Source organism: Notamacropus eugenii, chromosome 2 (assembly GCF_028372415.1).
Source record: "Notamacropus eugenii isolate mMacEug1 chromosome 2, mMacEug1.pri_v2, whole genome shotgun sequence".
NCBI classification, from domain to species: domain Eukaryota; kingdom Metazoa; phylum Chordata; class Mammalia; order Diprotodontia; family Macropodidae; genus Notamacropus; species Notamacropus eugenii.
In genome coordinates, this window is record NC_092873.1 from 524,785,463 (window position 1) to 524,929,641 (window position 144,179).

At 40.3% G+C, this 144,179-nt stretch overlaps 1 protein-coding gene across 3 annotated transcripts in view; it reads left to right on the plus strand.

The window, feature by feature from the left end:
- Positions 1 to 2,691, plus strand: part of UBE2U (ubiquitin conjugating enzyme E2 U) — an 82,718-nt gene extending 80,027 nt beyond the window's left edge. For all 3 annotated transcript variants that reach the window (XM_072649733.1, XM_072649734.1, XM_072649731.1), the window contains one exon: positions 2,345 to 2,691. In XM_072649733.1, the coding sequence (XP_072505834.1) occupies positions 2,345 to 2,535 (191 nt within the window). In that variant the 3' untranslated portion in view covers positions 2,536 to 2,691. The remainder of the gene's footprint in view (positions 1 to 2,344) is intronic.
- The last annotated feature ends 141,488 nt before the right edge of the window (positions 2,692 to 144,179 follow it).

Genomic DNA, 144,179 nt, shown 5'->3' on the forward strand with positions numbered 1-144,179 from the left:
AAGGGCTTTTAATGAGATTGGGGGTTGATTGGGTTGGATCCTCAGTGAAATAGTTTCTAACCCTTGTAACACATATGCATAATCAAGTACAACTAATTCATGCATTGGCTGTGTCCAACAGTTTTATCTCAGTCTGATTCTCATCACTTCTGTGTCAGGAGATCGGCAGCTCATTTCATCACAAGTTCTGTGGAATTTTGTTTGGTCGTTGCATTAATCAGAGTGTTTAAAGTCTTCTGAGTTGATTGACTTTACAATGTCGTTATGGTAGAAATTTTTCTCCTGGTTCTGCTCACTTCACTCTTCATCAGTTCATACAAGTTTTCCCAGGTTCTTCTGAAACTGTTACTATATAATACACACACACACACACACACACACACACACACACATTATGTATATATATACTTACAGCACAATAGCATTCTATTACACACCATTATCTGTTCATTTATTCTTCAATTAATGGGTCCCTCTTTAATTTCCAGTTCTTTGCTCCACAAAAGGTGTTGCTATAAGTATATTTTTGAAATAAGAGTTCTTTTCCTGATCTCATTACTTGCTTGTCAATTGAATAATATATCCTGCAATACTGAGCTTGATCATCAAGGAAAAAGAGGAAGAGTCAATAAAACTAGGTATTTGAGGCATTCCTTCCCTCCAAAAGATAGAGAGGTAGATAAATTATTAAATTAGTGAACACCCCAAACAACGTAAACATTAGAAAAGTAAACAAATATAATCATAAAAATGAAAATAGTGAAGATAATTATCTTACGTTTGTAGATTATTGGTTTTTTTAAGAATTGATATGTAATGTTAAAGAAACTATAATACTAATCACCATATGTTATGTCTACTTTGTTTTTATTGCCATATGATTGTTGAGTACCACGTTGCAATGGGAACTCAAAAGCATTAGCATGAACCCTGTACTAAGGGTCCTTACATGGGCAAGTCCCTTCTCATCTCTGAATCTGTCTTCTCATTGATAAATTAGGTTTTCCTCTTCCAGTTCTCAATGTAAAACTATGACCTTATGAAACACTCCCAATATGTTTATTTAGGGGGTAGGGGACAGACCTATGTAGGTCCAACATAGGAAACTCTTAGTGGGGAAACTTTCTTCATCAATGCAGATTGTCTGTAAGTATAATCTTAGAGAATCACTGGGGACTTGTCCATGGTCATACAACTGGAATGTGTCAGAGGTAGGGTTCACACCCAAGAATTCTTAAGTCCAGGGCCACTCTTCTATGTAACAGTGCTGCTTAATTATTAAGCTGATTCATTATTCATCAAATATTTTCTGGTGATTGATTTCAGAAATTTAATTCATCTGACTACAGAATGCCAGCATCTTAAAGAACCTGCAATTAAAATTCTTTTCAAACACTTGTGATTTGATTGTATAGAGTAAATATTAGTAATTATGTCGGGGGAAATCCAAGGATTATTGCAGCTCCAATCAGATTGCTCCTGCTGTTGTGGGATTATATGACAAAATATAAAAGGTAACAGTACAAAAAAGGAAAACAACAGTGAAAGACACCACAACTCCTCAATGCATTGAGTGATCTTCACTTCAGAGGACTAATGGTGAAGCACACACCTCCATTCTTTCTGGCAGAGAGGTGGTGGATTCTGGGAGCTGAATGAGGTATACAGATATGGCCAATGTGTTGGGTTTGTTTGTTTTGTTCAAATATGCTTCTTTGTTACAAGAGAGGGTTCTGTTGGAGTCCCTTCCCTATTGGAGTCATTGGGCCATGACCGAGATATATAAGAAATCAATAGCATATTTATTTATTTTAGAAATACTTCATTTTTTCCAATTACATGTAAAATGTTTTTAACGTCCATTTTTCAAAAAATCTCAAGCTTCAAATTCCCTCCCTCCACTTCCTCTCCTGCACTGAGAAGGCAAACAATAAGGAATCAATGAAATATTTATTAAAAAATGAAAGGTACAGAAAATATAAAGTTCAAAAAATATGAAATTCTGTTCCCAAAATAGTTGCTAGAGTTTACTCAGATTATCAAGATATGTTCTTACGAAGTCCTCAGAAACAACAGAATGTAAACAGTAGGATAGTTCAGCTGGACCCAGGGAATACTCCGATACTTAGCTTTTTGACTCTGTGCATGTGCCTTAACCTCTCTGAATCTCAGTTTTCCCTCATCTGCAAATGGTAGCACCATGCTCACAAAGTTCTGTTATGAAGCAAGTCTCTGTTGGGGAAACTTCGATGCACTTTGAAAATGTACATTATTACTGTACCCAAACCCCAAAGTAGTTCTCACTTTGACATCTGTAATGTATTTGAATTTTTCTTACTTCTAGAAACAGACGTGAATGTTTTGAGTTCAGGAAGTAAAGAAGAAATTGTCACCAAAAAGCGGAAAGAGAAGATGAAGAAGAAGAAAAATAGAAGTCCCAGAGAAAGTGACGATACGGATGAGTCCTGGGAAAAAGAAGTGGAAAAGCTGGTAGCCTGGACCGACAAACTTAATGCAACTACATTAGAAGACTGAGCTTCACAACTGAGGAGAAGGAAGAACTCTCTTCTGCCTTCCCCAAGGGTGAGGCGCTTTGTGGAGCTGGTCCCCTGCTGCTTCTGGTCCTGAAATCCTCTTCTCATCCTGCTGAGCAGAGTTAAAATATAGATTGAGCTCATTGGAGACAAAGAACTGATTAGTGATGTGTGTCAGTGTTTTGTACTAAGAAATGTTGAGACCTGTCACAGGTACTATTGATGTCCAGGGCAAGTGGTTCAAAATGCAGGTTCGCTTAAACTGAGGGGATCAAGAGAGCTAGGGACACCAACCCAATGGAGGGAGATGGAGATCCCTCTGGATACCCTGGGGCAATGGGACCTGTAGCAAGGTGGGTAGTGAGAAGAACAAATTAATGGATGAGTCCTGCTAAAATTCTAAGCTCTGTTGTTTCTAGGCTACTAAAAGGTATTGCAGTTTAGGAGTGCTCCAGTTTGAGACTATGGGCCAGCATGAGAACATGGGGTGTCTGAGAAGAGCGATGGTAGGAGGCAGAAGTGGGGTATAGAGAGGGAAGTGGGAGGATACTCAAAACCAATTTTGTTTTGTTAAAATTTGTCCTGAAGTTTCTCCTTGTGGAAAGGAGAAAATACTCTTCATCCTTTCTGCGCAGCATGCTCCCAGCTTCTACTCCTGGGATTCAGAGATAAGGTAAATATGTAAAAACTACAACTACTTTGCTACTGGGAACCTAGCCCTTTTAGAAAATATGACTCCTATGGGAAAATATGTTTTTAAGTTCCAAATGACCAACTTTCAGACTATTTTGGATAGCACAGCCGTATAGAATGGGAGACCATTTGATCTCAATTCATTTCAATTTCAACTCAAATGAGATAATATAAACAGATTCCTATAAATCATAGGATGAAAAAAGCAAAGTAGCCTTAACACATAGCAATGATCAGTTTCCTCTGTTCCCCATTTCCAAATATGATTCTATGATCCAGCATTTAAACTTATGCCAATTATTTCCAGGACAAACAATAAAAATATAGTGTTATGTCAAGGAGGACTAATGATGACATCTGTCATTGCATCAATTATATGGTCTAATTACAGAAAGGAACGTCAAAGGATTTAGCAGTTACAGGAAGAAGGTATTTTGTTTGTCTCTGATCATATCTGATAGCGTTGTTTTTACTTGCATAGTCCCTCACCTCTTTGTTGAGAGAAGGAATGTTTCATTGACCATCTCTTGGAGCATTCTGTATTGGAGGTTGACTTTAATCGGATTTCAGCTCCCTTTTATCTACATTCTTGGGGTCATTATGTATTTGGGCTCGAGGTTCTGATCCACTCTATATCACTTTATATTATCATCCCTCTGTTTCTCTCTCTCCTTCCTTCTTTCCTATTGCTTCAGTATGGTGAATTCCCAGTGCAGAAATTGCCAATGCCAAGTCACTTTTCAGCAATTGCTACTCTTGACAGAGCTGTGTAAGGATGCTGATAGGTCACATTACTTGCCTAGGATTACACAGTAAGTGCCCAAGTTCAGTCTTGAATCCATATCTCCCTGACCCCAAGATCACCATCCTGTTCATCACTCATAAGGGTGCATTTTCTAATACCCGGGCCTACTTTGTTTCTAAATTTTCTATCACAAAATTGATGGGAAAGTGTTGATAGAGGTGGAGACTTGTATCCTTAAAACCCTTGGGGGCCCAAGGCAAGTGGGAGGATCTCTGGGTCAAAGGGTATAGTAAGAGTTTAGTAAAGAGGAAAGTGTTTCCAATTTGTTTCCTTCATATCAATGCTATGGTGGTAAAGTGAAGGGGATAATTGAACCGGTTTCCAAGTAGTTGGTTACTGGAATCCTAGGGCAGGTTTGAAGGAAAGTCCAGGTGCAAAGAAATCTAGCGCCAGCACTTGCTTGAGTTGGGTTTACACCTGCTGCTACACCTGTAACCTCCAACACTAGGCCAGAGCAGCCAACGTCAAACATGATGGGATTCAAGATCTAAAGCAGGAAAGGACCTCAGAGGCCACCAGTTTCAACCCTATCCTTTTACAGATGAAGAAACTGAGGCATAGGTTAAGTGACTTTCCCAAAGTCACTTTGGTCATGGGATTTAGACTGAGGTTCCTGATTACAGGGTTAGGACCCTTACCTGTGTGTCTATTCCCATCCAGTCCCATAAACATTAAGCACCTCTGGACATGGCCAGTCACTATAATGAGCACTGAGGATACAATTAATAAAGGAGACAAAAATAGTCCCTGCCCTCAAGGAGCTTATAAAGTAAAAGGGAGTGGGAGATAACACACAAAAGAATGCTAGAAAGCAGGGTAGGGAAGCCCACAGGGGCATCTTGTTCTGTGATCTCTAAAGGAAGGCATTGGGTGGAGTTTGGTACTCCACCCTTCAGCCCTCCAATCAGAGGGGAAGGAGGCTGAAGCTTGAGCTGCAGTCTGGTGGAGTTTAGACCTGCTGAGCACATCCTGGGGGGAGCATCTTGGTTACTGGAGTTGAAAAAGTGGGCAGGGCAGCGGATGCAAGGTGGAGTCCTATTCTACCAGCACAGCTAAATTGAGGGTGAGTACAGTTAAGCTTGATTCATAGTCTCCCAGTCTCAAGGGGTGGGGGTGGGGGTGGCAAATTAGGTGGAATGGGGCAAAAACCAGGCAGCCCAACAGGTCTAGGTCAAGCATGGTAATGTTGTTGAATTTTGCTAACATTTTTCTACACCTGTGACTTAGGCATCCAGGCTATCTGTTTTAGGGAGGGAACTCCCATAAACCAGTTATTTTTTCAGAACAAAACCCTGAGAGTAGATGTAGATGAGCAAGAGAATCTCAGATTTAGAGGAGTCTCAAAGATCATTTAACTCAATTCTCTCATTTTACACAGAAGGAAACTAAAAAGTGAGGGACTAAACAGAACCCCCATGCTCTTGGCCCCCAGACTCCCTGCTCATTTTCTGCGAAGTGCTATGCCTCACTGGGCCTGCACTCAGACTTCAGCTCAGCCACTGGCTAGTTGTGTCATCTGGAGCAAATCACTTAGCTCTTGGGGCATCAATAAGTCAGAGAGATGGAGGGGCTGAACTCCAGGCCTTCTAAGGTCCTTCTAGCTCCCAATCTATGAGGCAAAAAAATGCTCTTTCTCATTGACAAACCACAACATTGAAACAAAAACAGTAGTTGTACAATTATGTGACTACGTATATGAGCTCATAGGGTCCAAAGTAATCCCAGTGTTATGGTTCCGGGATGGAACTCAACCACTCTATTCTCCCAGACTCCTCTCCTGGTTCATTCTTATCTGTTTGCCCATTCCTTCTTACTTTCCTTTACGGCGTCATCAAACCACTCTCTTTTCATGGGTTCTTTCCCAGGTCCCTTCCCCTCTCTCTTCTTCCTTTCCTCTCCCCTCCCCGTTTTTTCCCCTCTTTTCCCTCCCCTCTCCTTTCTTTCTCCCCCTCCCCCTTCTTCCTCTTCTCCTGTCCTTCCCTCTCCTCTTCTCTCTTGTCTTCTCTTTCTCTCTCCCAATGATTTCATTAACTCCATTTTCATCTCCCTCTGATCTACATATCTTACTTACACTTCTGTCTTGACTTTCAATCCTGCATCATCAGGATACCATCTGGTCATTTCTTAACAGAGTGTCTCATGGGAATCAAGAGCTCACTGTGCCCAAAACTCTTGCGCTGAAGACATTGTCCTACACCAGCGCCCCTGTGTCCCATGATCCAGCCTAAGTCAATGTTTCCTCCTCACTTCTCTGTTTTTGTGAAAGGCACAAGCATCCCTTCAATCACTCAGGTTCACAAACTTGGACTCATCCCAGATTCTTCTCTCAGCCATATCTAATCAGTTGCAACATTCTGTTGGTTGGATCTCCATAACATTTCTTGTATCTGTACCCCCTTTCCTTTACTCACAGCACCACTCCTAGTTTGGGGCTTTGTTGTCCGTCTACCATCTCCTTCCTCCTCTCCATCCTCTGACCCATTGACATCCACAATGGGTATCGGTAATCCTAAAAACAAGGAACTCATGCTCAGGAAACATCAATGACTTCCTATCATGTCTCTACCTTCTCTGTTTGGCTTTCCTAATCTGGCTGTGGTCTATCTTTTTTGAGTGATCACACCCCACAGCCCATCATAGACTCTAGGTTCCAGCCAAACCAGCTCCTGGCTTCCCTCACCTCCCATCTTCTTCTCACTTCAACCTCACAGAATCCCAAGCTCCCTTCATCTATCAAACAGATAAGAACATCTGTCTCATCATCAGGCTCAAAAGACATGATGAACATAAATCAATTATTTAATAAGTGCTTACTATGCATCAGGCACTGTGCTCAATGCTGGAGACTCAAAGAAAAAGCAAAACCAGTTTTTGTACTCAAAGAGCAGACATTCTGATGACATACTTACATGGCTATTACTTAAAAAACTATTCTAGAGCTTGCACAGCTCACTTTTCTTTGGGCTTTAATTACATTCCATTTATTTCATTCTCCACTGGACTCTGATCCTGTCTTGCTGGACTTCTTTCTCCACCATGACCCAGCAGCTTTCTCACCCTGGAGGATCACTCTATCCCTGGGGCCCCCTCCTCTGATTGGTCACTTCCACTGTGAGTCAAGGAGACTTCTCAGCAAGTCACATCATCTCAGTGCCCTCAGAAATTCTTTAAGGCAGGAATTCTCAAACTGGAGTCTGTGAATAGATTTCAACAGTTGGGTTTCAATATAATTGGCTCCTTTTCTCCTTCACCTGATTTCAGTCTTCTCTCAGTATGCTCTTGCAATAATATGTATTTTATACATTTAAAAACATTCTGGGAAGGGGTCCCATTGACTTCACCAGATTGCCAAAGTGTCTAGGACACAAAAAGGATTAAGTAATCTTTCTGCAAGACCATGAGGTGAGCAGGTGTGGATCTGATGGTGGAGGGAATTTCCTCACCAGAAGTTTCCCACATCCATGAAGTCATAGGTCCAGGAATAAATGAAAACAGATAAAATGAAAATTAAAACTAAAATCTCTTTAGAAATCAGTGTCCTCTAGATGGCGCTCTGTTGTTATGGGAAAAGCACCAACACCTTTCACCGTGTAGCGGTATTTTTCTTAGAGGTTGGCCAGGCACCCAAGCCACACTCCTCTTTTTATTGGCCCACAATGGCTCTGTAACTTTTTATAGGAGCCTGGGCACTTCTCCTTCGTCAGAAAGATGTTTATTCAGCACTAGCAAAGGTGTACTCCCAAGGACAGGGCCAATAGTTTACCAATTATGCCTGTTGATAAAAATCAAAGGCTTGGGGAAAGCTGGAGGGGTCAACTAGTCCATACCACTGCCTCCAGGCAAGACCACACAGGCACTAGCCAAGGAGACAGGAGATTCTAGCCTCTCTCTCTTTTTTTTTAAGACTTCCAGACATCAGTGTAAATACTGAGAGAGCAGCCCTTAATTTAGACCAGGGATTGCTTTACACATCTTAGAAGCTAAATTCACCTCCCTTCCCTCCCCTGGGGCTGTAGTACGAGAGAGGTTTCCCAGGCTGCTCTCCCCTGTAAACAACCTCTTATTTCCCAACTCTGGGCTGGTATTCAAAGAGAGTAGGGCCTAGAGACACAAAGGGATCAGGCATAGGTCCTCCATGGCTGTTACAGATCAGTTTGTTTCAAATTCAGAAAAGGGAGAAATCAAAACGTTATTCTTTAAGGTTTCAGCATACTCCTTTCTAGCTTCCTTTCTAGCTTTCTAGCTTCCCTTCATGGGTTGCCTTTCCTCGTTAAACTATAAGCTCCCAGCTCCCCTTAAAGTGTTTTCTTCCTGTCCTTTCCCCATTATAATACAAGCTTTTAAAGGTATGGATTGTCTTGCTTATGACTGTATCCCCAGTGCTCAGCATAGTGCAGGATGCACAAAAAACCCTCAACAAATTCTGTCTCTGTCTCTCTCCAAGGTCAACAGACCAGTGGCTGTATTTTCTGCTAACAGATAGAGACCACCACCCATCTCTGTCTATCTCATGCAGCTCTTGTCTATGGCTTTTCATATTTTGTTTTGAGTCATGGGAATATAAATTTAGAACCATATGGGACCTTAGAGGTGATCGACTAGAACCTGCTCATTTTACAGATGAAGAGACACAGGCCCCTTGGGTCTGTGAGTTAGCCAGAGTCCCACACCAAGTTAAACATTGGAGCCAGAGTTCAAATCCTGTTCTTTCTGACTCCAAATCCAACTCACTCTACCCACTAGAGCACAGTGTTTCTCAAAGCACTCACTTATGCATTTGGAGGGGGTTGAGGAGTCCATGATGAGAGAGGCTAAATAACTGTTACCAAATACCACTTCTCCCAACCTTCTATGGGCTGCATATGAAAAAAGAGAGTACCTGGGAGTGTTGGAATAGGCTGTGATTGAAGAGCAGAATCTGGAGGTCGAGAATCTCAGAAGTCATGCCCTAATTCTATGGGAAGTCCTTTGGGTGTGTGGCTGAAGGATGTAGAGATGGAGGTACTCTGGAGCTTGAGGAGCAAAGTGTTCAGAAATTTAGAGGTGGCACTTTCATCTCTCAGGTCCCTTATAGCTTTACACTAAAGAAAGATGTTTGAGTGTCTGCCCTGCTGTTTACTTACAGGGCAGCTAAGTGGGGCCATAGTGCACAGAGCCCTGGACCTGGTGTTGGGATGACTCATCTTCCTGAGTTCAAATCTGGCCTCAGACACTTACTAGCTTTGTGACCCTGGGCAAGTCACTTAAACCTGTTTGCCTGTTTCCTCATCTGTAAAATGAACTGGAGAAGGAAATGGCAAACCACTCCAGTATCCTTGCCAAGAAAACCCCAGATGGGATCATGAACAATTGATCATGACCAAAAAGTATCAAATACATCAGCTGTTTGCTTCCCAATATAACCCTAGGCAAGTCATTTCCCTTCCCTGGGCCTCACTTGGCTTTTCTGTAGTAAAAAAAAAAAAAAAAAAAGCTGACATTTTAACAGAGCTCTAAGGTTGACAAAGCACTTGCTTTATCTCATTTGGTCCTCACAGAACCAGCTCATTGGCATGGGTGCAATTCAAATCATCTCCATTTTACAGACAAAGAGACAGGCTCAGAGGGGGTTAGTGGTCCTGGTTCTCCCAGCTATTGTATTTGAAGTGAAGTGTGAACCTAGATCTTCTAGACTCCAAGGGCAGGGTTCTCTGTATTGTGTGACACCTCCATTTCTGACTAGATGACCTCTACAGAAGCAGGATTCCAGGACTTCTCACTGCATGCTTAGGATCCCTCCTTGCCAAGGGTTTGTAAGGCGTAAGGGCAGGTCCCAGAAGACGCTGATGTGGTAGCTGTCCACAGGCTGTTTCTCTGCTTTGTGTTCTTAGAACACTTGAAAGAAATGCAAACCAGAGAATTCCTGGAAATGTGCAAATGATGGCTGGCAGGCCGGTAAGTTTGAGGGAGAACCTGGATCCAGCCAGGTCGAGGGTTGGGCTCTTCCTTTGCAGTTACTCAAAGAGTAATTTCACCACACAATATGTCTTCCCAATCCTTCTGACTGAATCTTAGGGTTTGGTAATAGTAGATGTAAGGAAAGAGAAAACTTGTATGTCTGCGGATCATTGCCTAGTTAGCCCTCAATCTGTTTGGCAAAAATACTGTCCTTCTGGTGAAATACGTGTATGCTATTTGGAGCCTTGCATAGTGTCACACATTCTTGGTATTCGCCATGTTTTAGAAGCTCTGTCGATATTCTATGAGGTGCAATAGATAGAACGTTGGAGTCAGGAAGATCTGAGTTAGAATCCTACCTCAGATACTTGATAGTCATGTGACCCTGGGGGTGTCACTTAATAGCTTCTCTATGCCTCAGTTTCCTCATCTATAAAATGAAGGAATAGAACTCAATGGCCTCTGAGGTTCTTTCTAAATCTATGATCAGAAGAACCTATGGCCTATATTGACTTATTTTGGTTAAAAAAAAAGGGTTTCTTAGGTAATGGGGCAATGCTACTACCACATAAACAAACAAAGGAAGCAAATTATTTTGCAAGGTAAAGGAGCAGGAATCAAAATCACTTCCATTTGGATAAGGTTTAGACACACTATTTGACCGGCAAAGATCATTTTTGGCCACCTCTACTAGGTGGATTCCAAGAAGTTCCAACCCAGAGTTTGGACCCCTTGGTTTCATTTCATTGTTGTTATAAATTAGATTGATACCTTCAGGATTGGAGGTCAAAGATATAACTAGCAATTTGGAGGCCTGGGACAAGCACCAGAAAATATACTCAGAGCGAGTAGCATGGGAAGTGCCCTCAAACCGAATTAAAAAAAAAATCTACTTTTCAGTCAAGTAAATTCAAAATGGGAGGATGATGGGGAAAAGGGTGGCAGTAGCCAGAGAGACCTTAGGGAGAGACTTCAGGCTTTGGGGCATAAGACCCTCTTCTTGGGATCCAATTTCAGCATGATAACCCCCATGAGCTGATACCTAGGACATGAAGAGGACCCTGTTTGGAAGGCTTCCCCCAAGGGAGGGAGCAGGAATGGGAGGTGCTGCTGGTAGAGGGGCGCAAGATCAAAAGGTGGAAGCTGGGTCTCTGTTTAATCAATCAGCATGTATTTCTTTGGCATCAACCCTTTTCCAGACACTGTTAGAAACAGATGCTGCAGAGACAGAAAAGTTAAATGATCCCTACTTTATAGGAATTTCCATTCTCTTAAGGGAAACAGTCCCCTACCTTAACTATTCTTGCTAACCTCAAGTGGCTCTATAGCTTGAAGGAGTACAAATATTCTTGGTGTCCCATCAATGTGGACCAAGCCTCAGCTACCCAGCCCTAGTTATGCTTTGTTGAAAGATAGCTTTTGCCCAGTCATCTCAGTGTTTCAGGGACTGTCTCCTGGGCTTTACAACATAGAGTCCATATGACCCCCACTGATTCTGGATTGAACAACTATGTTGAAACTGGTTATTTTTGTGACCTAGGATGTCACCTTACTTCAGCTGGGGCCTCAGTTTCCTCATCTGTAGTGAGGAAGTTAGACCAGATCATTTCTGAGGTCTCTTCTAGCTCTCAAACAATGACTCTGATTTCCAGTCCATGAGGGAAAGGCACATATGTGGTGGCCATGCCATGGAGGAGAACTAGGTGGCAGGAAGTCAAAGAGGTTAGGGATTTACCAGAGCTTCCAGAACCATTCCTAAGCTATTAGTAGTTGCTCACTCTACTGGAGAAAATCCCAGCATGCAAAGTCTCCAATCTCCTACTCTCTCAGTGCTGAAGAGATTAAGTGATTTTGTAGAAAAAAGTCTGTCTTTACAGACATTATTCTTCAACCTTGAATTATAAGGTATCAAACAAATAGTCTCTTCTGATGACTGAAGCTCCTGGGAAAGTTCCCGTTATTTTTAAATTCTTGTCCTGTAGATTCTCAGAGCAGAAAGAGGACTTAGAAGCCCACTAGTTCAAACCTGGATGGAAGCAGGCAGGCCTGCTTGAATACCTTCAGCGGACCCAGAACTTATCGTTTTAAATAAGATTTTAATCCCTTTCTATTTGTAGTCAGCTTAGCATAGGCATGGAGCTCAAGGTTGTAAGGATTGAACAAGCAACCCAAAACAAGAGTGTGGCATATGTCGTACTTATTTCTATGTAAACATATTTCATATTTATGTCTTAACATGTGTATATTATCAAATGTATATGTGTGAATATATTGAAACCGAGCATAGCATCTGACATCTAATAGGTGTCATAGATGTTTGTTCAGAGGATTGGAGGAATGAAATGAAATGAGATTGGAAATATAATCAATCAACATTTATTAAATGACTACTCTGCGCCAGAGACTGGGATAATCACTGAAGAAACAAAGATAAAAATGAAACAGAATCTGCTCTCAGTAAGCTTGCATTCTAGAAGGAGAGAATGCATGTATACATAGAAGTACATACAACCTATATTGTGTACATGTATGTACATGCATGTGTGTATACATATAATACAAGGTAAGTGGGAGCGTGCTAGTAGCTGAGTGCATCAAGAGGGGCTTCTTGTAGAGGTGGTATTTGAGCTGAGCTTTGAAGGGATCTAGGGATTTGAAAAGATGGCAGTAAAGGCATTGTAGACATAGGGAACGGCTTATATAAAGAACTGAGACTGAATTCAGAAAACCATTAGTTCCGAGCAGTAAGTAGTCAGTTTTTCCATGAAGGAGAGGAATTTGGAAAATGCTTGGGCAAGTGGATGGAGTGAGATTTTGAAGAGATTCAGATAGCCCTCACAGAAGGTTGTGTTTACTCCTAGAAGCAAGAGAGAGTCACTGGAGGTTACGGAGCAGGGGGAGGAACATAGTTAGACCTATGCTTTAGGCAAATTTCTTTGGTCACTATAAATTGGAGAAGGGACAGACGGGAGCCAGGGAAGTCAAAAAAGAGGTTACCACAGAGTGCAAGTGCGTGTGCCAAGAGCCTTAACCAGGCTGATGGTGCGGGAGCAGAGAAAGAGTGGACAGAGGAGTTTTAGCATCCCTTGTTCCCTTCAAAACTTATCCCAAGCACTACCTTGGACAGGAATCCTTCCAAAATCTTGGTTGCCAGTGCCATCCTTCCCCAAACTACCCCGTACTGATTCTGTATACATTCCATACGTGCGTATTTATTTATATATTTGCATAATGTCTCCCCTGAGAGAATGTAAGTTTCCCAAGAGCCGGGACTATGTCTCGTTTGTCCTTGAATCCCAGGGACAGTGTCTAGGATGCTAGGTATATAAAAAGCACTTAATAAATGCTTTTTTGATTGATGGATTGACATGAGAGATTGAGAAGACTTGAAAACTGGTTATATGTGATACATATGTATGTGTACACATACATGAGTGTATCTATATGTGTGTATATACAAATGTATACATACATGTAGATATTTATTTATAATATTTTATGAACATGGCCAGCTAAATGGTGCAGGGTCTGGGCCTGGAGTCAGGAAGACTTATCTTTCGGAGTTCAACTCTTGCCTCCCTAGCTGTGTGACCCTGGGCAAGTCACTTAACTCTGCCTTAGCTTCCTTATCTGTAAAATGAGCTGGAAAAGGAAACGGCCAATCACTCCAATATCTTTGCCAAGAAAACCCCGAATGACCCCACAAAGAGTTGGACACAACTGAAAATGACTCAATAGCAATTTTATTACATATTAGTTATTATATTTATGTTAATTTACATACGATATAGACCATAGTACAATACATCATTTATTATGTATTATGTATTATACACACACTCATATATGTATGGGTGCATTTGTGTGTGTATGTATATATGTATATGCATGTGTGTGTGCGTGTATGTGAGTGGGGGAAGAGAGAGAGAGAGAGAGAGAGGGAGAAGAGTTAGTGGTGACTCCAGACTGAGAAGCTAAGTGCCTGAAAAGATGGCAGTATCCTTGACAAAACCAGGAAAATTCAGAAAACAGTTGTTTTTGTTTTTATCAAGTCCAGATGTTCATCTTGGAACGTGGATCAACAATTTCTAATATTTAATTCAACCAACCCTAAAAAAGCACCTACTGTGGCAATGAAGCAGGATGATTCTGATGCCTTTTCCAAAGGACAACTCTCCCCATAAATTGAGATAATAATTATCCTGCCCACTCCCCTGCCTCTGTTACTCACAAATCTGTTGTCCAATAAAATTTCCCTGCTTTGAATTCAACAGTTCCTCATTGGATATTCTTTCAGTGTCCATTCATTACCCTACTCTTGGCTATGCAACAACTTGTCTATTTCTTCTAAAACTGAACACATGGAACTTGTGCAACCTTCTAAATGGTATCTAAGAAGTCCCAATTGGACATTTTGCGAATAGGGATGGGATCCGTGATTTCACTGGGAACTTCCACGTGAGGAAATTCTATCTATCAATGCACAATGTCATCTCCTTCACATCTTCATCTAGAAAGTCGCCTAGAGAACTGAGAGCTTATGTGACCTGTCCAATGTCAACAGGCAACCTAAATGAGACCATAACCCAGGTCATCGTGGCTATTTCTCTCACCACCACACAGTGTTGCCTCATTCACTTACACACTCCTATTTATTGTTTGTTAAGCATCATAAACATTTATTAATGCAGCCCAACACTGCAGTCTTCTCAGTGGCCATGTCACACTCCTGACTCCTATTGATTTTGCAGCCTGCTAAAACCCTCAAGTCTTTTTTCACATGAGACACTGTCTGGATGTGTCTTCCTCGTCCTGAAATTATGCAATTGATTTTTTGAACCAAAATGTATCACCTCACATTTGATCCTTGAGATCATCACGCTCTGTAGAATCAGCTCACATTTCAGCTTCCCCAGATCTGGGATTTCAGTTCGATCATTTCACACATCATCTACCCTTCCCAGCTTCATAGCATGGGCCAGTTTGATGTCATTTATCTTAGGGTTTCATCCATGCTATTGATAAAAATGTTGAAAAGAACCAAGGACTGAGCCCTGTGGTACTTGAGAGTTGGGTGACGCTGGAGCACGTTGTCCTCCATGTGTTGTCAATTAACGTGCTTTGTTGCTGGTCATTCAATTGCTCCTGAATTCAGCAGCTGTGACTGATGGCACTACACAGTTCTCTTTTTCTTTTTTTCTAAAAAGGTATCATGAGAGAACTTGTAAAAAGCCTTCAGATACACAGTATTGTGCTGATCTATCAAACCCGCCCCCAAAGAAAACAAGTTTAGTTTGGCACAATTTGTGGAATCAAAGAATATCAAAGTTGTAAAGAACCTAAGAGCCTGTCTATACCAACCCAGCCCTGCAGACGAATCCTTCCAGAACCTACCTGGCAGCCTTGGCATAAAGAGCTCCAATGAAGGGGCATGAGCACCTTCCAAAGAGATCCCATTCCACTTTGGCTTAGCACTAATTGTTGGTAAGTTTGTCCTTACCACTAGGCTACGTATGTCTCCTTGAAGCTTCTACCCATCATTCCAAGTTCACTGGGATCCTCTGGTGCCAAGTGAACAAATCTGTTGTCCCTGCCAAGGGGAAGTCCTGGGAGTACCTGCAGGCAGGAGCTATCATTAGCTATTGTCTTTGATTTTTATTCCGAAGGATCAACATCTTTAATTCCTTCAAGTCACCCTTATTTGGCATGATCTCAAGCCCTTCCCCCATTCTGACTGCATTTCTCTGAATATTCTCCAGCTTATTAATTGTTTAGTCTGGACCTGTGACTTCCTTGGTATAGGGAACTCCAGGTAAGGAAATCCCCTCTAACAATCTGTTCAGTCCTTTGAGTCATGTTTGACTCTCAGCCATCCCATTACAGGTTTTCTCAGCAGAAATGCTGGAGAGGTTTGCCATTTCCTTGTAGTTCACTTTACAGATGAGGAAACTGAGGCAAACAGAGTTAAGTGACTTGCACAGGGTCACCCAATGTCTGAGGCTGTATTTGAATGCAGGTCTTCCTGATTCCAGGTCCAGCACTCTATCTTCTGTACCACAGACCTGTCCCCTCTAATAATGCAAACCAGCAACTTGTGTGTAAAATATAGTCTTAAGGAGTTCCCTGGTGGCATTGAGAGGTTGAATCATTTAGCTAGGGACACAGTTAATATATTTCTTGAGGCCACTTCCCTAGCTACACTATCTCTTAACTTAGACAAGTCTTTCCCAAAGTGTTGTGCATAAGTGAATCCATGTTAGAGTTTAGTGTTCACTGCTTTCTTGTGGAATGCTCATAAGTATCCATTTAATAATCAGTTTATAGTTTTACCTATGCCCACATCAAGATTACTAATCTGTGACTTGGGAGATTTGGGAATTTGGGAAATCCAACCTCTGATCTGTGATTTGGGAATCTGGGAATTGGATTCAAAACCTACTTTGGACACTCAACTGTGTGAACAAACTATGTGAACTGTGTGCCAAGTCATTTCACTGTTGCAGGTCTCAGTTTTCTTATCTGTAAAATGAGAGAGTTTTCACCAGAAGACCTCTGGAGTCCTTTCCAGCCCAAAATCTATGATCCTTTGTTCTCCTTTTCCCTGGGGGGAAAAGGTAAAATCTCAGAACCACAAAATTTGAGAGAAGGAAGGTCCCCCATCAAATCCATTCATGAAAAGTACCACTTCAACAACGTACCTGACAAGGGATCATCCATATTCTGCTTGAAATACTCAGTGACAGGAAATCAATGTGGACAAATTCCAGGGAAGCAGATATTGGGTTGCTGTATGTAAAAACTCCCTAAGAGGTCACTTTCCAAAAAGCAGAGTGCTGCCTTGGGCAAGAAGAGTACTGCTGATTTCTAACACTTGGCAAAAAAGCATGACTACATGTGGTAATTGTACTTCTGGTGATTAACAGGGGCAGAAATGTGACTCCAGAAAGAGTCTAGAAAATATTGCCAAAGACTATGAAGTCTTGTGTAAGACACCACAGACCTTAAGGGCATAGGTAGTGTTCTTGTCACTGCTGTTCATTGAAGGAAAGCAACCAACCAAGACAAACACATTTGGAAAGTGAGCAGTTGGTTAAGCAGATAGAGTCTGAGAAAGAGATTTAGATTTCTGAAATATGGATGAAAATGTAAGGATGACAGACTCTTGGATAAGAAAGTAGTGCCCCTATCAAGGACTAGTAAGAATGCATTTGCTTTGTGCCTTGCAAATCTAATCAAAAGGACTTAAAACTGAAAAGGAAGGGGAAAGGAGACATTACCTATGTATAACCACCATAACCAATGTAGAGAAAAAGGATAACAATTTAGATGCCTAGAGCAGTTAATTTGTAACAAAATCCATGAAAGGAGCCAGTGGGTGAACCCATGATTTCAAAGGTCTATGCATGAATGCACAGTTAGGTGGCAAGTGTGAGAAATCAGAAGTCCTAGTGCCAGGAGGCTAATTTGACCTCAGAGTATTAACCATAACTTGGTGAGATGACACCCAGGGCTACAGTATGCCTCTGGAGTCTATTTAAAAGGACTGGAAGGCTTTTCTGAATCTACCAGTAGTCATACTATGTCCTTTAGAGATTGGTGTTCGCTTGTGTGGTCATATCACTCACTGAAATATCTGATCTTGCTCTGGGCCTTAAGAAACGAGGGAGGGAGTAAGGGAGAAAGAGAGAGAGAGAGAGAGAGAGAGAGAGAGCACAACTTCTGACAATCCTTGAATTGGAGAGAAATTATAGATTCAAACCTAGAAAGGACCTTGGGAGGTTATTGAGTACAATCCTTCATTTTACAGATGAGGTGACTAAAGCAGACAGAGTTGAAATGACTAATGACTTCTCCAGGATCACTCAGTTAGCTGGTAAGTGCTGGAGGCAGGATTTGAATACAGATAGTCCAGAATCCACATCCAGCCCTCTCAGCACTGCAGTGCCCCATAGCTGCCTCAACCAAGATATCAGAAGTCCTATGATAGGGTGATAGGGATGCTATCTATATGTAGGTTTGAACCTTCTTCTCATTTCTGTCATCCTTTCTCTGACCTTGTCATTGGAATTTGTGAGAGAGAAGAGAGATGGATCTGACCAAGTGGCTGGAATCGACATAACGAAGGGAGGATACCATGACCAGTGCCTGCCCAAAGCAGTGCTAAGAGGGGTGGTTCAGATAGATTTACACAGCATGCTTATCAAATCTGCAGATGATACAAACCTGGGAGGGGTAAATAACATAACAGGTAGAAGATTCTAACTTGTAAAAGGTTAGAAATTGGGCATAATTAAATAAGGTGAGATTTAATAAGGATAAAAAAATCTAGCACTTAGGTTCAAAAAATCATCTTCATCAATAACTATAAGATGAAACACCAATGGTTACATAACAGTTTATCTGGAAAAGATTCCAGGGGACGAATGGAGATTCTGAAGTCTGAAACTGACATTGAACTCTGGCTCCCTTAGTAACTATGAGATTTTGAAATAAAGCTAAAAAAAGAAAAGTCTTTTTCTAAGGAAAGAGGTTTTAGAAAGTAGTTGGTTTTTAATAAAAACTGACAGGGGTTTTTCTGTCTCTAATGTTTGGTGTTAATAGGATTTTTTTTCTTCAATAAATTGAGACAAAAGGCCAAAGTTTGATCCAAACAGGAATACATCATCACCATTCATTCCAAGCTGTTCAATTCAGTTTAGCCATGGGAAAGACTGGGTCCGTTCTTCAGGATTCTGTCCAAGTGTTTATCCTTGACAAAATGAACACACTCAAGCAAACACTTTAAGATAAATTGATTCCTTCAGCCAGTCTGCAACTGCTCTTACACAAAATCTTTACATTCAGTCTTAGCTCTGAGTCAATCTTATTGCTTAAGAAACCCACCAAGGCCTTCAATTCAAAAAGGGATGAAGAAGCCTCAGTACTCTTTGAAATATAAAATATTTGTAGATATTGCTAGTAAGAAATGAAATTATCAGTTTGGGTTAGGTGAAGTCTAAAATGGTAGGGCAAATAGGCAAATGTCTAGATACAAGAGGAAGGCCATTAGGTATGAACAGAAGAAGACCAAGAACAGAATTTTCCTTAATTTACAGTAAGAAGCAACTGACTGGACAGGAAGAGACACAATGGATGGTGTCAGATTCCTATATGCCAATGTTTTTAGTATAGGTAATTAGTAAAATGTCCAGGGGATTTTTACATGAGGAGGTGAATAAGAAGCCAGAAAAATCACCAAGAGCTAACGAAGTGAGTCTTACAACAGGAATATAAGAATAGGAAGGTATCCTTTGGTCAGAAGAGCTGATTTGATCTGACAAGTGGGGTGGCAGGCCAGCAAGGCATTCATAGAATCATAATAAAATTTCAAATATTCAGACAGTCATAGAATGGCAGAGTTTGAACAGATCTTAAAGGCCCTCTGTCCCAAATACTACCGAAATCATAAATCCTATCTCTCTCTTCTCCATGACATATTTGTCTGTATTGCTAAATATGGAGCCATGTCACTTAGCCCCTTGGGCTTCCATTTCCCCACCTGTAAAGTAAGAGAGTGCAATCTGCCAATCACTGGAGACTGTTTGAGCTCTAATGCATCATTCCAGTCTTCATCTGGATTTTCTTGATTGCCCGGGACCTGCTCATCCTTCCTAAGATGCGGCACTCTGAGCTGAACATGGAGTTCTAGATGTGGTCTAGCCAGAGAAGTGGACAGAAAAATCTTCCCTCCCTCACCCAGAATGTCATCCTCCTATTGATGCAGCCAAAGATCAATTTAGCCCTACCACATCAACACTGTGGGTGTTCAGTGTTCATAGCTCATATTACACCCACCTCTGCAAAGTATTTGCAAGGGAAGAATCCTCAAATGATCATGTATTTAGGGCTGGAAAAGACCTTAGACACCATCAAGTCTGACCCCTCATATATCTGAGTGCCAGAGGTGTGAAATAACAGGGTCACATAGATTGTAAATGGCAGAGCCAGGATTTGAACCTCTATGCTCTGTCTCCAAAGCCATCACCTCTTTCCACTGAGCTTGACTGTCAATGGAGTTAAAGAAAAATAAAAAGACCAAGCAAATCAGGAACTATTTTTTTAACCTCTAAGATCAAAAGCTATGGGATTTCTATGGCATGGCTGGATTGGGAGGTGGTGACTTCTTTCTCTTTGGAGGTCTTTAAGCACAGCCTGGGTATCTACTTCTGAGGTGTGTTATAGAAGAAATATTCATTCATGTACAGGTTTGGTCAGATGCCCACTGAAGTCCCCTCTAATAAACTCTGCGATTGTGGGATATTGCTCTTTATGAGCAATATTGTTCAGTGGAAAGAATTCGGGATTTGTATTCAGGGGTCCTGAAGCTGAATCCTGGTTCTGTCTCTTTAAACTTACATGACTTTGTACAAATCACTTCTCTCAAGATCTCAGTTTACTCATGTGTAAAATTTGAGATAGCCTGTAAGGCTCCTTTGACCTCTAAATCTATGATCCTATGAAATTATGAAGACCTGGGCATCATGGTTGAATCTTTACCAAGTACTTTGCACTTACTGACCCCTGGGGTCATTTTCCTTAACCTTGATGCTTCAAGGTTACATATAGCTGTAAATACAAAAAGGCAGAATTAGAATTCCCCAGGGCCATGAGTGCTGGAAAGTTTTTAGCCTCCCAGATAATGACTGATTACCAGCCAGGTAAAAGCATTGATCAGGGAGAACTAGATGCATTAAAGAAAGAACTGCAATTTACAAAGGGTCCAGTCTACATCTGGAGTAAGAGTAAAATTAAGCTTGATGGATGGTAATAATGTCAGTGTCTTGCCAAGCTGGCCTCTCTATCATTCAGAAAATGAAGGAACCAGTCTTTGATGCTCTCTGAGCTCTAAGTTCCTTTCTAGCATTCTCCCATCTTCCAAGGTCCCTTTAAGATCTTAAATGTAAATTTGCTGTACAGAAAAAAAACAATTTCCTAATAACTGGAACTAGCCCCAAATGAAATGAGTGGGACTACCTCATGAGGTAGCAGGTTGTCCCTCCCTGAGTCTTCAGGGAGAAGCTGGATGTCTACTTGTTGGGTGTATTGTAGAAGGAATTCTACTTAAGTTATGAGTCGTACAAATTGACTTTCAAGGTCCTTTCTAGTTAACATTCTGTGATTCTGTCTTTCACATCATTCTCTAAACTTGCCCCCATCTTTTTCTCACTCTTTGGATGTGCTCTCATGGCACCCTAGCTTTTCCCTTTACATTTCCCACCTAAATTGAGTTCAGTTTAATTCACATAGCATTCATTAACTTCATGCTATGGGCTAAGCACTCTGGGAGGAGATGATATTCAAAGCCAAAAGGGAGAATCAGTCCATCACCTCAAGGAACCTACATTCTGCCTTGGGAAATCCAATGTCAACTGTCTATCATTGATGATTAAGCTCTTGTCTCCTCCTTCTACTCTTATCTATTCTCAACTGAAGGTGAATTCTTCATTCACTCTGCCAAAGAGAAGTCTGTGATTCTAGTTTCTTCACAGACCACCCCCTTTTTGGTGATTACACTAACAGAGCCCTCTCACACCCCCAGGATCACCCACCCCTGTTGGTACACTTAGACCATGATGATCACAAAATAAGGCCTGAACCCTTTGAGAAACCCAGATGACAAAACAAATCTGACCTGAGTCAGGAGCGGATAAGTCTGACCCTTGAAAGGACCCATCATATTCATAGCTTATTATGAAGCACATTACATTTTACAAAGCACTTTTTGATCACAATAACCCTGAGAAATAGGAAGTACAATTTATCTCCTATTTACAGATGAGCAAAATTCATTCAACTGACTCGTACAAGGTTTCAAAGCTCCCTCACAGCTTTGATCTAGGATTCCCATGATCTCCAAGAGAGGACATACTCAATAGCGTCACTGGGAGCAGTGTCATTGAAATGGGGCTGATACTACCCTGTCTAGCCTTCTGGGTCCTCTATAAAGGAGGGGAAGGGACATGAAAAGTTTAATACGGGTACTTCTTCAGCAGAATAGAAGTCACTATAGCACCCAATTCTCCTTCCTACTCAGTTTAATTTTGCTTCATTTCTTTCATTCTTTTCATACCTCTTATTGCACCGATGATTTCAATGCAATTCCAACTGCCTTTTTCAGGCACCAAAATGTCTAGTTATGGCTATGTTATTTCTTGACTCACCAGGATCATCCGGGGAGGGGGGTGGTGGTGGTGGTTATTCACAGGAGCACATCTCTCACTGGTTCTTGTCCCACCTTCCACCTTTTGCTGAGATGCACATGCTAGAGTGACAAACTGCTACCTTATTCCTCCTTCCATTTCTAGACACTTCTCACTCTCTTTGCTGTTCTTCTGAGTTGTACATGCTTCCGTGGTACAGATGGTTATTTCCTTGGACAGATGTTTTAGCAGAGAGAGACAGCTGAAGGCAACCGACTTTTCTTTGCTCATTTAAATTCTTTCCTTTGTGAATAATATTTTTTTCCCGTTGAAAGATCCATCTGCATATGCTTAGTCTAACATGCTCCCCTCACATATTATTAATTTGTACTAAGTATCTATGAGTGCTGAACTTCTATCAACCTTTGTTTTCAGAGAGGAAGTGAGATAGAGCAGCAAGGGCATCAGACTTGGAAGTTCAGAGGCATCTGAGTTTGAAAAAAAAGGAAAAGCTGTCTATCCTTCTTGCCTTTCTTTCCTCACTTCTGCTTTTGTTCCTCATTTCTCATATTTTTGATATATGCCTTCACACCTCCTCAAGTAAGTGAAATTGCTTCCTCCAAAGTTAACAATAGTCTTTTAAAAATCATTGATGCCTTTTGTTTACACATTACCTACATTTCCCAATTTACCTCTTTCCTCTCAGAAAGTGATCCCTTATAACAAAGAATAAAACAAACAAACAAAAAAACAGTTCAGCAAAATGGAAATGGTTGGTGTTATATATAGCACTCCACACCCATGGTTCCTCACCTCTCCAAAAAAAAAAAAAAAGTTTGTGTATGTCTTGTGTTGGGGGAAGCTAGGAGAAGGTAGATTTGGAGTTGGAAAAGACTTTGGAGACCATCTAGTATACCCACACCTTAATTTAGAAATGAGGACCTGACTTACAGAGAGGTTAAGTTCATAGGGACATTTGAGATTAGGATCTAGCTCCTTAGACTCCAAATCAGCAAGTTTTCAATTTCTCAAGCCTTGGTGAAGTGAAAAGAGCCAGAGTATCTGAATTCAAATCTTGGATCTTCTGCTGACTACACGTGTGACCTTGGGCATTTAATGTCTCTGGGATTCAATTTCCTCAGTTGCAAATGCCCTAGAAAACATCAAAGATCCCTTCCAGCTCTAAATCTATGAACCCATAATTCCTTAGGGCCAGTCTTCATCATCAGAATGTCAGATTTGTTAGAATTTGTGTCATTTGTTTTGCTACAGTTCTCTTCATTTTCATTGCTGAAGTCATTGTGGATAATGTACATTAGCTTACTTCACTTTGCATCAGTTTACATAAATCTTCGCATGCTTCTCTGAATTCATCATTTCTTATGGCACATAAATACTCCATGCCATTCATGTACCAAAGCTTGTTTATGTATTTCCAAATGATAGGCACTTCCAATCTACCATTCCAGTCTTATTATCTGTTACTTCCCATAATACACTCTAGTCTTCTTTCTGTTTCACACACATGACATTTCATCAGTCTGTGTCCCATTTCCACATAATCTACTACTATGTTCCCAATACTGTTACACATTGGGAATACAAACACCTCAAATGAAACAATCCTTTCCTGCAAGGAGCTCATGTTCTTTTGGGAGGCTACATGTATGCGTGTGTATATGTATATGTGTATATATACAGCAGATACAAATAAATTCAAAGTAATTTTGACATAAGTCAATCAATCGGTCAATTGGCATTTATTAAGCACCTACTATGTGTATGGCAATGTACTAAGCACTGGGGACACAAAGAATGGCAAGAGATGGTCCCTGCCCTCAAAGAAGCTCACAGTTAAATGGGGAGACACCATGTAAATAGTAAAAAATAGTAAAAAAAAATCTCTACAGGTTAGATTGGGGGTGGTCTTAGAGGGAAGGCAGTAAGATTCAGTAGAAGCAGGAAAGATTTCTTGCAGAAGGTTCAACTTTAGCTGAAACTTGAAGGAAACCAGGGAAGTTAGGAGAGAGATGAATAAGGAGGGCATTCCAGAAATAGGTTTAGAGAGAAAAGAAAGGTTTCATGTGCTTTGCAAGAAATCAGGAATTATAAAAGCAGGGATTAGGAAGGAAACATTTCAGATATGGGATACTAAAAGAATTTCACACAGAATAGGGAACAGAATTGTTAAGTGAGTGGCCAATAGACACAGAGCTAGTAACTGTTATGGGGAGGACTCAAATCAGTCAGTAAATCAATTCAAAATAATTTGTTGATTGCTTACAAAATGTCAGGTACTAGTGTCCTAGAAACTGGGGTTACAAAGACAAAAATGAAAAAAATCTCCATGCTCTAGATGTTCCCCTAGGTGTTCCTCAAGGTTCTGTCCTTCTGTTCTAACTCTACACTATGTCTTTTGTTGATACGATCAGTTCCTATGAATACCATTATGATCTCTATGCAGATGGCTTTCAGATATAGTTGTCCAACCCTAACCTCCAATCTTGCATCTCCAACATGAGATATTAAATATCTCAAATCGTATGTCTTGTAGCCATCTTAAACTCAACATATCCAAAGCTGACTTCATTCTCTTCCCCTCCCTACCTGTAAAGGTGAATTCTTCATTGGAAACTCTCCTGTCTTACTAACTTCCATGTTACTGAAAAGGCTACTTATGCTCCTTCCAACCATCCAGGCTCACAACCTAGTCAATGTTCTCAGCTTCTCATACTCTTACCTCCTACATTCAATCTGTTGCCAAGACCTGTTGTTTCTGCCTTTATAATATCTTCCATATATGTCCCTTCTTTCCTCTGACACTGTCACCACCTGGTTCAGGACCTCATTACCTCAAACTTGGGCTAAATGCAATAGCTTTCTGGTTGGGTTCCCTGCCTCAAATCTCTATGTACTCCAGTCTATCCTGTCAAACTGATCTTCCTAAAGTGAAGGTATAGACATACAGCAGTCTCCTCCTTAGCCATTCAAAAAGCTCCAGTGGCTTTCTCTCACTTTTAGGATCAAATATAAAATCCTCTGTTTGGCTTTTAAAGCCTCCATAATGGGATTCCTTGCTTCCTTTCCAGACTTCTTGTACCTTACTCCCCTCTGATACTCTGTGATCCACTGACCCTGACCTCCTTGTTTATCCTTCATCTTCAGATTGCATTTTCACTTGTTGTCCCCTTATGCCTGGAATTCTTTCCCTCCTCATCTCTGTCTCCTGGCTTCCCTGGATTACTTTAAGTCTCATTTCAAGTCCCACTTCCTGCAAGAAGCCTTTGCCAGTTCTTCTCAATCTTAGTCCCTTCCTTCTGTGAATACTCCTGACTTATCCTGTATGTATCTTGTGGGTACATAGTTGTTGCAAGCTGTTCCTCCATTAGACTGAGTCCTCTTTGAGAGCAGGGATTGTCTTTTGCTTTTCTTTATATCCCCAATACTTAGCTCAGTGCCTGAAACATAATAGGTGCTTAATAAATGCTAGGTAACTGACATATTCATGCATCCAGCAATCTATCAACAAGCATTTATCAAGCACCTTCTATATAGTAGACTCTATTATCACTAGAGATACACAGGCAAAAACTATACAGTATTTGTCCTCAAAGACCTTCCATTCTATTGGGAAAGAAAACATGTACTTCCATAAGCATATGCAAAATGTATATTAATTAAATGCAAGACTTTTCTGGTGTCAGCATATACTTAAAGAAATGATTACTTCTATGTGAAGGGTACTTAGGACGAAGATGAAAAATATGTTGGAAAATAAGGATGAGCTGAAACACTTCTTTACAAGAGCACTCATGGAGTCAACTCAATTTAACCACATCTACTATGTGCAAAATATTCTGCTAGGCACCGAGGACATAACCCCTACAAGTGGCTTACATTCTACTACTGAAAGGACAATAAATACACAGGAAATGAAAAAACAAAAGAAGGACAAAGGAACATTTCTATTAAGAGTTATGTTCATCATGAGAAAGAGTAAGGATCAAACATAGTGGACCCCAACTCCACAATCCCCAATGTGTTAAACAATTTGAAATGGTTCTTAAGCAGATGAGATCTAGAAGAGCTAATGAACTAAATCAACTGGACAAGAACTGAGAGATGATTTTGCCAAATAGCCTGGGGAAAGGCAGCTCTCTGGAGAATGGGAAGCAATTATGAATGATGGTATTAGCCTCCAATCACAACAGAGAATATATCATTAACTACACACATATATGCCTTCTTTATCATCTGTATAATATTTCTATCAGAATGGTCCACACATCCATGAATGGCAAATATCCTTGGTAAAAATATGAGAACAAAATTGACATGTTTTTGCAAACGATTCTCTGTAGCTGAACACGTCTTTATGGTCACACAATTGATTGAAAAGTGTCAAGAATAAACTGGGATTTTTTTTTTTGGTTGTTGATTATCAACTCTCCTCCCCAAATTAATTGATTTTGAAAAAGCAAGCACACATTGAAAGGCTTTCCAACAAGCACTCCATCATGGAAATGTTAATATCATGAAAAGATTTCTTGATAAATTCAATCACAGTGATCATTCCACAACCCTCTGATCATTAAAATGAGGTACACAAGCATTAATTAACTACCTACTAGATCAGACACTGTGGTAGGTACTGGGGATACAAAAGCAAAAATGAAATTGCCCCTACCAAAAATGAGCTTATAGTCTACTAGAAGCTAATTGGAAGAAATGAAAGGTTTCATGAGGGGCAGGTAGGTGGCATAGTGAATAGAGTGCTGGGATGAAGTCAGAAAGACTCATCTCCCTGAGTTCAAATCTGGCCTCCAACATTTATTAGCTGTGTGACTCTGGGCAAGACTGCTTAACCTTGTTGTCTCAGTTTCTTCATCTGTGAAATGAGCTGGAAAAGGAAATGACAAACCATTCTAGTATCTCTGCCAAGAAAACTCCAAATACAGTCACAAAGAATCAGACATAACTTAAAAATAACTGAACAGTAACAAAGGTTCCATGAAGGACATACTGTGTAAAGTTCAAATGGAAGATGAATTTCCCATAAATAGTGAGGTTATCCATATGCTTGACTTTGTGAAAGACCAATTTCATTCCTTCAATACTAAGGGAATTCTGAAGAGGCAAAGATCTTTTATGACTAGGGCCAGGGTTCTTAAATGAGGATCCCCAGATAGATTTTAGGGAGTTCATAAACTTGGATGGGAAAAAATACATCTTCATTTTCATTAACCTTTGGATTACTTTGTAATCATATGTGTGTGTTCGTCCTTCATTGCTGAAGAAGACCATGTAATCAGAGAAATGATAACATGACGACTTTGTTTTGAGTGAGGGAGGGCTGTGCAGGTCACCAGTCTCACTTATCTTCCAGAGCCATTTGAATCCAGTTACTAGATATTCATCAGGATGACTGGAGATGATCCAGCATAAGGCAATTGGGGTTAAGTGACTTGCCCAAGGTCACACAGCTAATGAGTGTCAAGTGTCTGAGGGGAGATTTGAACTCAGGTCCTTCTGACTCCTGTACTGGTGCTCTATCCACTGCACCACCTAGCTGTCAATATGTATGTATCATATGTATCTTATGCATTTAACAACCTTATCCTGAGAAAAGAATCATAGCCTTCTTCAGGTTGCCAAAAAAAATCTTACAGCCCCCCAAAAGATGATAAATCTCTGGATTACAGGACTTGGCAAAGTGTGAGGGAGGAGGAGAGGAGGGTATTCTAGGTGGGAAAGCTGCTCAGTTTCCAAGAAGGCAACTTCTATATTGCTGAGTTGGGCTTCCTTCTTTGACTGCAGAATTTACAAAGAAATGCTTGTCAAAGCCTCATTAATGCCTTAGTTTATTATGACTATCATCTCTTGAAAGAGGAAATGAATTATTGAGCAGAGGCTTATTATCATAAAAGACATCTGTCAAACTCAATTACTCCTGAGGGTTCAGACACCAATTCCTGCCTTCTGAGTTAGGAAGCATCCCCACATGACCCAGAATCACAATGTCCCTTCTCTAGGAGAGGCCATGAGATTCATCCTGATGGTCTCCCTGGACCCTAACCCCACTCAGTTGTGCAAGTTCAATGTCAGAGAGATCGTGTTGTAATACTCAACGTGTCAGAGATAACCCTCACCTGTTCCCTTTGTCAGAGTGGGCTTCTTCAAGATCTGGCCCTCCTGTGATATTGAGGAAGGCTAGCACTACCTTAGCAAGGATCATAACTGGAGTCCAAAAGTGGTTGTGGTTGTGTAGAATGTAAGATCCTTGAGGACAGGGGCTGTTTCATCTTTGTCATTGTATCCTCCTGCATCCAAGATAGTAACTAGTACAGGTGTTTAATAAATGATGGTCAAATTGGAGTAAATTTTGGGGAAAAAAATCACAACACCCTGGAATTAAGAGAGGCCCCCATCTAACCCACACCTGGACAAAGATTCCCTACACAACACATATCCAGTGACCACTAAATCTTTCCTCAAAGACCTTCAGTGAGGAGTTGCCCCTACCTGCCAGAATAGTCCTCATAGCTAGGAAACTCCAAATCTTAGGATCATAGATTTTGAACTGTAAGGGGCTTCTGAGATCAAGCTCAACACCCTCATTTTACAGATGAGGAGACTGAGGAATGAAGAACTTAAAAGTCTTGCCCATGGACACACAGATGATAGGAATATAATTTCAGAGCTAGAAGGAAGGACCCTTAAATGTCATTTACTCGAGCACCCTCACTCTATAGTGTAATTGAAGTTTGTTGAAAGTGTAGGTCAGTTAAAATGGTTGGGGTTGCCTGGAGACCTGATTTTGGGAAATAGGACTGACCCAAGTGTGGACATTCTGCTTTGGCCTACCACGTGTTTGGGAAGAGTCTTTTCCCATTAACTGCATAACCCAAACTGTCTAAATCTTTAAAACTACCCATACTTTTCTTGCATTTGTATCCAAGGGTGAAGTACTCCATTTATAGAAGGTGAGCAGCATGGGGAGGGCAAATGGTCATCTCCCCTCTTTAAGCTAAGTGGTCCTAAAAATGTTTCTTTTTTTCCTTCCAGCTCTGCAACTATATGAGGTCCCTCTTACTTCTGGGGCGTTGTGATTCTTTCCCCACAATTTACTCCAATTTGACCATCATTTAGTAATCACTTGTACTAGACACTACTATGGACATTGAAATTTTTCCCTTCCTCAAGGGCCTGATCTGCATCTGCTGTTCCACCTGATTTCAAGTCTAAGGAACAATGTGCCTCTTCCAGGTTCCGGTTCAATTGTCATTTCAGATTCTAAAAGGCTCTATCTCAAAGGGAAGATGAAACAAGTAGGAGTATACGCATCCAGGGCAGAGATTTGCCTTAGGAGGTAATAAGCTCAAAACTTAGAGCTACGTGGGAGGAAGCTCAGAGTCACCCTTGCAGTTTGGGGATGGCAAGAAAAGACCTAAGGGATAGAGATCAGATTTTTAATATGGACATCACTTCCATGACCCAGAAGACAAACGCAATACTTTTTGTCACTATACAGAACAATCCCCTGTGTCATCATGGGAGACAAGCAAGCAACCATATAATTGCTCTGGAGTGGTTGTCCAAAAGCAGGCTCATAACAAGCTCACCTTTATTTTATTGGAATGCAAACTATGAGTGCTCCAGAGGGAGGGGGAGAATACACATATAATGTACAAAGCATAACTCAATGGAAGTGTCAACAACGAATAAAATGGGCAACTAAACATTTTCTCTGATTTTCTTGACCTTTCAAACCTCTCTAAAATAAGACTTACCTATAAGAGATAAAGCAATTCCAGCTGTCTCCAAAATGACAATTCAATGAAATAACAACAGAGAAGGCTATTGATTTCTAGCCCCTAACACAGTTGCTGAGCATTTGCTCCTAGTGAATCCAGAGAAAGATATGTGGCATAGTAGATAGAGCACTGGGCCTGGATTCAAAAAGAAGGATTTGAACTCAGGTCTTCCTGACCAGCATTTTAACAAATGCACCATCTAACTGCTCTAAAATGTTATGAAAAGTCATTTTATGAAAGCCAAACACATACAACAGAATCCAACTGTACACCACTACCCATTCCCAGTGTTGAGGAATCAGGCAGCAGTTTTTCAGGGAATAAATGCAACACAGTAGGGCAACACTATGCAACAAAAGAGCTCAGTTGGGGAACTGAGCAACAGAGAGCACTACCACCATAAAAAGGGAGAGAGTCTGAAAGTGAGCAATAGAAAAATAAAGAAAAAATGCAGAAATTACTAAAGATCTCAGGAGGAAAAAAAAAACACAAAGTATGTAAACATAAACAGATAAACATACAGGGAAGATATTAACAGATAACATATCTCCTGGATCAGGGGGAAAAACCCCCAAATCTATGATTAAATATTTCAAGACAAAAGAAAATTAGCACCTCATGAGGTAGAAGATCTTTTGGATTCCTCTAAAAGTATGGGAGTGTATCAGGGTACTCTTGAATAATTTAAAAGACAAATAAGGATAGTGAAAGTAAAATTTATGGCCTACACAGTAGAAATAATTAGGCATAATTTCATGGCAGAAAAACTCACCAAACGAACAAAAGGTAGAATAATTGTTTTGAAATACATATACATGAAGAAAAAGAGATGCAAAAAGCAAAAATATTAAAAAGAAAACACGAACTCCATACAACCAAAGCATATTAATATTGAAAGGAGAATGTATAGAGCCAATTTAAAGATCACAAATCTTCTAGAAGAAAATGTCAAGTTCAAAAATCTGAAAAATACAAGAAATATACAAGAAAACTGCCCAGAATATATGAATAAAGGCATAAAAGTGCCAGTCAAAATAATCCACAGATCACCTCCAGGAAACTTGGAAACTCCAGGATAAATCGTGATTAAAATGGATAATTCCACTAATAAATAACAAATTCTATTAGCAATCAGGAAAAATGCTTTCAAATATAAAGGAAAAGAAATTCAAACATAAGACTATTTTTCCTCCACCAGAAACTTCAGGAAATTGGTCTCAAAAGTGCTCAAGATTCAATTCAAGGTGGCATACTCTTGAATTTGACCCCAATGATTAATGCAAAAAGGTGGATATTCAATAAAAAAGTGGTGTTTGAAACATTCCTAAAGAGAAAATCAGTCTTGAATAAATTATTTTCTTCTCAAACATCCCATCCAACAGAGATTCAAGAAGAAAATGTGGAGAAACAGGCCTGAAATATCATGAACTAAATCTCATAACATCTTTTCTTACAGGTGAATCATTGTTTTTTATGGAATAAATTACAGAATGGGACAGTGCATAAACAGGGGAAAGGGAGGAAAAAGATAGAGGAGAATATGTAACATATACTAATTAGTGAAGGGAACACATTTTCTATAGTCACTAAAGAAGAAGAGAGCCTACGGGAGAATGAATGAGAAAATAAAGACAGGGATTGTAAAAGGGTTAGAATTAGGGGGAAAGGGGAGACCTTCTTTTAATAGTAAGAAGGGATATCACTGATGAATGTTCCTATGGGAGAAGAGAGATATGGTATTCTGTTATGGGAAATTGGAACCTAACAATGGATATAATCAACAGAGATTTGGTGCTTAGAGAGACTACTCATGGTGCCTCAGGAGGAAGATAAAAAAATTCCTTAGGACAAATGACATGCAGAAGAGTGGAAGCGATTGGACCCAGGGAAGAGATTTCAAGCCAAATGGGGAGAAATGTCAAAGAAAGAAGGAAAGATCAATAATAAACTTAGTTATCAGGGACTTAGGAAAGTTTCTAGAGAGCAATATCCTCTTTATCATCTATGTATCACTAGGTATTTCTAAGAGTGAGGCTCAGCTGCAAAAAAAAAAAAAAAAAAAAAAAAGGTGGGGCAAGATCTACGAAACAATATATAATGAAGCCGTTTAGAAGAAGGAACATAAAAATGGTACTTTAGAAACTTTAATTTCATAAAAAAACACAGAGACTAAAGAAGGAATAGATAAATATAAGAACCATGAATCAAAGAATAAAGTTCCAAAACAGACAGAAAGGGAAGGTAAATTGTGAAAAGAATTAAAGAAATTCTTTTTAGAAAAAAAAACATAAAATTAAATTTTGAACAGCTAACAAATAAAACAAGTTAAAAAAAGGAGGAGATTTTGCTTTACTACTAAACAGAGGAAAAAAGGGGAGAACTAACCAGATAAAAGCAAAAAAAGAAAAAGAAACTAAAAAGTAAATCAAATCTCCAAAACTAAGGAAGAGAATAACAAACAAGTGAGGAGTGAGAATAAGGGGATGTGAGCTAATGGGAATAGGGATGCCTTAAAATAGATTAAGCTAAAATAACCAAGGAGAAGTAGAACTGTTTTACAGAGGAAGAAGTAGAAAAATCATAATTTGGAAAAAAGAGAAACAAAAGGAATATATAAAGCTAATTTTTATGTGAACGAATTAAACAGTACAATAAAACAAAAAAGTGACAAATTGGATTTTTTAACCACAATTTGTTCCTTATAAGAAACCCATTGAAAAAATAGACATACACAGAATAAAAATGAAGGATTGTAAATAAATGCAGTATACATCAAGTGAATACAAAAAAAAAAAAAGGAGTGGCAACTAAGCTATCAAAGCAAAAACTGTATTTTAAATAAAATCCTATCAAGCAGACTACAAAGATTTATCCCAGAAATTTTTTGTTTGTAACTGAATTGTATTTATACCATGAATAAAAGCATGGTTCAATATTAGGAAAGCAAGATAATTAATTGTTAAAAACAAAAACACCCCAAGCCACATGATTATCTCAATAGATGAAGAAATAATTTTTGGCAAGGTATAACACTCATTTATGATAAAAATAAAACAAAGTGTAGGTAAAAAGACCTTTTTCACGTCATAAAAATTATCTATCCAAAATTAAAAACAAGTTATCATATACAATGGGAATACAATAGAACCTTTCCCAATAAATATGGGAGCAAAATAGATATCTACCCTCCTTATTAAAATTATATATAGCTATGGAAATCATAGCAATAACATGAAGACAAGAGACAGAAATGAAAAGCATAGAGATAGGAAAAGAGGAGACAGTTCTCTATTCCCATTTACTGATGATAAGATGGTTTGCTTAAAAAAAATATACTAGAGAATCAGGAAAGATACTAACTGAGAAAATAACTTCAGCAAAATGATGGGTTGCAAAGTAGACCCTCAAAAATCAATAGCATTTCTATATAATAACAACAAAGTCTAGGGCAATAATAGAAAAAACAATCCCACTCCAAACAATTACAAAATGCATAAAATATCTGGGGATCAATCTACCAAAGCTCACAGAATACTTACACATATTCAATTACAAAGTACTCCTTAAAAAACAATTTAAATAGCTAGAGGAATATTCAGTGTTCATGGTGGAGCCAAGCCAATTTATTTTTTTTTTTAATTTCACTTTTAACATTCATTTTCACAGAATTTTTGGGCTCCAAATTTTCTCCCCCTTGTCCCCTCCCCCCACCCCAAAACACCGAGCATTCTAATTGCCCCCATCTCCACTCTGCTCTCTTCTCCATCATTCCTCTCTGCCCTCGTCTCCATCCTCTCCTCTGTCCTGTTGGGCCAAATAACTTTCTATACCCCTTTACCTGTATTTCTTATTTCCTAGCGGCAAGAACAGTACTTGACAGTTATTCCTAAAACTTTGAGTTGCAACTTCTTTTCCTCCCTCCCTCCCCTCCCCCTCCCTTTGGAAGGCAAGCAATTCAATATCGGCCAAATCTGTGTAGTTTTGCAAATGACTTCCATAATAGTCGTGTTATATAAGACTAACTATATTTCCCTCCATCCTATCCTGCTTCCAATTACTTCTATTCTCTCTTTTGATCCTGTCCCTCCCTGTGAGTGTCGACCTCAAATTGTACCCTCCTCCCCATGCCCTCCCTTCCATCGTCCCCCCCACCCTGTTTATCCCCTTGTCCCCCACCTTCCTATATTGTAAGATAGGTTTTCATACCAAAATGAGTGTGCATTTTATTCCTTCCTTTAGTGGAATGTGATGAGAGTAAGCTTCATGTTTTTCTCTCACCTCCCCTCTTTTTCCCCAAACTAAAAAAAAAAAACCTTTTGCTTGCCTCTTTTATGAGAGATAATTTGCCCCATTCCATTTCTCCCTTTCTCCTCCCATATATTTCTCTCTCACTGCTTGATTTCATTTTTTTTTAAGATATGATCCCATCCTATTCAATTCACTCTGTGCACTCTGTCTCTATGAGTGTGTGCATGTGCATGTGTGTGTGTGTGTGTAATCCCACCAAGTACCCAGATACTGAATAGTTTCAAGAGTTACTAATATTGTAGGGATGTAAACAGTTCAACTTTTATAAGTCCCTTACGACTTCTTTTTGCTGTTTACCTTTTCATGCTTCTCTTCATTCTTGTGTTTGAAAGTCACATTTTCTTTTCAGCTCTGGTCTTTTCATCAAGAATACTTGAAAGTCCTCGATTTCATTGAAAGACCATTTTTTCCCCTGAAGTATTATACTCAGTTTTGCTGGGTAGGTGATTCTTGGTTTTAGTCCTAATTCCTTTGACTTCTGGAATATCCTATTCCATGCCCTTTGATCCCTTAATGTAGAAGCTGCTAGATCTTGTGTTATCCTGATTGTATTTCCACAGTACTTGAATTATTTCTTCCTAGCTGCTTGCAATATTTTCTCCTTGACCTGGGAATTCTGGAATTTGGCCACAATATTCCTAGGAGTTTCTCTTTTTGGATCCTTTTCAGGTGGTGATCGGTGGATTCTTTCAATATTTATTTTGCCTTCTGGTTCTAGAATATCAGGGCAGTTTTCCTTGATAATTTCATGAAAGATGATGTCTAGGCTCTTTTTTTGATCATGGCTTTCAGGTAGGCCCATAATTTTTAAATTGTCTCTCCTGGATCTATTTTCCAGGTCAGTTGTTTTTCCAATGAGATATTTCACATTATCTTCCATATTTTCATTCTTTTGGTTTTGTTTTGTGATTTCTTGGTTTCTCATAAAGTCATTAGCCTCCATCTGTTCCATTCTAATTTTGAAAGAACTATTTTCTTCAGTGAGCTTTTGTATCTCCTTTTCCATTTGGCTAATTCTGCTTTTGAAAGCATTTTTCTCCTCATTGGCTTCTTGAACCTCCTTTGCCAATTGAGTTAGCCTATTTTTCAGGGTGTTATTTTCTTCGGCATTTTTTTGGGTCTCCTTTAGCAGGGTTCTGATCTGTTGTTCATACTTTGCTTGCAAGTCTTTTATTGCTCTTCCCAGTTTTTCCTCCACCTCTCTATCATGATTTTGAAAATTGTTTGGGCTCTTTAAGACCTTTTCCCAGAACTGATCCCATTGAGTGGGCTGGGATGTAGAAGCACTGACTTCCAGGTCTTCCCCTGATGGTGAGCACTGCTCTTCCTCATCAGAAAAGAGGGGAGGAGAAACCTGCTCACCAAGAAAGTAACCCTCTATAGTCTTGTTTTTTTTCCCTTTTCTGGGCATTTTCCCAGCCAGTGACTTGAGCTCTGAATATTCTCCTCACACCCACCTCGCCTCCTGATCCTCCCAGCCAGCGCTTGGGGTCTGAGACTCAAATGCTGCTTCCCAGCCTCAGGGCTTTGGGCGGGGGCACGGCTGCTATTCAGTGTGAGATCAAGTTCAGGTGCTCAGGTGGGGGCAGGGCCACCTCACAGGCTCAGTTCCCTCAGGGGGTTTATGCAGAGACCTTCAACAATGGATCCGGGCTCCTGCCTGCTTGGGGAGCCCGGGTCTGCTCCCGCCTCCGCTGTTGCCTTCCAAGAAGGCCTGAGTCATGGGGGCACCCCACTCCCCTCTCAACCCACCAAAGAGAGCTTCTCACCAACCCCCGTCACCTGTGGGTGGAGGGACCCTTGCGGCTGCTGGAGATCCCATCCCTGAAGTCCACTCGGATCTGTTCCTCTCGTTGCCAGGGCCGGTGCAGGGCTGGGCTGGGCTCTGCGTCCACAGCGCGACGGACCTTTTGCAAGAGGTTTGCAGGTCCCTCTGGAACAGAAATCTTATCCACTCTACTATTATGTGGCTTCTCCTGCTCCCGAATTTATTGGCGGCTCTTTACTACAGATATTTCATGGGCTGTGGGTTCGGAGCTAGCGTATTTGTGTGTTTCTACTCCATCCCAGAGCGAAGCCAATTTAATAAAAATGGTGATACGACCAAAGTTGATGTATACTTTTAATGCTAAATCAATTTATCAAAGAGCTACTTTGCAGAAATCAATAAAATAATCGCATTCATTTGAAAAAAGAAAAGATGTAGAGCAGGGGTGGGAAACCTGCAAACTTGAGGCTACATGTGGCCTTCTAAGTCCTTAGGTGTACTCTTTTGACTAAGTCAAGTTTATAGAAGTTTGGATTCAGTCATAGGGTACTTTTGAGGACCTATGGGACCACGTGTGGCTTCAAGGTCTCAAGTTCCCCACTCCTGAAAGCAGCAGTTGTCAAAATCTTCTGGTACTGATTAAAAAATAGCAAAAGCAGATGAATTGAACAGACACACAGTAGAATCAGAAACACTGGAATCAAGAACCTAAGCTTTGATAAAGTAAAAAATATAAATTACTTTGGAATGAACTCCCTATGTGACATAACTGCTGAGAAAAGTAGAAAACTGTCTGGCAGAAACTAGGCATATACCAACACTTAAAACCATATTCCAAAGGAAAAAATCACAGTATAAGAAAAATAGGAGTGGATCATAGACCTCTCCCAAATATGGGTAGATATTCTAAGCCAATTAAGGGATAAAAACTGTGGTTTGCTAGTCAATGTTTTACAACCAGTTCTTCAAATAAAAAAAAAATGTATGCATAACCCACTTTAAAGTGTAATCTGTATCGTTCACATTTTCTGCATCACTTTCTTAAGTCTAGACAGTCAATAAAACAATGAGCCAAATTCTGATTTGTAGCCTTTGCTAATTTCCCAGGTATAAATGCTCGCACTAAAAATTGAACAATTGGCTCTCACAAATTGATTTTATTTGGATACACCACACCCCTGGATAGACATAATAATAAAAGCTTAAAATAAGAAACTTTGATTAAATGCAACTGAAAAACTTCTGCACAAACAAAATTAATGCACCTAAGATAAGAAGGGAAGTGGATGAATTGAGGTGGGGAAGGAAAGCTTTGTAACAAGTTTCTCTTAAAAAGGTTTGGCACATAAGATGCATAAATATTAACAGATCTTTATCTAAAATTATACCTATGCCTTTATCTGTATAACCAAAAGTCATTCCCTAATAGGTAAGTCATCAAAACATATGACCGAACAGTTGTCCAAAGAAGAATTGCAAAATATCAACAACTACATGATGGGATGTTCCTAGTAATGAACAGTAAGAAAAATACAAATGAAAACAAATCCTGAGGTTAAACCATACACCCTGCAAAATGACAAAGATTACCAAAAAAATGAGAATAGTGAATGTTGAAGGAATTGTGGGAACACAGGCACACGGTTACTTTATTGGTGGAGCTATGAATCAGCACAACCATTATGGAAAGCAATTTGTAATTATGCAAATAAAGTAAATAAATATCCTTTTGATACAGCAATTTCATAACAGGCTTATACTCCAAGGAGATCATTGACAAGAAGAAAGTCCCCATGAGTACCAAAACATTTAAAACAACACTTTTTGTGTGATAGCAAGGAGTTGAAAACAAACAAGTTGCCCATCTCTTAGAAAATGACTATACAAATTGTGGTTCATGAATATGACTGTGCTATAAGAAATTATGAATGTGATGAATGCAGAGAAGCATCAAAAGATTGACATGAACTGATATAAAACAAAGTCAATAGGACAAAGAAAACAATGCACAATGATTACAACATCCGCAAAAAAAAAAAAATCAAAAGTGAATATCGCAAAATTCTAATTAACAAGCATAGCTTGAAAGAAGAGATAGAAGACACTCCTACCCCACCATTTTACCTAGGTGAAAAGTCTACAAGTGTCATACAAGGCAAGTATTTTCTGTCTTCTTTGATGTATTAATCAGTTATGCTGATTTCTTCCACTAGAAAATTCGTTCTCCTTGAGAGAGGTCTTGTTCATTCTTTGCATTTGTACTACCAATGTATAGCATATAGTTTTGTTGATGTTCAGTTGATGAATCTTGTCCGACTCTTTGTGACTCCATGGACCAGCACATCAGGTTCTTCTCTCCTCCACTATCTCTCAAAGTCTGTCCAAGCTGATGTTAGTTGCTTCCATAAAACTATCTCTCCATCTTATCTCTGCCATCCCCTTCCTTTTTACCTTCAATCTTTCCCAACATCAGGGCCTTTTCCAATGAGTCCTATCTTCTCATTATCTGGCAAAGTATTAAAGCTTCAGCTTCAGGATTTGACCTTACAATGCATAGTCTGAATTCGTTTCTTTAAGTATTAACTGATTAGATTTTCCTGCTGTCCAAGAGATTCTCACAAGTCTTCTCCAGCATCAGAATGTAAAAGCATCAATTCTGTGGTGCTCAGCTTTCTTTCTTTTTTTTATTGTTTTCATTATACTTTAATTTATTTTTTATAATTCTTGAATACTTTATTTTTTATATTAATTTTATTTCTTTTCAGTGTTCTACAATTACTACCATATAATTTAGATTATTTTCCCCCTCCCTCACCCCAATCTCCCCCATCATGCCCTGAGACTGCATACAATTGTATATAGGTTCTATACATACATTTCTATCAAATGTATTTTCACTATAGTCATGTTGCGTAGAAGAAATAAAATGCATAGGAGACATCATATAACAAACCAAAACATAATACAAAAAAAAAAGGATCTGCTACATTCTGCGATTGAATTTTAAAGTTCTTCCTCTAGGTTATGGAAGGCATTTTGCCTTAAAAGACCATTGGGAATTTTTTTAAGTCCTTGCATTGCGATGAAGTTCCAAGTCTATCAGAAAACAGCTCTCACACAATGTGGTCATTGCTGTACACAAAGTTCTCCTGGTTCTGCTCCTTTCACTCAGTATCAGATCATATAAGTCTTTCTAGGCCATTCTGAAGTCTTCCTGTTCATCATTTCTTATAGTGCAATAGTATTTCATTACATTCACATACCATAATTTATTCAGCCATTCCCCAATTGATGGGCATCCCCTTGATTTCCAGTTTTTGGCCATCACAAAGAGGGCTGCTATAAATATTTTTGCACATGAGGGACTCTTTCCCATTTTTATGATCTCTTGGGGATACAGTCCCAGAAGTGATATTTCTGGGTCAACGGGTATGAACATTTTTGTAGCCCTTTGGGCATAGTTCCAAATTGTCTCCAGAATGATTGGATCAGCTTACAGCTCCACTATCAATGAATTAGTTTTCCAACTCTCCCACATCCTCTCCAACATTTATCATCTAACTATTCTGTCGTTAGCCAATCTGATAGGTGTGATGTGGTATCTCAGAGTTGTTTTGACTTGCATCTCTCTAATCAATAGTGGTTTAGAGCATTTTTCATATGATTATAGATATCTTTAATTTCTTCCTCTGAAAACTGCCTGTTCATATCCTTTGACCATTTATCAATTGGGGCATGACTTGTATTCTTGTATATTTGACTCAGTTCTCTATATTTTAGAAATGAGGCCTTTATCACAGATACTAGTTGCAAAAATTCTTTCCCAATTTTCTGCTTCCCTCCTAATCTTTGTTGCATTGGATTTGGCTGTGGAAAAACTTTTCAGTTTAATGTAATCAAAATTATCCATTTTGCACTATCTCTTCTTTAGTCAAAAATTCTTCCCTTCTCCATAAATCTGATAAATACACTAATACTTGCTCCACTAATTTATTTATAGTATTAATCTTCATACCTAGATCATGTATCCATTTGGACTTTATTCTTGTGTATAGTGTCAGGCATTGGTCTATGCCTAGTTTTTCCCCACACTGTTATCCACTTTTCCCAGAAAATTTTGTCAAACAATGAGTTCTTATCCCAGAAACTGAGGTCCTTGGGTTTATCAAACAGTAGGTTGCTATATTCATTGACTACTGTGTCTTCAGTACCTAACTTATTCCACTTATCTACCCTTCTGTTTCTCAGCCAGTACCAAGTAGTTTTGATAATTGCTGCTTTATAATACATTTTGAGATCTGGTACAGCTAGGTCACTTTCCCTAGCATTACTTTTCATTAGTTCCCTTGCTATTCTGGACCTTTTGTTCTTCCAGATGAATTCTGATATTATTTTTTCCAGCTCTACAAAATAATTATCAGTTCATTTGATTGGTATGGCACTAAAGTAAATTAATTTAGGTAGAATTAAATTAAGTAGAACTATTATATTGACTCAGTCCACCCACGAGCAGCAGATATTTTTCCACTTACTTAGATCTGACTTTATTTGTGCAAAAAGTGTCTTGTAATTGTGTTCATATAGTCCCTGGGTTTGTTTTGGCAGGTAGACTCACAAATATTTTATAGTATCTATTCTAGCTTTAAATGGTATTTCTCTTTCTCTTTTTTGCTGTTGAGCTTTGTTAGTAACATATAGAAATGCAGAAGATTTGTGTGGTTTATTTTACAACCTGCAATTGCCAAAGTTGTTTATTATTTCAAGTAGTTTTTTACTTGAATCTCTGGGATTCTCTAAGTATATCATCATATCACCTACAAAGAGTGATAACTTAGTTTCTTCTTTGCCTATTCTAATTCCTTTAATTTCTTTATCTTGTCTAATTGCTACAGCCAACATTTCTAGTACCATGTTAAATAATAGTGGTGATAATGGACATCCTGGTTTCACCCCTGATCTTATTGGAAATGCATCTAGCTAATCTCCATTGCATATAATGCTTGCTGAGAGTTTTAGATAGGTACTACTTATTGTTTTATGGAAAGTTCCCTTTATTCCTACGCTCTCCAGTGTTTTTTAATAGGAATGGGTTTTATATTTTGTGAAAAGCCTTATCTGTATCTATTGAGATAATCTGTTAGGTTTCTGTTAGGTTTGTGGTTGATATGATCTCAGCTGTCTTTGCAGGCCAACTCTAGCAGCCATATTTTGTTACTGGAAGAAATATGGCTTTGACTACTAGTACCTTTGTCAGTGAAGTGTTATCTCTGCTTTTTAGTCTGCTGTCCAGATTTGCCATAGCTTTCCTTCCAAAGATCAAGCATCTTTTAATTGCATGACTGCAATCACTATCTGCTGTGATGTTTGAGCCTAAGAATATAAAATCTGTTTCCATTTCTTCTCCCTCTATTTGCCAGGAAGTGATGGAACCTGTTGCCAAGATCTTAATTTTTTAGAAGCTAAGCTTCAAGCCAGCTTTTACACTCTCCTCTTTCATCCTCATCAAGAGGCTTCTTAATTCTTCTTCACTTTCCACCATCAGAGTGGTGTCATCTACACATCTGAGGTTTTTAATATTTCTCTCTGAAGTCTTAATTCCAGGTTTTGATTTGTCCAGCCTAGTATTTTGCATAACATCCTTTGCATATAAGTTAAATAAAGAAGGAACAACAGGGAAAAAGTGAATAACGTGTATAGCTGTGGGTACAGTGGGGATCTACCACAAGAAGTACATATTTTCAGATAACATTTAATGTTTTAATGATTTTGTAAATCGTTTTTAAGCTTCTGTAGCTGGGCATTCTCTCTGGGAATCCCTTGCTTGCTTTTGCATAAGTGTATAAGTAATACCAAATATGTAGGTTTACTGCTTTTGTCAGTTAGTGATTTCTCATGTGGATCATTTTAGTTGAGATGTCAAATGTTGGAAGAGTACTGTGGATGCAAATGTGGGAAATAATTTTAATCATGTGTAATTGCTTACAGGGCCCAAGTTGCAGTAGCTAATTTTTGATGATTTATTTAACAATGCCTTGTTACTTTGTATGCATTTAACATTTGGCTGTAAGGATTGTGTATAGTTGCAACAGGGAGCCACAGTATTTAAACTGACCAACCTAATGTTACAGCTACTTTGAGGTGGTATGTAAACTAAAAACCTTAATTAAAGTGGTGCAATTTTATATAACTTAGCATTAGTAGTTCAGTAAATTTGAATTACCATACAAAGGTTTGTATTATAATTATTTGCCACTTAAGTATTTTGTTTAATGTTTTAAGAGTGCTGGTAAATAAATATGAGTTTAATTTTATATATATACACACACACACACACACAGAAAGAGAGAGAGAGAGAGAGAGAGTGCTCTGTCATACTCCTTTTTCAATATTAAACCAATCAGCTGTTCTATGTTCAGTTTTAACTGTTGCTTCTTGTCCTGCATGCAGGTTCCTCACTAGACAAGTAAGATGATCTGGCACTTCCATCTCTGTCGATCTGCCACATTTTGTTGCAATCCACACAGTACCAAAGGCTTTAGTGTAGTCGAAGAAGGAGAAGTATATGTTTTTCTGGAACTCTCTTGCTTTCTCCATAGTCCAGCAAATGTTGGAAATTTGGTCTCTAGTCCCTCTGCCTCTTTGAAAACAGTTTGCTGTGGGGGCAGAGTCAAGATGGCAGAGTGAGAGCAATGTCTCACCTAAGGTCTTAGACAGACTCCTTCAGATACCTCTAAAAAGAGAATCTGGCCAAATTTTGGAAGCACAGAATCCAATAGGAGACAGACTGTGGCAGATTCCCAGCCCAGGACATAATGGAAGGTTGATGGAAAGGATCTCTTCCATGGGCATGAGCCCACAGCACACAATGCAGCACATCCAGCAGAGTGGAGCTGGAGAGCCCTGGGGAGACCTGAGGCATCAGCAGGCAGAACCAGTGGAGCAGCAGCCCAGGGTGAGAGACCATCAGGGCTGGGCGAGTGACACCTGCTGAGCCCCAGATATCAGCCACAGCTTCTGAGACTTTCAGCCTGCAGATTAAATGTCTGTAAGTCACCTACTTGAACTTTCAGGAGCCAGGATGGTGGAGTGATCAGTAAATGTTCTCTCCTTCTCCCTTGATGACCTCAAAAGAACCATAAAATATTTCCCCATAATAATCCTGGATCAGTGGGAACAGCAGAGGGGGCAAATAGCCTCATAACACCTGAGGTTAGAAAAATAGCTAAGGGAGATTACTCCTATTGTGGCAGAGGTGAACTGGAAGGAGAGGGGCCCCAGCATGGTGGAAACTCACTCTAGGACCTGGGCAAGCCTCAGTGCTAGGAGAGGAACCCCAGGAGGGGTGGAAACTCGCACTAGGATCTAGGTGTGCCTCAGCACTCCAGGGGAAATGGGAAGACAATAGTGCAGCTAGGATCACCAACCCTTGAGCTTGCCTTTCCCTCAGCTCAGTGGAGGACATCTCCTGTGACCAGACCACTCCTCCCCCAGACTTAACAAGCTAATCCCAGGGCTGATGGGGGAACCCCAAACCAAAAAGATAAAAAGACACCTGCTCTTAGCTTTTTCACACCAGTCAGCTCAACACCAAGTTCTGCAGCTTCTGACTGAAAGAACCAGAAGCCACAGCACATAATCACTATCAAGAGCAAGAAAAAGCAAAACAAGGGTGAAAAAACCATAGAATTTTTCTATGGGGACAAAAACCAAAACACAAATACCAAAGAGGTCAGTAGTGAGACTGTACTTCCATCTGAAACTTCAGAAGGGACTATGAACTGCTTGCATGCACAAACAGCTCTCCTGGAACAGCTGAAGAAAGAAATAGAAGAAAAACTGGCCAATGATTTTAAAAGCATGAAAAAAGAATTCATTGATGAGAACACCTCTTTAAAAAGGAAAATCGAACAAATGGAAAAGGAAGCACAAAACCTAACTGGGAAAACTGGACAAATGGAAAAGGACACATAAAACCTAACTGGGAGAATTGGACAAATGGAAAAGGAAGTATAAAAATTAACTGGAGAAAGTAACTCCTTAAAAGGAACATTGGACAGATGGAAAAGGAGATGCAAAAGTTAACTTAAGAAAACAATTTGATAAAAATTGGAATTGGGCAAGTAGAAACTAATGACTCTATGAGACAGCAAGAATCAGTCTAACGTAATCTAAAGAATGAAAAGATAGAAGAAAATGTAAAATATCTAATTGGAAAAACAACTGACATGGAAAATAGATCCAGGAGAGAAAATTTAAGAATTATTGGCCTACCGGAAAGCTACGATGAAAAAAAGAGTCTGGACAATATCTTCCAGGAAATCATCAAGGAAAATTTTCCAGAAGTGCTAGATCCAGAGGGCAAAATAGTCATCGAAAGAATCCACTGTTCACCTCCCAAAAGGGATCCCAAACTCAAAACCCCAAGAAATATTGTTGCCAAATTGCAGAACTATCAAGTGAAGGAGAAAATACTACAGGCAGCCAGAAAGAAACTTTTCAAATATTGAGGAGCTACATTCAGAATCACACAGGACCTTGAAGATTCTACATTAAAAGACTGAAGGAATTGAAATCCGATGTTCTGTAAGTCAAAGGAGCTGGGACTACAACCAAGGATCAACTACCCAGCAAAGTTCAGCATAACATTTCAGGCAAGGAGATGGTCATTCAACGAAGTAAGGGATTTCCAGACCTTTCTGACAAAAACGCCAGAACTTAATAGAAAATTCTATCTTCAAATGCAGGTCTCAAGAGAGGTATAAAAAGGTAAACAGGAGGGAAAAAAAACTTGTTACTCAATTTAGGCAAATTGTTTACCTCCCTATAAGAGATGATACCTGTTAATCTTGAGAATCGTACATGTATTATGAAATATAAAAGGGATATATAGAAGAAATGAGTATAAAGTAAATGATGTGATAATAAAAATATGATTTAAGCATGCAAAGGGATTGTAATAGGAGGTGTGGAAAGGAGGAAGTAGAAAATGGTAAATTACATCACAGGAAGAAGTACAAAATTATAGTAGAGGGAAAGAGGGGAGGGAGATGAGCATTGTTTGAGAGATACTTTCATCTGGTTTGATTCAAGGAGAGAACAATAAACTTAAGTATGTAATCCTAACTAGCTCTTGCAGTAGGAGGGGAAAGGGGAAGAAAGAGAAAGGAAGCTAAAAGGGAGGGAAGAAGCAGTAAGGGTAAAGGGGAGTAAAAGGGAAAGAGGTTAAAAGAAGGAAGGGAAGTTTGCAGGAGGTGGTGGTGAAAAGTGAAAACTATTGAGGAGGGGAAGGGAGATGGGAGAGCTAAAAGCACTAATGGTGGGAAAGAGGATGGAGGGAAAAACACAGATTGTAATCATAACTGTGAATGTGAATGGAATGAACTCTCCCATAAAATGGAATGCAGATAGCAGATATGGATTAAAAGCCATAATCCAACAACATGTTGTTTACAAGAAACACATTTGAAACAGGAGGATACGTACAGGATAAAGGTCAAAGGTTGGAGCAGAATATATTGTGCTTCAGTTGATGTAAGAAAACCAGGAGTAGCAATCCTAATTTCAGACAAAACAAAAGCAGAAATGGATCTAATCAACAGAGATAAGGATGGAAACCATATCCTGCTAAAAGGCACCATAGACAATGAAGCAATATCATTACTAAATATATATGTTCCAAATGGTCTAGCATCCACATTCTTAGAGGAGAGATTGGAGAGTTGAAGGAAGAAATTGACAACAAAGCTGTACTAGTGGGGGACCTCAACCTCCCCTTCTCTGAACTTGATAAATCTAACCTCAAAATAACCAAGGAAGAGGTTAAGGAGGTAAATAAAACTCTGGATAAGGTAGATATGATAGATCTCTGGAGAAAACAGAATGGGAATAGAAAAGAATATACCTTTTTCTCAGCTGTACATGGCACATATATAAAAACTGACCACATACTAGGACATAAAAACCTCACAATCTAGTGCAGAAAGGCAGAGATAATCAATATATCCTTCTCAGATCATAATGCAATAAAAATTATATGTAATAAAAGGCCATGGAAAGATAAACAAAAAATCAATTGGAAACTAAATGGTCTAATCCTAAAGAAGGAATGGGTTAAAGAAGAAATTATAGAAACAATCAACAACTTCATTCAAGAGAATGATAATAATTAGACAACCTACCAAATCTTGTGGTACGTTGCAAAAGCAGTTCTTAGGGGAAGTTTTGTATCTTTGAATGCCTATATAAATAAAGTAGAGAAAGAGGAGATCAATGACTTGGGCATGCAGCTGAAAAAGCTAGAAAAAGATCAAATTGAAAATCCCCAAGTAAATACCAAATTAGAAATACTGAAAACCAAAGGAGAGATTAATAAGATTGAAATTAAGAAAACTATTGAATTAATAAATAAAACCAATAGTTGGTTTTGTGAAAAAACTAATAAAATTGATAAATCTTTGGTCAATTTGATTTAAAAAAAGAAGAAAACCAAATTACTAATATCAAAAATGAAAGGGGTGAACTCACCTCCAATGAGGAGGAAATTAAAAAAATAATTAGAAATTACTTTGCCCAACTTTATGCCCACAAATTCGATAATCTAAATGGGATGGTTGAGTATTTTTAAAAATACAAATTGTCCAGATTAACAGAAGAGGAAGTTGAATACTTAAACAACTCCATCTCAGAAAAAGAAACTGAACAAGTCATCAATGAACTCCCTAGGAAAAAAATCTCCAGGGCCAGATGGATTTATAAGTGAATTCTATCAAACATTTAAAGAACAGTTAATTCCAATACTATATAGACTATTGTTGAAAATTGGGGAAGACGAAGTCCTCCCAAATTCTTTTTATGATACAAATATGGTTTTGATACCTAAACCAGGAAGAGACAAAACAGAGAAAGAAAATTATAGACCAATTTCTCTAATGAATATAGATGCACAAATTTTAAATAAGATTTTAGCACAATGAATACAGCATTTTATCATGAGAATAATACATTATGATCAGGTAGGATTCACATCAGAAATGCTGGGCTGGTTCAATATTAGGAAAACTATTAGCATTATTGATCATATCAACAACAAAACTAACAAAAACCACATGATTATCTCAATAGATGCAGAAAAAGCTTTCGACAAAATACATCCATTCCTATTAAAAATGCTGAGAACATAGGAATAAAGGGAACTTTCCACAAAATAATAAGCAGTATCTACCTAAAACCTTTAGCAAACATCATATGCAATGGAGATAAGCTAGATGCATTTCCAATAAAATCAGGGGTGAAACCAGGATATCCATTATCACCACTATTATTCAATATGGTACTAGAAATGTTAGCTGTAGCAATTGGACAAGATAAAGAACTTGAAGGAATAAGAATAGGCAAAGAAGAAACTAAGCTGTCACTCTTTGCAGATGATATGATGATATACTTAGAGAATCCCAGAGATTCAAGTAAAAAACTACTTGAAATAATAAACAACTTTGGCAAAGTTGAAGGTTACAAAATAAACCTGCACAAATCTTCTGCATTCCTATGTGTTAGTAACAAAGTCCAACAGCAAGAGATAGAAAGAGAAATCCCATTTAAAGCTAGAATAGACACTGTAAAATATTTGGGAGTTTACCTGCCAAAACAAACCCAGGTACTATATGAACACAATTACAAGACACTTTTTGCACAAGTAAAGTGAGATCTAAGTAAATGGAAGAACATTAGTTGCTCATGGGTAGGCCAAATCAATATAATAAAAATAACAATTCTACCAAAATTAATTTACTTATTTAGTGCCATAACAATTAAATTATCAGACAATTATTTTCTAGAGCTGGATAAAGTAATATCAAAATTCATCTGGAAGAACAAAAGGTCCAGCATATCAAAGGAACTAATGAAAAGAAATGCTAGAGAAGGTGGCCTAGCTCTACCAGATCTCAAATTGTATTATAAAGCAGTAATTATTAAAACCACTTGGTACTGGCTGAGAAACAGAAGGGTAGATAAGTGGAATATGCTAGGTACTCAAAGACACAGTAGGCAATGAATATAGCAATGTCCTGTTTGATAAACCCAAGGACCACAGCTTCTGGGATAAAAACTCACTGTTTGACAGAAATTGCTGGGAAAACTGGATAACAGTGTGCAGAAACTAGGCATAGACCCATGCCTGACACTATACACAAGAATAAAGTCCAAATAGGTACATGATCTAGGTTTAAATATTGATACCGTGGACAAACTGGAGGAGCAAGGAATAGTGTATTTATCAGATTTATGGAGAAGGGAAGAATTTTTGACTAAAGAAGAGGTAGAAAGCATTATGAAGTGCAAGATGAATAAGTTTGATTATATTAGACTGAAAAGTCTTTGCACAACCGAACCCAATGCAACCAAAATTCAGAGGGATGTAGTATATTGGGAAAGAATTTTTACAGCTAATCTGGGAAATAAAGGCCTCATTTCTAGAATGTATAGAGAACTGTGTCAAATGTATAACAATACAAGTCATTCCCCAATTGATAAATGGTCAAAGAATATGAACAGGCAATTTTCAGAGGAACAAATTAAAGATATCTATAATCATATAAAACAATGTTCTAAATCACTTTTGATTAGAGAGATGCAAAGAAGAACAATTCTGAGGTACCACATCACACCTATTAGATTGGCAAACATGACAAAACAGGAAAATGATAAATGTTGGAGAGGATGTGGGAGAGTTGGAAAACTAATTCATTGTTGGTTTAGCTGTGAATTCATCCAACCATTCTGGAGGGCAATTTGGAACTATGCCCAAAGGGTTACAAAAATGTGCATACCCTTTGACCTAGCAGTATCACAACTAGGAGTGTATCCCCAAGAGATCATAAAAATGGGAAAGGCTCCCACATGTACAAAAATATTTATAGCAGCACTCTTTGTAGTTGCCAAAAACTGGAAATCCAGGAGATGCCCATCAATTGGGGAATGGCTGAATAAATTATGGTATGTGAATGTAATGAAATACTATTGCACTATAAGAAATGATGAACAAGAAGACTTCAGAAAGGCCTGGAAAGACTTATATGATCTGATGCTGAGTGAAAGGAGCAGAACCAGGAAAACTTTGTGTACAGCAATGACCACAGTGTGTGAGAGTTTTTTCTGGTAGACTTGGATCTTCATAGCAATGCAAGGACATAAAAAAGTTTCCCAGTGGTCTTCTAAGACAAAATGCCTTCCACATTCAGAGAAAGAACTTTGAAATTCAATTTCAGAAAGTACCAGATTATATGATTTCTCCCATTTATTTTAGTTCTTCTACACAGCATGACTATAGTGAAAATGTATTCAATAGGAATGTATGTGTAGATCCTATATAGAATTGTATGCCGTCTTGGGGAGAGAGGGGGTGGGGGGGTAGGTAGAGGGAAAAATCTGAGTTTTATGGTAGTGATTGTAGAACACTAAAAATAAATAAAATGATATATATATGTATATAAAGTATCTCTCACGGAGAGTTTTTAATACACTATTTTGAACTTCTGGAATGACTGCTGAGATGTACTTTCATTTTTGTCTTGGGTCTTGCAGCAAAAGATAATATGAAAGCTGCAGAAGACGACAAGATAATATCGAGGCAAGCATAAAAGATGTATTATTTCTGTACTGAAGGTAATAAGAGAAAGGGAAATATTGAAAGAACACTAAAGAAAGAGAAAAGAGCAAAAGATCTAAGAGGAAGACAGGAATGGAAAGTCTCGACCCATTATAATAATTCATAGTGGTATCACACATGGTAGATAAATAACAAATATCTATTGTGTGGATGAATAATGAATAAATTTCTTACCAACAGAAAAAAAAAGTTTGCTCTTCTGTTAATTATTGGTTCACATATTGCTAAGTCCTAGCATGCAGAATCTTGAGCATAACCTTATTGTTGTGTGAGACGAGCATACTTGTTCATTAATCTGAAGTTTCTTTGGTATTGCCATTCTTTAGGATTGAGGTATAAAGATCTTTTCCAATCCTGTGGCCACTGTTGAGTTTTTCAAATTTGCTGGCATATTGAGAGCAGCAGTTTAACAGAATCGTCTTTTAGGCTTTTAATTCCATCACCTCCACTAGCCTTATTGTTGGCAATGCTTCCCAAGGGTCCATTCTCCAGGATGCCTGGCTCTAAATCAGTAACCATAGCATCCTGGTTATTGTTAATGTTAAAATCTTTCTAGTTTACTTCTTCTGTATATTCTTGTCAACTCTTCCTAATCTTGTCTGCTTCTGTTAAGTCCCTACCATTTTTGTCTTTTATCATACCCGTTTTTACATGAAACGTTCCCTTGTTATCTCTAATTTTCTTGAGATATCGCTTGTCTTTCCCATTCTATTGTTTTTGTCTATTTCTTTGCATTACTAATGTAAGAAAATCTTCTTGTGTCTTCTTGCTAATCCCTGGAATTCTACACTTAGTTGGATATACCTTTCCCTTTTTCTTTTACTTTTCATTTTCTTTCTTCACTATTTATAAAGCCTCATCTGACAGCTGCTTTGCTTTCCAGATCTTTTTCTTTGAAATGTTATTTTGTTGTTGCCTTCTGTACAATATTGTAAACCTCTCTCTATAGTTCTTCAGGCATTCTACCAGATCTAATCCCTTAAATCTATTCATCATCTCCACTTTATATTCATAAGACATGTTATTTAGGTCATGCCTATATGGACTTATGATTTTCCCTAATTTCTTCAGTTTAAGCCTGAATTTTGCATTAAGAAAATCATGATCTCAGTGACAGTCAGCTCCAGGTCTTGTTTTAACTTATTGTGTACAGCTTCTCCACCACTGACTGCAAAGTATATAATCAATTTGATTTCAATGCTGACCATCTGGTGATTCCATGTCTTTGGGTATTTGCTATGAGTAGTGAGTTATCTTGACAAAACTCTTTCAGTTAGTTTCTGCCCTTCTTCATTTTGTACTCCAATGCCAAACTTGCCTGATATTCCAATTATCTTTTGATTTCCTGCTGTAGCATTCTAATCCCAGTCACCTATGATAAATGTGATATCTTTCTGGGGGTGCAATTTCTAGAAGATATTGTAGGTCTTCATAGAACTGACTAAGTTTGGCCTCTTTAGCTTCATTGGTTGACACATACTTACATACTGTAAGTTGAATGATTGACCTTGGACTTGAACAGATATCATTCTGTAATTTTTGAGATATACTCCAGCACTGCTTTTCTCATCCTTTTTTTGACCATGAAGGCTACTTCATTTCTTTTCAGGGATTCTTGCCCACAGTAGCATATATTCCCTGAATTAAATTCACCTATTCCCATCCATGTAAGTGCACCGACACCCAAGATGTTGATGTTTCATTGTTCTACCTCCTGTTTGGCCACATCCAGCTTGGTTCATAGATCTTACTTTCCAGTTTCCTGTGAAATATTCATCTTTACAGCCTCCGATTTTCTTTTCATCACCAGGTACATCCACAGCTGAGAGTCCTTTCAGCTTTGGCCCAGTCTCTTTATTCTTTCTGGATTTCTTTGTACTTGTTCTGTACTCTTTCCCCAAGTGAATGGGATACCTTCTGACCTAAGAGGATCATCTTCCAATTTCATCTCTTTTATCATTTTAGTACTGTCCATGGATTTCTTGTTTTATTTTATTTTTGTTGTATTGCAGATACTAGAGTGGTTTGGCATTTCCTTCTCCAGCAGATCAACTTTTGTCAGAATTCTCCACTATGTCCCACATGTTTTAGGTAACCCTACATTAATGCAAACCCCTATGCCACGACAAGGCAGTGATCTGAAACTGAGGTAGATAAATGATGGTAATTTGCCCAAAGACAGCTACTAGTGTCTGAGGTAGGAGTTCAATCCAGCTCCTTTCCCTCTAGATCCAATGTGTTTTATGCTGTGCCATTTTGTATTGAGCTGGAATTTGAAAGATTATAGCACTGTAGATTTCAATTTTGGAAAGGACCTCAAAGGTCATCTATTCCAATTCCCTCATTTGACAGATGAGAAAACTGAGGCTCATGGAGATGACAGGACTCACCTAAGGTAAGATAGCCACTAAATGTCATAGGTGGGATTTGAACCTTGCTCTTTCTGACTTCAAGCTCAATGGTTGCCTCTCCTATGCCATTGGTTTGGGATCAGTGGCTTTTTTCCCTGCCCTGGTCCTTTTGAGGGAGAAAATTCTAAGAGAGTGGAATAGACAGCCAGTGTAAGGAGACCACAGGCAGGAGGCCCTCTCAGACAGCTCTCACTATGCTTAGAAAGTCACAGCCTCTCATTTGGCAAGAGCTGATCACCCCAAAGCCACATTCAATATGTTTTTTTAAAGCCTTCTCTATGCCAATAGCTTTAAGCATCCTTGAAAAATTATGTGAAGAATGATGGCTATGACTTCTCCTGCTGCAGCTCAGATAGGGTCTAATTAGAGAAAAAGGAAGGATCCTCCAAGCAGGGAGAGGACTAGACAGTAAAAGAGCCAAAAGGAAATGTTTGTGTCTCCTTATTTTTCAGTGAGTTTTTCCATCTGCTGCAGTTTTCTTACCCTTAAACAACAAGATCTGCTGAAAAGGCAAACCTCTCTGGCCAGCAGTGCTCCATCTTGGTGCATATCTTGGAATCTACAAAGATGCATCTAACATCATTACCTTAGCCAAACATTTAGCCTATACTAAAGTCACCTCCATGATGAGTCATATTGCATCATTTCAAATGTCAAAGGTACAATCAATCAATCAGCTAGCATTTATTAAGTGCCTACTGTGTGTCAGGACTGTACTATGACTATAAAGACAAAGAATGAAACCCTAAAAAATAGGGATATGTTGGAGCCACCTCAATACAGCTCTTGAGAGCTAATTATAAATAAATGCCAAATATTGAAATGAAATGTAGTTAAGGAGGGAGGCATTGGTGAGTAGGTAAATAGTTAACAACCAGATCTCCAACACAATGAATTTTAATCTGCATTATTAATATTTTCCACGACTGTTTTAAATCTAGACAATTAATAAAATGAACCAAGCCTGGGTTTGTAGCATTTGCCAATTTCTGAGGTATAAATGCTCCCACTGAAAACTTTACAATCAATTCTCACAATCTAGTTTAAGTAGGCTCTAGCACACCCTTGGACGGAGGGCATTAGAAGTTATAGGGATCAGAAAAAAAACTTTGTGTAGAGGGCAATACTTGAGCTGTATCTTGAAGGAAGAGAATCTGTGAGAGAGGTAAGAAAAGAGTGTATGCTAGGCATGGGAAGACTACACAAAAAGTAATTCTTGGAAGGTTTTTCTTGGGTTCTAGTTATTGATCCAATAATAGTCTGTATCTGGCAAAAGGGCATCAGTTTGGTTGTTTGGTGATGTTTATCATAAGGAAGGTAGACAAAAGGTGATGAATTTGGGGGCCATGGTGGCTCTAGCTTGTCAGGCATTACTCACCTTCATACCACTCCATAGTCCAGCCAAATTGGCCCACTTCTCATTCTCTATAAATAGGATATAAAATTTAGGTTTCAAGCAGGAAGCTACCTTAGAAGACATGTAGTCCAGCCTTTTCTTCTTACAATTGAGGAAGCTGAGATCTACAAGCATTCATAGGATAACGGATTTAGAGCTGAAGGGAACTTTAGAGGTCACCTAATCCAATTCCCTCACTTTACCCATTACGAAACTGTGACCAAAAGTGGAAGTGAGTGTCCTGCCTAATATCATAGAGTTAGCAAGTGGAAGAACCATGATTTGAACCATGATTTTTTAAATCCTCCATATAGAAAAGTAGATTTCAACCAATCAACCAAGTAGCATTTATTAAGGTTGTATTAGGTTCTAGGCACTGGACTATGGTGTTCATTCCTTTTCTCATTATACATGTATAGTAAACTTGAGTCTTGAACATAGGTCCTTGTCCCCAGATCCAGTACTCTTCCCAATGCTTTGATACACTTCCCAGTGTATCTCCCACCTTCATAACTTTGTCCAGGCTCTCTGCTAGACCTGGATGCTCTCCTTCTTCAACTTTGCCTCCTAGAATTCCTAAGTCCCTAAGTCAAGTGCTACATGTTCTAGGTGATGTCCTGTTATGCCAGGTGATAGTGTTCAACTTTAAGGACACTAGTTTTCATGCCAATGAACATGGAGCCTAAAACCTTGCAAGAGACAAGGTCCCTGCTTTGTGTGTCTGAAATAGACTTAATTTGGACCATGAGTTGGAAAACAGAGATCACTAAAACAAAAAGAATAGCAAGAAATCTCAGATGGCATTAACTTTACGGAGAAATTCTCGTCTAGGATACAATGAGATGTTTGTAAAGGACTTCGAAAGCCTTAAAGCACAATATAAATGATAGTTATGATTATCACTGCTCTTGTTACTTTCCTTAATAACAGCTAATATTTATAAAGTGCTTTACAATTACTATCTCATTTTGAGGCTCATAACAACCCTGGGAGGTAGGTGCAATTATTGTCTTAGTTTTACAAATGAGGAAACTGAGGCAAACAGAGGTGAACTGACTTTGTCCAGCATCACACAGCTAGAAAGTGTCTAAGGCTGAACTTGAACTCAGGTCTTCCTGAATGCAGGCCCAATGCTCCATGCACTGTGATGTCCCAAAGTCTGCCTCTCTATAACCTTTCTACTGTCCTTTCTACTGTCTGTGGGTGAAAGCTGACCAAATCTAACCTACATCTCATACCTGGGCCTGAGCAAGACTCCAGGTTGGAGGCGCTTTGTTGGACAGTATGCAATCAAGACCAGAGTTCTTGAGCCCCAAAAATGTTTGTTATGATGTAGTAATATTGGACTTTAGTTCAAAATAAAAATCATTTCATTGAATATTGTAGCAAATAAATGACAAAAAAATAGAAAAAAAAGATGTCCCATTCATAAAAAGGTACCCTCTCAGGTTGTTATGCCACCTTTGGGAAATGGGAAATATGCATAGAACATACATGACCAAGTAACATGCATGGATGGATAAATACACAGGGCACATCTGTGCTCAGTGTGTATGTATGCATGGGGAAGCTCACATTCCAACACTGCAGAGCTGAGCATGTCCTCTGGGAATGTCATTGTTTCTCTGCTTTTTCTGCCAAACTGACATCCACAGTCCTCTTGGGTGAGCATCTCCACTGCACCATTTTCAAGTGCTCCTCTATGAAGCCACACCTTTTCTTCTCCCCATAGGGGCTTGCCAGCTCATTCTTATCTACTCCAAAGACTGCCCTTAACTCCTTAATGAGGTAGATCCAACCAACAGCACCCAGACTCCTAGCTGGATGCCTTACTTTTTCCTTTTCTAGGATTCAGTACTCCTGTCTCAGTCAGGCTGAAAGTATATCCATCACTTATGAATCTGATTCTACTCACTGCTGATCAACAAGGATGTTTTGACCTGTTCCATTTTTGTCCTGACCTGGTTCATCCTTCCTTAAACAGTATGATGTCCCAACACTCCTCACCTTGGCTTCCAATCAACTTCAGCCCAACTCCTGAGTTCAAGCAACCCACCAACCACAGCCTTCCCAGGGAAAATGGGGACCACAGCACATCCAACATGCCCAACCACTTGGGCATCTTAAAGTCTGACTTTATAAACACACTTAGCCCCTCGTGCTGCCATTAAAGTTGCTCACATTTAGTGCAAATCAGAAGGGTTGGGTGAGAAAGAAGAAAAAGCCTGGAAACTTATGCCTCATTTTCCATCAGCAACAGCATTGCTGTCTCACAACAACCCTCCCCACCATAAATCTGTAATCCAGGTGAATTACATCAGTGCCTAGATATAATGCACATCCATCCATTGACATATAATTCAAACACAAGTGATCATACAGAATATCCAGTAGACATAACGATGCTATATCACCCACACTGGAATTGAATATAGCATCATTAGCATATGCAGAAAGTGCTTACACAGCAAAGGAAATAATACTAAGTCAATCAACAAACACATTCAAAGCTTTCTATGTGTCAGTTGCTATGAATAAAAAGAAACACGAAAATATGGTCTTTCACCTCAAGAAAATCATGTTCTAATGGAGAGGGAAGACAATAATTAGTCAATCTATAAATATTTATAAAGTACCTACTCTGTGCCTGGCACCATGAACTGTGCTAGGGATACAAAAAGAGATGAAAGACAGTATTTGCTCTCAAAGAGGCTATACTTTAATGTCGTAAATAATTAGAAAATAACATGTAATCTATACAAGATATAGACAGAGTAGGTGGGAGGTAGCCATAAAGGGGAAGGAAATGGAAGCAGGGAGGAAGCAGGAAGGGTCTCTTGTAGAGGATTTGAGCAGGACCTTGAGGAAAGCCAGGGCATCTAAGAGGCTGAGGTGAGGAGACAGAGAATTCCAGACAGTGGACCCAGCCTGTGTAAAGACCCAGAGAAATGGGTGTCATGTTTGAAGAACTCTAAGTAGGCCAATGTAGTCATGCCATAGAGTCATGGAGGAGAGACAGAGGTGTAGGAGGACTTGGAAGGTAGGAGGGGATCATTTACAAAGAGCTTGGAATGCCAAGCAGAGAATGGTGTGTTTGATCCTGGAGGTAATAGAGAGCCACTGGAGTTTATTGAGGGAAAGAGGGTGACATGATCAAACCTGACCTTTAGGAAATCATTTTGAAAATTTAGCAAAGGAAACAGAAGTTTCACTTGAATGATGTTGGAACCCTTTGTAAATTTTAAAGCTTTAAAACTTCGATAAATGTGAGCTATTGTCTTTAAGTTTCTTCATAAGGATCAGGGAGGAGGGAGACTGGATGAGGGATTTTATTTGTATAGGGAACTTCCTATCACAACAGTAACAATACCACTGACAACCACAAGCACAATATGAAAACCAATCTAAATAATAATGGTGAGTGTCCCTGTGAAAGCTATGCCATGCTAGACACTGTGCTAAGCTCTTTGCAGATATTATCACACTAGGTCCTCATAACAATCCTGGGAAGCAGATACTTTTATTATCCTCATTTTACAAATAAGGACTCTAAGGCAAACAGGTCAAAAGATTCATCCAGGGTCACACAACTAGTAAGTGTCTGAAGCTGAATTTGAGCTCAGGTCTTCCTGATTCCGGGCTCATTGTTCACTATCCACTGTGTCACTTTGCTGTTTCTGATATATTATTAGGATATTCAGATATAAATTCCTGACTCACTCTCTACAAAACCCTGCCATTACTTTGAATGTATGAGGTTGGTCCCAATCAGCTATGATACTCTTGAATTGTTCACCAAGCCCAGACATACTACGACAACAATGTGGAATTTCTTATTGATCCCCACATCTTCCCTAGGGAACACCAGGCTCATGATGATGGAATCCAGAGAGCGGTAGTTCTCCTCCCTCAGGCCACAAGGGGAGATATCAAGAGAAGCTTTCATAAAATTATTTTTCATAACATTTTAGTGCAGTTAGGTGGCACAGTAGACAGATCTGAGTTCCAGTTTGACACTCATTAGCTGTGTGATTCTGGGAAAGTTACTTAACCTTTTGCTTGACCTAATTTCCTAATCTGTAAAATGGAGACAGTAGTACCTACTCTGTAGGGTTGTTGAAAGGTTCAAATGAGCCAGTATTCCTTCTGTCCATGGTCCTAGAAAGTTCAGGTGGAAAGGACTTAGGAATGGGTGGTAGCAGGACCCAAGCCCTGCCCCTCCCATTGTCCCTAACCCCACCTCCATTATCTTGGACCTGTCCAGATTTTCTTATGTGGCCATCTAGTCCACATTTGTAGCAACCAGCTTGTTTCCCAAATGGCTCTTAAGGTCCTTTTTAACTCTGGCCATAGGATCCTACAAAGTCTCCTGAGTCTGGCACCTAGCTACCAATGATGCTGCCTAGAATCTTGAAAATGAGTTACTGAGACTGACTGCCAACTAGAATAGGAGCTAAATCAGAGTTGGAGTCAAGAAGGGACCTCTAAGCTCTTCCTGTCTAATGGACATCTGTACAATTTCTCTTTGTAGAGATGAGAAAACTGAGACCCCAGAGGTAAGGGTATTGCTCAAGATCATATAACCAATTCAAGTCAAATAAACATGCATTTATCAAGCCCATTCTGTGTCCCTGGTACTGTGCTAGGTCCTGGGAATTCAAAAAGGGGCAAAAGACAGTTCCTGCCTTCACAGAGCTTACCATCCAGTGGAGGAGACAACATGCAAACAACTATATACAAACAAGATAACTCTATTTCTATATGATAAATTGGAGATAATCTCAGAGAGGACTCACTAGTATTAAGCCACAGAGCTAGAATTCACATCAAGTCCTTCATTATCAAGGACTCCAAATAATCTTCACTCTGCCGCATACAATCACCAGAGGTAGCTTCTAAAGCTTTAGTAATCGCATATAGCAATCAACTTTCCTTCTACCATCTAGCACTATAAAATTTATTCAGACACTCCCTCCCACCCCTGTTGAGGAATTTACCACAGGTGCCTTTCATAAAGCAATGGGCAAACAACTGCCATGTGGGCAATAGCCTTCCCATTTCATGGATGAGCTAACTGAAGCTCAGGGAGGTGATGACTGACCTGTGGCCACAAACATTGGAGCTGGATTTTAAACTCTCCTCTCTGCCTCAAAGCCAGCAAACTTTTCACTCCACCACCTGGATGCTAGTTATGTTTCTGTGAGATCTGAAAACTTTTCATTTGGCTTTTGTCGTGTTCTTTGCCAATGTGCAATCACAAATTGGCTCAACTGCGGGCAGGCAAATTGCAAATATTTCATTTTCTTTCACTTCGTTCCATTTACACAACTGTTTATTACATTCTTTCAAATAATAACAGATGTATCAGAGCACCATAATATTAGTGGTTTGGAAATCTTGCCCAAATTTGCCTTAAACATGAGCAGGGCCAAAGGGAGAGGCCAATATGAAATTGAAAAGTTGGCAGAGCTGCTTTCCCTATTATTTTTTTTCTTACTAGGCAGCCCATGAACAATATTGTTCTTCTACTTGTGATAGATTGGGGTGTCATGTCTGACCCCTCAAGTCTCTAGGCCCTGACAGCAGTTTCTAGGCAAGATGAGCTACTAAGATAGTAGAATATAGTCTCTGCCAAGAATGACATCGTCATAAAAAAAAAGAATGAAACATTTTGCCTGGATCAGATTCAGCCACACAACATCTCAAGTGCAGAACCACAGTCTTAGAATATCAGTGTCCAAGGACCTCAGAGAGCCACTAAGACCCCTGCTACAACATACCTGACCAGTAACCATCCAGCCATTGCTTGAAGCCCTTCAGTAAAGGAGAGCCTGCTAACACCCAAAGAGGCACTTTCCACTTGATGACTGCTGTCATGGATTTCGTCCTCCCTGCATCTCCTCATTCTGCTCTCAGAACATGTCTCATGCCTTTTCCAAGTAACTGCCCTTCATTTGGCTGAAGACAGCTCTAATGGCCCCTTTCTCCTCCCCCAAATCTTCTGGTCTTCCAAATAAACATTCCCAGCTCCTTCAACTAACATCCTCATGCCTGGAAGTGCCCCTTCCCCAACATATTTATTTCTTCAAGGCTGGGCTCAGATACCCCTTCCTCTGTGAAGCCATCCCTGATCTCAACCTTCTCCCCCTCAAGCTGGGGTGGTCACTCCCTTCTCAAAGTCTTTATGTCACTTTGCCAGATCTTTCCTTAACCCCAGCACATTTTACCTTATACCATTTGTTTATTTGGAGATACTTACCATATAATTATTTAGCTATGTGGTCATAGATTTAGAGGAGGAGACTTTAGTCCAGGTTCCTCTTTTACAGATGAAGAAACTGAGGCCCAGAGAGGTTAAGTCTCATGTCTACGTTTAAAGTAAGAACATCAGTCCAAACTCCATTGTGTGTTGCTTGTTAAGCATGCCCCACATCTTACTCATATAGGCATGTGGTCCTGTCAATCCAGTTGTTCAGTCGTATCTGACTCTCAATGACCCTATAGAGGGCTTTCTTGGCAAAGATACTGCAGTGGTTTGCGATTTCCTTCTCCAGCTCATTTTACACATGAGGGAACTGAGGCAAACAGAGTTCAGTGACTTGCACAGGGTCACACAGCTAGCAAGTGTCTGAGGTTGGATTTGAACTCAGGAAGACGTCTCCCTGACTCCAGGTCTGGCACTCTATCCACTGTACCACCTGGTTGTCCCGTGACTATCCTTCCCCAAATAATTATAGGCTCATGATTAGTTCAAACAGATCACATGTGGTGAAAAGAGAAGAACCAGGTTTGGAACTGACATCTCCCCACTTCTCAGCCTCGAAGCAGCTGCATCTAGACTGCATTTGTACTTCTATGTTGTGCACAGTAGGTGCTTTATAAATACATTAAATCAGCTTAAACATAGGGGAAGGTTAGCAAACAAACCTCATTGTTTGGACATAGGAAAGAAACTGAGACAGTTTATTTCTTGCCCACAGTAGGTGTTTAATAAAGGTTTGTTGAATTAAATTGAATTTAAATGAAGTATACAGGATAATGGCAGATGGTCACATGCAGTCAGCAAGCATATATTAATAACAGAAGCTCACATTTATATAGAGCACTTTAAGGTTTGAAAAGCTTTTCTTTGGTCTTCACAACAACCCTCTGAAAAGTAGGTGTTATTCTTATCCTACTATTTTATAAGTGAGGAAACTAAAGCTGAAAGAGTTTTTGACTTGTCCAGGGTCACCCAATGAGTAAGTGACTGAGGCAGGATTTGAACTCTAGTCTTAGAGACTCCAAGACCAGTACTCTATCCACTATTCCACTTATGTGCTTAAGCACCTATTATGTGCCAGGGATTTTGCTAAATCCTGATGATACAAGACAAAAGCAAAAACAATTCGTTCCTCAAAGGTCTTTTCTTCTTATAGCTTGTGTGTTTATAAATGTGTGTATGCAGATGTACACATATTTTTGTGTGTATGCATATGTGTGTATATGTTCATAGACACACACACATATATGAAACAGACTTGCTTCTAGCACATAGTAGGCACTCTAACAAAGTCTCATTGCATGGAATTGAATTCAATACACAAAATATTGGACTGGTAGCCAAGAACAAGTTGTATTTCTCAGTCAGCTGAGAAGTGTTTGGAGACCTCCACAAAGCTGGGCTCTGGTACCACTGACCCATGAAACATAGGCAGCAAGTGAAGAGTAACCCGGTCAGAAGCCCAGGCCTTGATGAATCAGTCATGGAAGAATTTCCCAAAAACCGAAATGTTTCATCTGCAATTAATCTTAGAGAAAACAATAAATTCTCCAAATAATGAGACCAAGTTAAGGGGACTCAGAAAGCCAAAAATCCTCCTGCTCATCTGGCAGTCATGAACCAAGCCCTGGAGCCTCTGAGGCCAGAACTGGAGCCCAAGCCCATCACAAAGTTTACATTTTCTTTTTAATATCAGGCCAAAAAAGCATTTTAATCAACACTCATCATTCAGACGTTAGGAATGCGAGTCTTTATAGCCTCTTAGCACTTGTTTGTATTTCCTTCCCTCCATTGGAAACAGCCCTCCAAAGGCCTAGCCCAGCCTTCGCTTGAGTGGGAGGCCAGGAGTACTCGGCTTCTCCCTTCTGCCCTCCACCCTTGCCTCAAACCCTGTCTCAGTCTCTGCCTTCACTCTATGGTAAGCAGACCCTTAACCTGGTGATGACAAAACAGGGCAGCCCCTGAAGGTGGTCTTTGGTTCTCTTTCCTCATCAATTTCTGGACTCATGGACCCCTCTCTGCCCCCTCCCCCCACGGTCTCTGTCCCGCAGGACTCCCAAATGGTGTAGTTAGGAAAGCGAGGATTGGAAGAGAAAGTCCCTGAAGTCAGCGAGTTTGTTTGTAGTTTGTGCAGTGTAGTAAAGCATATGTACACACACAAACACACATACATATATATGTATATATGCACACATACATCTATATCCATATAGGGGTATATTCATGGCCAATGCATATGCTTAGTAAATGTTCGTAGAATTGAATTATTTTCATAATAAAGAGTTACATATTAGTTATAACATATTGATTACTACTTATATAATATATTAAAATTGATATATAGAAGCCATCACCAAGTCACTTTGAAATGTTTACTCAGTTTGAAGTAACATGCTTTAGAGGATGGAAGCCAACATGATCCCCAGTGGAACGGGAACCACAAAAAGAAATCAGGCGTGTTTGACTTGGAGAAAAAAGACTTAGGATAGCTTTTCCCCCAATTATTTGAAACTCTACCAGGTGGAACCAGGGTTTAATGAGTTTGACTTGGCACCAGAGGGCTGAGGTAAGAACAGTGAATAAGACTTGCAAACAGAGACAAATTTCAATTAGACATAAGAGCAAAATTGCTTACAACTGGAATTGGCCAGTTTTGGGATGGTCTGCTTCGGCAGGCAGTCCTCCAGACTACCTGGACAGAAGGAAGAAATGCTTAAGGAGTTCAGGAAACAGATCACAAACTCAGAAGCACAGGAGAATATCACAGTGATGGGGAACTTCAATTATCCAGATGGAAGAGGTAAGCATTTCTGAACTTCCCTTAATAATAATTTTATCCTTACAACAAAGCAGAGTAACAAATTAATAGGTCAATCAGTAAGCATTTATCAAGTGCCTACTATGTGTTAAACCTAGAGTATACAAAGACAAAAAGAAAAGGAAATAGCTCCTGCTCTCAAGAAGCTTACATTTGAACAAGGGAGACTCTGCACCCACGTTGGGTGCAGCCATCTTGGGTATAGCCATCACAGCATATTGGACCCTTGGGCTTAGCATCAGGAAGGCCTGGGGTCAAATCCCACTTCAGACACTAATTATGTGTCCCTGGGAAACTAACTTAATTTCTCCAAGATGCAATTTACTTAATTTTAAATTGAAGTGGCTGTTATGTTCAATATACTCTAAAGTTCCCTTCTGACTACAAATTTTGTTGTTATTTAGTCTTTTTTCAGCTGTGTCCAACTCTCCATGACCCACTGGGGGTTTTCTTGGCAGAGATACTGACTGGAGAAGTTTGCTGTGTCTTTCTTCAGATCATTTTACAGATGAGGAAACTGAAGCAAACAGGGTGAAGTGATTTGCTCAGGGTTACACAGCTAGTAAGGGTTTGAAGCCAGTTTTAAACTCAGGAAGATGATTCTTCCTGACTCCAGACCCAGTGTTGTATGAATCACTGCACCACCTAGCTACCCCAGATCTAAATTTATGATCCTATGAATGTATAGAAGCATAGACAGAACAAATGTTTGCAAAATCTGTTGTGAGGAAGCTACATATAAGGCAGCTTGAGAAGGAGGGCACTAGTGGTTGGGGGTGGGGGTCAGGAATGATTTCATGTAGAAGGGAAGGGTGGCTGAGATGAACCTTGAAGGGAATGAGGGATCCTATAATGGAGTTGAGGAGACAGCTGATTCTAAGTAAAGGCTCTTTCCTGTGAGAATGTGGGGAAATAGAGAATAGAATGCAAAGTGTGAGGATCTGACAGAAGGCTGGTCTGGCTCAGCTGTCAAATGTGAGAAGGAAAGTCAGATAATGAGACAGGAAAGAAAGGTTGGGGACAGACCTGGCAGGGCTTCAAACAAAGAAAGGGATGGGCTATTAATGGATCTAATACTCACCCAAAAGGAAGAAGTAATTGCTAAGGGAGATATGACATAATCTCAGAGGAAAAGTGGTGATTGCATCTTAGAAATTAGGATCAAATAGGAGAAGAAAACTGGACCTATTCTGGCATTCCCCCTGGAGTTGGGGAGAGATTTCAGAAAGTCTAAAACAAGAAGAGGGACCCCATGGCTCAAGAAGGAAGTCAGCCTAGGAGGAATTTTTAGCTCTCAAGAATAAAACTCTGAATACACAAACAGAAATTGTTCAAGCAAGGAAGAAAGAGGAAACTTCCTTGAAGAGACCAATGTGGATGAACAGAGAACTTGTCAGCCAATGGAGATTTTTCAGAAACATAAGAGGAAGACAGGAGGAAGAGCAGGTAATGGAAGATTAAATTACAAATATACCTCCAGATGAGCTGAGGCTGGTAATTTCAACTGAAGACATCAAAAGAGTTTCATTTCATTAGAGAAGAAGGAAGGTTTAAATTGGGGGGATTGTGCCTGCTCAGAGTGACTAGAATCAGGGGTGTGTTAGAGCCAACTCAAACTGGCTCTCAAGGGCTGATTGTTAAATTTGCAGTGTGAGCATTTACTCCTCAGAAATCAAAAATGCTATAAACTGGGGTTTAATTTATTGTTCTGTTAAGGAAGTAATGCTAGAGGAAATGTTTAAAATATAGATTAAATGTAGGACCTGCATTGTATTTACATTTTATTGAGAGAGCTGGTTATTAAACATTTACTAGTCACAACTGGATGGAAGAATAAATCAATGAATAGAAAGCATTTCTACTTTTTCAAAATTTATTAATTTATTTGTTTTCAGTTTTCAAGTCACTTCCATAAGTTCCAAATTTTCTCCCCCTCCTTCGCCATCCTTCCCCAAGGTGGCATGCAATCTTATATGGGCTCTACACATACATTCCCATTAAACACATTTTAACATTAATCATGTTGCATAGAAGAATCAAAACAAATGGGAGAAACCATGAGAAAAAACAAGACAAAACATAACATAACAAAAGAGAAAACAGACTGATTCATTCTGCATTCCAACTCCATAGTTCTTTCTCTGGATATGGATGGAATTTTCCATCATGAATTCTTTGGAAATGTTGTGTGTGTGTGTGTGTGTGTGTGTGTGTGTGTGTGTGAGAGAGAGAGAGAGAGAGAGAGAGAGAGAGAGAGAGAGAGAGAGAGCATAATTTAGAATCTTTACATCAGATAATGATTTTTAAAATTTTAATTTTTAAAATTTTGTTTATTTATTTTTAGTTTTCAATATTCACTTGCACAAGATTTAGAGTTCCAAATTTTCTCCCCATCTGTCCCCTCCATCCACCCCAAGACAGCATGCATTCTGATTACCACTTCCCTCATCTGCCTTCCCTTCTATTACACCCCTCCCTTCTCTTATCCCCATTCCCTCTATTTTCTTGGAGGACAAGATAGATTTCTATACCAAATTGCCTATATATCTTATTTCCCAGTTGCATGTAAAAACAATTTTTAACATACTTTTTTAAAACTTTGAGTTCCAACTACTCTCCATTTTTCTCTCCCCACCCATCCCCCCTGAAAAGGCAAGCAATTCCATATAGGTAATAGTTGTGTAGTTACACAAAACACTTCCATAACAGTCATATTGTGAAGCACTAACTATATTTCCCTCTGTCCTATCCTGCCCCCCATTTATTCTATTCTCTCTTTTGACCCTATGCCTTCTCAAAAGTGTTTACTTCTAATTACCCCCTTCTCCCATTTGCCCTCCCTTCTATCAGCCCTCACCCCCCGTTTATCCCCTTCCCCCCTACTTTCCTGTAGTGTAAGATAGATTTTCATAACAAATTGAGTGTGTATGTTATTCCCTCCTTAAGCCAAATGTGGTGAGAATAAGGTTCACTCTTTCCCTCTTGCCTTCCCTCTCCTCCCCTCCATTGAAAAACTTTTTTCCTGCCTCTTTTATGTGAGATAATTTGCCCCATTCTATTTCTCCCTTTCTCCTCCCAATATATTCCTCTTTCACCCCTTAATTTAATTTTTTGGATATCATCCATACCTATTTAACTCACCCTGTGCCCTCTATCTATTTGTATATAATTCTTCCAACTACCCAAATATTGAGAAAACTCTCAAGAGTTACAAATGTTATCTTTCCATGTAGGAATGTAAACAGTCCAACTTTAAAGTCCCTTATGATTTCTCTTTCCTGTTTACTATTTTATGCTTCTCTTGATTCTTGTATTTGAAAGTCAAATTTTCTATTCATGTCTGGTCTTTTCATCATGAATGCTTGAAAGTCCTTTTTTTCATTGAATGATCATTTTCTCCCCTGAAGTATTATACTAAGTTTTGTTGGGTGGGTGATTCTTGGTTTTAATCCTAGTTCCTTTGACCTCTGGAATATCATATTCTAAGACCTGCAGTCCCTTAGTGTAGAAGCTGCTGGATCTTGTGTTATCCTGATTGTCTTTCCACAATATGTGAATTGTTTCTTTTTGACTGTTTGCAATATTTTCTCCTTGATCTGGGAGCTCTGGAATTTGACTACAATATTTCTGGGAGTTTTCCTTTAGTAGTCTCTTTCATGAGGTGATTGGTGGATTCTTTCAATATTTGTTTTACCTACTGGTTCTAGAATATTTTCCTGCATTATTTCTTGAAAGATAATGTCTAGGCTCTTTTTTTGATCATGGCTTTCAGGCAGTCCAATAATTTTTAAACTGTCTCTCCTGGATCTATTTTCCAGGTCAGTTGTTTTCTAATGGGATATTTCACATCATCCACTATTTTTTCATTCCTTTGACTTTGTTTTATAATTTCTTGATTTTTCATAGTCATTAGCTTCCATCTGTTCCATTCTAATCTTTAGGGAATTCTTTTCTCCAGTGAGCTTTTGGACCTCCTTTTCCATCTGGCCAGCTCTGCCATTTAAAGCATTCTTCTCCTCATTGACTTTTGGGATCTATTTTGCCATTTGGGTTAGTCTCTTTTTTGAAGTGTTATTTTCTTCAGCATTTTTTGCAGAAGCATTTTAGCAAGCAGTTGACTCATTTTTCCTGATTTTCTTACATCACTCTCATTTCTCTTTGCAATTTTTGCTCTGTTTCTCTTACTTAATTTTCAAAGTCCTTTTTCAGCTCTTCCATGTCCTGAACCCAATTCATATTTTTCTTGGGGACTTTGGACAGAGGAGCTTCGACTTTATTGTCTTAAGTTTGTATACTTTGGTCTTCCTTGTCACCAAAGTAAGATTCTTATAATCTGATTCTTTTTCCTGTTTTTGCTCATTTCCCCAGCCATTTATTTGACTTTTGAGCTCTTTGCCAAGCTCTTTCTCTGCTTCCAGTGAGGGTGGGGGGGTGTACTGTCAGCTGCTCAATCTCCCCACAATCTCTGGGCCTAGAGCTCCAGAAACAGTCACTTCTGCTTCCCCTGCTGCTACTGCCATGGGTTCCCCTATGGACTCATCCACCCTCTACACCACCCTGGAACTGGGGCCCAACCACTCTCCTCTCTCACACAAGTCCACTGACCTTGCAATTTATCCTCCACGTTTTGGGGCGGTGAAGTCACAGGTACTGGAGATTCAGTCCCCCCAAGGCCTACTCAGGTCCCATCTGTGCCAGCACAGTCCATGCTGGACTGTGCTCTTCTCCCAGGGTGGAACAATAGACACTTCCTGGCGTACTTGCAGGCTGTCTTGGACTGGAGATTTGCTTCACTCCATCATTCTGTGAGTTCTGCACCTCTAGAATTTGTTTAGAGTCATTTTTTTGCTTATGTTTTAAATTAAATTTTTTTATTTGTTTTCAGGTTTCAACAATCACTTCCAAAGGTCTTAAATTTTCTCCCCCTCCTTCTCCCCTCCCTTCCTGTGCCCTCCTTCCCCAAGATGGCATGCAATCTTATATGTGTTCTACACATATAGTCCTATTAAACACCCTTTCACATTAGTCATGTTGCATAGAAGAATTAAAATGAATGGGAGAACCCATGGGAAAAAAAATAACACGAGTCTACTTCATTTTGTGTTCTGATTCCATAGTTCTTTCTCTAAATGTGGATGGCATTTTGCCCCAAGAGTCCTTTGGGAATGTTTTAGGTCCTTGCATTGCTGTGAAGGAATTGTCTATCAGAAACAGTCCTCCCACTCTGTGGCTATTAGTGTGTATATTGTTCTCCTGGTTCTACTCACTTCACTCAGCCTCAGTTCATATAAGTCTTTCCAGGTTTTTCTGAAGTCCAACTATTCATCATTTCTTATAGCACAATAGTATTTCATTACATTGATATATCACAACTTGTTCAGCCATTCTCCAATTGATAGGCATCCCCTCAATTTCCAGTTCTTGGCCATCACAAAAAGAGCTGCTATAAATATTTTTGTACATGTGGGTCTTTTTCCCATTTTTATGATCTCTTTGTTATGCAGTCATAGAAGCAGCATTGCTGGGTCAAAGAGTATGCACATTTTTATAGCCCTTTGGGCATAGTTTCAAATGCTCTCCAGAATAGTTGGATCAGCTCACAGCTCTACAAACAATGAATTAATGTTCCAATTCTCCTACATCTTCTCCAACATTTATCATTTTCCTGTTTTGTCATGTTAGTCAATCTGATGGATGTGAAGTGCTACCTCAGAGGTGTTTTGATTTGCATCTCTCTAATTAATAGTGATTTAGAGCATATTTATATGACTATAGATAGCTTTAATTTCTTCTTCTGAAAACTGCCTGTTCTTATCCTTTGACCATTTATCAATTGGAGAATGACTTGTATTCTTGTAAATTTGACTCAGTTCTCTATATATTTTAGAAATGAGGCCACAGACACTAGTTGTAAAAATTCTTTCCCAGTTTTCTTCTTCCCTTCTAGTCTTGGTTATATTGGCTTTGTTTGTACAAAAACTTTTCAGTTTAATATAATCAAAGTTATCCATTTTGTATTTCAAATATCTATCTTTTGTTTGGTAGTTAATTCCTCCATTCTCCATAAATCTGATAAATAAACTATTCCTTCCTCAAATAAACTATTCCTTGCTCCCCTAATTTGGTTATAGTTATCAGCCTTGATACCTAGATTGTGTACCCATTTGAACTTTATTCTTTAATACGGTGTCAGCCTCTGGTCTATGCCCAGTTTTTACCATGCATTTTCCAGGCTTCCCAGCAGTTTTTTTTCAAACAGTGAGTTCTTATTCCAGAAGCTGGGGACCTTCGGTTTATCAAAGAGTAGACTGCTATAATCATTGACTACTGAGTACCTAACTTATTCCAATGATCTACCCCTCTGTTTCTTATCCAGTACCAAATGGTTTTGATGATTGCTGCTTTATAATACAATTCAAGATCTGATATGGCCAGGTCACCTTCTCTAGCATTTCTTTTCATTAATTCCCTTGATATTCCTGACCTTTTGTTCTTCCAGATGAATTTTCATATCATTTTTCTAACTCTAAAAATATTTTTTGGTAGTCTGATTAATATGGCACTGACTAAGTAAATTATTTTAGGTAGAATTGTCATTTTCATTATATTAGCTTGGCCTACTCACAAGCAACTGATGTTTTTCCAATTTCTTAGATCTGATTTCATTGGTGCAAAAACTGTTCTGTAATTGTGTTCATATAGTTCCTGGGTTTGTTTTGGCAGGTAGACTCCCAAGTATTTCATAGTGTCTAAACTTTAAATGGGATTTCTCTTCCTATCTCTTGCTGTTTGGCTTTGTTAGTAATATATAGAAATGCAGATGATTTATGTGGGTTTATTTTATATCCGTGAATTTTACTAAAATTGTTCATTATTTCAGGTGGTTTTTTAATTGATTCTATGGGATTCTCTAAGTATATCATCATATCATCTGCAAAGAATGATAATTTAATTTCTTCTTGGCCTATTCTAATTCCTTCTATTTCTTTTTTCTTCTATTATCACTAAAATTAATATTTCTAGTATAATATTGAATAACAGTGGTGATAATAGATATCCTTTTTTCACCCCCAATCTTATTGGAAATGCATCTAGCTTATCCCCATTACATATTATCCTTGCTGATAGTTTTAGGTAGATGCTACTTATTATTTTAAGAAAGGTTCCATTTACTCCTATGCCCTCCACTGTTTTCAATAGGAATGTGCATTGTTTCTGCATCTTTTGAGCTAACTATGTTTTTTGTAGTTTTGTTGTTGATATGATCAGGCTGATAGTTTTCCTACTATTGAACAAGCCCTGCATTCCTGGTATAAATCCTACCTGATCAAAGTGTATTGTTCTCATGATAAGTTGCTGTTATCTTTTAATTAATATTTTATTTAAAATTTTTTACATGTATATTATTAGGAAAATTGGTCTATAATTTTCTTTCTCTAGTTTTGCTTTTCCTGGTTTAGGTATCAGCACCACATATATATATCACAAAAAAATTTGGTAGGACTCCTTCTTTCCCAATTTCCATAAAAAGTCTACGTAATATTGGAATTAACTACCCTTTAAATGTTTGATTGAATTCACTTGTAAATCCATCTGTCCCAGGAGATTTTTCTAAAGGAGTTTGTTGATGACTTACTCAATTTCTTTTTCTGAGATTTAGTTATTTATTAAACTTGCTCTTCTGTTAATCTGGCCAATTTATATTTTCGTAAATATTCATCCATTTAACTAAGATTGTCAAATTTATGGGCATATAGTTGAACAAAATAATTTCTAATGATTGTTTTAATTTCTTCTTCATTGGCAGTGAATTCCCTTTTTTCATTTTTGATACTGGTAATTTGGTTTTCTTTCTTTTTTTAGATCAAATTGACCAAAGGTTCACCAATTTTATTGTTTTTTTCATAAAACTAGCTCTTAGTTTTATTTATTAGTTTAATAATTTTCTTAATTTTAATTTTATTCATCTCTCCTTTGGTATTCAATATTTCTAATTTTGTATTTAATTGGAGGTTTCTAGCATTTTCAGTTGCATGCCCAATTAACTGATCTCTTCTTTCTCTATTTTATTCATGTAAGCATTCAGAGATATAAAACTTCCCCTAAGAACTGGTTTCACTGCATCCCACAAGTTTTGGTAGGTTGTCTTATTATTGTAATTCTCTTGAAGGAAGTTATTGAATATTTTTATGATTTTTTATTTGACACACTTGTTCTTTAGGACTGAATTATTTAGTTTCCAATTAATTTTTTATCATAAAATGCATTTCTTAAGTGCTTACTATGTGCCAAGCATTGTGCTAAGTGCTAGGATTGCAAATGGAAAAGCAAAATGGAACCTCTCCTTAAAGAGCTCACATTTCCAAAAGGGGAGACAACATCAATGTTAGGTTCCAGCTGCAACCATAGTAAAGGTCCTTTGATCCTTAGGGTGCAAGGAGAAATTGATGGCTGCCTCTTTTTGGATGACATTTCCACAGACAAAATTATAACTGTTTCTGATGCTGAATCATTTGACAGTGTCAAGGATCTGGGTTGTCAGACCTTTCTTTTCTGGATATTCAGGACCTGTAGCTATGGCACTGCAGTTGTAATAGCTGGGTACCAATCTGATGAGAGTGACAATGAATGATGGAGAGAAGACAGACCTGACCCACCTCTATTCTGTTTCTATTCCCTACCAAGAAGAGTGATCTTAGGGTTGCAATGAGCAGAATGACTCTGATTCCATGGTAATGGTGCCCAAGACAAGTGTAGAGACTGTACCTGTCTCTCCCAGATGGTGGTATTCAAGTCATCTGGCCCAGATAACCTATGTCCTAGAGTACTGAACTACCTGGAAGCTATGATGGCAGTGCCACCATCAGGAATCCTAGAAAGACCTCAGAGAACAGGAGAAGTGACCCAGGACTAGAGAAGGGAAGATGTCATGGATAGCAAAACACAGCAAAGAACAGAATCTGCTCATGGTATACCAGTTGATTCCTGGAGAACACAGTCATAATAAGATGCCTTGTGAAAATCTAGGAAGTGGAAGAGTGACCCCCAAAGAGCCAACATGGTTTCACCAAATACAGGTCACACTAGGCTCATCCCTCCCTATCTGTCATCATTTGAGAGTGTTTATACCCCTTACAGCTTTCTAGCATCCTTTCTGTACATAATCATTTCCCTAAAGTGTCCTCATGAGGGAAACCCAATTTGTTTCACCGAAGAAGGGCCCTTAGTCACAGCAAAGAGGAACTGATTTAATTCAGGTCCCACATAAAGTCAAATGTCTAGCTGAGATTAGGATTCTTGGGTCTCTGAATTGCCAATGGAGTCAGCTTTGTATGTGCTCTTCTGTTTGCCTTCCACCCATCTCCATGCCTTGCCACCCTCAGTATTACTAGAGTGGGTAGTAACATAGACAATATAAGCAACAGACACCAGTCATGTGATAATACAAAGGTAACCTAAAACCTCCTGCTGGTATTTCAGAAAACGTGCCCCTAGTAAAGGGTGAGCCTAATGGGCTCAGAAATTAAGGTCTATTTCCAGCTCAACACGAATTTATTAAGTGTCTATCAGTTGCCAGGCATTGTGCTAAGTGCTAAGGACACAAAGAAAGACGAGCAAAAACCAAAAACCCCACTCTTGTCCTCAAAGTACTTGCAATCAAATTACCCGGAAACAGTCATAAGCAAAAAAGTAGAATGCATGGGAGATAATCACATCTGCCCATCGCTGCAGTGCAGCATAGCACAAGCACAAGTGGCGTGGTGTGGTTTAGCACCTGGGTTCTCAGCCTCTATATTGCCCCTACCGGGATGCTGTGTGAGCGTATTGGGTCATCCTCTGGTTATCAGGCATGTAGGATTCGAGGATCTAGCCCTGGACTTGATCTTAGAGATCTTTAGGATAAGCCCCTTATTTTTCAGATGAGAAAACTTCACCTGGGAGAGGTAAAAGGTGAACAACATGACTTGCCTAATGTCGCGTGGCTACCAGACAGCAGACCCCAAATCTCAATCTAATCTTCTGACTCTAGGGCTGGACTTGGAGTTGGGAGGGCCTGAGTATGAATCCTACCTCTGGCATTTACTGGCTAAGTAAGCTTGGATAAGTTTCTTAAGCTCTCTCAACCTCAGTTTCTTCAGCTGCAAAATGGGAACCATAATTCTCTCTCTCTCTCTCAAATGACATGATATATGTATATATATACACACACATATATATGTATATATACATATATATTCAAGTCATTGAACATATATGTGTGTGTGTGTGTATGTATGTATGTATATATATATATCATTATAAATCTTAAAGGAACATATAGATACTATTTTGTAATCATTATTCTTCCTACAATATAGTGTGTGATTTCTTTGTGGCATAATGTTCCTGTCCCTGAGGCTCACAATTCCTAAATAGTTTTCCTTGTGTATTCCTTTGTGTTATAGTCCCCTGCAAAAGTCTGGGCCACTGGCCCAAATTCCCAATTGCCAAGGATATTGGGCATAAATAAAAATAAAATGTTTGGAAGTAAATGAACATGTTTCAGAGTGTCCATGAAAGATATGTCTTTGATAACACCTTTGGACCCCATTCCCATCCAATAAGGCATAGCCATGTCAGAGGTCAAGAACTCTGACAGTCAGAGGTTACAGGACCTTGACATTCTAGGCTTCAATTTTTTCATTTCTAATGTGAAAGGGTAGGCTAGAATATTCCTAATATCCTTTCCGGCTCTGACATTTTGTAATGCTCTGTTTTTCCTAAGCAACTAGTGTAAAGCCTTGATTATTTTTTAAAGGAAATTGTCACTCTGCTTATGCTAGGCAAGGAAAGGGCATTCAAGTTATTCATCCCAAAGTTCAAGTCCTTCCATCATATCAGGTTGGACTTTTCCTTTTAAATATCTCTATTAGGTTTTTAGCATATAGGATTGTCATCTTGTCAGAGTTTCTGGGAACTGGCAGGCTCTATGAAGAAGCCTCAATGGTGTGGGCTTTGAAAGTCTTTCATATATGACTTTCCCTAGATCAGAACCCTGTGCCAAGGCTGGCCAAACTCTAATATAGTAAGTTATCAGCAGTTGCTTACTCCAGGGGATTGCCAAACTCCAGGTCTTTGTAATTCAGCGTTTGGGCCCAGCTTCCTTCAGACCCATAAGAATGCCTTCTGGCTGGCCCCAGGGAAATTCCATTGGCAGTTCCATGTTGGCTCTCTGCTACCATGGAGGCATCTCAAAGGGCACAGCTGCCCTTGTGGGCAGCCCAGGCTCAGGATGCCAGAGATGGAGCCATTTCATTCAAAGGACAAAGGCCTCCTGGAGCACTCCAGCCTTCCAAAGAGACAGAAAGTAAAATTCTGAAGTCAATCAAAATCACCAGGGGACAAACTGCCCCAAGCAGAGTCTTCCCAAAAGGCTATTCAGTTCTTATTCAGAGCAAATGGACCTGGAAGGGATGCCCAGACCAACAATTTACCCCTCACCCCAAACTCCACAATTCTCTGAGACTCTGGGCCTTTAGAAAAATACTATCCAACTATGAAATGCAAAATGGATAATTTTGATTACATTAAATTGAAAAGTTTTTGCACAAACAAACCCAATACAACCAAGATCAGGAGAGAAGCAGAAAACTGGGAAAGAATTTTCGCAACTAGTGCCTGTGATAAAGGCCTCATTTCTAAAATATATAGGGAAGTGAGTCAAATTTACAAGAATACAAATCATTCCCCAGTTGATAAATGATCAAAGGATATGAACAGGAAGTTTTCAGAGGAAGAAGTTAAAGCTATCTATACTCATATGAAAAAATGCTCTAAATCACTGTTGATTAGAGAGATGCAAATCAAAACAACTCTGAAGTACCACATCACACCTATCAGACTGGCAAACATGACAAAGCAGGAAGATGACAAATGTTGGAGAAAATGTGTGAGAGTTGGGACACTAATTCATTGCTGGTGGAGCTGTGAGCTGGTCGAACCATTCTGAAGAGTAATTTCGAGCTATGTCCAAAGGGCTACAAAAATGTGCATACACTTTGACCAAGCAATACTGCTTCTATGACTGTATCCCAAAGAGATCATAAAAATGGGAAAAGGCCGTTGACCTAAACCACAGATCACATAAAGGTGTTGGTTTCTTCCAAAAATATTCCTCCAATGTAATGGGGGAAAATAGTACTCTGGGAGCTGGAAGTCCCGAGTTTCTAGCCCCAGGTCAGCCACTGACTAGTTGAATGATATACAGTCATTCCATTTCCCTGGGCTCAGTTTCCCCACTTATAAAATAAGAGAACTCAATCCAACTTAGGAAACTGTTCTTCATGATAACTAAGGTTTACAAAGTTGGTTTCAGCTGATTCTCACATTAGGAATATTATCCACATTTGACAAATGAAGAAATAGAGAGAGGGTCAGAGGCCCCACTTGAAGTCATACTTAAATAACTGAGAAAAACTTGAACCCAGGTCGTCTGACTCAGCCTCCAAGGATGTTTCACCACGCAGACTATCAAAGTCAAGAGGGATCTCAGTAGCTGCCTGGTCTAACCCATACCTGAGAAGACTGTCTCTTCTACAAGATACTCAGTGTGACCATCCAAACTTGGATGAAGATTTTAATGCTGTCTCCTGAAAGAAAAGTACCTTCCTTGATGAGGCTTACAGTTGGGAAGGGGAATAGGACACACTCACATGTAACTTGTAGCATACAAGAGTCTTGGTTCATCTAGTTGCTTCATTTGATATCCTTGGAGACCTAGGATTCACAGAGGGCTACTTACAGCCTCAATTTGTTCCTCACCTCTTCACTCTCATGCCCCTCACCAATCCAATCCAAACCAAGCCTTGGTGTTTCTACTTGCACACCATGTCTCAAATCCCATGACCACTGCCCTAGATCAGACCCTCATCACCTTTTGCCTGAACCATTGCAATAGCATTCTAATTGGCCTCCTTACCCCTCCCCAGTCTCTCTCCACTCTCATCCATCCACCACTCAGCTACCACTTTAGCAAGATAAGCATGGATCTGACCATGTCATTATCCTTCTCAATAAACTCCAGTGACCATGAGTCAAAAATAAACATATTATTAAGTCTCAAACCCCTATGTTTGACCAACATTTCATCTTCTGCACTAGGGACTACAACAGGTTCCAAATCACTTCAGAGTTGAGTATGGAGTTCTACCACAGGAAATGAAGGTCCATGTTTGTGGTCATCAGCACTCTCTAGTGTTCAGAAGGGGAATTTCAGCCCACTAGAAGAGGGTTAGCCCTATGCATATACATGTGATGTGACAAAATATAAAACTCAAGTAGATAGCCACTTAGTGGTTATTTTCGGTATTTCACTCTAAGCTAATCTAAGCCCCTTGACTGCACTTTAGAATATGAGCTTCTTGAGGTCAGGGACAAAATTTTTACCTCTCTTTGAGTTCCCAGAGCTTAGCACAGGGGCTAGAATATTAATAAAGGCTTGTTAGTTGATTTTTACCAATGAGGCAGTAAAAAGAAGCCAGTATTCCAAATGAATACCATATCAGAAGCATTCAAGAAATATGTCTATGTCACCTAGATAGAACATTGTATTTATCCCTGAGGCATAACTTTCCATACTAAAATACACAATAAGTGCAAAATGAGATCTCAGCTTGCTCTCTTTTCTAAAATTACATACAGCTGTAGCTCCTGTTTCCCAGGAATGCCAAGGGCTTTGAGGAAATTTTTATGACAGGGCCTTGTGGGCAGAGAAATCATCCTGAGCTAAGTTCACTCCCGGAAAGAGAGTGAGAATAGGACCCTTAGGTACTAGGGATTAGAAAGAGAGGACTGCACTTCAAAGTACAGGGGACGTGACATGACATTGACAGGGAGTCCCAGTTGAAGTAGACAGTTGCGGAAAAAGACATTCTCAAGGGACTAAGGCTGTATGTAACATGCAACATGTTTTTTTACTTTATCCAACAACGGAAACTTTTTTTTTACAAGCTCTCTCTAAACAACCCCCAGCTCTCTTCTAATCCCCTATCTGAAATGTATTTCAAAGGGATGGTGGGAGGGCACCATTTGAGAAGCCATCTTAATGTAATTATGTGATTTGGATTATTACTGAAAGTTGAAAAGATGACTCTCTTTTTCTTCAATCTGTGCCAAAGGAAATGTTGGGAAATGAGTTCAAGCTGAATGGTTCTCCGGACTGCCCCTCGGGGTCGGGTGGTACCAGTGATTCCCACAGTTGAGTAGTACAAGGGTATCTCTCTCTGGGCTGAAAGCTGGCCCTCAGAGTATCTCAGAGTTAGACTTGTACTTTAAAAAAATAAGAATAATAGTTATGTAATGTCTTAATATTCACCAAGTACTTTATAAATATTTCATTTTGTCCTTACAACACTGGGATGTAAGTTGGGCTTACTTACATTACTATTGGGCTATATGGATAGCCATGAGGATGATCTGGGAACTTCGATGTGCTCATTTATGCCCCTTTCTTGCATTTAGGGCTCCACAGTTCTGGAACTGGTGTGGAGAGATTTGTCTCCCTCTTTTCAGAAATGACATTGATATGAAGAAAAAGAGTATCTCAAATTTAGCTTAAAAAATAATGACCAAGAAACTTTCCATAGAACTTGAATCTGAAACCCTTCTCTGATACTTCCTACATGTGTGACCTCAAGAATATCACTTCTCTGGCCCTCAGTTTCCTCACCTGTAAAATGACGGGATTGAACAAGATGACTTCTGTGATCCTTTACATCACATCCAGCAGAAATTCTTAGATTTGTAGTTGCTTTTTGCATCATAATGGATCAAATTGTGAATGAAATCTTCCAAGCTCATTTTCTGGGTCTACACACACACATAGACACACACACAGAGAGAGATATAATTCCATATATACATATATACACATATACATATACACACACACATATGTATATATATATATATTATCAAACTGAACTTTCTTGTGCTCCTCATTTTAGTTTCTCTCTACAGTTGAAGTACAATCATACTTTCCTCCTTTGCTCTATCATTCAGGTCTAGAGTTAGTATGAAGCATTATTTGATGAAGAACCACTTGACGGGATATTATGACAATTTCTCTGCCAGGGAGGGGTTGAAATGTTGAGGTCCCTTCCAGCTCCAAGATTTGACAATGACAGGATAAACAGCATTCACATTCATTGATTTCCTGGCTAACTGAATATACCTTGGCTTCCTACAATTATACCCATCCAAGAGTGATCCTGGCTGCCTTGTGAGGTACTGGGAATGTTCTCCACTGGTGATTTCCAAGCTAAGGTTGGACAGCCATATATTGGCAACGTTTAGAGATAATGCCTTTTCATAGATGGGTTAGACTACATGGCTGCTAAGGGTCCTTCTAACTAGGAGATTCTAGGGTTGAAACTTTATCAAATCATGTTAATGATGAGAAATGGTTCTGCCTACCATACATCCATTGGCATCTTTCCTTAACAGACTTAAGTGCATTTTTCAAAGTAAGAAGAGTCAAATCAAAACATCTTATCAGTCACTTTTGCACATGCATTGCATAAAAAATATGTGACTCAAATGAAATACACATGAAATAACTCCTTCATCTCTTCAAACCTTTCTCCAGCGATTGAAAAAATGGCATTTGAACTTGATAACGGTAAAATTGTTGATGTATGTCAAGAAAAGAGAGATTCAAAGCTTGGAGTCCAAACTCAGTGATCACATCAGACCAATGGATGGTAGTAATGTCTACAAATACGTTTGTCTCCTCCGGGAATGACATGACAGGAATCCAAGAGAAGACTATTATAGAATATGTTCTAAGTCTTACTTATATAAGTTGAGGCAAAGTGAATTCAGCAGAACTAGGAGAACATTGTACATAGTAACAGCAATAATGTAATGATAATCAACTGTGAAAGCCTTGGCTGCTCTGATCAATACAATAATTCATGATAATTCCAAAAGATTCATGATAAAAAATGCTATCCACCTTTAGAGAGAGAACTGGTGGACTCTGAGCACAAATTGAAGCATATTTTTTCCATTTTCTTCACTGTTCTTGCTTTTTTTTTTTCCTACACATGGCTGATGTGGAAATATTTTGCATGACTTCATATTTGTAATGGGTATCATATTTCCTGACTTCTCAATGGGTAGGGGAGAGGCTGGAGGGTGGGAGAGAATTCATAACTGGGTATGAAAAAAATCAAATCAAATTGTTTCGAAAAGTCTTATTGACATCTTATAATCAAAGCTAAATGGGAACAAACACATTTAAAGCAATTAATGTTTATGCAATGCCTGTCTTAATGAAAGCTTTCAGAGCTATAAATTATACCATGAGAGATTTTGAAAGCATCATCCAAAAAAAAAAACCCCAAAGATTATTAATGAAATATGGGATCCATCACATTAAGTCAACTAAAGAAAGGACAACACTTCTTTACCAAAAATAAGGAAAAGTATTGATGGACATTCTTAGGATGCATGAGAAGCAGATATCACACACATCCCACAGAAATCCTTTTGGAAAAGCAGACATCACTTCACCAAATCAATAGAAAAGGTAAATAACAGGTACACACCATGTGACTCATTCAATAGAAAGGAAACAGATTTACCTCCAAATGGAGCCTGTGAAATGGTTGAGATCCAAGAACAGAAGCCAAAGACCTGCCATGAGCAACATCAAGGAACTCAGCCAAGAATATGTTGACAAAAGACTGAGTCATGTGAATTAGATTGTGGAAAAAGAAGGTTTATGATGGTGATTCAGGACCAGGTCATTGCCATGAGAAAACCAATAGGGATGTGACTCGATGGCTGGGATTATATTCATTGGAAGCTCACTTTCTTCCATGGACTGAAGGACAACAAATCCCCACACCACAAGTGTGGACTTCAAAATGCCTTGGAAAATTTAACAAATAAACAGTACAAATAAACAAAACCACAAGCACAGATTACACTATTGGCCATAATCACCCAGACATAACATCAAGCTGTCAACACTTCAGAGTGCCATCTTTAAAATAGATATCACCAGAGACTCATAGGCTCCAAATGATCTGAAGTAAAAGTCTTTCAAAATATGGAGACCAAACAGGGGAGATCAAAATTGAACCTATCATGCCTACCATTCTCTCTGTTACTTTGGTTGTCCTGAAGATATTTTCAACAAGCCCACAGAGGATGAATTTATATCCCATTATATGTATATATATACATATATATATATATTCAATTATAAAAAATAACAAGGTTGAATATGAATACTTAAGAATAACCTATATCAAATTACACACTGTCTTGGGAAGGAGGGAGAAAATTTGAAACTCAAAATCTTATGGAAGTGAATGTTTAAAACTGAATATGAATTAATTTTTGAAAAAGATAATGAAACCATACTAAAAATGGACTTTTGAGAACTGAAAAAGTAATAGTAGTCATTTCCCACCCCACCCCTTTGATAATAGTCTGCAGAATATTAAATACAACAAGAATAATCAAAGGTTAGTGATTTGTTCTAGGACCCTTTCTATCTGAACATGATTTTTAAAAATGCTAATAAGACTACTGTGCTAAAAGAAATGATGAGCTCAATGGTTTTAGAAGAAACATAGAAAGACATGCATGAAACAACGAAGAGGGAAATGAACAGAACCAGAAGAACATTGTGCATTGTGAAATTGTTTTAGGAATGACTTTGAATAAGTTATTTTGACTATTATAAATACCCAAAATAATTTTAAAGGACATATGAAGAAAGACTCTATGTGCACTCAGAGAAAGAGCTGATAAATAAAAGTATATGTATGTATTATATATATATGTGTGTACCCATTTGTGTCTAATGGTGTATCTCTAGGATAGAAGAGGGGAGGAAAGAAAAAAAGAAATTTACATGATAATTCTGCTGTGTGTTTGAAAAGAGTGGCAAGTTGTGCACAGCAGATTTGCAGCTCCATGTGTAATCATCTTTTTATTGTACTTTGTCATATAAATTCTTGTTTTATTCTGTAAATTAAAATAAATTTTAAAAATGATTAAAATATGATAAAATAAATGGAAGAATCAAGTCTTTGCCATCAGGAATTACAAGACTTTCCTAAAGGAGTTTGATCTGATGGTCAGTAGGGATTATGTAAGGAAATAGCACAAACTGAAATGCATTTTGTCAGGTTATACACATTTAGCACTTACAGAATATCTAACAAGAAATAATCTGGTATAACACATCAGTTGTCTGTTTCCTGTCATGCACTGACACATAACAAATCCCCATAATATACATAAAAGGTGCACAATTTTCAGAACTTAACCAACAAACTCCCCTAAACTAGGCCGTTATCACAAAATAACTGTTGGCCACAATCATCCAGACACAACATTGACTCATACAAACTGAGGAGTGTTTTAATAGATGTTGTGCTGGCAAATATTCATCATTTTCAAGCAACTTGAAAATGAAAATCTGCCTATCAATGTAAGTCAAATCCTCTGCAATTTATAGGCTGAGATTGACGCCTAGAGCACTAAGAATTGATGTGACTTACCCAGGGTCACACAATCAGTATGAGTCAGAAGGCAGGTTTCTAAGCCTTTTCCTATGTACTCTACCTCTCTTACATTCAAGAGAGGTGTTCTAACATCATTCCTCTAAGAAAGCATGTTTGCACAAACAGGAAAGCTTATAAAGAGGAAACTATATATTTGTACTCCTAAACTCAGGCCCTAGAGCCAAGTGGGAGTCAGTCCATGCAGGACCAGCCTTCTGTGAGTGTTCATACTCAACTGAACTGGGGCTCTCCCTTCTACCTCTTACAGCTAGCTCTTCACCTCTCATCTTTCAATAACTCTCCTTAAGCCTATAAGTAGCCTAAGAGTGTTGCTTTTTAAGATGCCAGTGTGTGTCATAGATTCATGAAGAAGAGAGTTGTTAAAAAGTAGAATAGTTTCAAAGCAAGATAAGTATTTATTAGTGAAATGTGGGCAGGCTCCCAGATGGCAGAAAGTTCCATCCCCCAGGAAAGAAGGGATTGAAACAGGAAAATAGATCAGAAATGGTGGGTTCAAAATTGTAGGGTAGAGCCTTTAACTTCCTAAAGTAACAAAAGAATGGGAAAGATGGGAGATAGAGAAGGGCAGGGACTGCTTTTCTTTCCTTTCTCTATGTTCTCAACACTTGGCACCGTGCTTAGCACAAAGTAGAAACTTAACTGGTGCTGATTGAGTTCACCTGACACCAGAAGGAAATTCTATATAACAAGTCAAAGTGAGGAGAAAACAGAAAGAAAGTTGCTCCCAAAGCAAAGCCAGTCTGGCTAGAGGGGTGGGCATGAAGAGGAAAGAGTCTTGAGGATTCTGGAGAAAGCAGAGCATTGGTTTTGAAGGACAACACCTTGGGTTTGAGTCCTAAGTTTGCAACCAACTCTTGAATCCCTTCCCCTCTCTAAGCCTCAGTCTCCTCCTATGTCCAATGACAAAGGTCAATGGTTTCCAATGGTCCCTTAGTTCTCCTCCAGCCCTGGCATACTGTGAAGCCAATGAAACCAGAGAGAGTGTAGGAGGAAGGTAAGAACTAGGGGAATGAATGACCTTTGGTGAAAGAATCAGTCACAGAATCTCACAGCTGGAAAAGGCTTAGAGACCATATTTGAAGTTTTATCCCTGCGTGTTCATTGAAAACAAGGTACCTCAAGACCATAGGGCAGAAAGTAAGATGGTGAATATTGGACGTCACAACCTGACTCCAACTTACTTTTCTAGTCTTATAATTTACTCCCCTTCATAGAGGCTTTGGTCTAGCAAGACTGGCCATCTCTCACATGACATTCCATCTTCCATCTCTAGCCTTTGCGTAGGTTGTGCCTTATCCCTGGTAGTTACCCCTTCCTCACCTCTGCCTCTTAAAATGTCCTTCAAAGCTCTCCCTATCTGATGCTTGGGGTCTTCATGATCCTCCTGGCTGCTAGTATCTTCCCTGTAAAATTACCTTATATGTGTTTTGCATATTTTCATGTATATTTATATCAATTTGCCAGTATTTATTAAACACTTACTATGTGCTAGCCAATGGGCATGAAACCTGGAGATACAAATACAAAGAATGGAACAGCCCCTACTTGTAAGCAGTTTACATGTGTCCTCGTTGTCTTTCCAGACAGAATATAATCTCCTTGAAGGCAGAAACTGTTTTATTTTTATATTTGTATCTCCATCACCAACCCAGTACGGGTATATAGTAGGCAATGAATGAATCAATTAATTAATAGCAATTAATTATTATATTCTCATTGCTTGATAAGTCATGAGTTAGGTTTTATCATTGATTTCTTTGTGAGCTCTGGAATCTTAACACCAAGTAAATGTGTGGTTGTGAACATGTGGGGGGGCATCTGGATGGAGCATGTTTCATATGTGTCTTCTGTCTCATGCCCCTGCCCCATTGGTTTTCTCTGTAGCTGCAGAAAGTGGTTGCTTTATAGGGGGGTTAGTCATTTCATCTGGAACTGAGCAAAGGAGATCCTGTTGATGTGGTAGAGACTTTGATGATTCTTTTTCTCTTTCCATTTGTCACAAAAAAAACTTTAATAAGGAAAAAAGAAAAATAGGAAAGAGTATATAAGAGACAACTCCCCCCCCCCACACACACACACATATGCACACATGCAAACATTAAGGTTTCTTCTGTCCTTGACTCTGGACTAAAGGATAGATGCCAAGCCTCAAATTAAACAAATATACTGTCAATGAGTTGTTTCCAGCCATCCTTCTGAGGTCTGCAAAACGCCCTGGCCATCCAGACCTGGATAGGAGCTGGTTCATCCTACGGGAAGAGCCAGGGTGACCTGATTTCTCAAATAAGCTTATTACAGAGTTAACAACCTGGAAGGACCCTGATGAGTGTTGAGAACCAGGTTACTCCACAAAGTTACAAATTGGAGTTGGTGGGATCATAGGATCCAATCTAGATCCTATATTTGGAAATCCAACCCTTTCATTTTACAGGTGAGGAAACTGAGTCCCAGGGATGTTAAGCAACTTGCCCAAAGTCACAAGATAATGATTGTCAAAAGTGAGATTGAGCCTAGGTCCTCCAGGTCTACATCTAGGGTTCTTCTGTTGTACAACATAATGTTTGTGTGTGTGGTGGGGGGCAAGAGGAGGAGAAAAGGAGGTGGAGAAAAACTTAGGGAAAAAAGCAACATCATAGGATCATATATGTGTAGCTGAAAGGAACTTCAGAGGTCATCTTGTCTAACCCCCATGTTTTATGAATAAGAAAACTGAGGTGCAGAGTGGTTAATGATTTCACCAAGGTCACACAGTCAGCACAAAAGTAGCCAGATTTGAGCACAGTAATTGACTTCTTCTCCAAAGTCTACAATAATTGCTTTTTCCATGACAATTTAAAGCCCATTCCTCACTCTAACCCTTGAGGCAGGCAGCTTAACGATTATTATTCCCACTTTCCTGATAAAAAAACTGAGGCTTAGGGTCATGATTTGGCCAGTCACACAGTTTGTGAGTAGCAGAGCCAGAAATCTTGGTTCCCGTTCAGTGCTTCCTCCCACACTGGCTCTCTATGAGAAGTCAGCCATCTGTAGAAACATTGGGTAATCAGGGTCCAGTTGCCTCATCCAAGAAGATGCCAGTGATCCAAGTTTCCAACACAGTATTTGTTTAAGGACAGTCATCCAGACAGACTTTCCCAGGGGAAGGAAGGTTGCCCTCACTCAGTTCATGGAGACTTTTTGTTAGTTCAAAGGCAGCCAGTCTGGAACATACAGTCGCCTGAGAGAATCCCTTTCTGAGTCACTGGGAAGTTGGATGGTATTTCTTGCTTCCTCCTCCAGATGAAGGATTTGAGTCTTGGAGAGGGGGACTTTACTCTAGACCACCCACTGGGTCCTTTGCTTTAGCCAAAAGCTGCAGGCAGCAAAAAGAGAGGATACATGTAGAACTACCAGTCCTCAAAGACAAGCAAAGAACAGTGCCACCACTGACTGGCAGCCTTTGTGGTATGATTTGAAGACTGCCAGTGAGGCAGAACCCACCACTTCCTAAGTAGCCCATTTCATTTTTTGGACATCTCTCATGCTTAGGGAGTTTCTTTTCTTATGGTATTTTATTTTTCACAATTGGGGCAGCTAGGTGGTGCAGTGGATAGAGCACCAGTGTAGGAGTCAGGAGGACTTGAGTTCACATCTCACCTCAGACACTTGACACTGACTAGCTGTGTGACCTTGGGCAAGTCACTTAACCCCAATTGCCTCAACCTGAGTCATCTCCAATTATCCTGATGAATACCTGGTCATTGGATTCAGATGACTCTGGAGGAGAAGTGAGACTGGTGACCTGCACCTGCACCCTCACTCAAAACAAAGTCAAGCACAAGTCATGTCATTACTTCTCTGATGGCATGGTCTTCTTTGGCAATGAAGGATGAACACATATATTTTTCCCAATTACATGTCAAGATAATTTTTACCATTCATATTTACAAGATTTTAAGTTCCAAATCTTTCTCTTGCTTCCCCTCCCCTCTTTTAGAAATGTTAGGCTATTTGTTATAGGTTATACATGTGCTATCATGTAAAATACATTTCCATATAGTCACAGTTGTGAAATTAGGAACAGATCAAAAGGGAAAAATAAAGAAAATAAAAGCCCCAGCCCCTTACCTTTACTCTGTGTGTATCTCTCTGCTTCAATTGTATTTCTTATAGAAAAGCATTGTAGGATTCTGGTTTTTGATGCTCTCTGCTACCTGCTTCTGTTTTATGGGGGAGTTCATCCCATTCACATTTACAGTTCTGATTACTGCATATTTCCCTCCATGCTATTTTTGGAGTGATTATCCCTCCCCCCCCCTTACACTCCAACTTTTTCCTCCCAGGTATCTTACTTCTGATTACCACCTTTCCCAGTATACTCTGTCTTTCATCAGTCTCCCCCTCCCACACTTTCTATTATCCCTGTCCCTTTTGTACTTCCTTATAGGGCAAGATATGTTATTCCCTATTGCAGTTAATTTTGATGTGAGTAAGGTGTAAGCTTTGCCTGCCACCCCCTCCCATTTTCCCTTCCAACATAATAGTTCTTTCATGCCTCTTTTATGTGAAATAATTTACCCCATTCAGTCTAACCCTCCATCTTCTTCCAATGCAATTTTCTCACCCCTTTATTTTGTTTCTTGGGGTATCATCCCATTGAAGTCAGCTTATATCCACACCCTCTGGCTCCTTCTAATATGTCTTATAGAAATAAGGTTGTTAAGAGTTACAAATATTATCTTGCAATATAGAAATACAGTTTAACCTTATTGATTTTTTGTTTTCTCTTTCTTTTTTCCTTTTTATCTTTTTATATTTGCGTCTTATATTTGGAGGTCAAATTTTTTTATTCAGATCTGGTTTTTTAATTAGAAATGCTTGAAAGTCCTCTATTTCATTCAATATCCACCCTTTTCCCTGAAAGATTACATTCCATTTTGCTGGGTAAGTGATTCTTCGTTGTAATTCTAAGTCCTTTTCCATCTGATATATCACATTCCAAACCTTCAGGTTCTTTAATGTGGAAGCTGCCAAATCCTGTGTAATTCTGATTATAGCTCCATATTTAAGTTATTTCTTTTTGACTGCTTGCAATACTTTCAACTTGATTTCTGAGCTCTGGAATTTGGTTATGATGTTCCTGGGAGTTTTAATTTTGGAGATCTCTTTCAGGCGATGATCAGTGGATTCTTTCAATTTTTATTTTGCCCTCTGCTTCTAATGTATCAGGGAAGTTTTCTTTGATAATTTCTCAAAAGATGTTTTTCAGGTTTTTTAAAAAGTATGTCTTTCAGGTAGTCCAATAATCCTGATATTATCTCCCCTGGATCTATTTTTTTAGTTCAGTTGTTTTTCCATTGAGAAATTTCACATTTTCCTCTTTTTTTACTTTTTAAAATTTTCGCTTTATTGTATCCTGATGTTTCATAGAATCATTAATTTCCAGGTGTTCCATTCTAATTTTTAAGGAATTATTTTCTTCAGTGAGCTTTTATTCTTCATTTTCCATTTAGTCATTTCTATTTTTAGGAAACTATTTTCCTTGGTAAGTTTTTGCATGTCTTTTCTCATGCTATTGACTCTTTTTCATGATTCTCTTGCATTACTCTTATTTCTTTTCTCATTTTCCTTCTACTCTTCTACTTCTCTAATTTGCTTTTTAAAATCCATTTTAAGATCTTCTGGAAATTCTTTTTGTGAGGATAGGAATAAATGGAGCTTTTCATAAAATAACAAGCAGTATCTACCTAAAACCATCAGCAAGCATTATATGCAATAGGGACAAGCTAGATGCATTTCCAATAAGATCAAGGGTGAAACGAGGATGTCCATTATCACCACTGTTGTTCAATATGGTTAGAAAAATGTTAGCTGTAACAATAAGAGAAGAAAAAGCAATTGAAGCAATTAGAATAGGCAAAGAAGAAACTAAGTTATCACTCTATGCAGATGTTATGATGATATACTTAGAGAATTCAAGATTCAAGTAAAAAACTACTTGAAGTAATAAACAACTTTGGCAAAGTTGCAGGTTACAAAATAAACCCAGATAAATCATCTGCATTTCTATATATTACTAACAAAGCCCAACAGCAAGAGATAGGAAGAGAAATCCCATTTAAAGCTAGGGTAGACACGATAAAATATATGGGAGCCTATCTGCCAAAACAAACCCAGGGACTATATGAGCACAATTACAAAACACTTTTCGCACAAATAAAGTCAAATCTAAGTAAGTGGAAAAACATCAGTTGTTCGTAGGTAGGCCAAGCTAATAGAATATAAATGAAAATTCTATTTAAATTAATTTACTTATTCAATGCCATACCAATCAAACTACCAGATAATTATTTTCTAGAGATAGGAAAAATAATATTAAAATTCATGTGGAAGAACAAAAGGTCTAGAATATCAAGGAAACTAATGAAAAGAAATGCTAGGGAAGGTGGCCTAGCCCTACCAGATCTCAAATTCTATATAAAGCAACAATCATCAAAACCACTTGGTACTGACTAAGAAATAGAGAGGTAGACCAGTGGAAAAGGTTAGGTACTGAAGACACAACAGCCAATGAATATAGCAATCTACTATTTGGTAAACCCAAGGACCCCAGCTTCTGGGATAAGAACTCATTGTTTGACAAAAATTGCTGGGAAAGCTGGATACCAATGTGTTGGAAACTGGGCATAAACCAATGCCGGAAACTGTACACAGGAATAAAGTCCAAATGGAAACATGATCTAGGTATAAAGATTGATACTATAAACAAATTAGAGGAGCAAGGAATAGTGTATTTGTCAGATTTATGGAGAATGGAGAAAGTTTTGACCAAACAAGAGACAGAGAACATTATGAAGTGCAAAATGGATAATCTTGATTACATTAAATTGAAAAGCTTTTGCACAAACAAACCCAATACAACCAAGATTAAGAGGGAAGCAGAAAACTGGGAAAGAACTTTTGCAACTAGTGTCTGTGATAAAGTCCTCATTTCTAAAATACAGAGAGAACTGAGTCAAATTTACAAGAATACAAATCATTCCCCAACTGATAAATGGACAAAGGATATGAACAAGCAGTTTTCAGAGGAAGAAATTAAAGCTATCTATAGTCATATGAAAAAATGCTCTAAATCACTATTGATTAGAGAGGTACAAATTAAAACCACTCAGAGGTACCACATTGCACCTATCAGATTGGCTAACATGACAAAACAGGAAGATGATAAATGTTGGAGAAGATATAGGAGAGTTGGAACACTAATTCATTGTTGGTGGAGCTGTGAGCTGGTCCAGTCATTCTGGAGAACAATTTGAAACTAGGCCCAAAGGACTACAAAAATGTTCATACCCTTTGACCCAGCAATATCACTTCTAGGACTGTATCCCAAAGAGATCATAAAAATGTGAAAGGGTCTCACATGTACAAAAATATTTATAGCAGCTCTCTTTGTGGTGACCAAGAACTGAAAATCAAGGGGATGCCCATCAATTGGGGAATGGCTGAATAAGTTGTTGTATATGAATGTAATGAAATACTATTGTGCTATGAGAAACGATAAACAGGAAGATTTCAGAGAGGCGTGGAAGGACTTACACGAACTGATGCTGAGTGAAAGGAACATAACCACGAAAATTTTGTACACAGAAACAACCACAGTGCGTGAGGAATTTCTCTGGTAGACTTAGCCCATCACAGCAATGCGAGGACCTAAAAAAATTTCCAACGGACTCTTGAGGGAAAATGCCTTCCATATCCAGAGAAAGAACTATGGAATTCGATCACAGAATAAAACAGACCATTTTCTCTTGTGTTATGTTTTGTTTTGTTTCATGGTTTCTTGCATTCATTTTAATTCTTCTGTACAACATGACTAATATGAAAATGTATTTAATAGGAATGTATGTGTAGAACCTATGTAAGATTTCACACTGTCTCAGGGAGGGAGAGGAAAGGGAGGAGGGGAAATCTAAGATATATGAAAGTGATTGTAGAAAACTGAAAACAAATAAAATAATTTTAAAAAAGAAATTCTTTTGTGTCCAAACCAAAATACATTTTTTGAGGCTTCATATGTAGCCATTTTGACACTATTGTCCTCATCTAAGTTTATGTCTGGATTCTTCCTATCACCAAAGTAATTTTCTATAGTCAAACTCATTTTTTGCTCATTTTTTTCTTTTTTTGCCTTTTTTGTGACTTGGTGTTTTTAATAGGAGAGTTGGGCTCTGGTCTGGTATTGTCCCAAGCTTCCTGTGCTAGGACTCTGGATCTTACTCCTGCCTTTCACTGAGCTCTCAGGGCTTAACTGCTTACTTTCTCTGGAGGGCAGACATCCCTTGTGGCTTGTACTGGGTGATGGGACCTCCCTTTTGGTCTTCTCTGGATGTGGGGGTTAGCTATTGGTCTGACTCAGGGGTAGGGCCCTGCTTCTGGGTGGCTATGGAAACAGAGCCTTTCTGTTCAAGAACCCCAAGTGCAAGGTCTTGATGTTGGCCAGCTCCTGGGGAGGGTCTTCACCACTGTTCAGTAATGGGATCATGGCCTTGTTGGTGGTTTGTGCTAGGGGTAGGGGTGCTGGGGTGGAGATTTTCATGCTGCACAGACTACTCACTTGTCTAGGGGGCTGCTGATTTGTAGGAGGGTACAATTTCAATGGTAGATTGCCCCAGACTTGTTGCAGGACCCCTGCTGTGAGGTTGGCTGCTGCTGGCTCCCCTCCCATCCCAGTAAGATCAACCCTCACTCTCACAGATCAATTGTGAGGGGCTTTTCTAGTTGTTTGGAAAAGGAATTTTGGAGGGCTTCAGAGGATTCCTTTCTCACTGCACCATCTCAGCACTGGGAAGTCCAGATAGCTTTGATGTTCTGTCCATGAATACTCAACCCCTCCCCCATCTGTGGCTCAGAAAAAGCAACTGGAGCATCACTAGTGACTTCACATGCCTGAGAAAGATGTGTCCATTCTCTCTGGGCCTCCCAGACTGCTCTCATCCTTGGACTTTAGAAGGAAGAGGCCCATGGATCTGCTGATTGACTATCTGCTGAAATCCCGCCATTCCTGTTCTAGACCAGCTCTGAAGAGGGAGGAGGGGCAGACACAAAACTGGACTCAGCTCCAAAAGTTCCCACTGTCCTGTGGCTGTCAGCATCCCTCCCTGGAGCATCCCTGTGCCTTACACTCTTTGAAGCTCCAGCTCCTGTGTTTAGCCAGGGATGGCCCTGCCCTGGATGCTGGGTGAGCCAACCTTTTCAAAGACTTGCAGGGCTTGGCATTCAGAGCAGGAAGATTTCTATCCCCTCCCTTCCCCACCCTGTGGGGATTGTGAGTACAGGATGGTCTTTTCATGGTTATTTTCAGCCATCTCTTTGGGGTTGATGTGCCAGATGCCCAACCCCCTCCTTTGTTCTTGGCTGAGGCTGGAATTATTCAAGTTATGAGGATGATGATGAATGGGATGGAAGGCTGGCACTGGGAAACACAGGGGTAGAAAGGGGCATCTTTTTTGGCTTAAGGTATTGTGAAGGACACTGATTCTTCCCTAGATCATAGAATCATAAAAGTAAAGGGAGCTGGGAGGTCGTGGAGGTCAACCTTCCCGTTCTACAGAGTAGGAAACTGAGGCCAAGAGAAATTAAATAATCCAAGTAATGTCTATCAGTGTCAAGCCCAGATTTGAACCCAGGTCCTTTGACCCCCAATAGAACTCCCTTTCCACTATACCTGCCAGCCTCCTACTACAACCTATCCTCAAACTCACAAATCACCCTGGATCTATCCCATACATCCTTACAGATGGAATGATATTTCCCCTGATAGTATGCAATCTCCTCCAGGGACACAGGACACAGACTATTTCCCTTTTAATTCCCCAAGCTCTAGGCTGATTCGTGGCACAAGGTTGGTGTCTAATCTATGTCTGACTATTTTTTTTGCTATTATTTTTCAGATGGAGAAAATGTAGCCCAGGACAAAGAAGAAACTACTCTGACCAAGGTCACATAATAAATGGCAGAGCTTGGCTTTCAGCTGAAAGGACCTTAGTTCAAGGCTGAGTGCTACTATTTGCTACCCAACTAAAGTTGTGTCGCTGCTCTGAACCTTACCTCCTTCAGCCCTAGAGCCTATGAAACCAAAACCTGCTTTGAGGTCAACTAGGACCATAGAGACTGGGTTCAAATCCAGAAGGCAAATTATTGGTTGTGTGACCTCAGGTGAGTCATTTCCCCTTGGTGTGCCTATTTCTGAATCAATAAAAGAAGGGGAAGGAAGAGAGTGGGGACATTCTCTAGGAAAAGAAGGAAGGACAATCAAGTAAAACATCCCCACCTAGGGCATGTCCAAAAATGAATTTTAGCCCCATTTTTATTGTACTAGAGTAACTAGTTGTTAGTAACTAGACATATCGGTGGGCAAATAGGTGACACAGGGCATAGATTCCAGGCCTGGAGTCAGGAAGACCTGAGCTCAAACTTAGACACTTACTAGCTGTGGCCCTGGACAAGTCACTTAACCTTGTTTGCCTCAGTTTCCTCATCTGTAAAATGATCTGGAAGAGGAAGTGGTAAACCACTCCAGTATCTCTGCCAAGAAAACCCCGAATGGTGTCAGGGAGTCAGGCATGACTGAAAAAGGACTGAACAAGAGACTTAATGGGACATAAATTTCCTATTCCCTACCCATAATGTAATGTAAGCTTGGGCCCAGGGACTTTCTTTTTGGTCCTTGCCCGAGACATTGTCAGTTCTTCTTTAAGTATTTATTAAACTTCCTTCTTCTTTGCAGAGGTTGAGAACCTGCCCATGTGCTGCTAGACTAGACTGATGAGTTGGTTCATTCTGCTGAGCTTCATTTTTTTTAACCTTTCTTCCTATTTTTTTCCCACAAGGACTTTTGACGTGACAGAAAAGAGCCTTGGGGTAATCCTTGAGAAGGGGTTTCTATCATGTGTGCTAAGTTTCCATTAGAGGAATTATGAAATATTGAGCCAAAGGGTGTGTAGGAGACACAACATCGCAAGCAGATAGTTTCTAGCCAAATCTGGTTTGGCTTCTCTGGGGGTTGGGGAGGAGGGGAGGAATATACTTGGAACTGTAGGTGATGTGAAAACAACAGACAGCAATGATTTTTATTTTGATCTATGTTTACAGAATTGAATTGCATTGGATCTCAATCTGTGGGACCTCTAGCCCTAACCATAACCCTTGGGTGGGGCATGAAGTCATTGGAAGGAGGCTCTATACTGTCATATATTTTCTCAATTAAAAGATATTCATTCTATGGTCATTATCATGTGGAATTCCCCAAAATTCACATTAAAAAGGGTTCTTCCACCTCTCTCTTTTGCAGAGGCGGTGGTTCTGTGGATGTGGAACACTGTACATGTTATCATATCTTCTTTTGACATTTTGATTAATTTTGCTGATTTTTTCCCCCATTTCTTTTTTTGTTTTAAAAGTTTTGTTATTTGGAATAACTTTCTGAAAGGGAAAGGAGAGGAATATAGAGAAATTTAGGGAATATAAGTATTAGATACATACATATACATATATTCAACATATTTTTGAAAGGTGGTGGAAAGTTTCACATGATTGAAAAAGTTAAGAGTCACTTTTCTGAAACAGGAGGCCAGTGGTCAGACCAAGGGTGGGGAAGTCAAGTCCTGGAGGCCACATGTGGCCCTCTAGGTCCTCAAATGCAGCCCTTTGACTGAATCCAAACTTCACAGAATAAAACCCCTCAATAAAAGGATTTGTTCTGTAAAACTTGGACTCAGTCAAAAGGCTGCATCCAAAGACCTAGAGAGTCACATATGGCCTTGAGGCTGCAGGCTCTCCACCCCTGGGTCAGACAGTAAGGGAATGCAACCCTGTGCCTGGAGAAAGTGACACGTAATTCACCTTGGCCAGATGTCTTGAAGGTGCTTCTGGTCAACAGCAACTCTACTTTCTGAGTTGTCTGGATGCATTCCCCAACTACAATTACCTGCCTATTGAAGTGGACTCATCTTTTGTGTGTTTATCAAGTCCTGGCCCCTTTGATTTGTAGATATTGTCATTTTTATTTTAAGGCACCAATATCCTGGACGATAAAAAGCCAGTTCCCTAATTCACCCCCTTTGGAGGGTGAAGTAGCTTCTGACACATATGAGGACCCTACGTGAGTTAGGGGTCACTGGCTGGAAGCAGGAATGTATAACAGTGCCCTGGACCATTTCCTGCCCCCTGCCCTTGGAGCTCATCTTCGAGCATCCTCCAGTTATGCAGCATACCATCCTTCAGGGTTGATTCCTCACCCTGGCAATAACAGAGCTAGAAGCTGCTTCTGAGCCCTCAGAGAAAAACACAGGGATCAGCCACCAGACCGACCGTTTCTGGGCGGTGTCCTGACTTATCAGAGAAGAACCTATGGCTGATTCCTGAGCATGGCTTTCAGTAATGAATGTGAAAGTTTCCGCTGGCAGAATGAGTGTTGGCCCAAAGGGCATGTCAGAAATACAATATTGCATATGAATAGTTTCTAATCTGATGGCATCTATTTTGACTTCACTCATGCAAAATATTTTAAAATAATCTTTATTCATGATTATTAGCACACTGGAAAGTGGCAATAAACACAGGAATGTAGTTTAATGTGCCAATGATGCACCAGGGACTATTTGTGTGGCTGTTACAATCCTCCCTCTTCGTGTAATTGAAAATTTCAGACTATTTCTTGGGGCAGATATGCCCTGTCTCCAGCAGGTGGCAGTATCCCAGCACTGACTATACTACTCAAAAGGGCACAGTGGGGAGGTCCAATCGTATTGAATGACAAATGTGTATTTAAAAAGCACTTTACAGACATCATTTCATTTAATCCCGTCAGCAACCCTATGAGATGAGGCATGGAAATATTGGCAGCCCTGTTTTACTGGGTGAAGAAAGTGAGATTCAATTGTCCTCAGGTGAAATTGAGGGTCAGTTCTAATGAAAAGGTCAAGGTCAAAGAACCACAGAATCTAGGAGTTGGAGAGGACTTCAAGGACCATGGAGTCTAACCTATGATTAGTAAAGAATCTTATCCAAAGAACACTCAAAAACTGGTCATGTAACCTTTGCTAGAAGATTTCCAAGGTCTTCCCCCATCATCTCTTAAGGTAGCCCATACCACTTTAGTACAACTCTAAATATTAGGAATTTCCTCCCCTGACCTTGAGCCAAAATTATCCTCTCTCTACAGCTTCCACTCAATGCTGCTAGTCACTCAGTGCTCTCTATCAGGAGAAGTCAACTAGGTCTTCCCAGATCTTGAAGCCAAGTCTTTTTGGTTCCAAGAACAACTCGCCATTAACTATACCACACTACCTCTTTAGTTGTGCTTTCTGGGTTAATAACAAGTTGGAATTCTAGTTCAACAACAAAAGTATTGACTCAATTTATTTCTTCTGTGGTTCAGAGAAAGTATCCTTCCATTTCCATAGAATAGCCCATCAAATGACTGAAGAGAGCTCTCCTGCCCCTATTCCCTAAGCCTTCTGTTCTCCTGTCCAATTCCTAGGACCAAAGATTTAGAGCCAAAAGAAATCTCAAAGATAATCTAGTCCTCATTTCACAGATGAGGAAACTGAGGCCCAGAGGGGTTAAGTGTCTTGCCCAAGAAAACAAAAGGGTAGATCTGAGATTTGGATCCAGATCCTTTGACTTGAAGTCTTGAAATCTTTTCACTTCACCACACCGCTGATTATCATAGCATCACATCCATACTCTTCACTCTTTTAGTTATAGGAAGCTACTATTTTGTTCAAAGAGAGCCAAAATATAGTGAAAATTAATTGGGTCAAGTGTCTTTGCAGTTAAACTAGAATGTCAGACTGCTATGTCAGTACAACTAAAGAGGCCATGGGGTATGTTGGTGATCTTGGCTCCCATGGCTTCAATTCTCATCTCCAGGCCTTGGGTTCTCACATCTGCTTATCCAGCCGTAACCTCTCTGCTGACCTCTGGGCTCACATCTCCAAATATAGACTGGATATCTCCTACTGGATATCTTGTTCCCATCTTAAACTCAACATGTCCAAAATAGAACTTGTTGTTTCCTCTCTCCCATCCTTCCCCCACACACAAACCTTTCCCTCTTCCTAACTTTTCCATTACTGTAAATGGCACCACTAACCCTCCCAGTCACCCAGGCTCTCACATTCTCACTTCCTCTATCCAATGTCTTACCAAGTCCTCTCATTTCTACCTTTGCAGATTTATATTCTTGTATAAGTCTCCTTCTCTCCCTTGACACAGCTGCCATTACTGGAATAGGTTTCTAGTCTAGTCTCCTTGACTCAGTCTCTTCACATTCCTTCCATACTCCACTCCACTCCACTTCCTACAGTCACTCACACTGTGGCTCCCAGCTACTTCAAGGATCAAATGTAAATTCCTCTACTTAGCATTCATAGCCCTTCCTAACCTGGCCCCTTCCTATCTTTCCAAGTTTCTCATCTTTATGCCCCTGTCATCTGCCATGCTTGCTGTTCCTTGTACAAGACACTGCATCTTCTGACTCAGTACATTTCCATTGACTTTCCCTCATACCTGGAATGTTCTCCTTCCTATCTCCATCTCCTGGCTTCCCTGACTCCCTCAAAATCCCAGCTAAAATCTCACCTTCTACAGGAAGCTCCTCCTGATCCCCCTCAATGCTCAGTGTCTTCCCTCTGTTGAATATCTTAATTTATCCTGTATATATCTGCTTTATACCTTTCTGTTGATAATTGTTCAGTAATCTTAGTCATGTCCAATTCTTTGTGATCCTATTTGGGTTTTCTTGGTAAAGATATTGGAATGGTTTGCATTTCCTTCTCTAGCTCATTTTATAGATGAGGAAACTGAAGCAAATAGAGTTAAGTGACCTAAGTCACACATCTAGTCAGTATTTGAGGCTAGATTTGAACTCAGGAACATGGGTCTTCCTGACTCCAGGCCCAGCACTCTACTCACTGTGTCACTTAGCTGCCCCTGGTTTATACCTAGATGTTTGCAAATTGTCTCCCCTTTTAGACTATAATTTCCTTTAAAGTTTAGAGGGAGGGGATTTCTGGTTATGGAAGCCAAGATGGCAGAGTGATTGGTAATTGCTATCCCCTTCCCATTGTTGACCTTGATGAGCCCAGAGAATATCTCCCTGGGAAAAACCCTGGAACTATGGGAGCAGCAGAAGGGGTAAACAGACACTCAGCCTGTGAGGCTAGAAAAATCATTAAGGAGGGTTCCCCTTGCTGTGGCCAAAGGTGAGCAGTGCAGGATAAGAGCTGTCCCAGATAGCCCCAGCCCAACCTGGAGAAGATCCTGAACCCCGGGGGAGGGGGGGAGGGATGAAGCCAGCAACTGCCAACACCAGGACCCAAGGCATGCCTCAGCACCCCACTGGAATTGGGAAGACACTACTGCAGTCAGCTGAGCTTGCCTATGCTCTAGCTCAAGAGAGGAGTCTCCGCTGTCCAGACTACCCCTCCCCCACACTTAATCAGTTAGCTCCCGGTTAACTATGGGAAAACCCAAAAAGACCTCACCTAGCCTCTGCTTTCAAGCACCAGCCAGCTCAGCATCAGGTAAGCTGTAGTATTTTAGTTTCTAGCTGAAAGAATCAGAGACCACAACACACAAAACCTCAAGTTTTAGGCACAAGAACTGTGGGACAGAGCTCCCTGTGCCACAGGTGCTGAGATCTACTTTAAAAGCCAGGAAAAGGGTAATTATCATGAGTAAGAAACAAAGCAGAAAAGACCATAGAATTTTTCTATGGGGACAAGGACCGAAACACAAATACCAAAGAGGTCAACATTGAGACTGTACTCCCATCTGAAACTTCAGAAGGGAATATGAACCGGTCTGAAGCACAAAGGGCCTTCTTGGAAGAGCTCAGAAAGGATTTTAAAACTCAAATTAGAGAAATAGAAGAAAAACTGGCCAATGATTTAAAAATATGAGGAAAGAATTCATTGAAGAGAATAACTCTTTAAGAAGGAAAACTGGACAAATGGAAAAGGAAGTACAAAACCCAACTGGTGAAAATAACTCCTTAAAAGGAACAATTGGACAGATGGAAAAGGAGATGCAAAAGTTAACTGAAGAAAACAATTTGATAAAAAATAGAATTGGGCAAGTAGAAGCTAATGAATCTATAAGACACCAAGAATCAGTCAAACAGAATCTAAAGAATGAAAAAATAGAAGAAAACATAAAATATCTAATTGGAAAAACCACTGATCTGGAAAATAGATCCAGGAGAGAAAATCTAAGGATTATTGGTCTACCAGAAAGTTTGGAGGGGTTGTTTTTCATCAGGATTATTAATATTTTATCAAGTCTAAACAATCAATAAACCAATAAAAATGCTGATTTTTAGTGTTTTCTGATTGACTACAAATTGAACAATCAGCAAGTTGGTTCGAGCTGACTTCAGCATGCCCTGCATGGACTGCATGGTCTCTTCGTTGTCTAGAGATGATGGAGTTATAGGGCTTAACATTGGCAAGAAGAGGCATCTCATTATCAGTGTCATTGCCACAGGGTAAAGGGGAAGAAGTACAGAGTCTAGAGTTAGAAGGCTTGGATTCAACTCTCACCACCCAGGCTCATCCCTAGGCAGTCTTGGAGAAGTTACTACCTTCTTGGGCATTGATGTCTTCATCTCTAACTATAACATCAGAGGTGAGACCAGATGGCCTCTGAGGTCCCCTTCAGCTCTTAGATTATAACCCTATAAGACTTGAAATAAGGAGAAGAGCTTGGGCAAAGACACACAGAGGTTTTGAGGTGTGGAGAATGGAGCTCAAGACAGATGGGCCCAATCCTCTTAGTAAAGAAGCAAGGTCATCTGCTGAGAGACAGGGTGATGGGGGTGAGTCTGAGTCCTCAGGAAGAGAGGTGAAAAATTGTATTGGTCACTGGGAGGAGAGAAGAGATGATAAAGAACTGTTTTCATTTTGTAAGTATTACAGGGTGTCTAAAGAGCTAAAATTGAGGGTTACTCAAAGGACAGCTCAAGGCTACAACATATTAGGATCAAGGAATTAATTGCACAGGAGAAAGAATGCAAAAAAATCATCACAAAGCTGCAGGACTGGGATAGAGGGTGGGTGATAAATCAACCAGTCACATTGTAAGGGTGAATATGGAAAGCCTATGTTCTCTTCTGACAAGTCAAGAGATCTAGAGAAAACCCCCTGCACAATGGGTCAACTCCCCCAGCCTCTCCCCAATGCCATGGAGGATCTGTGCTAAGCTCTACATAATAATGGCACTGGGTGGGCAGGCATGGATGGACTGCCATCTACATCATTGGAGAGAACTCCTGAATCTCTGAGCTCACTGATTTGTCATTGGATCATACAGCCAGAAAGAAACTTAGAGATCATCTTGGCCATTTCCACAATTTAACAGATGAAGAAACCAAGGGCCAGTGAGGTTTAAATGACTTTTCTGAGGTCATCCAGGGAGTAGTAAAGATCAGAGACAACATTTAAAACCAAGTCCTTTGGCTGCCAATGCAGAGTTCCATGTAGATCAGGAAATCTGAACTTGGAATCCATTAATTTGTTTGAATATCTTTATGACTATTTCAGTAAAATTGATTTCTTTGTAATATTTTATGTATTTAAAACACGATTGTGAGAAGAGCTTATAGGCTTTACCAGATTGCCCAAGGAATCCATAACATGTACAAAAAGTTATGAGTGTCTGTCCTTGATCCAAATGAATTTGTCTCTCCTAAGCCTAAATCACTGTAGCTCCCTTATGTTCATCAATATCAGTCTCTAGACATGAGGAACTGAACGTGATTTGAGATAAGGAGTTCAAGAAGCTTAGTGATTCCCCAAAGTTCCACAGTTTGTAAGTGATCCACTTAGAACTTAGAATCAGTCCCCACATTAATGTCCTAGGCACTTTCCAAAATCCTAGATCCCAATCTCTTTGAGCTCACATACCCTTCAACCCTGCCAAAGTCATTGGATGTGATAGGGGCTGCCAATGCAACCTCAACCTTCACTGTATACCTAATCAAAAGTTCTGCAGTGGACTCTCTCCTCCTCCCTCCCTGCCTCTTGGAATCTGAGCCTTGAGGCTCAGCTCAAGGGTCACCCTCTATGGATTTTCCTACTAAGCTCTATATCTCTTGCATAAATTATGAATCCCTTTAGAACTTAAGATCAGTCACTGACAAGCATTTCCTCAGTGTCATCCTCAATGCCTCATTTCCCTCTACCCTACATATCCTAATCAGTTGCCAAATGTTGTCATTTCTCATTCCACACTCTCTACATCCATTCCCTTTCCACTTTTTTGACCATCTTCATATTCAGACCCTTGGCATCTCTCGCTTGGACTATCACAATGGCTTCCTTTGTTGATCCCCCAGTTTCAAACCCATACACTCCACCCTGTCATCCATATAGCCACCAAAGTGACTTTCCTAACATCTGGTCCCAAATATGTCATGCTCTTCCCAGCCTGGCCCCTCCTCATCTTTCCAGTCTTCTTACACATTCCTGAATTCTCAACATACATTCTATAATCCAACCATCTTGGCCTTTTTAATGTTCCATATTCAGGACATGCCATCTCTTATCTCCAGGCCTTTGTTCTGACTGTCCCTTATGCCAAGAATGACCTCTCTCCTCTCCTCAGCTTCTCAGAATCCCTTGTCTCCTTCAAGACTCAGCTAAAGAGTCATGAAGGCTTTCCTGATCCAATCAGCTCTTGATGTATTTCCTCTCCAAATGACCTTGTATTAATATAGGCAAATTTTGTGTAACCCTGCCTCTGACCAAGACTAAGGCAAATTTGGTAGATGGACAATCTTATGCTGGCCAGAAGTAAACATGGCTCCTGATTGCCTGAGGGAATGCTGGATGTGACCCAGAGTTCCTGTGTATGGGACTTAACTATGGGGGGGGGGGGGTGTTTGTTTGTTTGTTTTTGTAGAGAAGAATACTATGGGGGCAGAGGTAGCAGAGAGACAGAGACATAGACAGAGAGAGAAAATAGAGGAGGAGAAGGAGAAGAAGAAAGGAAGGAAGGAAGGAAGGAAGGAAGGAAGGAAGGAAGGAAGGAAGGAAGGAAGGAAGGAAGGAAGGAAGGAAGGAAGGAAGGAAGGAAGGAGAGAGGAAGGAAGGACTCTCCACAGAAGCAGATCAAATCTCAGATCATATCTAGTCATGCCATCCACAAGCTAAGTCTAACCCATGCAGTCATATGTAACATATCGTATCTATACATGTGTGCATCTACTCTATTCCTTTGAGGGAGGGGACTCTCACTTTCATTGATGAATTACTAGTACTTAGCCATGTGCGTGGCCCATAAGAGATGTTTAAATTCAAAAACAAAATACATGAGATTACAAAGAAAACCAACTATATTGAAAAGTGGTCATCTAAATTAAAAAAAAAATCATGGAGCACAGATTAAGATTGTCTGCTATTAGAGAAAGAGCCCTAGGCTGGGCAACAAAGCTATCCAATTCCCAATCTAGAAATGGCAGAAATCAGGTTGACTAGAAAATGACCTGGATTTACAGTAGGAAGCCCTGGCTTAGAATTCTGACTCCATCTACCTATATGACACTGGACAAGTCACTTAACCTCGCTGTGCTTCAGTTTCCCCTTCTGTAAAATGAGAGGTTAGGCTCAATGACCTCTAAATTCCCAGCTCAAAATTGAAGCCTGAATTCCTCTCTCGTTTGCCAGATGAGGAAACTTACTTAAAGGTAGCAGGCAGGAGTGTTTGGATTCAGAACCAGGCTCTCAGATTCCAAATCCAACCCTCTTTCTATGACTCCATGACTCTCACCTTGTCCCATGGGGGAAAAGAGAGCATACAGCTCACGACCTAGATCACTTGGAGGAAGTCAATCCGTCAGTAAACATTTATACAGTACCTACAGTGTGCCAGGCCTTGTAGTAAGCACCAGGGATATGTGTTTGTCCTTTGTTGTCGAAGAAGGCCACGCCATCAGAGAAATAATGACATGACTTACCCTTGACTTTGTTTTGAGTGAGGTCACCAGCCTCACTTCTCCTCCAGAGCCATCTGGATTCACTGACCAGATATTCATCAGGATGACTGGAGATGACCCAGGATGAGGCAATTGGGGTTAAGTGACTTGCCCAAGGTCACACAGCTAGTGAGTGTCAAGTGTCTGAGGTGAGATTTAAACTCAGATCCTCCTGACTCCTGTACTGGTACTCTATCCATTGCACCACCTAGCTGCCCCAAGCATAGGGGGTACAGAGAAGCAATAGACTACCCCTGCCCTTAAGGACCTGACAGTCTCATGGGGGAGATGACATGCAAGCAGCTATGTGCAAATGAGATCCTTGCAGGAGAAATGGGAAAGAGTCAGTAAAGGGGATCAGAGAAGGTAAGATTTTCACTGGCATAGGAAGGAAGCCAGGGGAGTCAGACGGTAGAGTTGAGGAGGGAGAGTGATGCAGGAATGGGGGCCAACCAGAGAAAATGCCTAGAGCTGAGAGATGAAGCCAGTAGGTCAGTGACTCTGGTTCCAAGAGGATGGGTCAAGGAAGAAGGTATGAGAAGATTAGAAAGGAGAAAAGGGCCTGGGCTGTGAAGAGGCTTGAAGGCCAAACAGAGGATTCTATGTTTGATCTTGGAGGTGATAAGGAACCACTGAACTTTATTGATTAGGAAGTGATGTGGGCAGACTTATGCTCTAGGAAGATCAATGAGAGCCCAAGGAGGGAGAGACTTGAGGCAGGCAGACCAAGCCCCAGAAGCTACTTCAATAGTCCAGGCTTGAGATGATGGGAGTCTGCACCAGGGTGGGGGCAGTGGGGTCAGAGGGGAAGAGAGGGCATATAGGAGAGATGCCATGAAGGTAAAATCAACAAGCCTTGGGAACAGACTGGATATGAGGGATAAGAGAGAGTGAGGAGGGGAGGAAGACACCTAGGTTTCTATCCTGGAGGTCTGAGAGGAGGATGTTGTCAATTGTTCACCAACCAGAAGGGTCATAAATATTCTGATACCAAAAATCACCGGTGGGAGGCATCTGTGGGGAATTGGAAAGAAACCTGAACTGAGGGTCAGGAGACCTGGTTTCCAGTCCGCTTCTTCTTTCTACCAGGTGTGTGTCATGGGTAAGTCACTCCCTTTATCTCAGCCTCAGTTTTCTATTCTGTAAAATGGGAGAGTTAAGCAGGATCATAGATGTAGAATAGTAAGAATCATCATCGAATGCTCTTTATTTTTACAGAGGAGGAAACTGAGGCCCAGAAAGTTTCAAATACTTCCCTAAGTTTGGAAGGGAGAAAGAAAAGAAGGGAGGGAGGGAGGGAGGAAAGGAGGAAGGAAGGAAGCTTCAAGACAATAATAGCACCCACCTTACAGGGCTGTTTCAGGGATCAAAGAAGATAACATCCGTAAAGTGCACAGTTCCTGGCATACAGCAGGTGCTTAATAAATGTTTATTCAATGCCATTATTAAGTTTTACTGCTCCCTTTTATTCTTACACTACTGTACATTCCCTTGAATTTCACCCCCATTGTAAATTAATCATTTCTTGTTGTAAAAGAAACTATCTAAGCAAAACTCCAACATAGCAGCTGTTACCTGTCTTCATATATCCCATTCTACAGCCATCGACCCCCACCTCTCTCTTTAAGGGAGAAAGGTGCCTTTCATCATCCTTTCCCCAAGATTCATTGCCAACAAACTGCCCCCATAAAGGCAGACAAAACAGCCTAGATGAGCCCTCGAGGCACTTGGAGGGGGAAGGGATGAAGGCAATACAGGTTAAAGGGTGGGGGATTCTGTTGTGAAGAGATAAAAGATTGTAAGTGCCTTCCGGGTGCTCTCTCCAGGTGGTGCCCCCCCCCCAAAAAAAGCGGGGCTGTGAGGGAAGGATGTGAACTGGCTCAAGCTCTCAGAGAAGCCCATGAGGGTTCTAGTTCCCTCCAGTTTTACTTTGAACTCAGGCAGGGGTTTATGGGCCCCTGCAATTCAGGAGGAAATTCAGTGTGGACAAAGACCCCCTCCTAGAGCCACAGGTTCTGAGAATGTGGCTGGGGAGGGGGCATTTTAAAGGAGGAGGAAGAGGAGGAGGAGGGGAGGGGCAGGAGTATAATAGGTCAAAGACTAATCTTGCAGAAGGATGTGCCTTGTCTCTGGCTGTTGAAGTGACAGTTTATCCATAAAAATGAACTGGGAGCTCTCCTCCTTTCATCTTGGTGGGCAGCCAAGCACTCACCCTCTAGAGATGGGGGCTAAGATGTAATCAAGGCCAGCAGCCTGAGTCACAGAGAGCATTTGGAGGCATCCACAGGAGAAAAGGCCTGTCCATTTGCAGGCTGTAAACCTACTTCCCCTCCCCCAGCAGGAGTGGAAAGGAATATTGTTTCCATCTGGGGCCGCTCTCTCTACATGGAGAGAGCCCTCTAATTAAATGCTCACCTTCTCCAGCACTCATGCATGGGCAGATGTTGGTGGGCAGGGGCTTGTTCAACGAAAACAGGCAACTTGAATTAAACCAGATTGGCACAAAGGAGCTGTTTACAGATTTTACGGGATAGGTATAGGGTGGGAGTGTGGCAGTGGTCCAGCTGCCTGTCCTCATGTATAAACCAGAGATCCTGCAAATAACCAGTAGGGCCTGGATGCTGAAGGGCCTTTTAGGAAGTATTCCTTTAGCTGGGGACTCCAGAGCAAGAAAGGGTCAAATGAAGGTCTTCCAGTCCAAATGATTTTGTAGATGAGAAACCAGACCCAGATAGGGAATGTGACTTGCCCAAGGTCACTTAGAACCTCCAAGGGAGAAGAGACCTCACATGTCATCTAGCCCCATACTCTATCAGAAGATTTCTGAATTAGAATCCTACTTTGTCACTTGCTGTGTTTCTGACCAGTTCACCAAAAAAGTTTTATATCCAGTTTACCATTCCAAAAATAGAGAAAACTTCCAGGGTCGTAGATTGAAAGGAAGGAAGGACCTTGACTAAGTGAAGAATAATCTTCTCTGACAAGTTACCAACTGAAGACCTCCGGGGCTGGAGAAATCACTCAGCCCCTTCTCCTCTGGGTCATTTCTAAGACTCAGTGTTTACATCAAAGGTCTTGTGGAGGCAGAGAACTGCAGTTGTGAAACGAGGTGCCCATTGTCAGACCTGGGGGATGCGTTGGTTAACTTTGCAGAACTCCCCTTTCTCCCCATCTTTCTTTTTTGTCCTTTGTTACAAGGGATGGTCGGCTGCTAGAGGGCACAGGGAAGGGCTGAACTTAGAGTAAGTAAGAATTCAAACCCTGCCTTGGACGGTGGTAGCTGTGTGGTCCTGTCCATGTCACTTACTCTCTACAAGACACAGTTTTCTCATTTGTAAAATGGAAATAAGAATAGTACTCTCCTTTATCAGGATCAAATGACATGTGCCTGGTTTGCCAAACCAAAGGGATTCTGTGGATGCTGGCTTTGGGGAAGATCTATCGTCATTTTCATCATTATTGTTACTATTTTCATTCTGTGTTTGTTTTCCTTGCTATTACTTTTAATTCTATGATCGTTATTATTGCTGTAATTACTCTTTTGTTGTATTATTATCATTTTGTTTTCATGATGATAGTGGTGAGGATGATGATGGTGGGGATGATGATGATGATGACGGTGGTGGTGGTGATGGTGATGATAATGATGATGATAATGGTGGGGATGATGATGATGATGATAAAAAGGAGGAGATGGTGCTTATCCCTGAAACAAAAGTCCAAGATTCTCCTAGGGAAGCCATATGGCCAAGAAGCACAGAAAACGCTGGGCTACAAAGATGCTCACCCAAACAGCATGGAGCAGAGCAGGCAGTTAGCACATACTCTGTGCCAGTCACCATGCCAGATGCTGGGAAAGGAGCAAGGGAAGGAGAAGGGAGAGGGGAAAGGAAAAGGGAAAGAGGAATGGAAAAAGAAGGGGAGGAGCATTTATAACACCTACTATGTACCAGGCACTGTGCCAATCACTCTACAAATATGATCTCATTTGATCCTCAAAATATTCCTATGAAGCAGGTGCTGTGATAGTTTTACATATGAGGCAATTGTGGTTGGCAGACAGAGGGTATGACTTGCCCAGGATTATACTGAGTGACTAAAGCTGGATTTGAACTCTGGTCTCCCTGACTCCACACCCAATGGGGGGGGCCTGGGTGGAGAGATAGAGACCAAGAAAAAAAGAAACAATCCGTGCCCTAGAGGACCTTACATTCTACTGGAGGAGGTGCCATGAGCACATAGAAACTCATCCTAGATTCAAAGTAAATACTGAGCCATTTGTAGTACACACACCCCCTTTGCCCCCCACCCACTCAGGTGAGAGTTTCTTCTTAAGGTGAGTTCTGAAGGGAACTAGCAATAACTAGGAATGTATCTGCTCTCTTGGAGGGAGGACCTTCAAAAGAACACAGATCTTTGGAAGTGTCCGAGGGAGAAGAGAGGGTTCTGACAGTTTCAGCTCTTCCAGACGGAGGACAGAAAGATCAAGCATCCAAGGGACCCAGGAGGTCACCTCCAATCCCCTTCATCCTTCAAATGAGTAAACTGAGACCCACAGAGGGAGCAATATATGTCCAAGGTCACACAAATAATAAATAGCAGAATCAGCATTGTTACCCAACTCCACTTGTTCCTACTTAAGGGCTCCTTCCATCACCCCAGACTCCAAAGCCAGATCAACAAGGTCTCTCTGTCACTGTGGGCTCCGTGCCATCAGGTTGAGGCTTTGGAATCTCAAGCCTTCCCTCTGAATCCAGACACAAGTCCGCAAATCTCTTTAAGTCCAGGAGCCTAATTTAAAATGTGTTCTCTCAGGCTCTTGAGTGAAAGATGAATTTAGCACAAATAAGAGTTGGATTATTGTTCATTTAAAGCCTGGTCTTTGCCTCCTAAAAATAGCATAGTAAAGACAGATGAATTGATCCACATAAGAAAAGCTCCTGGTGAGCCATAGGAACCACTGGGATGGAAGAAGTCATTAGGCTTGTGTCATTTATTTACTATGCCAGCACAACAGAACTTCCCAACCCATCTCTCTTATCTCTGTCTCTGTCCTTCTCTCTCTCCCTTCCCAATCCCTCCCACTCTCTCCCTCGCCCTGATCTCTTCCTCCTTCCCTCTCTCCTTCTCCTCTCTTCTTATTCTTGTTCTTGTTCTTCTTCTCCTTCTTCTTCTTCTTCTTCTTCTTCTTCTTCTTCTTCTTCTTCTTCTTCTTCTTCTTCTCCTCCTCCTCCTCCTCCTCCTCCTCCTCCTCCTCCTCCTCCTCCTCCTCCTCCTTCTCTCTCTCTCTCTCTCTCTCTCTCTCTCTCTCTCTCTCTCTCTCTCTCTCTCTCTCCCTCTCCCTCTCTCCCTCCCTCTCTCTCTTCATATACATGCATAGTTGCAAAGTATGTTAGCTCTGAGTGAGCAAATCTGGTGCCAAATACTTAGTACGTGTGTGATTTGGGGCAAGTCTTTTCATTTCTCTGGGTCTTCGTTTCTTTACTATAGGAGACTGAGGTTCCTTCTGGCTCTAGCTCTATGTATCTGATTCCATAATTTTAGGATAATCTTACCAGTTTTTCTACTTTAGGAAATCTCCCTATCCATGTACCTACATGCCAACTCTGTTGGATAGGATGAGGCGTTCCCCTCAAACAGGAGGATTAAGAAATAGTCCGTAACTATGCCACTCCTGGAAAAACACCCCCCAAAATCCATTGGAGTTGAGTGAAACAATCTAGGTTTTCATGTTGGATGCACTGAGACAAGGTGACAATTTCCTCTAGCGTTGTCTGTTGTGAAAATGGACCAGGAGACACATACCACCAACTTGACTTTCCCTGACTGAGAAATGCTGCCAATGTTTGTTCACCAAGAAAGTAAAGTTGAACAGCATGCCTCAAGGTAGAAGGGTGGTACAGTACAAGAGTTTTGGCACATGGGCCAAGAAACCTGGATTTTCATGCCTTGTCTCTTCTACAAACTGGCTGGGTGACCTTAAGTGAGCCTCAGTTTCCTTGGCTGTAAACTTGGGGCTTCAAAGCTGCATTTTTATTCCTGAGATTGTGCTGCCTCTGTGTCTATAAAATGGGGGTAATAATGCTTGCCATCCCCACTATGCTGAGCTTGATGAAAATGATAGTTAAATGGGAAAATGCAAAATTTTGTGCAAACTTTAAAATGCTACATAAATACACTTTCACTTTCCAAGCGCTTTCTTTTCAACAGACCTCTGTGGTATATGGTGCAAGCATCATTATCTTCATTTTACAAAAAAAGAAACTGAGGCTCAGAGTGGTTAATTCAATCCAACTACAATTCAACTAACAATAATTTCTTAAATGGCTCCTATATATGAAATGCTGGGCTAGGAGCTGGAGACAGACAGACAGCTGATTTCCAGAAGAAAAAGCAGTATTTATTGAATTACCATTTTTAGAGTCAAAGGGAGAAAGCAGGGAAAGGGAGAGGGACACCTGAATGCTGTGGCAGAATAGAGGATGAGAAGACAAACAGGGTAGCCTAGTGGGTGGGATGTAAAGCATGGTCTGGGACGTGGGGACAGCTGGATAGAACAGGCTGTGCCCTTTTATGGCGTCAGACTCACTGACTGGGACAGCATGGGCAGTGGACTCACCAACTAGGACAGCATGTCACCAGAAGATGTATGGATTAAATTAACCAAGGCAGTGACTCAAGGTCCAGTAGAACAAAGAGAGCAGTGATAGTCAAGAGGAAGGAGTTTGCAAGGGTGGATGGTTCAATGGCTGTGAAGCAACCTGTAAAGCTAGGTCCTGTGATTTTGGAACCAGAATCAAAAAACCTAGGTTTAAATTCTGGCTCTACCATACTTTCATCTAGTCTCTAATCTCTCTGGGCCTCGATTTCCTCACTAGAAAAATGGAAATAATGCTCTCACTGTTAAGGTACTGGATGGTACCATAAATAAATTAATCAGTGAATATTTATTAAGCATTATATATTACAGGCATTAGGACAGAGCTGGATTTGGAGTCAGGAGATCTCCAAGTTGGAATCCTGTCTCTGCCTTTCACTTGCTTAGCCCAGGGCTGGCACATAGTAGGTGCTCAATAAACATTTATCCTATGGTAGCACAATTGAGTTACCTTAAACAACTCACTTCATTTTTTTAGCTTCCCTAGATGCATCTGAAAAATGGAGATGGTAAGTCTAGCTCTCCCTACTTGATCCGGTGATTGTGGGGAAATTGCTTAGTAACATTCAAAGCCTTTGCAAATGATTCATTAAAACTGACCTTCCAGGTTATTTATTAAGCACCTACTATGTGCCAGGTATTTTGATCTCAAAGAAAGGCTGTCACTTTTTTGCTCAGGAGGGACTGGGAGGGTGATATGGGGAGTAAAACTGAGTTTTCTCAGGAAGTAAAAATTCTGTACTAGTGAGAAACAGAGTGGGAAGAGTCCTGGGCTTACCTTCATAAGGGCTGAGCCTTGATTCCTTGACTGTACTCCATAGAGTATAAATTCCCAGGGCAGCTATGTGGTCTAGTAGATAGAATGCTCACAACAATAAAATTAATTTTATTGCTTTACTAACTGATAGATCAGTGCACTTGTAATCTCCTTCATGTGGGTATGCCCTCCGTTGGTGAAGATCACAAGCTTCCTGTGCCTCTCTTGTCTATATCCTCTTGTCAATTCTCCATGGGGCATGGCCCATCCAGTTTGGACCATCTTAGAAATCTCTTGACTTAAAAGTGATATCAGTCCTTAAGCTGTAATCCATCTGTTAGAGCTGACTTGCACTACATGACCACCTCACCTCTTTCCATACAATTCAATTAATCTCAACAAGTATTTATTAAGCACTAATTATATGCTACACCCCGTGCTAGGATGAGGGATGCAAAAGCAAACGTGGGAGTCTCTCCCCTCAAGGAGCTTACCTTCTCCCCCACAGATAAAACATGTAAATAAAAAGAGAAATGCTAAGAATACACAAATTAATACAACATAATTCAAGAGGGAGAGAGTCATAATAACTGGGAGGATCAGGAAAGATTTCATGGAGGAGGCAGCACCTGAATTATGCTTTGATGGAAATTGGGGGTTTTGCAAGACAGAGGAGAGGAGGAAGTATGTTCTGTACATGGGTGACCACTTGTGCCAAAACAGGTGGGCCATAGATGGAATGTCATATTGGGGAATGAATGTGGAGCATTCCAATTTGACTAAAATAGAGAGTACAGGAGAGGAGGTCAGGGGAAATCCAAACCAAGATTTGGAAAATAGGTAGGAACCAAATAGTAGGCTAAAGATTTTGTGTTTTCTCCTAGAGAGCACAAGAAGCAATTGAAAAAAAAATTAGATGGACTTGGAATGTGTTTTTGGATTGCTAACTTGGTAGCTATGTAGAGAATGGAGTGAAAAGCAGGATGACTGGAGGCTGAGGCCATCAATCAGGAAACTCCTACCATAGTCATGGGAAGAGGTAATGGCGATGAGAGCTAGCATTTCTACAGCACCTTGAGGTTTGCAGAGCACTTCTTGTACAAATATGGCCGCGTTTTATCTTTATAACATCTCTTGAAGGAAGGTGCTGTTATCATATCCATCTTATAGAGAAGAAGTGCTGAAGGCTGAGCTAAAGTATTCATTGTAGAGAGGAGACGGCCAGGAGCTCTTCTGGAGGCATGGCCAACGAGACTTATCGACTGATTGGATACAAAAAAAGCATCAAAGATGACTCAATGATAGAATGACAGATCAATGAAAATGGAGAAGGTTGGAAGAGCTGGGGTTGGAGGGAAATATAATGAATACTATATGTTGTATTGCTGCTGTTACTGCTGCTGTTCAGTTGTTTCACTCATGTCCAACTCTTTGTGACCCCATTTGGGGTTTTCTTGGCAAAAATGTCAAAGTGGTTTGTCATGTCCTTCACCAGCTCATTTTACAGATGAGGAAACTGAGGCAGATGGGGTTAAGTGACTTGCACAGGGTCACAGAGATGGTGTCTGAGGCCAGATTTGAACTCATGAAGACAAGTCTTCCTGATTCCAAGTCCAGTGCTCTATCCACTGTGCTACCTAACTACCCTTACATACTATTTGACATGTGTTAAATTTGAAATTTCTACAGGATATCCTTCTAGAGATGTCCAGTAGGCAGCTGAGCATATGGGAGATAACAAAGTTTAAGACTAGATATGAAGATTTCGGAGTCATTTGAACAAACATGATAACTGAACCCATGAGAATTAATGAGATCACTAAAGGGAAGACTAGAGAAAGAGACCTCGGACAGAGCTTTGGGGATGCCCACATTAACTGGGTAGAAAGAGTCCCACATGAGTAGGAGGAGCTCCAGGAAAAATAGTGTCACAAAAATAGTGTCACAAAAATAGTGTCACAAAAGCCAAGGCACAAAGTGTCATGGGGGACATCAGCAGTGTCAAAAGTCAGTGAGAGGTCAAGAGGGATGAGAACTGAGAAGGGTCCTTTGGATTAAGTACTTAAGAGATCATTGGTAACCTTGGGAGAATGATGTCAACTAGTGGTGGGGATTGGTAGCTAGAATACAAGGGTCTGAGGGACAAGTAGGAGGTGAAGGAATGGAGACAAAGTTTATTTTTAATACATTTTTATTTATTTCATTAAATATTTCCCAATTACATGTAAAATTTCTAATTTAAAAAAAATTTTAAAAAACTTTTGAGTTTCAAATTTTCTCCCTCCTTTCCCTCCGCCACCCCTTGAGAAGTCAAGCAATATTATATCAACAATATAGGCAAAATCATCCAAAACCTTACTCCTATATTAGCCATGTTATAAAAGGAAACACACACACACACACACTAAGAAATAAAGTTTAAAAATAGTATGTTTCCATCTGCACTCAGTTCATCAGTTCTCTCTCTGGAGATGGACATTTTTCAACATGTGTACTCTGGAATTAAATAGTATAGTATAATAATAGTATACTTTACAATAGGATCTTTTATGCCACATATCTTATGCAATGCTTGATCAGCATTATGCTGCCAGTTCTATTGACTCAAAGACTATCACCAGTGACAGCCACTCAGATATCCAGGGAAAACTTTATCTTTCTTTTCTCACTCTTTTTTTTTTCCATCTGACTAATAGCATGTTTTCCGGCCAGAGTTTCCTGGACCAGTCTGACACCAGAATAGACTTCTGAATTATACAATGAGCAGAAGCCAACACTTTTTCATGTTCAGAAGCCAAAGGGAATAAATGTGTCCACACTCCCAATGCTTCCATGTAGATCTACCACTCTCACAGGAGCAAAGAACTGCCCCTCCCCCAGCATGGCCAAGAACCCCCAATTTAAAGAAAAAATAGATCCATATAAACCTAAATATTCATAACAGCGTTTTTCGTGGTAGCAAAAAAGTGAAAACAATATGGGTGCCCATCGACAGCAGGGATAACTGAGTAAGCTATGGTGGATGTAAGCATATGTAATGGAACATTATTATCTGGCAAGAAATAATGAATATGAAGAATTCAGAGAAACATGATGACTTGTATGAACTAGAGTCAACTGAAGTAAACAGAAGCAGGAGAACAATACGGAAATTACAATTATGTAAATGACAAGAATACTTAAAGGAAGAATTGGGACTCAGCAGCTGGAATAACCAATTCTGGCCCCAGAGGACATATAAAAACCTCTAGAGGTGGGGAACTCTGGGGGCCAAATACTCTGTCAGACCTGGTCTTGATATCAATTCTTTTTCCCTAACTTGTTTTCTTTGTTTCAACGAATGCTTGAACTCTAAAGGAAAAGGGCGGTAGGGAGGGGTAAGGGAAGAAAGATTATCAAACAAAATTGCGAATGAAACTTCATTTAAAATAATATGACTTCTTTATTGCAAAATGAAATGAAATTGAATCACAGACTTGGACTGGGTGGACTTTAGCATTCTCCCCTGGGGTAACTAGGTGGTACAGTACATAGAGGGCTGGATCTAAAATCAGGAAGACCTGAGTCTATATTCAGCCTCAGACACATACATGCAGAGTCACCCTTGGCAAATCATTTCACCTCTGTCTGCCTCAGTTTCCTCATCTGTAAAATGAAAATAATAATAGCCCCTACCTCGATGGATTGTTGGGAGGATTAAATGAGACACTATTTCTGAAGTACTTTGTCAACTGTAAAGCACTATAAAATTGCTAGCTATTACTATTATTATTAATAAACCCCATGGATGGTCTTGTTAGATAAGTTTTGACTACCAATTCCTCTGTGCTTTACTGAATCATATTTGCAATTCAGAATTCAAAACTGAATCCTGATCTCTTCTAATTTCTCACAGAGGAAATTATCAATAAGGGAAGCCAAGAATTTATCAGCTCCTCTGAAGTCTCCCATCACAACCATATTCTACTTCCATGTTGTATGTGTGATCTGTTTATCATCCACTTCTCCTCCAAGCTGAGAAGTCTCTGGTGAACTCCTACCACAATAGCCTTATTGTTCCTCTTTCCTTTGATCTTTACTCTTGCACATACACACACACACACACACACACACACACACATTTACCCACACACCCATTTCCACAGAGGATTATATCTTTTTTATATATTGCATCAACCACTTTATCTAATTGGTTCCTTTCGAATGCACTATATCTTCTATGTCCACATTCCTGTCATGAGTCATCTCCCACCAAGTCTTGATGATATCTCTGAAGTCAGGTTTATCTCCAAGCTTTGATATTTCTAGTTTATTTGATTTGCTATCTTGGAGTTGGGAGAGACTTCAGAGACGAACCTCAACAGAAATTCACTCTGCAGCAGTCCCAACAAATGGTCATCCTGCCTGTAATGGAAAGTCTCCAATGAAAAGGATCCTATAAGTTTCGATGTAGCTCCTTCTATAGTGGGGTGGCTCTAAATATTCTACTCACTAGGACCAAGCAGAACATCTTGACCCTTGAAGTACTTAAAAATGACTCTTCCTCCAAACACACCCAACACCTTGCCCTACCACCAGGACTTTTCTACTTCAGCTTAAATGTGTCCAATTCCCTTGTCCTATAGCATGGTATCCATTCATAGCACTACCATGGCTCCCTTCTTCTGGGCCCACACTGCTTGGTCAACATCCTGCCCATAAAAGAGAAACCCAAGTAGGAATCATGACAAGCACACAAAGCTCTGACACCCTCAATGATAAGGAAAAGAAGCAAGGACTCTTAGTTGGGTGGGGTAGTGGGCAAGCAGAGATGACAAACAATATGGAGCCCAGAATATGGGTGAGACTTTCAAGGAAAAAGGACTGAGAAAGAATGGTTTTCAGCAAGGAGACAACTTGGTGTTTTGCTCCTTAAACATTGGATTGACTAAATTTCTAAGACTTTCATATCAACACTATTGCCACTACCGGGATAACACTCGAAGGTTTGCATAACACTTTACACATATTTGAGCCTCATAATAGCTCTGGGAGGTAGGTGGTATTCGTAAACCTATTTTACTGAAGAGAAAACTGAAGCAGACAGAGTTCAGGGGATTTGCCTAGTGTCAGAGAGCTGGTAAGTGTCTGAGGCACTTTATGAATGTAAATCTTATTGAGTCCCAAGCCCAACATCTAGCAATTGCGTTTTACCATTTCACTTAAAGAACCATGTATAGTTTGTATGTATGACTTCAATTGAAATGCAGCAGGGATGGAAAGAGGATCGGAGTTGGGTGTTTTTAATGGGATGGAGGTTGAGGATAGGATGAATGCCTTAGACTAATGAGATACGCTTTGCCAACCACATTGGGGCAAAGTGAAGGGAGAGAGGTAGCCAGCTCTCTGAAATCCAAAGAGAGATTAATATTACACAGGAGTGGCCTTTGGTGTTGGTGCAGCACATAATCACTAGGAATGAACATGTAACTTACAGACTTTAGACCTCACCATTGAACGGGATTAGGCTGTTGAAGAGGTCATTAGCTGCCAGGCTATGGAGTCAAGAAAACTCATCTTCATGAGTTCAAATCTGGCTTCAGACACTTCCTAGCTGTGTGATGCTAGGTAAGTCACTTAACCCTGCTTGCCTCAGTTTCCTCACCTGTAAAATGATTTGGAGAAGGAATGGCAAACCACTGCAGTATCTTTGCCGAGAAAATCACAAATGGGGTCACAGAGAGTCAGACACATCTGAAATGACTGAAAAATAGCAACATTAACTCCCTGGTGATTAAATTCCTAAAATGTTATTTCTGAACTGATCATGCTCTAGATGTGGTCTGACCAGGCCAGAGTACAGCAGATCTACCAGCTCCCTCTGATAAAAGACATCTAGACCTCAAAAGCCTAAAGGATTCACCACCTTTCTTCCTGAGTGGCATCTACTGTAAATTTCTGACACCTGCGTTGGTGTCCTTGTGTGCCCCCTCCACTTCTCTATAGTGTATAATTCAGTGTGTAAGCCACATCCCCCCATTCCATTCAGCTTCAGTTTCAAGTCCTTGGCTCAGATGCAAAACTGAGAAGCATGGCAACCCCATTTCTTTTTTAAAATTTCTTTTATTCTTAACTTACGGAATCAATTTTTTCTGCTTTCCCATTAGCAAACTGTCCCTTGCATAGACTTCTTCCTCTCAGACTTTCCATTTTCTTGCTCCCTCAGCTCTCAGCAGAGGATGCTGTAACCTTGGTCATGCTCTCTAGTTCTGTAGAAGACATCTCCACTTTTGGATAGGTCTAATAGTTAGCACATAGGCCCTTGTACAAAATCTAGATGGCGTCGTTGTAGCTTCTACGTTTCTCTTAGTTTCTCCAGGGCTACCCCTTTGTCCTATTGTGATCCCTAAGACATCACCATCAAGAAGTGCACACCTCCGAAATTATGAAATGTCACAGATTTAGAAAATATTCTAACTAAAATTGTCTAAAATTAACAAATCATAGGGCCCATCCACCTAAGGCAGTTCTGGAAAGAGGAACACTTCTTTCCCCAAAAGGATGAAAAGGAAGGGAAGGGAGGAGAGGGGAGAGAATAAGAATTTATACAGCACCAACTACTATACTAAATGCTTTACAAATATCTCATTTGATCCTAATTAATAATATTCATGGGTGATCAGATGAATAGCCAAAACACACATCTACACACAGAAATGGGCAGCGTGGGGCTGTGGTGGGCAGAGTGTTGGACCTCTAGTCATAGAAGACCCAACTTTGAATCCTACCTCAGTCATTTACCAGCCATATGACCATGGGTAAGTCACAACCTCACTTCACCTCAACTTTTCCATTCATAAAATGGGGAATAGCACCTATCTCACATGATCATTGTGAAAATAAAATAAAATAATACTTAAAAGATGTTTTGCAAACATCGAAGCGCTCTATAAATCTTAGCAGCAACGGCAGCAGCAAATACTTTTGGAATTAGCATATACTTTTTCACGAAGAGTAAATTTTGATAACATATTTATGCCATTGGATTTGTCCAGTGTAGATGAAAGTGACTTACCTCCAGATGGAAGCTAAGAGCTAAGTGAGTAAACTCTAAGAGTAGAATCAAAGCCTTTATGGGCAACAACCTTGCAAACTCAGTCAATAATATATTGACAGAAAGGCATCAAACAAATGATGCGGATTTTTATGGGGATCTGCTTTAGGAAAAGTAGGTATTTAGGATGGTAATTCAGGACCAGGTCATTGCCACAAGAAACTCCAGCCAAGTTATCATTGAGGAGGGTAGATTTGGTGATCAGTGTATTAATACACAAGGAAAGACTGTGCTGCATATTATTGCCAGCTGTAAAAGTTTAGCACCTACATGACCTGGTGGCTAGAATTATACCTCAGAAGCTTGTAGTCTCTTATGAAATGACAAATGAGAAATTCCCATCCTACAAATACGGAGCTTAAAATACTCTGGAAAGCTCAATTACTAGACTATACTAGAACTGGACCACTATCTGACAGATCTAACATTGATAAATACAATTTTAAGAATAAGATTTTTTTTAATAAATGCTAAATAACTAAGCACCCAAACCATGCTAAATGTTCACTCCAAGCTATGTGGAGTGAAAAGCAGCTGTTCAATACAGAAGTCTGAGGAGATCATGTGGGACCTGAATGGGATGTGAACTGCTGTCCTATGTACCCCTGGGGTGCTACCAAAGATACTTTCAGTGAATCTACAGAGAGTGAATTTTACATCCTAATACTTTTATTCAACTACAGAAAGTAGTTTTTTTTTTAAATCTACCTTTTAATAGTCTATAAATATTAGGCAACAAGAATAAGACTTAGGATATCAAATTATCCAAAGGCCATTTACATTGAAATGAATGAGATAATAGTAACAGATGCTATGTAGTACTTTAAGCTTGACCAAGTGATTTGTATACGTGACTTCTCCTTGGATCCTTACAGCAACGTTGTGACATGGGTGCTATTATAGTTGCCGTCATACTGATAACTGAGGCATAGAGAAGTTACTGAATATGCCCAGGATCCTACAGCTATTACTTGTATGGACCAAGATGCAATCAGGGAGTGATCAAAATAAACACATCACTTTGATGGATGATCTCTTAGCTCTCTGAGTTAAATCTCTGGCATTGAAAGAAATATGAACTGTGACTCAATTAAATGTCTTCTGATACAAGTTATGAGCACCTGAAACTCTTATATTATGAAATTTCTAAGATGTTTGACCCCTTATCTAAGTGTATGAACATTTAAGTGAATGAACTTCATGGTGCTTGACTAGTCACATGAACAGTTTCAAAACCGTATATTGGCTTTGATCAACAGTTTCCAAGAATATTCAGATCAACTTAGTTATAGCAAAAGTTCAGAATAACTCCTTGTGCCAAAACCACTGACTTTGCCTGCCTTCTTAAGAAGCTGGTGAGTTACACCAGAGATACAGAGATAGGGAATTGACTTGTGATTTCCCTGGTATAGCAAACTCATGAATGAAAAACTTCTACCAATGCATATCAGCAACTTGTTGACAGCTTCTGAGCACTCAATTGAACATTTGTCCCTGTTAACCTATGACTCTGGTTGGTCATCAGTTTCGATAAACTTCTTTCTGCTAATGGAGACTGTGTCATCTCTTGGAACCAATTCTGGACAGGGAAGTTAGCCAGGTGTTCCTTCCTGAATATCCTAGAGGCCCCCCAAAGTTTTGTGTCCTTATATCCATCTCCTCCTGACAGTCTTCTAAGCTGATGATTTTAAAGTTTTGGAAGCTAATATTTGCATCATTGTTCTAGGCACTTTGCCCAGTATGGATCTGATCCACCCATTGGAGCATCTGGAAAATTAGTTAGCAGATCATTGTCATTGTACAGGATGAAGCTAAATATTAATGGAATTTTTAGTAATTGCCCACATAAGAATTCAAAATTATAATTTAAAAGAACTTTAGTTACTAATTACTCTCATTATTCTTTGGAAGGTGATGATTCCTGTCTGCAAAGGTGATTACATGTTTTTTTCTGAATCTTACTCTGTCCTTGAACTTGGATTTAATGAATCCACATAAATAGAATAGAATAGAAAACAATTCAGTACTTAAAAGAGGGAACCTACTGTAGAATATTAACTCAGCTGGTTAGATTTATGTTACTGATGAAACTAAGGTCTTGAGTTCAATCCCCATTAAAGTCATTCATTCACCAGACATTGGTGGAGTACCTTTGAGGAGCATGTACATATATATATAGGTATATGTATGCATGTATGTGCATGTGTATGTATATATGTACATATCTAAATATATACATGCATACACATGTATGTATGTATACAACTGCACCATTCAGCCAGCCTAATGCCTAGAACATGATAAGTACATAATAAATACTTCTTGATTTTCATGGCACACGCTTCCTCCCTGTCCCTCAACTTGCCTCACTGTTTCAGATAAACTGGTTTGCCTGTGCTATTGATGGCAGTTGGTAGAAATGGCTGACCCCTTCTCCTCAAAAGTTGACTGTGAAGATGGTGATTAGCTGACCAGAACAGTGGACTTAGGGGCTCTTGGCCTTACTTTTCCATACTTGACATAACATACTTTTGACACCCGTTGAGTTTGGATTCCACTAAAACTTTCAGATTATTTTCAGAACAATTACTATTTTTCATGCCCCCTCCCATCTTATACTTATGAAGTTGATGTAAAATATAAGACTTAACTTACTCCTTTTGAATTTAGATTTAGTCTGTTGCCTCTCAAGATTCCTTTGGATCCTGACACTCATTCAATAGATTATTTATCCCTCCTAACTCTGTGTAACCTGAAATTCTGATGAGTATAGCATCTGTGCCTTCTCCAAATCACTGACAAAATGTTAAACAGGACAGGAACAAGCACTACTCTCTAGGGGACCTGCCCTGGAGACCTCCTGAACCATTAGCAGTATTCTCTGAGTTTAGCCACTCAAATAATTATGAATCCATTTGATAGCACTATCATAGAATCTATATCTCTCCATCTTCTCCACAAGATTAGCATGAGACACATTATCAAAAGCTTGGCTAAAACAGAGGTAAACTCCATATACTGCACTCTCTCCTTTGCCTTGTAATTTAGTAATCCTGTGCAAAAAAAAAAATGAGGTCAGTCCGGCATGAACTGTTCTCAGTGAAGCCATGCAGGTTGCCTGTATTCCCTCCTTCTCTTTCCCATGCTCCCAGTGACCCCAGCTCACACCCTAGATTCACTCTCACCCCTCTCATAGTCAGTCTGGTGCCAAGTCCTTCAATACCTTGAATCATCTTTCTCCTGACATTTCTCTCCTCTGACATTGCCATTATCCTGGTGCAAGTTCTTATCATATCATGTCTGGACTATTGAAACAGCCTACTGGTTGGTCTATCTTCCACAAATGTCTTCCCACTTCAGTCCATCCTCCACTCAGCTATCAAAGTGTTCTTCCTAAATCATGGGGCTAACATGTTACTCCCCTATTAAAAAGAAACCTCCAATGGATCCTTTATCACCTCAAAGATCAAATATAAATTCCCGTGTGACTTCTAAAGCCCTGCACAATCTAACTCTTTCCTACCTCTCAAGCCATCTTACACTCTTCCCTATTTGCTTTGTGACCCACAGGCACTTTGCTATTTATTATTCCTTACAAAAGATACTTCATCTTCCATCTTTAAGAATCTTCAATAGCTATTGCCCAGAATTTTCTCCCTCCCCATCCCTGTTTCCTGGTGTTCCTGGCCTCCTAAAAGTCTCAATTTAACTCCCACCTTCCACATGAATCTTGTTCTTATCCCCCTTAATGCTAGTCTTCCCTCTGAGATTTCCTCTAACTTGTTATGTATACATCTTGTATGTACATAGATGTTTGCATATTGTCTGAGAAGAATTTCAAATTATTAATTAAGAAATGCAAATCCAAATAACCCCAAGGCTTCGTCTCATACCCTCCAACTTGGCAAAAATGACCAAAGATAGGGTTTGTAGGAAGATAGGCACATTGCTACATTACTTGTGGTGTTGTGAATCACCATGACCATTTTGGAAAGCAACTTGGAATTATACAGTGACTAGTAGCACTTTGTTGTGATAGCAAAGAATTGGAAACAAAATAGATACCCATAAATTTGGAGATAAAAAAAAAATGTGTTACAAAAATGTAATGGAATGTGACTGTACTGTAAGAAATGATGAAAGTGGTGAATACAGACAGGTATGAGCAAATCTACAACAATTGATGCAAAGTGAAGTAAGCCAGGATAAGAGAATAATATTCCTCCCAAAATCAAAAGTGAAAGTCGCACGATTACAATGAACAAGTGAGACTTGAAAGGAGAGATATGAGAGGACACCCATGCCCACTCCTCTACAGAGCTGGGAAGTCCACAAGTGTCATACAGTGCATGTATTTTCAGACTTTTTTTTTTTAACGTATTGACTTTTCCCTCTTTAAAAAAGTCTTTAGAATTTTAATCCTGATCATCTCCTACCTCTCCTGGGCTGAAATCCTCTGAAAGATTTTACTCTATGGGATCTTACCTACTTTTCTCTGAGCCTTTCAAAACCTACTTTCTCTAAACCTAGGGTACCTGTCAGACTATGTGTGGATTCGTTCTTTTACTGTATCACAGATTTTAGAAGGGAGTGGTTACTTCCTCCCAGGTTTCCATCATTGCTGCTCTAAGAAATAGTTTCTAGTAAGAATCAGATCCAGAATAGAATTTCCCTTCATTGATTCCTCTACTCTTGGAAAGATGAAATTATCATAAAGGCAAGTCATGAAATTATTTGCTATTCTGCTTTTGACAGCGCAAGTTCCCGCAGATGTCCCAAGGTCACTGAGTTATTAGTTAAAATTGGTGGCTGAGCTCACCTAATGTTTGGAGATCCCTGACTACTCCAAAGAGAGAATGAGTTTATCTATTGATGATCTGTCCCGGACCCTTCTGGCACTCTTTGGAGCTCTTTTCCCAGGGTATTTATTCTCTGGCCCAGTCCCAACCTCTAAAGTGCATGGTGCACTGTCTTCCTGCAATGATGTAAGAATTGGAATTACTGACCCTTCTTAAGACTTACACCTGATATGCATAACAACTTTGTGGGGAAAATGCTACAGGTCTTCATTTTTTCTCTTCTACAGATGAGCCCCAGAGAGATGAAGTCATTTGCTCAAGGTCACAAGACCATAAGTGTCAGAAGCAGAATTGAAACTGGTCTTTCTGCCTCCAAGTCCAGCACCCTATCCACTATACCACACTGCCTCTTTTCTAACCACATCCTATGATGCTCTAACCAAGGCATTTACTCTCCTCCCAATAAGCATGAAATAACCCAAAGGCAACCATAGATTAAACCAGCGTGTCCTTGGTTTCCTTTATCTGTGTAAACACTCTCAGCTGCCTCTTTATCTGACCCAGATGGTTGATAGTCATTCCTCTGAGCTCTCCTATGCTCCTTTTATCTCTTTTCCATCTAAGTATGCTTTGTCCCAGTGCCAGCTTATCTATTATGTGACATTCCTTCTCTCGTCAGACACAATATCCGCCTTGACCCATCTTGGCTAACTTCCTCCCGTCCTGTTGTGTCTATCACTTGTATAAACTTTCTGCCCCTCAATGGTTCCATGTCTGTTTCCAGTTTTGGCCTGTCCTCAGTCAGCCCAGTTACATAATGTGTCTATTATCTCTCTTGCCATTTTCTTGCTCTGGGTTCTCTGTCCTACACATATGAAAGTCATTTGGAAGAGGGACAGTTTGGGATTTGCTTGTAGGTTTTTTCTTTCCTTCTGGGCTCTGTCTCTATCCTACTGGTGTCCTTTCTCTGTCTCTGTCTCTCTTTCTCCCTCCCCCCACCCCATCCTCAGTAATAGGCTAGTGACTTCCTTCAATCTACATTTAGGTGTTTTACCACTGATGCTTTGCATAAGGGCATGTGGTTTTCCAAGAAAGAGTTAGCCATCTTGCATACAAATTTCAGATCTCTGTTAATTCATTTAAAAGAAACTCTTTTCTTTGTCAGCTTTAACTCAACCATAAAAATTACCATGTGTTGAAAGACTACAGGAAATCAGGCCCACTTTAAAGCAATGTAATTAGCTCTATCTTTCCTCCATTTTAAATTTTCAGAAGGCTTCACAGAGTCTACACTGAGTCAAAGCAACTGATTGAAAAAATGACAAATCTAGATAATCAGCTGGTTCATTGCTCTTGTCAGCTGAACAGAACCAGCCTCTAACCTGTGGATGGCCAGAACTGAATGAAGCAGGTTAGAAGAGAGGAGAGTCAGGAAACAAACAGAAATTTAATTTCAAAGCAAGGGAATTGGCTTTCAAGCAAGGAGGCACATTTAAGACATGTGCCAGGGGCCTTCTCCTAGTGGGGGGACCCCCCTTTAGTGGGGGCTGAACCATATATTTGTGACTAAACAAAGAGTCAACCAATGTAATATAGCAATAGTAAGGCAGGTTGTTTATTGACAAAAAGTCCATTCAGTATTGTTCATCCAGAGGGTGAGTGCAAAGGATTATTGTTATGCCAAACTCAGAGCTTGCTTGCTGGGCATATGGTCTTTGTTAATAGTATCTTGACAGTCTACAACAACATCATATCACAAAAGTATTTGTTTTCTTTGACCCAATAAACTTAACAATTCCATTGTTATCATGGAGACACAAATGAGAGGAGAAGAAAGGTCTGAGTAAGTCCAGGCTACATGGAGATTGGTAGGAGAGGTATTCTGCTGCTGGGGAAAATACCCAGGCTTTCAAGTCAGAGGACTTGGATTGAGCTGTCCAGAGGTAACAAGGTGGTAACATGATTAGAGTGCTGGACTTGAAGTCAAGAAAAATGGAGTTCAAATTCTGCTCAGGTACTTAGTAGCTGTGTGACCCTGGACAAGTCACTTGACCTCCTGACAGCCTCAGTTTTTCTTTTGTAAAATGGGGATAACAATAGGACCTTCCACCTAGGACTATTATTAGTATCAAAAGAGATGTATATAATGCACTTTGAGTGTAAAGCATTATGTTGTCAAAAGTAAACACATTAGCATCCCAACCAATTGTATGTTGGCATAAGGTCATCAGTAGCATGTTCAGCTGATGGTACTTGAACCTTGGGAAAATAATTCCATTTGCCATATGTAAATCAGTCCTGAGAATCCACCAGCTGATGGTTGTGAAAATGAGGTAGAAAGTAAGAGGGCAAGATTTTGATGTTATTTAGGAACCATAACTTGGGATGTAATTTCATGGCCCCAGTTTGGGCTCATACCCCCTCCATTAGTCCTTGAGATGAACAGGAAGCAGAGGGCAGAAAGCTAAATTGCTTTCAATAAATTATAGATCTCTTTCCTTGACCTTCACCTCCCTTCCCATGGAAGCAAAAACTCATTCTTTCAATTCATATACTTTGCCAATGTTATTATATGGCACCTGGCATGGAACATCACTGCTTTGGGAGGACTTAAGATGGGGATCACATAGAGCAATGGGGAGTCTCGTGATGGGTATGGGCAGGATGCAGTAGAAGCTCCAAAGAAGAACAGGAGTAAAGACTGTCATCATTTAGCTGCTGGGCAGGAAGAAAAAATGGGCTGATCTTGTGGCAATAACAAGCAAAGATGGGTGGACAGCCAGAGTTCTCCCCTGCCATGGCAATAATATTGATAGAAAATAATGAAACTTTTCACACATCCTGTGATGAACTCCTAGGAGCACAAGAACAAGAGTTCCACAGGATAGGAAAGCAGGCAGGAATGGATGGGGTACAATCTATATCTTAGAGGGAATTCTTCAATCACTGAGATCAGATCCACTGGAATATTTGGAAGTAAATCCATTCATGCTCAGACTGTGGAGTTGGGATCACAGGAGTCTCCCTTGATTTATTCTAAGTAGGGTTTGAGAGGGTCCCTAGAGATTCCCCATAAGTCTTGTCTTTCTATAAGTTGTGGAAGTAAATTAGATCAGAGATCTTAGTGGCTCAGGAAAACACTTCTGAGGTCTCATATAGCTCTAAATCTAAGATTCTAGTCTCTCCTAAGGCATTTTACTCCCTTATAGTTAAAGGATAGTAGTGGTGATCAAGTACTGTTTGACATACGCAAATCCCCCCCCAGCCCAAAATCCAAGGATCACATGAACCTTCTCAATCCATCTTCAAAAAGCAGAAACTTTTCTTTCTTGAGCAATTTGGTTTTCCTGTATTTGGTATTTGTTTATGTTGCCCCAGCCCTAGATTCCAAAGCACTTAATGAATTTGGAACTTTTCCCTTTTGCCACAAGCTCACAGATGTGTTAAGTCCCTCTGGGCAGCTGTCCCAGATGCTAATGAATGCTTGGGAGGTGGGTAAATAAGGGGAAAATGCCCATGTTTCCATTCAGATTCCATATACATCTGGGAAAGTTCCTTGCAACCCTAAAGGTTTTAACTTAAAGATTTTACTCCTCTTTTCCTTTCAACTCCTTCTCTATGATAAATATGCATTCTAATACTTTGGGATCAAAAGATTCTCCATAAGCTCATTGTTGAGGGGTTGATACAAACCCCAACATATCCAGCTTTCATCTGAACCATTCCCATTCCTGAAAGCTTAACTCCAGACAAATATCTCTACCCTGCCACCAAAACCCAAGCTCCACTTGACTCTAGAGGGCAGAACTAAAATCAGTGAATGACCCTTGCAGAGCAAGAGTTTTGCTAACAACAAACAAAACAGCTTCCTGAGACTAAGACATTTCCAAATGTCAAATGAAATGGCTAATAAGATAATCAAGTTCTCCATCACTGGAGGTCACTAAACAGAAGATGGTAGTCTCTTATCCCACATGGTGTAAAGGAGATCATTGTTCTAGTCCCTTACAATTTTAAGAGTCTATAATTCTACAAAGTTATTTTATTATTGCTGTTAGGAGAATACAGAGAATTGTTTAATTCAATTCAATAAACATTTACTAAGCACTTACTATGTGCCAGACACTGTGCGACCTACTGGGGACACAAAGATGAATGAATGAATGGACAAACGAATGAATGAATGAATGAATGAATGAATAAAAAAATATTTAAGTTCTTACAATGTGCTAAACACAGAGATAAATGTCATGATACCAAAAAGGAAAGTGAGTCCATGCTATCAAGGAGCATAGGGATAGAACACATAGAGGATGTTTCATCTGCAGGACAGATAGAAAGACCAGAGATCTTTAGGATGTCTTAGAAAGGAAGTCAGATGGTAATGCCCAGGGGTCTATAATTCTCTCCAAACTATTTTGTTTCTATCTTGTTCATTAATCAGTCTGTGATTTTTGCAGAGGTCTTTTCGAGTAGGTTTGTGGGAGCTAAGCTCCCTCCCTATATTCAGCTAACCATCTTCTCTGGAAATCTACCTGAATTGAATGTTGAAGGAAGATATGAAATGAGGAGGGGATGCTTTCCAGCCATGAGAGGTGACTTGTGGGTCCTCCCAGATACAGGGGACAGAATGCTGACTTTTGAGAACAGCTAATAGCATAGTTGGTACATTGGGAGTATGATACCCTGGATAAAATGCTGAATTTGGAGTCAGAAGTTGAGTGCTTTATTACTGACTCTGCTGCTTAATGTATGTGTGATCACAGAACCTCTCCATACCTCAGTTTTTCTCATCTGTCAAATGAGAAGATTGAATTAGATTATATCTTCTGTTTCCTTCAGCTCTAAATCTTTTGATGAGTCTTGTGATGAGTATAGAGTGCCTGACAAGTTGAGGAATTTGTATTTAATTCCAAAGATGACAGTGAGTCACTCAAAGTTTTTGAGAAAGGGAGTAATTTGGTCAGAGCTCTGCCTTCAGAAAAGGATATGGGAAGTTTGGTGGAGGGCCTATTGTCATGTTGAGTTACAGTTGTTAATGGACTGTCAACATAAAAATGTGTGCTGGAAATATGGATCTGGAGTTCAGGAAAGGGTCTAGGGTGAGGGATCTAGATTTGAAATTCATTTCCATTTAGATGACATTTGAACCCATGAGAACTATATAGATCACTAGAAAAGAGAGAAGAGACAAGGATAGAGGCCAGAAACCTAGGTGAAATCCATGCCTAAGACATGGCAGATTGGTGGCCATTTAACCAAAGTAGAATCCAGATAGGTAGAGAAAGAACCAAGAGAGAACAGTCACAGAGTCAAAGGAAGAGAGAGAGTATGCAGAAAGATGGAGCAGTCAGTGATGTTAAAATATGCAGAGATCAGGGGAACCTAGCAGTTCAGAGGTCACTAGAAACCTTTGAGAGTTTTAGTGGAATTTTGGTATTAGAACCAATTGGGAAGGAGCTGAGAAGCGAATGAAGAGACCGTCCCATTGAGGGATGGCCCTTTCTAGGACTCGGCAGTGAAAGGGAGGCCAGATTCAGGATGATGACGCCATCTCCCAGCATCCCCAGCTTTCTTCTAAGTCCAGACCCCACACCATCTCCTACAGGAGGCTTTGGCTGATGCTCAAAGCTTCATGCATTCCCTCTTCCCCCTGCCTGTGCCCCTCCCCCAATTACTTTGTATTTTATTTAAATATATTTGGTATTGGCTTTTCAGGATCTGCCTTGAGGGCAGATTCGAGCTGGGGTCTTCCAGAGCAGCAGGGACATCTGGTGCTAGGCCTTGAGCACAAGAGATAGCACTAACTTCTTGTGGATCTGGGCCCTTCCTTAGACTTGCTCCACTTGCAGTTTTGCTCACCTTAGCTGTGACCCTAGACTGTTGATTTTACCTACGCTTTCTGATGCCATTGCTTCATCTCTGCCAGCTATGGTGGACTGATGCATAGTTAGCCCCTGGCTCTTTTTAGACTGTGCTAAGCGCACGTGTGTGTGCAAGCAAACACACACACGCGCACACACACACACACAGCAGTATACAAATGTGAGTTGTTGTTATCCTGCAGGACATCAGTTACTGCCCAAGAAGATTCATGGCTGTTTCACGGCCTTAGAAAAGGATGCTATGAAAATCACAATCACCTCAGGATACATTTCTACCCCACAGAACCAGTCGGGACTCTAATAACCAGCTTTTTAAATGGTTAACTTACTCTCTGTTTCCATGACTTTGAGAAGGGAAGTAAATGTGATGACGTAACATTTAGCCATCAGAATTTCCAAAATTTATTCTATTTCCAGCCCATTTAGAGACAAAGAACTTTAAACATGAATGGTATCTTAGGTATCATCTAGTTCAAATTCCTTATTTCACACAAAGAATCAGAGGGTTAAATAACCATTCATAGAGTAATACAGCTGACCTACAGAAGACTCAGAGTGAGACCCCTGACTGAAAATTGTTAATATAATGACAGAAAAACATTAATAACAAATGTAACATTGCCTGCCACTCCCTGAATGATCCTAATAATGTCAAAATGTCAGGAGTATTCCCAGCAAGACAGTATCACTGAGGTTGAGCTGAGTTAGACCTTAAGCCTCATCCTGAGATTTGGTCTTGTGGAGGAACCCAGTTCAAGCTGGATCTAGGTCCCTGATGTTCTTGCCTGCTTTGGTTGGGGTTCATGACACGAAGGGGAAAGTAGCCAAAATGAAGTGGTTTTCCTTATCTGAACTGCCAAGGGCCACTAGGGTCTAGTGAGAAGGCCTGGCTACCTCATGTTATCTCCTCCCCCTATGTCTTCTCCCTCTCTTCCTAAAGATATAAGAAGCTTATGCATGGATCTTGGAGTTGGGAAATCCATTGGAAATCACCCAGGGTGGCAGGTTTGCTACCCTGTTCTCTCAGTTAAAGATGTTTTATTCCTCAACTCATGGTTTTTATTTATTTCAGGACTTGACACCCCAAACCTCCTTAGTTCAAAGTTCTTGTCATTCAATTGGTATATGTGATTACTGAGCCACTGTTGGTGATATTTGAAAGACAATGGAAAATTGGAAAGGTATTACAAGATGAGAAAAGGACAAGTGGTATATAGATTTTCAAAAAACAGAAAAGAGGAGAAGTCTATAAACCATAACTGAGAAAGCATTAATTCAATTCATAAGAAATTTCTAGAAAGAATCATTTAAAGCTAGTGGGCTAATAGCTGGATGGAAGCATCTGTCTCAGGAGCCAAGGACAAACTAGACAGAGCAAACAAAGCCTCAGGACACTGAGACTTCAGAACACAGAAGTGTTCCACAAAAGTGGAAAAATACTTCCAGGAACCAGGAGCTGTGGGTTACCCTTTGCTACAAATTCCAGTTAAACAAGAACTTACTTTCTATGGGACTTAGTACATACTTAGTGGATAATGTGTTGCAGAATTGGAAATGGGGAGAATATACTTGTACCAACTCTTCTTACATGTCAGTAAATTCTCCTTTCTAAAAAGTGATTAACTCTGTTTTGCTAATTATACTCAATGGGGGTAAGAGAACACTGATGGGACTCATGAGCAACAATAGTCGAAACTACCCCTACCCCTCAGGGATACTCCTAGAATTCTGGAGAAGTAATCTGCCACCTTCTAGAACCCCACCTGGTTAGTTCACTGGGGGCTCGGAAAGCAGACCTGGTGAGGGTGTTACACATGCACATATCACAATTTCTTTAACCATCCTGCAAATGATGGGCCTTTACTTTGTTTCTGACTCTTTTATAGGCACAGACAATGCTGCTATTAATATTTTTCATAGGATTTTTCTGTCTTCCACTTCCTTGGGATATATACAACATTGGTGAATGGCTCTTGGTCTTATATGTATGTGTTAATTCCCTACAAATCTTGGATTCCCTACAAAAATTTTCACAACTCACTCATCTGGACCAGATGACCTGAATTCATCAAGGTGAGGCAGGTGCTCTCTTACTATAACTCTGCCTTGAGTATCACTTCCCTGCTCATAATTTTCCTCTACAATTTCCAAAGTAGAGATCAATGTGAACATACTCCCAATTCAATCCTAGCTCTAAGTCTATGATCTTCTTCTGGTTGAGTGATTATAATATTATTATCTCATCTCATTAGTCAAACTTTGTTCATGTTTAAATTTGTCCTGGAGAATAAGTTGAAAGAGTATTGTTTTCTTTAGACAGCCATTCTGGTGCTGGTGTAAGCCATCCGTCCCAGCAGACACCATTCTGGTGCTGGTGTAAGCCATCTATCTCAGCAAACTGACTGCCATACTTATTGAAGAGAGAACATTCTTCCACCCACACCCTCAACACAGAGTACAAGGAAAGGAATTCTGCCTGCAGGTACAGAGAAGATCACTGATACTGCAGCCTGCCACTCTGGGTCTTGGACGGAAATCAAGTTCCATTTTGTGCCACCACCTCCCACACAATACCTCAGGCTTTTTCTCATCAATGAGGAATACTTGGCAAGTCATTTTCAGTGGCAGAGAAGTGCAGGAGTGCCCAGGCATGGCCTCCCCCTTGGGGTGCATGCTCTGTTGTATTAGTTTATCAGCCCAACCCATTGTGCCCCTGAGCACATCTGTATGCCAGAAGCCTCATGCCCCACTGAATCAGCCAGAGGATGTCAACAATGACCAGCATTGTAGAGAGCTGACTAGTCTTCAGGGTGAAAACAAAGGCCAAGGAAAGTTAAATGGCTTACTGAACATCGCACAACCAAATAGAACTCATGAAGTAACTCCTAGTCCAAGGTCTCCAACACAAAAAGGTCACTGAAAATTTGGTTTCTCCTTGTGGATCTATAAACTGAACTTGACAGTAACTACAGAAAATAAACCAAGAGGAGCTTTTATAACAGAGTTCCTTTCAGCTGAGTGCTGAAGGCAAAACAAATACTAGAGATTGTAGAAATACAGAGAATGAGCTCTGACTCAAAACTCAGAGGACTTAGGATCAAATCTCACTTCTGACACTTGACACCTATGTGACCTTTGGCAAGTTATTTCCTGGGCTTCCATATCTCATCTCAAAAATAAAGGGGTTGGAATAAAACTAGGAGATACTTTTATGGGAAAGACAAAAAAAAACCCATTAATTAATTTGATTTTTTTAAAAAGGAAGAAGAAAACTAAATTACTGTATCAAAAATTAATATGGTGATAGTATCCTCAATGAAGATGAAATTAAAGAAATTATTAGAAGTTATTTTACCCAATTATGTGGAGTAAAACTCATAATCTAAGTGAAATGGATGGATATTTACAAAACAATATAAATTGTCCATAATAACAGAAAGGGAAATAGAATACTTAAATAACCCTATCTTAGAAAAAAGAAATTAAACAAGGTATCAATGAATTCCCTAATAAAAAGTCCCCAAGACCATGTGGATTTACAAGTGCATTCTACCAAACACTTAAAGAACAATTAACCTCTATACAGTACCAGATTTCAAACAATATTACAAAGTGGAAATCATGAAAACCTGGTACTGGATAAGAAACAGAGTGGTAGATCAGTGGAATAGATTAAGCACACAATACACAATAATAAATGGCCCTAATAATCAAGGGTTTGATAAATCTCAATACACTAGCTTTGGAAATGAGAACCCACAATTTGACTAGAACTGCTGGCAGAAACTAGGCGTAGACTAGCATCTCATACTCTATGCCAAAATAAGATCAAAATGGGCAAACATTTTAGACATAAAAGGCCACGTCATAAGTAAATTAGGGGAACATGGGAAAGTGTACCTGTTAGATTTATGAATAAGGGAAGAGTTTATGACCAAATAAAAGATAGAGAAGATCATAGGAAATAAAAAAGATAATTTTGATTATATGAAATTTAAAAGTTTTTTCACAAACAAAACAAATGCAACCAAAATTAGAAGGGAAGCAGGAAACTGGGGAGAAATTATTTACAGAAAATTTCTCTGATAAAGGTGTCATTTCTCAAGTATATAGGGAACAGAAATTTATAAAAATAAAAGCTATTCCCCAATTGATAAGGGATTTGAATAGGTAGTTTTCAGAAGAAGAAGTCAAAACTATCAATCACTACGTGGAAAATACTCTTAATCACTATTGGTTAGAGAAACGCAAATTAAAATAACTCTGAGGAACTATTTCACATCTATCAGATTGGCTAGCATGACAGAAAAGGAAAATGATAACTTCTGGATAGGATATGAAAAAATAGAAACCCTAATGCACTGTCAGTGGAGATGTTAACTGGTCCAAACATTCTGCAGAACAATTTGTAGCTATGCCCAAAGGACTATATAGCTTTGCTTACCCTTTGACTCAGAAATACAACTACTACGTCTGTATCCCAAAGAAATCAAAGAAAAAGGAAAAAGACCTCTATCCAGACAGATATATTTACAGCAAATCTTTTTTGTGTTGCTGAAGAATTAGAAATTGAGGGGATGTCCATCAATTGGGGAATGGCTAAATAAGTTGTGGCATATGATTTTGTTGGAATACGAATGTGTTATAAGAAATAATGAGGTGGAGACTTTCAAAAAACCTAATGCAAAGTGAAATCAGGAGAACATTGTACACAGTAATAGCAGTATTGTTAAAAATGATCAACACTGAAAGACTTAGCTACTCTGATCAATAAGATGACCCAAGATAATTCCAAACAACCCTTGATGAAGAATACTACCCATCTCCAGAGAGAATTGATGAACTGTGAGTGCAGCTTGAAGCATGCTTTTTTATACTTTCTTTTTCTTGTTCTTTCTTGCGATTTTTTTGCAACATGACTAATATGGAAATACATTTTGCATGAGTTCACATGTATAATTGAGACCATATTGTTGCCTTCTCAGTGGATGGGGGAGGAGAGAGGACAGAGGAAATTTGAACTCAAATTTTGTTAAATGAATGCTAAAATAAATAGAGAAATAAAAATATACAAGGGAGTTGGACTAAATGACCTCTGAGGTCCCTTCCTGCTTTAGATCAGAGGTTTAAAAGCTCCTGGAGGATGTGATCTGTGTGTCCTCTTTTATTTTCCTAATGAACAGGTCAATCACGTCACACACACACCCCCTCCCTCCATCACCTCCACTTAATAAACTCCAGTGATTCCCTATTGATTCCAGAATCAAACATGAAAGGTTCTGTTTGTCATTCAAAGCCCTTTATCACCTTGCTTTCTCCTACCTTTTCCATCTTCTTACACCTTGCTCCCCAACATGTACTCTTTGAGCCAGTGACCCTGTCCTTCTGGCTTTTCCACAAGCAAGATCCTCCCGTTCTCACCTCTGGGCATTTTCTCTGACTGTCTCTGATAATTTTCTCCCTCCTCATTTCTACCTGATGCCTTTCCTGGCTTCCTTTAAGTCCCAATCCAAATCCCACTTCCTACAAGAGTAGGAATTGTAGTAGGAATTTCCTCACACCCTCTTAATTCCAATGCTTTCCTTCTGTTAGTTATTTCCAATTTATCCTGCATATAACTTGTATTATACATCTTTATTTGCATATTGTTCCCATCATGAGATTGTAACCTCCCTGAGAGCAGGGACTCTCTCTGGCCTCTTTTAGTGTTGCCAGCACTTTAACAGCGTCTGATACAAGGAAAGTGCTTAATAAATGTTTCTCGACTGATTGATCTCTGTATCACCATCACAGGAACCTAACACAGGACTTCATACATAGTAGGTGCTTAATAGCATCTTGCTAAAATGAACTGTTTGAGTAATAGTAATAGCTCACTACTATACTTGCTTTCCACTTAATAAAATGTCCTTTTGAATTCCAAAGAATAGGGACACGTGATCCCATGCACCTGGGCTGCTGTGGCCCTGACTTACTCATCACAGGAATAGTCTAGTAAACATGGCTACCATCCCAAATCATGGGCATCCCAAACCCACCCATACCTACTTCTTCATCATAGTCTAGTCAAAATCTGGATCATAGAGAGAAGGGTTTAACCCTATATTCTAACAGAATGCTTCTGGAAGACTGAGATGGCTTCATTTTTGTCTTTGTACCCAGGACCTAGTACACTGCCCTGCATCTAATTGGTACTTAATGAGCATTTGGTGAATTCCTCTCCTCTTCATTAATAATATCTGGTATTGATATAATACTTTGAGGCTAACAAAGCATTTTTCATACATTATATTCTCAGAGCCTCACAACTCCATGTGGTAGATATTCCAGGTACCACTGTCTTCTGTCTCCAATTTATAGATGAGAAAACTGTGGTTCAAAAAGTTGAGTCATTCACACGAGCTCATATGGATAGTAAATGCTAAAGTCTGGAGTCAGAAGGGGCCTCAGTAGATATTTTGTGGATGCAATTTGGTGTTTTTTTGGTTTATTTGTTTTCTAGGACCATATTTTTTTTCCTTTCTTTGTATCACTTAGCACATGACAGGTGCTGAATGAACATTTATTGACTCTGAGTCCAGGGCTCTTTCTCCTGCACTCTGTCTCCTCATTAGCAAAAATGATCTTAGAATTCTTGGACTAGATTGCCAAGCCTAGAGGCCTGTATTGGGCTACCCGAGTCTTTCTTACCTCACCTCCCGAGGTCTTCGGCTGGCCACGCCGGATGCACATATGAGAGAAAGGACGTTCCAGAGTCAAACAGGGGTTGAGCTTTATTACAGGGTTTCGGTTACAAGTGCAGGGGCTCTTCTTTCTTAGGACGAAGAGGGGGAGATTTCCTAAGAAGGCTAAGCTTAAGGGAATGGAAGTAGAAGTACAAGCGGGGGAGAGAGGGGGAGGGGAGAGGGGAAAGAAAAGAAGCGGAGCCCTACTTTTCTCTTTGGCTCCACACGTGCTAAGAAAGAGCTTCCTGGCTTCCTCAATCCTACTTAATCTTCAGCCACACAGTTTGCATCTCAATACCATGCTGTTAGGTAACTAGGTGTGCTCCAATCCGGGACGACCTCGAGGGCAGGGAGACTCCACCCATCAGGTATCTCCGGGGGAGAGGCGGAAATACCCGAGCTAGCCGAGCTAGCTCGGTCTGACCTTCTCGAACCCCCGCTGTTCATGGAGGGCCTCGTAAGACTCTAAGATTTAGAAGTCCCACTTTTACCTGCCCGAGACTGTCCACACGGAATTGAGCTTCCAGTCCCAACATATCCCCTTCTTTGTTATGCGCGGAGCGCACCTGGCTCTAGAGCAAACAGTGGCTGGAGGCTGAGTGGATTAGGAAGGCCTTTAGCATATGAGTACCTTACAACAAGACTTCATTCACACAGAAATCTGCAGCTAGCACAACTGACAAAGGGAGGCATCAAATAAAACAAAGATGAAACTAAATGGCTGAGTTACAACTGGGGAAGTGCAATCAACTAAAATCCCAAAGCATATTTTAAGAGAAGCAGCTGGTGTAGGCGCCTTACACGTCACCACTCCCTTAATCTTGCAAATGGATCTATACAGGTGGAAAATTGGTCACCTCCTCCCCACCCAAGTGTCCTGGGTTTGTGATATCAAAGTCCTCATTCAGCTGGCGAAAAAAGGATGCCTAGATGGGAAGCTGTCAGCAGCAGTGTCTGTGGTTGTGATGAGGGCTGCTTCCTCTCTGGGCAGCAAGGTTAAAGCTGTCAGCAGCAGGCTCAGGTGGTGTATGATCCTTCTCCGGGCTCTCTGGGGTCTCCGCCTCCTGCGTCTCCATCGTCTCCGACCTCGGTTCCCACCTACGGATCCTTCTAATGGGAATCCACGCATCACCTTTTCCTGTGGAGACACAAACATACCCTGGACCCCATATTAGTATCTTATACGGACCTTTCCATTTCCCTGAGGCCATATCCTTTACCATGGCCCATGTGTCTTTATATCCAGCCTGGGTATTACTTTCCTTGCGGGGTTGTCTTGGAAAAGTCACAAAATGTCTCATAGCTGGAGTAGTATGTGCGCTCCTTGAGACAGCTGTATCAAGCTCTGATTGTATTAGGCCTCTTGATCTTAGCTCTGATTGTATTAGGCGACCTTTTCCCCTTCTTTGTTTAGCGAGGATCGCCTTTAAGGTAAAGATGATAAGAATGCATAGTGGCTCTTTACTTAGGTATAGCTGCTGCCAGGTGCTTACAAATGCTTCATTAACATCTGTAAGGAACCTGACTTTCCCAGAATTTTTCTTTATAACAAACACAGGAGCATTCCAGGGTGCTAATTGCTCCTTAACCAATAGTTGTAGTGCCTGGAGTTTTTCTGAAGTCAAGGCCCAAATCGGGGTGTCTGACTTCCAATTCAAGGGTGGGGACTCCAGTGCAACTGCAATGGCCCTTACTAAAAATTTGATAGCTTCATCCCGAAGGCGGCTCATAATGTCCCTGCCCCAGATGTTAAAACTAAGTCCTGGAATCACCAACGGCCATACGGTCCTTTGGCGATCCTCTGCCTCCCACTTTACTGGGTGCATTGTCTCTAAGGTATTTTGGCACCCTCCTATTCCCCACACTGGTCTCTGGCTTTCTTTGAGCTTCCAGTGCCTTAAGGGAAGGGCAATAGCTATGGGAAGCTGATCCTGGCCCCTCCCTGTACTTATTTCTTTCTGCCCAGGGGTAAGGCAGGCTCTGGCTAAGCTTTTCCAGTCATTAGGAGTCAGAACGAACTGACCGCTGAGAGTTTCAAGCATGGCTATAACAAAGGGTGAATTAGGGCCATGCTTGGTACAAGCCTCTTTAAGAGTCGCCACTCTCTTCCACTCTATGGGTATGTGGCTCCTCCGAACCCCACCGGGGACACTGGGGTCCGCTATTTCTAACACAGGAAATGTCCCTACATCTTCTCCATTCTCTATAGCCTTTCTTATTCCTTTTTCCAAACTGGACTGTGGCCCTGAACTGTCTGACCAATGGAGCAGGTTATAAGGAGGCGCGGAGGGAAGGCACGGCGTATTCTCCCCTGCCTCGCCTTTCCCATCCTCTAGATGGAGCTCCGAACCTATTTTTTCTCTACACTCCTTAACTTTCTGCTCGCCAGGGTTCTGCTCGCCAAGGTCCTCCCCTCCCCTCTCTCCGCTTCCACTCTTATTCCAATCCCGCCCTGGCCTCTCCGGCCCTTCCTTACAAAATTCTCGGAGGTCGTTTAACTCTATTGTGACCCCCGCCTCCCTGCCTTCCCTGTGAAGTGTCTCAGCCCAGACCTCCTGTTCCTCTGGCTTTATTACTGGCAATTGATTCCTCATCCCTGCCCTTTTCCCAGGGGTTTGGGAAGCTTCTCTCCCCTTTCTCTCCTTCCGAATCTAGGATTCGGGACTCGCTTCTTTCACAGCCCCTTCCGGGTGTACCCCAAAAGCACCCAGGATTATCTACGCTCCCAATCCCTGTTGGGACGCCAACTGCCAAGCCTAGAGGCCTGTATTGGGCTACCCGAGTCTTTCTTACCTCACCTCCCGAGGTCTTCGGCTGGCCACGCCGGATGCACATATGAGAGAAAGGACGTTCCAGAGTCAAACAGGGGTTGAGCTTTATTACAGGGTTTCGGTTACAAGTGCAGGGGCTCTTCTTTCTTAGGACGAAGAGGGGGAGATTTCCTAAGAAGGCTAAGCTTAAGGGAATGGAAGTAGAAGTACAAGCGGGGGAGAGAGGGGGAGGGGAGAGGGGAAAGAAAAGAAGCGGAGCCCTACTTTTCTCTTTGGCTCCACACGTGCTAAGAAAGAGCTTCCTGGCTTCCTCAATCCTACTTAATCTTCAGCCACACAGTTTGCATCTCAATACCATGCTGTTAGGTAACTAGGTGTGCTCCAATCCGGGACGACCTCGAGGGCAGGGAGACTCCACCCATCAGGTATCTCCGGGGGAGAGGCGGAAATACCCGAGCTAGCCGAGCTAGCTCGGTCTGACCTTCTCGAACCCCCGCTGTTCATGGAGGGCCTCGTAAGACTCTAAGATTTAGAAGTCCCACTTTTACCTGCCCGAGACTGTCCACACGGAATTGAGCTTCCAGTCCCAACACTAGATAATGACCTTGGAGTAATGCAACACCTTCACTTCACAGAAGATGAAACTGAGAGCCAATTTAATTAAGTTAAGAGTTAACTGGGTTTAAGGAAGCTTTGTGGCTTAGCCTACAGTGATAAACTGATTGATTCAGGAGTGATCACATTCTTTGGGGTATGGGTGAATTTGGATTTTGGAAGGCATTGAATTGAATTCTCCTTACCTGATCCTCTTCTCACATTCTCCTTGGTCAGGTGCCAAGACAGGGGACTAGACAAAGGGGAGTTGCAGCAATATTGAATAAGAATGAGTTTTTCCTTGGCAAGGTTAGACTGCACCTAGTTTGCCCAGCCCAGATGGGTCTGATACAGTGCTCTCCATCCTGCTGCTTGTTGGTTTGCTGCCTGAAGCACAACAGCAAAACCATAGGATCTCAGAGATGGAAAGGGTTGAAAGGACTCAAAGTCCTTGAGTGCAGCCCACTGTCTCCAAAAAACCCCTCCCAGGCTCCCTCATGGGGACCAGTGCTGGACTTAGAGTCAGGATGATCTCAGTTCAAATCCCACTTCAGACATTCACTAGCTATCACTCAATCTCTGTCAGTCTACCCCTTCCGTTTCCTCCCTCTCAAATGGGGATAATAGTCCCTAACACAGAGCGCAATCATGACGATCAGATGGGGTAATGTAGGTAAACCATTCAACAAACCTTGGAGCCCTAGGTAATTGTATGAATTATTGTTATGGACATTGGTTTTTCTTCCATAGTAGAAGACTCTCTCCAAGTCTGAAGATGGCTTTTGTGAGTTGCTGTGGCTAAGACCTTCATTTCCGCATTTGAAATCTGCCTGGTCCTGAGACTTTCTATATTTAGTTAGTCCTCAGAATAGATGACATCCACTTCATCTAGTGGCTCTTCTTCAACAGAACATGCCATGGATTGTGCCCCTCTAGCAAAGTCTTTGAGAACCAAGGCTCACTCCACACCAAGGTGAATTATAAGAGGAGAACTTGGGTGGAGGATTGGTAGAATCACAGAAGCTGAATGTTAGACTCGAGGGAGTTGAGGTATAAGACCTTGGGCGAGAATGGATCATTCTATTCCTAGGAAGTTTGGAATGACACCAGAGTTAAACTGAAGTGTAGTTCACCGTCACTGAATATGCAGTCAGTGATCATAACCTTCCTAACCAACAACCAATGTCAGAAAAGGATGAAGCTGGTGAAGAGAAGGGCATTTCACTCTTGGAGAGTATGTCAAAACTCCTCCAATCATCCAATCCAACAAGCATGGGAAAATTGGAATGCAGTATGACCTGGTGTAGACCACATCTCCTCACATATACCAAGACAAACTTCAAATGTATATGGGACTTAGACATGAAAGATTATATCACAAACACATTAAAGGAATAAAAAAGAAATTGCCTTTCAGATCTCTGACTAGAGAAAGAATTCATAAACAAATGAGTCGTGGAGAGCATCTCAAAAATAAAGTGGACAATTTTGATCATCCAATGAAAACCTTTTTTTTATTAATTTTTAACATTTATTTTCACACAATTTTGGGTTACAAATTTTCTCCCCTTTTATCCCCTCCCCCCCCCAAACCCAAGCTTTCTAATTGCCCCTGTGACCTATCTGCTCTCTCCTCTATCCTCCCTCCCTGCCCTTGTCTCCATCTTCTCTTTTGTCCTGTAGGACCAGATAGCTTTCTTGACCCCTTAACCTGTATTTCTTGTTACCCAGTGGTAAGAACATTACATTTGGTCCTAACACTTTGAGTTCCAAACTCCTTAGCTCCCTCCCTCTCCACCCCTTCCCCTTGAAAGACAGGCAATTCAATATAGGCCATATCTGTTTAGTTTTGCAAATGATTTCCATACTAGTTGTGTTGTATAGGACTAACTATATTTCCCTCCATCCTATCCTGTCCCCCTTTACTTCTATTTTCTTATGGTCCTTTCCCTCCCCATGAGTGTCGACCTCGTATTGCATTCTCCTCCCCATGCCCTCCCCTCCATCCTCCCCCCCACCCTGCTTGTGCTCCTGTCCCCCACTCTCCTGTATTATGAGATAAGTTTTCCTATCAAAATGAGTGTGCATTATATTCTTTCCTTTAGTGGAATGTGATGAGAGTAGACCTCATGTTTTTCTCTTTCCTCCCCTCTTTATCCCACTACTAATAAGTCTTTTGCTTGCCTCTTTTATGAGAGATAATTTGCCCCATATAACTTCTCCCTTTCTCCTCCCAATATTTCCCTTTCACTGCTTGATTTCATTTTTTTTTTAATATATGATCCCATTCTCTTCAATTCACTCTGTGCACTCTGTCTCTATGTATGTGTGCGTGTGTGCATGTGTGTGTGTGTGTACTCCCACCCAGTGCCCAGATACTGAAATGTTTCAAGAGTTATAAATATTGTCTTTCCATGTAGGAATGTAAACAGTTCAACTTTAGTAAGTCCCTTATGATTTCTCTTTGCTGTTCGCCTTTTCATGGTTCTCTTCATTCTTGTGTTAGAAAGTCAAATTTTTTTTCCAGCTCTGGTCTTTTCATCAGGAAAATTTGAAAGTCTTCTATTTCATTGAAAGACCATTTTTTCTCCTGAAGTATTATGCTCAGTTTTGCTGGGTAGGTGATTCTTGGATTCAGTCCTAGTTCCTTTGACTTCTGGAATATCCTATTCCATTCCCTTCTATCCCTCAATGTAGAGGGTGCCAGATCTTGTGCTATCCTGATTGTATTTCCACAATACTTGAATTGTTTCTTTCTAGCTGCTTGCAATATTTTCACTTTCACCTGGGAATTCTGGAATTTGGCCACAATGCTCCTGGGAGTTTCTCTTTTTGGATCTCTTTCATGCGGTGTTCTGCGGATTCCTTGAATATTTATTTTGCCTTCTGGTTCTAGAATCTCAGGGCAGTTTTCCTTGATAATTTCATGGAAGATGATGTCTAGGCTCTTCTTTTGATCATGGTTTTCAGGTAGTCCCAGAATTTTTACATTGTCTCTCCTGATTCTATTTTCCAGGTCAGTTGTTTTTCCAATAAGATATTTCACATTATCTTCCATTTTTCAAATCTGCGTGGTATGTTCTGAGATATCTGTCTTTCTCGAAAAGTCCTTAGCATCCATCCGTACCATTCCAGTTTTGAAAGATCTATTTTCTTCAGTGAGCTTTTGAATCTCCTTTTCCATTTGGTTAATTCTGCTTTTGAAAGCATTCTTCTCCTCATTGGCCCCTTGCACCTCCCTTGCCAGCTGAGTTAGGCTAGTTCTCAAGGTGCCAATTTCTTCAAGATTTTTTTGGTTCTCCTTTAGCAGGGAGCTGATCTGCTTTTCATGCTTCTCCCTCATCCCTCTCATTTCCCTTCCCAGTCTTTCCTCCACCTCTCTAACTTGATTTTCAAAATTCCTCTTGAGCTCTTCCATGGCCCGAGCCCATTGGGTGGGCTGGGACACAGAATTCTCGATTTCTGTGTCTTTGCCTGATGGCAAGCATTGTTCCTCCCCATCAGAAAGGAAGGGAGGAAGTGTCTTTTCTCCAATAAAGTACCCTTCAATAGTTTTATTTCTTTTCCCTTTTCTTGGCATTTTCTCCAACCAGTGGCCTGACCTCTGAATGTTCTCTTCACACCCACCTCGCCTCCTGGTCCTCCCAGCCAGCGTTTGGGGACTGAGATTCAAATTCTGCTTCCCGCCTTAGGATTTTTGGTGGGGGCAGGGCTTCTATTCAGTGTGAGAATTAAGTTCAGGTGGTCAGGGGCAGGGTTGCCTCTCAGGCACAGTTCCCTCTGGGGGTTTATGCACAGACCTTCCACAATGGATCCATGCTCCTGCCCGTTTGGGGAGCCCCCGTCTGCAGCCACCTCTCAGCCCCTACCTCCCGGGGGGGCCCGAGCCATGGGGGCACCCCACTCCCTTCTCAACCCGCCAAAGAGATTCTCTCACCCACCCCCGTCAGTCACCTGTTGGTGGGGGGGCCCGTGCCGCCACTGAAGATCCCGCCACCGGAGCCCTCTCAGATCTGTGCCTCTCGGATCCGCAGCCGCCGTCGCCGCCACCACAGGTCCGGGCTGGGCTCCGCGTCTGCAGCGCAACGGACCTTTTGCGAGAGGTTTGCAGGTCCTTCTGTGGGTGGGGGGATCCGCGTGGCTGCTGGAGATCCCGTCCCTGTAGCCCTCTCGGATCTCCTCCCCTCAGTGCTGCGGGCACTCCGCTCCCCCTCCCGGCACCCAGTCCGCGGCGCGAAGGACCCCCCGCGAGAGGTCCGCAGGTCTCTCCGGAGCAGAAATCTCCCTCGCTCCAATACTCCGTGGTCTCTGGGTGCAGAATTCGCCCTGGCTTGGTCCCCTCTAGCCGTTCTGTGGTCGGAGCTATGTGTATGTGCGTCTTTCTACTTCGCCATCTTGGCTCCGCCCCCCTAATGAAAACATTTTTGAGGAAATAAAGCTAATGTAATTAAAATTAGATGGGAAACAGTTATCTGTGGGAAAATTGAGCAAGCGATTCTGACAAAGACCTTTCATTCAAGATATTTAATGAACTGATTAAAAGTATAATAAAAGTTAAACAAATAATCAAAAGAAAAAATTCCCAAAGGAAGTAATGTATCAATAAGGATGTGAAAAAATATTCTAAGCCTATAACAATTACAGAAATGTTACTCTGAGTTTCTACCTCACATCAGATTGGCAAAAATAACAAAAAGGTAAAATGACAAACATTGGAATGGCTATAGGAAAATAGGCACACTGAAGCACTGTTGATGGACCTGTAAGTGGTCAAACTACTCAGCAAAGAAATTTGGATGTATTCCCAAAAGATTATTAAACTGTGCATAATCTTTGACCCAGTGATGCCCCTGTTAGCCTGTATCCCAAAGAAATCAAAGAAAGCATCCCTGTATGCAATTAATATTTGTAGAAACACTTTTTATACTTGCAGAAAACTGGAAATTAAGAGAATGCCCATCAACTAGTGTAGCCAAATAACCATGATGTGTCAATGAATCATTAAACACTGTGTGCTAAGCACTGATCATTGTTGTTTGATCATTTTTTCCAGTCCTGTCCAGCCTTTTATGATCCCATGCAGGGTTCTCTTGGCAAAGATAATGGAGTGATTTACCCTCTCCTTCTCCAGTCCATTTTCAGATGAAAAAGCTGAGGCAAACAGCGTTCACTAACTTGCCCAGGGTCACACAGAGTCAGTAAGTGTCTGAGGTCAGATTTGAATTTAGGAAGATGAATCTTTCTGAGTCCAGGGTTGACACACTATCCACTGCACCCCTAGCTACCTTTTAGTATATGAATGCACTAGGATAATGTTCTAGGATTTCTGTGAGAAATAAACAGTTTCAGAGAAAACCAGGAAGACTGGTATGAACCGATGCCAAGTGAGTAGGACCAGAAAAACAATTTGTTCAACAATATTTAAAAGAAAAATAACTTTGAGAGATTTTAGAACTCTGATTAATGCAATGACAAACAACAAATATAGAGGAGCGAAGATTCAGTGACAGAGAAGAGAGACAATAAGAGAGAGAGAAGACTTAGACCATGATAGATGTCCCAAGCATTTGAAGGAATCTCAGGGGGAGAGGGATTTCACATGTTCTCCCTGCCCCAGATAGAAGGAATAAGAGTTTGGAAGTTGCAAAGACATAGATTTAGGCTTGATATATAGAAAAATTTCCAAATAATTCAAGTCACCTGAATGTGGCATATTGACAGCCTCCATGGGTGACAGTGTCCCCCTTACTGGAGGTCTTTAAAGAAGGACCGCAGGACCATATGCTAGGTAAGTCAGGGAAGAATGTGTTTTCCTGCTACAATCTTGGCTGTCTGCTCTCAACTGAGAGACTGATCCCGTCGTTTCCCTAAGTTCAGACCTCATCTCCCGCCTTGTACCTCAGCATCATTGAGGGTCAGCTTTCAGTCCCAGCATTTCTTGGTTCACTTTGCCTGTTCTGGGATTTTAACCTTCATTCTCTGGAATATTCCTGGGAGGCAGGAGAGGGATTGGGTTGCAGGGTCAGCAGCGACTGGGGTAAACAAACAATTCCATTTGATCTTCTCTTGTCTTCAGTTCTGTCTGCCCTAGTGCCCAGAGGCCCACAGGCAGAAAAGTCTTCCAATTAAAAGGCACTGTTAATATTCTAGACCACACGCACAGGTCTGTTCTCCAGTTTTGCATTCTTTGCTTCTGAGATGACTGGGCATGATATCCCAGAGCTGATGAATGCTGCCAAGCCAGGCTATTTTGCAGGGTCCCTTTGTTTCCCCGAGGCAACCCTAGCATGAGGCTGTTGACAGTTCATTTGGGATCACCTCTCCTCTCTCCCCAAGGTCACTCATAAAATTCCTTGTCAGTCAGTTTAATGACAGATAAGTAGCTTCCTTTGGAGAAGCCAAACAGTACTGGTTTCTGAAAGGGAGGAATAGTGGCTCGTCCTATAATACCATGCATCAAATGCTCCTACATTGTGTGTAAATATGGGTAGCCATGACCTGGGGGGAAATCACAAAAAGACACCAAAAAGGCACATTTGCATTTTTAAGATATTAACAAAATTAAACATATTTATCAGGAATTACACATACATTTTCAATTATACTGATAAGGGCCTCATTCTTTCTGTCATATCAAGCAACATTGATCTAGCTTTTAATTAATAGTTTTATAATAATCAACAAGCATTTATAAGCACCTGCTATAGGACAGGTGAGTGGCTCAGGGGAGAGAGCTTCCAGCCCAGAGTCAGAAAAATCTGACCTCAAATCTAGCTTCAGACATTTACTAGCTGTGTGGCCCTGGGCAAGTCACTTTACCCTGTTTCCCTCATTTCCTTATCAGTAAAATGAGCTGGAGAACGAAATGAAAAACCACTGCAGTATCTTTGCTAAGAAAATCCTAAATGGGGTCACAAAGGGTAAGAAGCTGGGGAGGTGATTTCTCCTTGGAATACTTATCTATTGGAGAACAGCATGCATATATATGCACAGAAATATATATGATTTGCATGTATGTATATATGCACACACATACATGTATAAATATGTATTATATCATGTGTAACAAGCCTTTTTCAGAGAAACTTGATTGAATTTTTTTCTCTGTCATCTATGCCCCTTCTTATGCTAGTACATTTATTTTGTCTGTACCAAAACTTTTCAATTCAGTTTTCCACTTCTATTAATGCAATTAAAAATGATCTAGTTTATCTTAGACCTTATTAGCACAATCAGGTGCTGCTCCTTCTCAGATTGGAGGAACAAAAAAAATTCCTCCAATAGCTTACCTTTTTGGAAGGCTCAAAATTCCTGTTCTCTCTTCATTTTCCACCAGCTGCTCTGCTTGAGACTGTGGGGGAAGGAGCCTTGGGGAGAGGGAGCCTGTGTGACCCCTACTGCCTGTATTGGGGGAGGGGAAATGGTGAGGGTCTAGGAGGCTAGGGGTCATGGTGTGTATAGACCTGAAGAAAAGAGGACCAGGAAAGCTTGGTGTCAGGGATAGGGTTTCTCCCTGAAAGGTACCAACACTTCTCCAAAGAACCGAGGAAAAGGCCCAAAGGAGACGACAAGGAGGGCAAGTTGGAAATTTTATGTTGAATTTATTATGTATACTTTAAAAGAGAAGCAGGTTTGGTTAAGTCAGGAGACTCAGTTTCATGTAACAGCTAGAGTCACGGGGGCTGAATGAGCTACCCAGCTCCTTCAC